At 44.7% G+C, this 144,179-nt stretch overlaps 2 protein-coding genes across 3 annotated transcripts; both read right to left on the bottom strand.

Annotated features, from left to right (window-relative positions):
• Positions 1–15,529: 15,529 nt before the first annotated feature.
• Positions 15,530–19,121, bottom strand: SNTN (sentan, cilia apical structure protein). The gene is made up of 4 exons (XM_074879125.1): positions 19,012–19,121; positions 18,347–18,381; positions 17,436–17,575; positions 15,530–15,940 (listed from the first exon to the last, which is right to left on the bottom strand). The coding sequence occupies exons 1-4, from the start codon at positions 19,119–19,121 to the stop codon at positions 15,782–15,784; spliced, it is 444 nt and encodes a 147-aa protein (XP_074735226.1). The 3' UTR covers positions 15,530–15,781.
• A 6,443-nt stretch (positions 19,122–25,564) lies between these two features.
• Positions 25,565–136,451, bottom strand: SYNPR (synaptoporin). 2 transcript variants are annotated; one of them, XM_074879034.1, is made up of 6 exons: positions 136,328–136,451; positions 136,172–136,237; positions 56,057–56,181; positions 38,073–38,271; positions 28,173–28,364; positions 25,565–27,426 (listed from the first exon to the last, which is right to left on the bottom strand). In XM_074879034.1, the coding sequence occupies exons 1-6, from the start codon at positions 136,343–136,345 to the stop codon at positions 27,160–27,162; spliced, it is 867 nt and encodes a 288-aa protein (XP_074735135.1). In that variant the 5' UTR covers positions 136,346–136,451; the 3' UTR covers positions 25,565–27,159. The 2 variants fall into 2 exon arrangements, with proteins under 2 accessions (XP_074735135.1, XP_074735136.1); XM_074879035.1 differs by lacking the exons at positions 136,172–136,237; positions 136,328–136,451 and adding an exon at positions 71,269–71,439.
• Positions 136,452–144,179: the final 7,728 nt, after the last annotated feature.

Below are 144,179 nucleotides of genomic sequence, written 5' to 3'. Positions count from 1 at the left end.
AAATCTGCAGGTATCTGGCTGTCTAGATGGTTGGGAGTGCCTCTCTAGGGAGTTTTAATATTTTAGCCATGTCAGACCTGCAAGTTACAGCTTTTTGCAGTGAGTAAATTGATTATGTAGACTCATGTGATCTACAGAATACGTGATATGCACAAAAGGTGGCATAAGTATATATTACAGTGCCAACAGCTTGTTTTATTTCAATGCCTGACAGGTTACAACTGACACTGAAGAGAATAGTGATGAGCAGTCACTTTGCAAGCCCTCTCTGTAAAAAGCAATTGCATCCGACAGTGGCACTGGCGGGACAAACCTCCACAGTTTTCAGCTAAACTGTTTTGATAGGGACCTGAGCAGCTCTGCAATGCGGTTTCAGATAGTATCTGGTAATGTGCTTTGTACTCTCCTGAGCTCGCTGCAATTAGAGATGAGTTATTGGTCATTTCTTTTGGATGAACTTGTACCATGTCTGTGTAACACAGTAGAGTCCTACTTGCCATTTAGAAAGCAAAATGTATTAAAAGGACCAGATAATAAGCCTATTAACAGTGCTAATTTCACTTATATTATCAGGGTTAAAAAACACACAGCTATTGCCAAGCCCACGGGTGCAATTCAGCATCTGAGAAACAGCGGGCGTGAATCAGATCACAGCAAACAGTAGCGGCTGGCTTGCTGATCAGAGCACCCCAGCCAGGTGAGGCAGGCACTTCCCACATCTTTCATAACACTTTCAGAAGAAATGAAACCCCATCCTTCTTTGACACACGACGCACCACGAAGAGCCGCAAACTCAGACCTCAAGCAGCCTGGTAGGATTTCAAGGGTGTCGCAGCCAAGCCATGAGCACCGTGCCTGGACCGGGCTAATCCAGGCATCTCAAGCAGCGTGTTATGCTAAACACTGTTCTGCCCACTGCAATCTCTGCCCATGGGCTTTAGTGTTTGCATGGGAAGTGGAGACAACACTGGGATACAGACTGACCAACACAAGTTTGCAAAGCAGCAGTAAAAAAGTATTAGCCAGCGCAAAAATGAGTAATTATTTCCTTTTGATACTACTTTGCACACACCATCATCTGTCATGGGAGATTTTTTATTTTCACTTTGCAATGGCATAAACAAAATAAAGTGTTGCCATGCTAGAACAGCAGCCGCTTGCTCCCACTATGACTGCAAACAAAGCAGGTTACACCTCTGTTCGAGAAGTTTACAACAGCAGCGGTGATGTTGGACTTCCCCAGGGAAGGTGGCAGGTTTGAAGGTTAGACCATGACCTGGCTCACAGGGAACAGTTTGGCGTGGCCAGCAGGCTACAAAGGTTGATCTGTTACTACACAACACATTTGAGGGATTTTGCCTTCTGATCCCAGGCAACAAGAACAGGAATGACCAGGTGGAGTCTCTCCCAGGGCAATTTTGCACTAAAATGCAGGTATCTCCTACAATAATGTTGGTGGGGGGTTAATAGCCTGGGTGGAATGGAAAAAGTGAAGGAAAAAATAAAAGAAAATGCCTAAATTTCAATTGAAATGTATTTAATGATTAAAGGAAGCTAAAGAAAAAAATTGTTTTCCCCTGTAAAAAAAAAAAAAAAAATCAGAACATTTTAATTTCACAGCCAGAAAGTATAATCTTCTATTACTCTCTGCTTTTTCTGAGGAGCTAGAAACTTGCAGAATGAAACAACTCTGGGAAGTATCATTTAGTGGAAAAGCAAAATTTTTACCGAGAAGCCATTTCTGGGAGTTTTAACCATACAATGGGATGCAACACAGCATCTGCTCCTTTGGCAAACTATTGCCTCACATTTGTTTTGGGACATCAACAGCTTTATTCATTATTAAGGATTATTCATATGCCAAGGAAAGATTGGCATTTCTGAGAGATGCTCACAAAATTTGTATGAGTTTTAGCACATGCCTCCTTATTCAAAGTTTACACCAGAAATATGGCATCCACCATCCTCTTGTCCTTAAAAATATTTCTCTTATTCATTAGCGCATGTTTTAGATCAAAACCAGAAGGCAGGAACAATTCCAGTCTGATGGATACACATCCAGAAGTGATGAGTTGTTGATCACTTAAGAAAAAAAAAAAAAAAAAGGAAAGAAAATGCTTTGTAAATGAACTGCTTATTGAGAAGGAGATCTAATTTGCAGCTCTTCACCTGACTGTGTCAGCTCCAGATCGATTGCTGCTACCACCTTACTGATGGATGGTGCTTCTTGAGACCATGGTGCTGCTGTAATGATCCCGCTCCTTGCCACAGGCCAAGGCATGCACACACTGGAGGTGCTCCCCCCAGCTTTGTGCATGCTAACAGACAGAAAGATTATCAAATCATAGATAAAACCAGACTGGCGCTGGTCTGTGATGAACTGTACACAAAATATGGGTGTTTCTTAACACAGATGCCGTTGAACTCTTCCATCATACCCAAAGGAAATTCCAGCTCCTCTGTACAGGAGCCCCTGGCTGCCCACAGGGTTTTACCCACAGCAAAGCTGGGCAGGCATGGAGAGGTTTTGCCCAACCACCATCCCTGTGCGTGGTAGAACTGGCAAGACAGCACCACTCTCCATAGGGAAACATGACAAAAAAAACCCAGCAGAATGGAAGATGTAACTCTTCCCAAGATGATAAGCAGCTGAGCTCCATAAAAAGCCAGAAATGATTCAGAAAAGGCAATGAGAGACCCTCCATGGCAAAGCACAGCGCTGACCCCGTCTACACAGGGTCCCAGAAGGTCCCATCTGCCATTAACCCCATCCCAAGAATCCCTTTTAAGTTGCAATTTCATGGATCTTTTAAAACCACATATTTGAATATTTTCATGCATATAAAGGTCTGCTTCACTATCCTGTTAGAATAAGCCAGTTAACTGATAACCTCCACCTATAAAATCTATCTTATCTTCTAGCTGCAGCAAGCATCAAGACACGAACAGAATCAAGGCAGCATGAGGGTATGGCTACAGCTTGAGCCAGAAGCCTGTGTTTGTAGCTCTAAATGCTTGTACATGCACACCTAGCTCTGATTTACCCATGGAAACCGATTATTTGGGAACAAATGCAGTGACTGTGGCCTGCTCCCCACACCCACAACTGCTGCAGTACATCTCAGGCATCAATCAAGTAGCCACAGCTCCCAGCTCAGCAAATTGAGCCAACTTGCATTGGCTGTGCTTTAATGTGCTCATCTGCACGCCGCGGCAGCTCAGCTGCTGCTTTACAGCTGATTGAGATGTCTCTGCCTCTGGCAGAGGGAAAAAGAAACCCTACAAAGCTACCTTTTTTGTGAGTTAGAGCCCGAGCACACACTTACGTCAGGCTCTAAGTCAATTCACTTCATCCACTATGTAGGCAAGGGCAATCTTCTCCCCCTGCACACATGTAGCCATGTTAAGTGTCTCCCTCTACTTACAAGGATGCTCTATTTGCATCCCTCACCCCCAGGATGTACCTTTTGCCAGGCGACACCATTTATCAAGCATGGCACACTCCCTCTTTCATTAGGTCAGACACAGGAGCTAGTATTTATAGGCTTTCATGGGCCTTGGATACCTTAAATATCTTTGTTACTATATACAGAACCAAAGTAATTTCCAATTTGGAACAGAGCCAGCTGTAGCATGGCTTCTTCATCAGACAGACTTAAAGTCAGTGTTCAACCCTGCAGACAGCACTGCCAAAAGCTGAGACCCAGCGGCAGTGCAGGGAAGATATATGTGCTGTTAAGTCTCTAGAGGTACGTTCCGGGTGATGACCCATCTAATGACTTTGCTTGCCAATTATTTACATAAAGATGCATTTATCCAGGGAGGTCCCCTTTATGGAGCAGTGTTATGATATTTGCTTTATTTAGACAGTTACACCAATATTGCAATACAGACAGAAGCTGCAAGATGCACCAGGGGTGTCACGTGTTTGAGGCCCCCGAGTAAATATGCCCTATTGCAAATCCTGCCCCGGAGTAACTCCAATTTTAGCTTGGGGAGCCTGAGATCCTATAAACCAAGACATCAGGTCTACAGTTACAGGGTGCTTTCTGCATTTTCTAGTAGATGTCTTAAAATGAGTTGTTTGAAGATACAAGGTTATTCATGTTTGTACTAGGAATCTTTTACCCTTCAGAAGAAGCTGTATTACAGAGACAAGGGAAAAAAAGCCCTCATATGTAAGGTGTGGGTAGAATCAGTTGTGCACAAGACACAGATTTCTGCAATGATTTGTCTGGGTAAAGGTTATTTAATTTAGTGAGATATGTTATACTCAAGTGTTTAAATTAGAAACCTGCTCTGAGCTGAGGATCTTTGATTAGACAAAGAGGAGAACAGTAATCACTTGGAGCACTGCACACAAGGGGCAAGCAGCCACTCAGAATCCCTAATTTGTAACTTATTTATGCACTGCAAAGCCCACACACCTTAATGGTTTAGATATTCTGCTTTATGCCAAATGACTAAATGCTCCTTGTATGGGCAGACAGCCACTCGCAGTCAGGTCATTTATCTTTCAAAATAGCAACAGAGCAATCTTGTCCTCTCTGGTTGGAGGTCTCTCTCTAGGCACAGGCATCTCAAGGTGGCTCCATTTCAATATGCATCATTTGAGAGCCTGCTGTGGGCAGGTTCAAGCAGACAGCAAAGTTGTAAAGTTGCTTCTCAATATGCAAACCGCGGTTGTTATTGTATGCTGTGAAAGTACCAACACATCACTGTGCAATGACCACAGGAGAGCTACTTCTAGAAACGCAGTAAGAGTTTCCTTTATCCCAGCAACAGACTATTTATGTAGGTTATACGTGGAAAGCCTGAGCCAATGAGCTACCCAGTCAAATACATCAGGACCAAGGTAGCATCTTCCCACCAGGCACTTTAACCTGTCCTCTTCCAAGCCCAGTAACAGGAGCACGGGGCTTTCTGATTTGTTTTCAAATCTAGGTCTTTCTCTGGGGTTGAATTGCAGATGTAGGAGCTGGGAGCTTCTTTCCTCCAGCTCCAGCACCCACTGGGCAGACACAGCTCCTTGGTACAGGACCAGAGCCCTCGCAGGAGGGAGAGTGCACTTCTTGGGCAACCAGTGCAGAAGGATCATGCATGCAGCAGGCTCCAGGATGGGGTTCACCCTCCACATCTTTTAAAAATAACCCTCTGAAGGTGAATAGTCTCACCACTCAAGGACTGATAATGTACTGGTAAAAACCAGACTAGGAAAAGAAAGTATAGTTGGAGCAAAATAGCTCTACGTCTGTCACCTCTGGCCTGACATCAGCTCTGTGGTGGAGCCACAGATGGTCTGAGCCTTTTTTTTTTGCTACACTTTCAGTAAAATGCACTGCAAAGCCTGTATTGCACTGAGCTAGAAACACACAAAAACATCTCCCATCCCCGATCTCTTCAGGAGTGAAAGACCCCTGCTAGGGGCCCACGCTGGGGTCTCGAGGTGTACGGGCTGGTAGGACACACCTCTGTCCTGTGTACTTGGGATCAGATTCCCACCAGCCTGTTCCTGTCCCACAAAGACAATTGGTCAAAATCCCATCACAGAGGGAGAAGAGAAATGAAAAGCCACAAGCATCTTCTTCTGAGGCAAGCACAGATACTGCTGTTATCTTTACGGCAATTTTTAGTGGCATCAGCACCACAGTTGAAATCTGTTGTGTCTGGGATCAGCAGACAGATCTTTGCCTGCTGTCTTTGCTGGTACATTAGCATGTCTTACAGTAATTCGTCAAATTAAGAGCCCTGCAGTAAAGTGGAGAAAACTTGTTGGAAAAAAAGCTTGTTAAATATTCCACGCAATTTTGTTTTGAATACTTCGACCGACAGCATCCCTACCCTGTGCTGTAGCAGTCACACAACAGAGTGCCTGGGACAAAGTCTGGGCAGGGGCAGGCAGGAAGGCACAACACTCACAAACAGCTGAGCTTGTATGTCCTGAAGTATATGGAAGGAGAGGGCTCACTGCAGTGGCTTCAGGAGACACGATGATACACTTAATGTAGGATATTTGTTCCAAATGACAGGTGTCAGGGCAGTTTTGCAACACACTATTAACACGGGCAAGCACCTACAAGCAGGGTGCTGGGAGCTGGGATCTGGCTGGGCTAACACACATTTAAGGAGAGTGTGTGGCATTGTGCTATACATCTCAGTGCGTGAGTAACTCCAGTTACCCCAGTACAGGCACCATTCATCACCAGTCTGTCTCCTAGAGCTCCACCAGCAGCTTGGCAGTCCCAGGAAGGTCGCTTCCCAGGGACTCCCTGCTCACCCTTCCTCGCCCCATACCACAAGTTTGGGGGTTCAGCTGACTGAGTTTTTTTGGTCGCTCCTTGAGTCAGTCCACTCACCACAGGGGAGGATTTAGGATTGTGGCCCTCCTTGAAACCAGGTTCACACAGACCATCTCCAGGACTTCTGTTATTGTAAATAATATAAACCCTTTGTATTTTTGGTCTTGTCTTTTTAGACAGGCTCCCGATTCCCAGCCTTCCTTACATCCCCAAGGAACCATTAACTAATGAATAATTGAGACACCTGATTTTGGAGCAGTGTCTCAGGGCTCTCTTGAGCACACATCACATGGGACCCGGCATTTGGCTCCCACTGCATGCACCTGTGAAAGGGGGTCTCTTGAGAAAGAGCTGATGACTTTTCTGTGGTAATTACCTTCAGTGAGATGCAGTTACAACGCAGTAATGTGTTACAGACAAAATGGGAAACCAGCAAGTCTCTGCTATCAACATGGCCCCCCTTCCTCTGTCATCTCCCTATAAACTAATGGGCTATATTAAAGTAGAGGAGTTTCTGAACAATCAGATTTAAAAAAAAAAAAAAAAAGTGGCCCCTCTCCAAGGCACTTAAAGCTACTAGAATGTCACAGGGTAAGACAGAGGATCCTTTAATGCATTAATAACTAAAGGGATAAAAAAACCAAAACCCATGAAGATAGGAATAAGCCTCAGTTTTTCCACAAAGGACAGATGTACCCAGGGATCTGTACTGCTCGCTGTAGCTGTAAGTGGCCTAGAAAGTCATTTGGAAGCAAGACAAAGTTTGTAGGTGAGACGTGTCAGGACAGTAAAAACTAGAGGAGATTTTTATATATGTATACGCATACAGAGATATATATTAATAGCTATATATTATATATATTATAGCTTGTGTATATGTAAGGCAGAATATATATTATTTTTAACTTATATATTTTATATATGCACACACAAGTATATACAAGCTAATGGCCCCCCTTTGCTACAGTCTTTCCCTGGGTACCAGGCTCCAGCCACTCTCCCAGGGCAGATGTGTAGGGAGGCAGTTAGCAATACCAAATATAACACAGCAGCACGCAGGGCTCCGTGGAGCAATGACAGCAGAAGCATCTTAGCAGCAAGTTAAATGCATTCCTTCAGAGCAAACTAAGTGCCAAACCCTCAGCCTGGGCTCCACTACAGTCCCAGAAGCTGAACCCTCCTGTTCTCCCCCGGGGCAGCACACACAGCCAGGCTGCATCAGCCACGTTCCATCCCAGCCAGGCAGCGAGCCAGGCAGGCAACCAGGACAGGCGCTCTCTGCCAAGAGCCACGCGACAGTTTCCAGAAGACCCCAAAAGGGCAGCATGTGGTTTTTGGTTTTTTTATGAGTCCTACAGCTACCTGAGATGTTGCAGCAATTGATACCATGGAGTTTAAAAGCATAACAGTTTCAATTCCTTTCTTTATTAGCTCATAAACCTGGCTCCAGTTTGTTATTTTAACAAACCGACTGGGTACTTCAATTGATCTTAAGTACCTATTGGCCCCTGTTAGCTCATAGGATACATACATCTAGCCAGGAATCTTGTTACGAAATAAGTCAATAGCAAACCACTCCCAGGTTGCAGGAGTGCACGCAGGTGGCTCGTGTGGCTTCCAGCTCAAGGGGACAATGATGCCGTTCCTAAGCTCTTGGTGCTTACAAAAGGAAGAAGCAAGGCCAGGCTGGACCTTCCCAAAGCTACTGGGTTACAAGCTTTGTGCTCAAGACAGCTTCACAACTGAGTTAAGTCAAAGACACCAACAACCCTCCATTCTGATTAATACCAGCATTTGTTTTCTTGTATAATAATAAATCTCTGGTGCAAAGAGACACTTTACATACCTGTAAAGCAGTACCAAGCAGGTCTCCCATCTGCTCGCCCTGACCTCTCTCCCAAGAGCCCTCCTGAAGGAGTGTTTTCCCTTTATCAGAATTTCTGAGCTGATTTGAAACACTCAGCAGCTGAGAGCTCCCAGTTAAATGCTTAAGGAAGAGCTGCTAAATACTTTTCTGGTCTAGAAAAAAAGAGGAGAGAGCCAGAGCCAAAACGTCCTTTTTTAAAAAAAAAGCTTTGGCTATAACAGCTCTGGGGGGCAGCAGGCATGTCCGGAGCATGGCTGCTACCCAGTAAAGTTAAAAGCCAGTTTCCTTAGGAGACCTTTTTCACCGTGTTAGATGTATGCATCCAACATCACAACAAAAACAGTCACTTCAGATTTCAAAAGTCCCCAGACTCAACCTTGAGCTTCCTTCAAGTCCAAAGCCCACTCTCCTGTTATATGAGCAATCTCTGTTTTCCCACTGAGGATGTAAATGCCCCCCATCAGGAGGCAGAAAGCCACCTCCTCCACCACATCTCTGAGGTACTGCCAGCCTGACCTGGGCATCAGTATGTCATCCACATCCCAGACCCTAAACACCCACCCCAGCACCATCCCAGGCTGCAGGGCTGGGACAGCCTTTCCCTGCTCAGAGGGGGACAGCTGGGCTGCAGCTCTGCAGAGCTATCGCTCCTCAACCAGAGTCCAGCACCCCGAGCTCAACATAGCCCGGGATTTGCTGGATGAATTCAGGTGTATGTGGAAGAGCCTTCCTTTTAACCCACTTCTGCTACAGGGGCAGCTCTTGCCATCCTCTAAACAGGGGCAAAAATCTGCAGTTCTCTCGTGGTCTCAAGGGCTAAAATAAATATTGGAGAAGAATTAAGCATTGCTCTTTGATTTGATATGCTCACCCACTCTTTCCCTCACATATACTTGAGCACTCCCAGTATTACGTTGCCTCAGGATGCATTCAGCAGAAGGCTTTAGGTGCTCATTAATTAATGCCTAATTTGAGTGGGCCTCTGCTTACAATTCTTATGCAAATTGCTCTTCAGATTATGTTCTGTTTTCAGCTGAGCTGAATCCAGGCACTAAAAAGCCAGAAGAGGAAAGACAAATTGAGGGGTATATATGCAGGTAATAAAGCTATTTTTTCCTCAGAGGCTTTGCAATAACCTTGGGTCATGTGTACTACAAGAATAAATTTAGAGAAGAGATGGAGTGCTGTAACGGCTGAGTCTTGCAGAACACACAAGTTAAGAGCTGCTGTTGGAAAGAAACTACTGATAAACACTCACTGGTGTGTTGGTTATGAATGTGATGTTTTTATATAAACTATTCTTCCTCTAGGAATATGATAGATTTTTACCAGAGGAGAAAAAAAGAGCTTTTTTGGTATAATTTAATCATTGCGTATGTTGCCCAGTATTAACACAGCATTTGACAAAGCCACGTCTAGTATGATCTGGTTTTAATTTGTGCTCTTTATTACAGTTTGTTGTAGCTGCCTAATTAAAGTTTGTCAGGGAAGTAATCAGCCTTATTTCCGTAGTGAGATCAGTTTAATAAGAAGGTAATTTTGCAATTTGTTTTCATTAATTAATTAGGCAAAACCCTATAAATCCACATAGTGGTGTATAAGCCCAGGGAAGCTGTGGCACCAGATACAGTGTCCAAGGAAAGAGGGATACTTACCTGTTGACATCCTGTCCCTGATGTGGTTTTTGCCCCTGCCAGCTTTAGAGAAGCAAACTCTGTCATACAGGGCTTAACCTGGATGTCTCTACTAGTGCATGTTGTCTCCACACAAACCCCAGAAGAGCATCATGTGGGGATGGAGGCCAAACAACTAGATCAAGAGGAATTCACCAGCAGATGTGGGAAATGGGTCAACATCTGTAGACAGGTTTCCTCCAACAGCCCCAGGTATCCAAATAAACCAATCTCATGCTCCTGGGAAAAGGAATCAAAGAGATAGCAGGTGGGCTCTCTGGGCCACTGCTGAAGGAGAAGGAAAGGTCTCAGGGTTGGGTTGTAGATCCTTCTACTTGTCCCACTGTAAGAATACTTCGACCATTTCCAGTACTAGCCAGATTTGGTTTTCAAACTCAAGCAGACACCTAGCATACATCAATTTATCCAAAGAGTTGTCCTAGCTTTAGCTTCCTTTCCAGAGAGCTTGTATTTAGTTTTTTAACATTGACTAATACTTGACAATCCATGCAGTAATCACATGCAGCAAGGCCAGACCTTCACCAAACATCATTTACCGTGATGCTTGTTCTCCTTTGCTCTGGTGCTGCTAGGGTGCCAACTAGCTGCTGTGTGCGGGAGGCTGCAAGGGTGGAAGAGCTCCTGGTATCCTGTATATCATTTATTGATCATCTCAGGAGAAACAGGGGCTTGATTTTGCCCGCTGATGAACTTCTGCATCTGTTTGGGCTGCTGGTTTTACTGGAGGGTTAGAAACATGCCCACTTGAGGAGCTGTTTCCCTCCACCCAAGAGGTCCTGGCCTCTCATTAATTTCAGCAGCAGCTTCACAAGAACATGTGCTGTGGTTTGTGTTTCTCTAGACATCAAGATCCAGCAGATAGCAACTGAGAAAGCTGGATCACAACAAGTGGAATAAAACAACGAAGAGGAAATCACAAATGGAAATTGGTCCCTTGGCTCCAGGGGTTGCATTGTGGGTGTCAGAAGTGTGAAGGTGCCACCCGTGACTACAAGGGCCTGCAGCTCATGCTGTCACTGCATGAGGAGTCATCACCTGGGGGACAGCTCGGGCTGCAGTGGCTGTCCTTGACTGCCCAGAGGCTCTCGACACTCCAGGTCCTGTTTGAGACTTACTGGCACTTTGGCAAGCCACTACACGCTCATTCACTGTAAAACCCAATTTTCATTTTGGTCCAGAGGAACCAAGAACCACCTATGCTTCTCTGCACAGGAGATCCTTTCCAAGTTGGCCTTTTTGGGACCTTTGAATAGGAGGAAGGATGATCGAGGCACTACACCAGATATGCACAACCAGCCTCTGCTGCAGACACACCGGGCTGGACTTGGGCCAATCCTATGAATTTCTTTATGTTCAGTTTGGGGGATCATGGTTTCAGCTCCTCTGTACGTGCTGGATGCTGGGACTGACTCTTGTTATGGCGATGCATAGCATAAACTCACTCCTACAATAGCAAAGAATAAAAAGGTAAGTCCCATGGCTCTGAATCCAAGTCTAATGGCTGTTTTGTGCAGTTGGGGATTAGAGAGACAGCCTGATATATCTGGCTGCTGAACATCATTTGGTGTTTACCTTTGCTGGAGGAGGACTTGGAACGAGGGGTATAAACACTAGTAGGATGAGGGAACAGCAGATGAACAAAGTGAGGAGAGAAGACACAGCTTCACTGAAAACCTTATAAACCACTGGCTACAGTAAAAGTCAATGAAGGAATTAAAAGCTGTCAGTTCAGAGAGCCATAAAAACACCACCTCTTCTTTATCTAGCTTCCCTGACTGAGCTTGAAACAAAGAGATTTTATTTTTTTCCAGGAGGTGTTTCAGAGTGCTTCGTTGTGGCTCACAAACCATCACACTTTGGAGAGAACATAATTCTGGGACAAAGATTTTCATCTGCTCTATAGGGAACTCCTAAGGGGATAGCATCTTTCTGAGTCATTCCAACACTCCTGAAGAAGGTTTTCCTACCCTGTAGCCACAGTTTAACTGCTACCTTGGTGGGATATGATGCAAACCTCTACCTCTCTCTGCAAAGTGACCTGCTGCAATAACCACTTGAGTGGACGCAGCTGCTGAGAAACTTTCATGGGCTATGACACATGGAAGTACCGAGGTGGGGGTGTGCGCACGCATACTTGCAAAGTGTGTCCAACCAAGGCAAGTTTTATTTTATATGAAAAAGTAACAAAACACTTACTTTGAGGGAGGAGGAGACAGGCAAAATATCTCTTAGACTGCAAGGTTTCCTCAGCATCGAGGCTTCAGTGCCCTGGACAGGAGGTCTTACTGAAGGTGCAATAACAGCGAGACAGCTGGGCAGCGTATTTCTCTTTCCTGAAAGATTTATGCAAAATTGCACTCACAGTCCCTGTGGTCCTAGGCTCTCGGCAGAAAGCTCAACATGCAAAATTCTGCTGTGGCTCACTCAGTGAAAGTCAGTGGACTGAATTCGAGAGCTCCCCTGTGATCTGGGAGAGAACCTTAGAGATTAGACTAAAGCCAGATTTTCAAAATCTTCCAAGTCCAGCCGGCCATAGACTTAAGGCCAGAGATGAAGTAAGAAGTCATGGAGAGCAGCTGTAGGTGTGCTAATTAAAGTATGAGAATGAAACTGCCTTCCGTAGCTGATATTTGGAAATGGAAGCTGAAGATCTGAGGCTGAAGCTCTCCCTGCCCCCCATTTTTCCTCTGTCAGTCATTTGAAAGCTCATGTAACTGCAGAGATGACTCAGACTTTTCAGAACAGAACTTTAAACTTAGTTCCAAAGTCTGCAGAGCCTCCTAGGGTGGCTATTCACACCTGGATAATGTAGCTGCATAAATCCCAACCTAACCCCAAGCCCATAGAGGTCAGGTTTTGACTAGCTGGTCTTCATGCTGCCTTCACTTTTAGGGGCTATCAGATATTGATATGATGTTCACACTTGCTGAGGCAGAGGAACCTGCAGATTTCATCAATTTAGCTGCCTGCTCAACTCCTTAACACTTGCGTGGGCTCTGTGATGAGAAATCAATGATGAACTCCCATTGCTTCCAATAGGAACGAGCTAGGAACAAAATAAAGCACAACAGTAGTTCTCTTAAGCAAGCTTTTAGCCAGCTCCCCAAGGACGCAGCCAGACATGCTGTCTACACCAGATCAGCTTCAAAGCCGTTAGCTGAGAGTGCTCAGGACAGCCACAAATAGTTTGAGCTAATAAAAGAGCATCTTCCACAGCCGAGCTGCAAACTTCTGCCTACTCTTAACTGTAAGAGGATGCTGGGGCTCTTCCAAGTGCGTCCTTCTGCTTTTGAGCATCAGGTGGGACTTTCAAGGACTGATGCAGATCAAGACTTGCACATCCCATTCCCTTTGTTCAGAAACTCTTGCAGAAAGCATCACAGTGCTTCTTGGAAAGCCATGGTCTTCTGTGCAAGAAGCCCAGTGCAGACTGGCATCCAGTTCCAGCTCTGCTACATGCACTGAGAAGGCACTTGGTTTTTCTGTGCCTCTGATTCCTTCCCTACCATTTGAATATTTTTGGTGTTCAGGAATTGCTTCTTACTTTGGATTTTCCCTTTTGCTTAGCACAAGGGGCTTTTGATTGAAGCCAGGGACTCGGGATGCTAGCTCACAACACATTAGAATAAAAAGGGTTTGCATACAATTAGATGACAGAGTGAATCGATCTGATAAAAGGCTCTTAAGTCATTAATTCAAGTCACACAAGATTAAGAAACATTTCAGCAATAACAGAAACTGCGTTAGGACCTTAGCAATTTCAAATAACTCTTTAATTGGCTTCCCAATATCGTTCCTTTCGGCTTGTTGTTGTTACAGAGGGATATTAGGAAATTTATGTTTTCAGAGCCACTGGTGGCTCCCAAGCAAGCTTTTCAGGGCTGTGCCATGTTTTCTTTACTTTGGTAATGGAAAAGCCTTCTAAAGACTCTCACATTCAACCCATCTTTCTACCTCAGAAAAGGAGCATCAGCTGATTTTTAAACTTTCATAGATCTTCTACCTTGCCAAAAAACAAGGGGATGGGGGAAGAGACTGACCAACACCAGGGACACATTGTCAAGATGAAGCTGTGATACCCAAATGGATGAGGCTACCAGATTAAGTCCTAGTTTTGATCCAGGGTGCTTGGTCAAAGTCTTCTTCCTCGGAAGACACGAGCCCAGAAGGGATGGTTTCCAAGAGAAGTTTGCCCTCCTCATCTATGTACTTCCATATCCCACCTCTGGGAGATTCGACATGCACCCCATGGAGGCAGTCATCCTCGCAGCACGGAGCCACCAGTCCCTCAGTGGGAGGTGTATGGGAGGGACATCTCATTTGATACTGTCTAGTCTTGCAACCCACCATCAGAGCAAGGGACTTGGCTAATGCGAGTTTTAACTTGTAGGAAGACCATTTGTGAATGTTTAGCCTCCAGGGCAGGCCATGTCCTCGCTGAGTTTCAAACCCCATGGAGCAGCACCTTACCTGCTGAGCTTCATTTCAAAACCCCCTCATCCATTTGCATTTCTTCTTTCAGCTCCATCCCATACCTCACAAAGACACAGGCCTTCCCTCTCAAAACAACTGGCTGCTGGCCATGTATCTTTCCTTTGCACCTAAATCCGTTACAGAACATCCTCTTAGCTTCTGGAAACACTAAGAGCCTTTTTATGTCAAGGAGTTAAATCTTGTTACTCAGCTGGCATTAATTTCCCTCTTTTAACACCAAAGGTTTTGATCCCTTCCTGTTTAAAAAATGGTGTACCAAAGCTAAATCATTCCTTTCCAGAAAAGGAAGATGAGAAAATGAAAAGGGTTGCAATGTTTGGCTGGCTTGCTCATCTTAACTGTCTTGATAGATGCTTGTTAAATTCTTACAGAGGATATTCTGTTCCTGAGGTGCAAGACTGCTTTTTGTGACCCAAAGAGACATCACAGTGGGCTAAAAGTTGGCTCTGAGTCAGGACCTTTTAGGTAGGAATCAAAACAAAGATTAGGATGATGAGCATTTAATACTGAGGCTCTGGCTCTAACCAAGCCCATGGCTGAGTAGCCAATATTACTCAGCTCCAATACAAACACTTTATTGGCCACACTCTTTCCCCACCATCCATAGTTTGGACCTCCTCTTAGCTTATCTAGTTTCTCCTTTTCACAGTTTCATGAAACAACAGAGTCACCTGATTGGCATGTTTAACTAAGTCATGCCCTTGGTCACACACAAGAACAGCACTGCCAAAGATGCATGGCAAATGCTGGACTTGAAATTTCTTCCATCGTGATCACTCCATTAAGAGGTCAGCTGGAGGAGAAAATAAAAATAAATATATGCTCCTTTCAGAAGGGTTAATTGTGGATTGGAAACCACACAGACTAAAGTCAATGTTTACTGAAGGCTGCAACAGATTTTGCAGTCGCTGCCAATTGTGAAATCCATCACTGGTATCACTGCTGGGGGCTGAAGCATGCTGGGGTAACTGGGAGAGCCCTGGGGAGCTGACCAGCCCTGCCATGCATGCTGCTGCCCTGAAGAGATGGGGCTGCATATTTTTGCAGCGGTCTCCCCATCATGTCCCCGCAGTGGTGAGGGAGATGATGGAGAAATCTGTGAGAGCATGGGCTGCCTTTCCCTGGCATTAAGCTGGGGTGGGGGCTGCACCCATCCACTAACTGGTGTTGGGGCCTGGGGACCCAAAAGAGCCAGCCAGCATACCCTCCCCAAGCACGTATGTAGTGGACACAAAGCCCTGAGCATCAATATTTCACTCTATGTATCGTTTCTACAGAGGAGTGAGTTCAGCCAGGTTTGTACAAGTATTTATTCCATTTAAAAGGGACCAGCACAGGGTATCCAGGCACTTGGTGTTATCTCTGTGTGTGGTTCACTCCTGCTTTCCTTATAAAGTGCCGAGCCATTTCTTCTTTAAAAGCACTGATCATTTTGTGGTTTTCACATTTTTGATCTCCTGCAGCAGGTCAGACATTAGAGTGAGACTGACTAACAAGATCATGAAATCTTCAAAATCAATTTTGTTCTCTGACTCCTCATCCAGGGCAGAAATTATTTCCTGGTATTTTGGTTTGTTTTCTTGGCCCTATGGAGAATTTTAAATGAAAAAAAAAAAAAAAAAAAAAAAAGATTAAGCATGAAATTCCTTTTTTATTGCATCATAAAAAAAAAAAAGAGACACCTGTGTAAAAACTCATGTATATTTCTATCTTCCCATTCAGGTTTTTATGTCCACATTCATATTAGGTTTTCTAAAGCTATCCCAAGAAACTCAAACAGAAATATTATTACAATCATATTATTACAATCAGACAGGAGAACAACCAGTCCCCAAAGCTTCCACCTGAATCCAGAACACATCTTTTAAAAAAAGACACCTAATCGTAACTGAAAATCTGGCAGTGATGATAACAAGTAGCTGGTAACTGCTGGAAAATAATGCAGTCCTGTGTCTTGATAAAACCGAGAGAGGAAACAACCAACCAACCCACCCTTTTAACTTTAATATTCAAGACAGGTCTTCAAATACATATTGTGAAGGTCCCAGAAACTGTTGATTTGACAGACATAACTTCAGTAGCTACTATTCTCTGTCCTGTTGGACATTATTGTTGGAATGGGAGGGATTATTAAAATTACATATCATGTCTGTTATTCATATTTCTTTATTAAAAAAAAAAAAAAAAAAAAAAAAAAAAAAAGAGTTCCAGGATATTTTTTTTAGCTTAATAATCTTCAAAACATCTCATGACTCCAAATTTGATTGACTATTGATATTTCCAAGTCCTTTTCCATAAGGTGCCTAGTTTCTAATTTGGTACTAATTCCCCCTCCCCAACTAGTCATGTGATTTTGTTATTCTTAGAAGCAGAGGTCTTGTTAAGAATGTCTTTACTCCTAAACATCTCTCTCATTTACTTAGTTGAACTCTTTTTACCAGTCCTACATAATTTTTAGTACCACTTGATAAAACTCTTTTGTTGGGGGTTCTTTTTGTTTGTGTGTTTTTATTTAGGGAGGGGAAAAAAACCCCTGCAAGAGGTTTATAGCCACAAGTGCCGATATATTCACCATACCCAGCTGCCGCTGACAGCCTGGGTGGGCGCCCAGTGGAGAGGTGCTTTCTGACCCCTTTCTCCCAGTGGCCCCACTGCATGTGGCCCTGCGGCACAGGGCTGGCTCTCCTGGCACTGGGTCAGTGCTGTGGCAAACTACCAAACGCCTCATTAAATGCAATGGGTTTCTCCTCTCCATAAATACAGTCTCTTGTCATTGTCTGAGGGGTTTTGGTTGTTTATTTGTTTCCCCACTCCTTATTTTCTTTAAAAAAGTGCAAGCAGACACATCAACCATGGTTTATTGCTGTCCCTGCTCCTCTAGTCCTGTGTTAGACACAGGCTCAACATAAAGCAACTAACTCACTGAAAGATGTTTGTACCAAGTCACTAAAGTCTCACTTGAGATTACCCTATGGCCCGATGCCTGCCCAGCTGCAGGACAGAGCCCGAAGTGCCATTCCTGCACCCAAAGCACCCAACCAGTGCCAGCCCAGTGCCACCCACTCACCCAAACCCCCTCACCTGTATGAAACCCCAAAACTGGGTTTGCAGCAAGCTTTTGGTTTCAGCTTTGCTGAGCTTGCCCTCGGGATCAGCAGAGTTGTTATACACCAGAGCCGCTGTAGCAAAAGCTTTTTCAAGTTCTGAGCCTTTTCCTAGAGCTGGGGGGGGGGGGGGGAAGTTATCAGTCTATCAGAAAAAAGTGGCATTTGAGATATAATTGAAAGGAGTCCATCAGAACCACCCTGAGTGGGTGGAAATCTGTGTAGTTTCATTAAAGTTAATGAGACTGAAACTGTTTATACCCACAGAGGACCTGGCCCAGATTTTATTTGGAGTGGGCCAGCAACATGCCTCACCTCCCATGGAAACACACCCCAAAAGGAAGCTTTTGATCAGAGCTGTGGCAGTAATACAGGGTGATGTGTGAGGACCATCTGGTCTATCCCCACCCTGGGCATCCAGCAAGGATCTGCCACACTATGAAGCCAGGCCATGCTGGCCATCTCCTGGGTGCATTTGGACTCCCAGGATCCCATATCAGGGAAAACATGGCCCATTTGGGAAGCCTGACTGAACAGAAATGCTTGTGTCTGACCATCAGCGCTGCACTTCAGCATTACTCTCTACCGGATGGATTCATTACCCCCACTCCTAAACCACATCCCAAAGATGTACACTCATAGCCCTCAGTTAGCATCAGGTACCACAGATGATTTGGGTTGTGATTTTTAACACAAAAGCACACAGAAGAGGAGACATGGATCAACACAGGAGCATGTCGTAAAGGGACCTACGGGACCCTCTCATCTTACACCAGCCAAGGGTCTGCACACCCTCCACAGCTCTGCTAAATCACCAGGGTTTACTGCACTTGGGCTATAGCCTTGGAAGACCTGAACCCCCAAGGGGCAAAAAATGGGTCTCCTTACCTTTTATTGATGCCAGCTGCTTGGCTATAGGTATGCTGGTAGTGAGAGAGAAGAGAGGCACAGTTATCACCTGGTGAATTATGTGGGTATATATAGTTTCTCCATGAGTGAGTTTGCTCATTTCTGTTTCATTTAATCTCCCAGGAACTCAGGGCTTCCCAAGGGAGACTAGCTTTCCTTCAGTGGGAAGGAAAATGACCTTTACAAGCAGCACATAACATCACACAGGTCCTAATTCTTCACCTAAGCAAGTAGCCTGGAGTTGTTACTGAAGGTGCTTATTAAATAATTTTAAGAAAGGGGCATTGCAACATCCTTCAAGTAATTTCTTCAGAACATGAAAGAGCTCCAGAGGTTTCTCAGTTTTAAGACCACCCCGAGGGAAGTGCAGAGGGGTCTGTCATCCCCCATTCACCAGTGCTCCCAGTTTGGAGCAGACACATAGCTTTTATTTCCAGCAGGACTCACATCTGTGAGAAGCACCTCCCTATTTTCTATTAAAACTTAAAGCCTTCTTACTTTTGCTAAAGTGCTGGAAACTAATTACAGAGCAGCCAACACACAGCAGAAGAGTTTGCTTGTGATAGAGACAAATACATCCATATAACAAATTTCAAGACAAATGGCAGATCACCAGAGATGCAAAGAACAAAGCGATGACTTACCACTTGGACATGCCTCCTGCAGCCAAAGGGCTTTTTTTGGTGGAAGCAGGAGCTGGCTGATTGACTGAGTATTGCTTCGTGCTGGGCACGCTTGCTCTGCAGCCACACATCTCGAGGCTGGGGTGTTTGTGATCTCTAAGCAACTCAACTAATAGCAAACAGGTGAATTCAAGCTCTGCCCTGTGAAAGCAGCCTGCTTGCAGCCATGCCCTATCAATAATGTAAATGCTACCTGGTGATCACGGAGCCAGCTAAATATATCTGTCTGAAGCAGCCCTTGTAAGGCAGCACTGCTGGGTTGGCAAGTAGCGTGGCTTTTATTTTATGTGAGAATTTGACAGAAATGAACCAAACTAGTGGAGCCTGAATCCTCTTAGATTTGTAGGGATGTAACTTTGTGTCAGGAATAACTAAGACACTGAATCCATTCAGCTATATACATTATCATTTTAATGGGAAACCTTTCTAGCGTGAGCTGATGTAACTTGCCCCAAGCTATAAAGTGAGTTGTTCTGTAGACAGAGTCAGAAACCAAGCGTTTCCTAAATCCTGACCCAGCATTTATCCTCGGTGAGCAAGCTGCTGCTCTAATATTTATTCCCCCGGTGCAGTGCAAAGAGACCTGTTCTTCCTCCAAACCACTTGCAAAGCAGCATCCAGCACAGAGCCTCTGCTTCGGTTTCTACCCAAACGGATACTGCCTGCTTCCAAAAGCAGCACGGAGCCATATGGCAGAGCAGTCGCACGTTAGAGGCACTGGAAGGGCTCCGATGAACTTTGTTATTTATTGGCATGGATATCGCTATTAGAAAACACACAGCTTGTCATGCTGCCTATCTCTGTGCATGGTCTCCTTTCTGCGGATCATTTGCCTAGAGGTGTCTAGACAGGATAACTTCAGTTTAAAAGACCAAGTGGCCATTTCAATCCCAGGGTGGTCTGTTAATAGGTAGTGACTTCAACTACCTCATCCAGCTCATCATTCCTGGTGAAAGGATACAATACTGATGTTAAAACTATCCAGGATGAGACTTTATGTAACAGGACATGCAAAGGAGACTGCAACAGATGGCCTAGAGAATTAAAATGTTTTCCTCATTTAGTAGAAGCTAAATTACTGAAGGCTAATGAATAAGGATGTTCACCACCTTACTGTTCCTGGATTTTAATTATCTTAAAAAGCATGGGAAAAGAGAACCTTTAATTTTCCATCTAAGAGTGTCATTACTCAAACAATTCAGAGCCTTTTTCTGAGAGGTTTAAGCTGTCTTAGATCTCTAGTGCGTTCTTTAGGACTGGCTCATGAATAAAACAGAGCCTGTAATTGCAATGACGCAGCCAAAACACATATAATCAATGCTCATTATCCCATCAATTAACACACTAAAATTAAACAAGAATTCAGGCTTAGTAATCTGCCATCAGCTAAAAAAAAAGAGTCTTGATATCATGTTGAAGTGATAATTCCCTTTCACATCTGTTGAACCATACAACAAGGCATGAAAAGCCTTACATCCCGGTTAATCTGCAAAATGGTGATGTTTGGTCTTAGTGTCCAAGGTAAAAATGAGAGTGAGCAACAGACTCTGTTGCATGTTTATCAGCTACAGGCAGTGCTGTGAGCTGGCTGGCAAACCCAGCCCTCTGTGTTTTGGGCTCTTTCCACCGTAGATCAGATTTCAGCTCGCAGTTTTTTTAATCTAACTGACTTTTGAGAGCCTGAGCTCTAGAACAGGTGATTTACTTTGCTGGGGTAGTAACAAGTTCAAGCAAGCCTGGGGTACATCATCCCTCTAGGAAATACATACTAGTTAGCATGTGCAGGAGCGTTAGTGCCTAGCAGATAAAGGGTAGCATGAGGATAACCCTTGCCTTTGCAGGTGATCAGCTTTGAAGACAGCAAGATTTTGGCTGTACGTGTTGCTTGAGTATTCTGGTCAGCAAGGTGTGCAGGGAGCCAGGCCATCTGCTCTGTATCTATTTTGATACACACTATTTATGTTTGAAATATCCAGGTGCTTTTATTGGTCAATTTTTAGCATGTTTCACACGTTAACAATATTGCCTGCACAAAATACACAAGCCAACACTTAAAACTGCAAAATCTTTACAGGCAGTTCACTTAAAATAATTACCACTGCAAAAAGCCGGAGTCTCCACTTCACTTTTGGTATTTTCCCAGAGTTTTCCCATCCTTTTAAAAGTACTTTCTGCAATTCAAGAAGACATGTTGTGAAACATTTGTGTGTGATGGAGCCCTGGCTCCCCTGGAGATGACCCTGTGACACTCAGCAGGGGCAGGTGTGGGCATGCCCGCGTTGGGCAGGGACAAGGGAATACCTAAAACCAAAGGTGCCTTCACACCATTAGCCACTCAGATTTCATTTCTTCAGCGAACCCTTCAGCAGCTGCACACATGCTGCTAACCCAGGGAGGTAATTGCTTGATTTCTTTGTGATCAGAATATGGTCATTTTGATCTTACATGATACATGTGGTTTTTTCCAAAGAGCCAAGACTGAGAAGCCCTCCACTCCATCTTAACCCAAAGCAGAACTGGCTGCCACAGCCTAATACTATTTTCTTCTTGCTCCATCCCTTTGAAATCAATTACTTAATGTGTGAAAAGCTAACAGAAGCAGCAGGTGTAACGTGCTCGCTGCAATTGGTCTCTCAACACCAGCCACAACCTGTGGTGTGCCATGGGCAAGCGGGCTCAGCCCCACTGGGGAAGGACCTTCTCCTCCTCTTCTGCACGGTGGCATGCAAAGAGGAGACACAATCCAGCACAGGTTAATGGGGATTTAACCAGCTCAAGGGATTGATAGCTGCTGCAACAAGAGGTCTACTTCGCATAAATGTAAGTTAACTAACGGCCACTGTACCCCTCTGGTCACAGAGCCAAACTGGCTCCTGCTCACCAGTAGCTGGTGTACCCTTGCTAACATACTGCTAAACATCCTGAAACCTGAACCTCTGCATTTATTCCAAGAGGTAGGGAATGTAGAGGATAAATAAAATCACAGAGTGAGCGTTTCCTCTCATTTGTTTCTCCATCACTGTGTCTTTTTGGCTGCATACTGCTGCTGCTGCTTCCATCTGTGCTGGGATGGCCTAAGTGATGTTCTGTGTGTCCCAGGAACATTTGCCTCTTGGCCATCACCATTTTTTGAAAACATCTCTTTATAGTCAATTCGATTTTACTCAAGGGTGAAATCTGCACCAGTATTTATCTGCATCAGTCGGGCTGGGCACAGTTTGATGACCAGTGCCTGATAATTAAGCTGTGACCAGCACTCACCCGGGGGATGCAAAACGCTGCCCCACAGGGCATGCTCAGTGGGTCTGTGCAGGGGTTGGAGTGAGGAGGATACCCTGGCTGGGAGTCAGCCCGTCTCCCCAACTACTGCACACACGGGCGATAACTCAGCTCAGCCTGGAATTTAGCTCTGGGGTCACGAATGATTAAAATATTTATGAATTCCATTGCTGAGATGGAGCAGGTAAAATGTCATTTAAGAGAAGCTATTAGAACTGGTCTGTCCGCAGGGAAACATCATTTGTCATCTCATGTCCAGGCATTTTTCAGGTGTGGTACAGCACTTTGGCCAAAATATGCCTCATCTGGGGCCTGTCAAGGGAGCAGAGTGGCTGCAGGTATCCCCTGCGTGCAGGCACCCAGCTCCCCCGGTTTCTGTGACAATCTAATGGATAAGGAATGAGCCCAACATTTTTGGTACGGTATTCATTTTCAGAGGGAAGCCTGAAAATACTATTACCAAATAATTTTTCCTCTGAGAAATGTTTTATTATAGGACATTTAGACTTAAAAAATGCAGCTATATTCATAAAAACCTAAAATCTTATTAAGGACACAACGATAAAGATGTAAGAAAAGAAACTGGTTGCTAAATGCAACAAATGGGATGCCTCCCCACTGAACTATTAAAATTTCATATCGAAATGCTAAGATCTTCATACTAAGGATGTATGGCATTGACAAATGATGGGATAATCAGCACTAGCTATTAATACTAAAATACAGATTATTGCTGCTCTTAGAAAATTCCAGGAGGAAAAGCTCTTGGGCTTAGTAGAAGGATGGAAGAAAAAGAAATCCTGAAAAAGAATAGTTAAGGCATAAGCTAAAGTAGCCCATCCATTCACATATATAAAGATTTTGACTCAAACCTGGTTAAAACTAGTAGACAGAGGACTAAATGCTTATGACATGATATGACATAATAGGAGAACAAGTTTTTCAGAAAAGGATGAAACAATACGTGGCAGTTTTTAATCAGTAGTTCTTTGTCTGTAATATTAGCTGTGAAACTCTGGAGATATTGTCAAGATCAGACTATAGACAGGTGCAATGCGTGTTGCATGCGACTGCCTTTTTCATCAGTACATCAGAGTTTCAGTCAAGAATAATTCAGGACTAGAGCCTGAATTGCTCATTCAAATGGAGAGCATATACAGATTGGAAATAATTAACCTAATCAGGTCAGGCAATTGCAATATGAATTCATGCAACAGGAGCACAAACTTTCTCCAAGTCCTGGCCATCCTCAGGGCTCTGTTATGGGCAGCTCGACAGCCACGGTGAAGAAGATTTGATCAGTCATTGGGAAAGCATCGCACAATAAAAAATACCCTGTCAAGTAAGGTCACAGCCCTGTGGGCTGGATTTGTACCTAAACTCATCCTTGTCTCCTTAATGTGCTGGACAGGGAGCAAAGCAGGCTGCAGAGCCACTGGGTACCCAGAGCAGTGCTCCCTGCTCTCACCAGCACCTCCGCACGGAGGGGATGTTGCTGCAGCTTTGCAAAGTGCATCCCCTCCCCAGTCAAGAGCAATGGGGAAACCCTAAAGAAGCATGTGAGCATGGCTCTTCCTTGGCCTCTGAGGTACCTGGAGAGAAAACCCTGTGCTCCCACCATCCTCGCTGAGGTACCTGGCTCTCCTCCACAGCTCTACACCTGATAATACAAATACGCTTCTGTCTTGGGTAGCTGAGAAATGAACTATAAAGAGAAACACATGGGAAAACAGGAGGGACAGCACAGAAGATCAAGGAACCAGGCTGACCTAGTTATTTAACTAACTGGCAGAGATACTCACTAATGATGAAGTAGGAAAGCAATCAGTCTGCCAGCAGCAGTTTCACAGAAGATGCTCGAGTTTACTTAGGTATTTGTCTTAAACCTAGGGAACATCAAATACAGTCTTTTCCATCTTGTTGCTCAATACTTTGCTATACAGTCACTACTCCCAGATCAAATAAACTTCCAATTTCTCAACAATTGTCAAAGGATGTGATAAGACTCGAAGCCAGAGGAACACAGAGGAAACAGTCAGATACATCTTCTTATATAACACAGACAAGTGCATGCATCATTTTTGTTTTCACTTTTGCTGCTGCCATACTATATTAATCTGAGAAGCTATAGATGAAGAGATTTTTCATCCCTCCTAATTCACAGTGAAGACTATAGTCCCCAAAGGATAACAACCAGCTCAACAGTTCTGCATGGCGGCAAGGAGTTAACATACGTGTGAAGATCTGGCCAACCGGGTAAAGCAAAGGGCAAATCTTTCATGAAAATGTGCCTACTTCTGTCAACTCTTCCACCAGCTCTGCCCTTCATGTGAATATCTTAGATTTGGAGTTATGCAAATAATATATCATCATCTTAATTCTGTTCCCAATCTTGTATTAGAAACTGGCCTTTCTTCAGGGGTGTCAACTCCTGAGAGTTTGAAAGCTGCAGTTCCTGTTCTCACATGGTTACACAAGAATTTCAGCTTGTTTGAAATGCAGGAATAAACCTCAGCAAAACAAGTTTCTAACCCTTAGCATTGAATAGAAAAGCTTGGAAATGGGACCCTGCTGCTCTGGGTGGAAAAGTTCATGAGCAGAAAGCTAGTTGACACAAAACACTCTATTTCTAGTGGAGAGGCTTAGAAGAACCACGCTTGGTTATTCCTGATCAACTCATACAAAGTGGATTTAAAAAAAAAAAAAAGGGAGAAGTAGGAGTCTATGAGGGGGGGCATGAAGAGTATACATCCATCCCCATCCCTTGTCACACACAGATTTCACTCTCCTGGCTTGCCTATATCTTTTTCCAAACTTAAAAAAAAAAAAAAAAAACCAAAAAAACCCCAACAAAACCCAAAACCCAAAAAAAACAAGGAAGAAAAGAACTGAGAGCCAAAATAAAATTTTTCATTGACCCAGAAAATTGTATTTTGCTCTCATGTGGAATACTAGGACATTTAGATATTCTGGTTTGTCCTCTCTACAGCCCAAACATGGCTTTTCAGCAATTCACAGAACTGGGATAGTTAGCACAGTACTGGGCTAGTCCTACTGACAGGTGGAAAGAGAGGTAAAGAGGCAGGCAGGTATTAAATTACACAGTTTTAATTTTTTTTTTAAACTTGTGATACTGACCTTTAATGACAAATGCCCCTAGAAGTATCGAACTCCACAGTACATTAAAAACATCCTCAAAAAAGTGTTGGAAAACAGTAAAAATATGACCAGTAAGGTCAAGCACAGGAATATTTATCTTTAATGGTTATCTTAGTTATTTCACAGTGACATTTTAATATTAACATACTCTGAAAACATGCATTGTATGCAATAACTTTATTAGGGTCAAATAGATATCACAATATAGATTCATCCACCGAGTAGCCATAGATTGGTTACAACAATCATAGAAGAGACTAAGCTGTTTTAAGCTAAGATGCTTTCAACATTACAGCTCATACAATAAGATTATATACTGATACACTTTGATTTAGAAATGCAGATGATCAGTTTTGATTAGTATATTGTGCTTCAGGCTTTTGTTTGTGTCAATGCATCCCATATGCTGTAGTGAGGAAGGGCTGAATTTCCCAGGGAGAAATCTGAACAGGCTACAAGTTTGGCTATTTTAGGATGAGTTCCTCTGAGCCTGGGTTATTTGGTCAATCCAGTTACATTCTCCAGTAGCACCAAGCTAGCGCTCAGAGCAGCGACAGAAAAGAACAGTATCTAACAATCTTGAAACAACACGGATAGAAAGGTTTTCTTATTATAAGAAGGTATAAAGGGATATTTATGCTTTGTAAGGTTACAACAATACATGTGATTTTCATGTTTTGCTATATTAAGCAACAGGGCATTTTCACATGGTTTTATATACTGATATCTGCACCTCTGTTATCTTAGTTAAATAAATACCTCTGTAAACATATAACACAGTTACTTGGTCCTTATTCTCCACAGCTCACATTAAAAGATTCACAAAACATCCATAGAAATAGTGATTTATAGAATGAATACTTAGCTGAGTTAAATGGAATAAACATTAGTCAGGTACTATATATACTACTGAATGCCATTTCAAGGAAAAACATTTTAGTTACAAAGCATTCAGAACTTGGGTAAGCCATATATTCAACTCTGCAAAATATATAAAAGATGCATACTTCTTTTAAACATACATTTAACAAAACGTAGTGGCAGAAGTTGAGAAGTTCCATTTACACAGTCCAGACATTTGGTAGTATGAAACTGCTTATCCATGCACTAAATTACGGATGACTCAGTTAACTGAAATAATAGTAAAATCTTCTGAAACAAAAAGGTATAACCAAAACAAATGCTTTGAAGAGTCACAGACAGGCAGTTTGGAAAATTTAGGTGCAATGTTACATGCATGGATATACAGATTAATCTGTAGAAATAATAGTAAAACACTTTTGTTTTTCACCAAAATGCAGAAGGAAATTCAATTATATTATGCATATTAAATACTACAGACTTGAGGCTACAAAATGCTTCTACCATCTTAACACATACAAAACTACCATAAAGTTATCTCTACAGTACATACTACAACACTGACTCCAGGTCATCACCTGCGATGAGCATATCCCCTGTATCTGGCTAATCAGGGAAAAAAAGGCCAACTCCAGCCCACTGGCCACCTCACATCTGCCTCAGGAGGTAGGCTTAGACCTTCGATGGACATTAAACACCATGTTGTAGTATTAATTTATGTAAAACCCTTAAAAATCTGACGCCACTGAAACTTGAGACCTGTTAAACTCTCTACATGGGAGGGATACAAGAGCTTGTGCTGCGTGAACCCTAAATTTGATTAGTGAAGGAGGTTGGCCCACTCTGGCCATAGCTCTGGGACTGGCCATACTCACCCACCTGGCCATAGGAGCCTGGCTGGTTGTAGCCACCGGCCGGCCCATAGCTGTCTTGGTTGTAGCCACCTTGGTTGTAGCTGCTGGACTGCTTCTCCATGGTGTCTGGAGGATGCCGCTGGCCCGAGGAATGCCAGCCCGTCTCCTTAAACACAAACCAAATGTTGCCTGCCCAGAGGATAAAGTTCAAGAAGCCAAAGACCTGGTGGGGACAAGAGGAGCTCGTCACCCGGCAGCCACGGTCTCACAGCCCAGCCTAATGTTATGGAACCTGCACGGTCCTGGGAGAAGTCAAAGCTGCTTCCAGTCCATCCTTCTCCCAAAACCTGCTGGAAAATTTTCTCAGCTTTGAAGCAAATTCCCAAATACCTCTCCCTTAGCTGTAGCTCACAAGGTATCTGTTTTCCTTTTTGTTTCCAAAAAAAAGTTGAGTTTTTAGGTCAAAACAATTTTTTTTTGTTTGTTTGGAAACATAATCTAGTTTAAAGAAACTGTGGAAAGATAAAATTGAAAGAAAATAATTAAGAAGAGATATTAATGGGTCAGCTGGCCTAGAGGGTTTGCTTTAGTTTTTTTTTAAACATTCTGAAGACCAATTTTATGTTGTTTTTCTGAGGATTTTTAAAGGAATCTATAAGGCACACAACCTTTTCTTCCTAAAGGGGCATACAGACCCCTTTTCAAAAGCGTTGCAACGAGCAATTGAAAAGCAGACAGGCCAAGCAATGCACTTGGACAGACACTGCTTTCTCCCTGTCCCAACCCTGCATGCTCATCCTGCTGCTGTCATGAGTCACGCTCTGCCTTTCCCCGCAGCAAGATTGTACTTCCAATTAGATCATTTCAGCTAACTGGTTTACACCAGCCAATTTAGGTCAATACACGAGTAAAAGAGACAAAAATACGTTTGCAAGGTAAGGGTGAAAAGTAGTAATCAAAGTCACTTACAACCGAAGTGTTGAGGCTTGACATAACAGGGCTGTGAACAGGCAAGCATTTGTTGGACTGCTGCTTGCAGGCAGACATCAGTAACAGCACTTCGTCTGGGTCAGTCGCAATCTTTACATCTGACAGTCCTTTAGCCCAAGCAGATGAGCCCACTAGCCACAAGAATGAGAAGACCACTGTCACAATGAAATCCTAAAAGACAAATTAGTTAGAAGCATTATACTGGTGTGTCCATTGGGAAGAAAAAATATTAAAAATCACCAGAAAACTGAAAGCTTGCGTCAGAGGAGAGAAAAAACAAGAGCTTGTTATTTCGTGGAAGGTTGTGATTACTGTCATCACCTACAGAGATAATTTTCAGAAGTGCTTGATGTGCCCAACAGGGCAGAGCCCTTCGGCTGCCATTTGCATCTCCGACCTCAAGGCCAGATTCCCACAAGCATGTGGCCAGTACCCAGGATGCCGAGCTGCCTTGGAAATGTGGCTGTTCACAGCACCTGGCTGATGAATTGGGATCATTTAAAAAATATAGATGCTTGGAAAGGAGCTGGGCCCTCCTGAGAGCTGGCTCTAACCCCATGTGCTCCTACAGACAGCTGGGGTGGGTTTCCGATAGGAAGCGTTTCCATCTGCGGCAACATCTCAGGGAGAACCTGAAACTGGCTAATCCTCGGCTACCAGATGAGGAGTTTTCTCACCAGCTACAGGTAAGGCCAAATGTCCCTGCTGCACGAGCCGTGCAGCCACTAATTATCACGAGCGAACAAATAAACAGCAAGACTTGCTAAGCACAGAGACTCCTCAGCTCCTCTCTGTCCCAGTAAAGAATTTGCTCCTAATTTCCATCCATGTGAAAAGAGGGGACAAGGGTGGCAGTCCCTCCAGGATCCAGCACCTCCGAGCAGCTCTGCTCTGAACCACTCTGCTCACTTTTCCCTCGAAAGACTCTCAGGAGCACGCACAGGCATAAACTTCTCCTTGTCTTAGCCAGAACAAGTGGCCAAGTGACACTGTTGTTGTGTGGGTTTGGGGGGAAAGGAGGGAGGAGGTGTGATTTTTCAAGCTTTCTTGTGTCTTGCTAAAACAGAAGAGCCTTTCTGCTGTCATATTTCATCCCATCTGTCAGCCCACAACAGATGGTAGAGGTGCCAAAGTCTAACATACCACTAACTGCATTGCTGCGTCTTGATATCCCACCTCCCATGGGGGCTGTTTCCCCTTCCCCCTTACAAAGTAAAGGTGTACATGGAAGGAAGAGAAAACGTTCATTAAGAACACAGTGTTTTGGGTTGCTATCCAAAGAAATAAGTGATCCCCAGGAAACATCATTCTTGTCTTCTGCAAGCACACCTGGCATTTGGGGAAGGAGCCCTCTGTGGCACCGCAGGGACAGAGGACACAAGCCTCTGTCACAATGGAAAAGGCACCAGTCAATAAACCAGCCACACAAGTGAGCCATGAACAAAGGATTTCTCTGCTCACGCAGATGGGATTAAATTAACTGTGCTTGGATGCTTTCCCAAAGGATACATCCTTCTCTTTTAACAGTGCCACAATTTGTTTTCTGCAGGCCCGTGTCTGCCACTGAGCTTTGAGTTCCTCTGACCTCCCTTCACGTTGCCCAAATGGGCTCTCTTGAAGAGCGTGAAGCCCAGGAGCTGACAACTATCTTAACACCCAAAGAGACTCCGGGTAGGCAGAGGCATATAGCCCAGAGTAAAATTTCTTCTTAGGGAGACTTCCAGCAAAATTATTGTATCTTATACGTCCTAGCAGTAACTGAATGAGAAATGGACTCCTAGAGGCAACAGTTCAATTGCAAACATTTCCTAAGAATTCCAACTAGTAGAAACACCAGATATTCACTGATCTGTGGACTGTGATAGGATACACTCTTCATTTGCTATGAGGCTTGACATGTTATCTACCTGGATGCCAAGCACCCATATAGGTTCCGATTGACACAATAGATGGGGACACATGAGAGTTTGAGGGAATACATTTTTTATATAACAAGAATTCTCTCTCAGGGCCACCATACTCTTAGACTTTGCAAGCTGGATCAAGCTCTGCAATCAGTGCATTGGCAATAACAATAAAATAAGTGTATAACAGCAGGTAGAAATTTGAAGCAAACTGACCAAAACTAACACAGTATAGGAGCTTGAACATGCTAAGAGGGAATTTTTGAAAGTGAGAAAAGTTCTTCAAGCAGGTGACAGCAGCAGGGGTTCAGACCTGCTATCAAGCTTGCAGATCCTGACCCCGTGTTGCTGAGGCATTTGCACAACTCGTGGCACAAATGTCTGCAATCTGCAAGAGTCCCTCACTCTAACTGCTAGTAGCTCATGTCTTGAGCTACAAAGCACTGCTAGGAACATCCAATAGCACTTTGCAGTTGAGAGGATGGTCCTGAAGGGACTACTAAGTATTTTATGTTATTTCTCAGGTCAGGTCTTCTCCATCTCACCCCATCCTCCAGCCTTCTGCTGATTTCCTCTCCTCCCCTGTACCAGGGCATCCACACAAGCCTAACCCTGCCCAATCCTCTCCTCTCTGGCACAAATTCCCCGATCTGAGAGCAGATCAGAGCCTTGTGGAAAGGCTCCCTACTCCTGGGATCATCCCTTTTATACAGGTATTCCCCCAAAACTGTAAAGCCTGGCTGGGTGCCAGAAACACACCAAGTCAAAAGGGAAAGGTCGCACAGTGGGACTCAGAGAAGAAACCATGCAGCCCATCCACCAGCCGGCCAACAGGTTGTCAAGAAGATAGGACAGAAACACTAATGAAATACCAGGATTTTTTCAGCAGGTGCATTCACCAAGGCTACGTTGCCGGAATCGGGCACTTGGAGGATTTGTTCCATCTCCTCTGTGCTGTGCAAGGAGCAAAATATACGACTAGAGCAAACTTGTGTCTCCCTATTTATTTTGAATCTTTGTTAACCTTCAGCTTTGGCTGGAACTTGAACCTCTCTTGTTTTCAAGTGGGTTTGGATTTCTGGCTGAACATTTTCACAGCTCTGTGTGGAACAGAGTTACAAGATAATGACATGCTGAAAATAAAAGTGAATTTCAAGCTAAGCTGTTCTGTGGCTTAATGTCTATCTGGGGAATTTCTCCTTGGTAATTAAAGCCAGAGTGTCTGCATACTAAAACAAAGCTTGCATTTGAATGTTTAATATCCTCATAGCATGGGTGGTTGTTTTTTTTTTCCTTTGGAACAAAGTAATTTTTGTAGTTGCTCTCTTGAAATGGTGTCTACAGATCTCTTCGGTGTGTATTGTTGTATGGTTACACTATACTCCTAATTGCAAAGTTTCTTTCTCAGATCTCAGCTGAGATACTTTGGTCTGCCTACAGGTGCCTTTGGGAAGGAGGCAAAATAGGAACATGTAGGAGAAAGCAGAAAACAAGATTTAAAATATGCTGAATATCCAAGGAGGGAGTTTTTAAGAGCCTGAAGTATGTGTAACAAAAAAAAAAATAATTCTTGCTGCCTTTTTCAAGTTGAAGTTTGCTATTACTGAGTTTGCCAAAAATGCATACTTGGAACAATTTTATATATTTTATGGTTTAGAATAGAACTGTGAATGCCTTTTCTTTTCATGGTAACTGAAACGTTTCTCATTGCTATCAAGCTACTGGCTTTTGCAAAATGCCCATCTTTGGAGAGGCAGTCACTTAAGTCTCCTGAGCGCAGTTTTGGATCCCCCAGTGTCCAGCGCAATCTCACACAGCTGAAAGCATCTGCAGAAGCTGCTTGTTCGCTTGGGAAAGGGGACACATTTCGTCTGCTCTGAGGTGGTCGGTGGCTTCAGCAACCCCCAGAACTCTGTAACACATGTCCCTGCATGCACTCGGTCCCCTGCTCTCCCTCCCAGCCACTGTGGTCTAAGTTTGGCACGTCGGCCTGTCATGGTTTAGGCCCAGCTGGCAACTAAGCACCACGCAGCCACTTGCTTACTTCTTCCCCCCACAGTGGGATGGGGAGGACGATAAAAAAAAAAAAGGTAAAACTCATGGGCTGAGATAAGAACAGTTTAATAAGTAAAATAACTATAATAATGATAATAAAAGCCACAATAATAATTGTAATGAAAAGGGATACAAAAAAGCGAGAGAAATAAAACTAAAGGGAAAAAAAAACCCCAAAACAAGTGATGCACAATGCAATTGCTCACCACCTGCTGACCGATGCTCTGACAGTCCCCAGGCAGTGATCCACCCCCTAGCCAACTCTCCCCAGTTTATATACTGGTCATGATGTTCTGTGGTATGGAACAGCCCTTTAGCTATCTTGGGTCAGCTGTCCTGGTCATGCTCCCTCCCAGCTTCTTGTGCACCTGCTTGCTGGCAGAGCATGGGAAACTGAAACTTAGGATAAGCACTACTTAACAACTAAAACATCAGCATGTATTCAGTGTTATTCCCACACTAAATCCAAAATACACTGTACGAGCTCCTAAATGAGAATTAACTCTATCCCAGCAGAAACCAGGACATGGCCCCGGGCTGTTAAGTTTGAAGCCATGCAAAACCTCAGCTCTGGCCTGGACGGAGGGTGCCTGGCATCCCTTCCACGCTTGCGCTCCCCTCTCTCCTCCCTCGCTGAACCACAGCTGCTGGCCCCATATCTGGCTTCCACACAGTGCTTTCAGTGCCTCTCTGCAAGCGTTTCCGTCCTCAGATGCTCACGCTACGAAACCTTTTCATTCGACAAAACCCTCTCATGCATTTACAGCATACAAGGGAGCAACTCCTCGAGTGCTGAAGCCTACAAACCCTCCCAGCCACAGCCTGTCTAGTCCAGCAGGGTTCCATGGACAGCCATACAGGAGCAGAGGGAGATTTCTTTACCCGAGAGGGGCAAACCGCTCCGAGGATTTGCTTTCACCATCACAACTGACCTAAAAATTCAAAAGCCACCCCAGTAAAAGCCATAGCCCGGGAAAGTAGCCAACAGCAGGTTGCTGCAGGCAGCAAACACCTTCCTACAGTGGTATTTTAGCTCTTTTTTGGTTTGAACAAGGTCCCACTCCAGATTTTCTGCTGAATGAAGCTTTGAAAGAATTACACGCTTCTTGCAATGGTGTATGGCCTTGCAAGCTTACTTCTGGCCAGGTCGGGCAGAGCCCTTTGGGAGGCACCAGCATGTACAGCATCACCTTGGCTTGTGTTTCAAAAAGGAAATGACCACAGCAGGCTGAAACAGCTCTTTGAAATGCAAAGAATTATTCAGGTTATTCATAATTTCATTTTTTAACTGCAAAGGATTCAGTCTTTGTTTTTACAGATGGCTCTTTATTCTTTTCCTATCTATTTTCTAGAAAGCTGAACAAAGGGAGGAAATAAAACATACTTAATCAAAGCCATTTCCAAAGAGCAGACTAGGACTGCACTCAACTCACTTGGTCCACAACATATGTAAAGAACCAAATGCCTTTCTGCCTAGTGTGATTATTCACAGGACTCCAGATGTGAAGGTATGATCTCATCTTACATGTAAGCATCTTTATGCACTGTGAGAATGAGATTGTAAAGTAATCACTATAAAAATGAAATATTTCTTTTCAGGGCTATGTCAGTCACTTTTCTTGGCTAAATAATTTTATACTTTTATATTAATTGACTGGAATACTAAGAAAGTGATTTACGTTTATACATGAATGCATGTGTTTTTTCATGGCCAATCCATAACCTCCCAAAGACAAACCTGAAGGCACATAGAGACAGAGTTGTCAGAGCGTGGGTTTTAAATGGAGTACATATGGGGTATAGAAACTATGGGAAAAGTAAGAAGTCTGAGTGATGGGTACTGATACGCATCGACCATGACTATTCTTTCCTTTATTTTCCTACTCCAGAGATATATGGAAGCATCTACCCCTGATCCCCTAAAACTTCAGGCCAGGACTAACTGTTGGGTCAGTTACTCTCTGCTTGCAAGCAGCTGCAAACGTATAGATCTGAAGCAGGGCACTGAGACAGAGGTGCTAGGCAGTCCCAGGGTGCAGCTCATCTCTGCTCTCATTGCAAATCAGCAATGCCTCCCCGGGGTATGTGGTGTTACATGAGTGGAAACCAGCTTAGGTTGGTTTGAGAGATGCAGATATGCTGAAAACTGGTGAGATTTTGTACATTGCATTCCTTAAAATCTAAGTCACCAGCTCCAATTATTTTCTTTAAAATATTTCTGGCTCTTGAGCACTAATCAGTCATCTGAGAAACTGTCTTGCACTCGTTGTAACCACCGAGGCGAGCCCCCAGCTCCTCGCTGTGCATGTGCATCGGGCAGGAGTTTGCAACGAAATTAAAATCACAGCTGCAGTTTGCAGAGCTCAGAAACACATGGCACATATCTATTAGGTATATAATCCCAGGTAAATTGCTCCTTGTTCCTTTAGGAATTGGGAACCCAAGGTCGTCTCTGAGGTTAATCTATTTAGTATGAACCCCCCCAAACAATCTCTCCGTGGAGCCAGTGAGACAAGCAGAGGGCACACAAGGGCTCACTGCTGCCAGGCCCGTGGGAAGGGGTGACTCCCACCTCCACCGCAGATGAGTAACACAGCCAGAGCCCTGTGTGACCAAAAGGAAGATTTTTATCCCCAAAAACCTGACAGGCAACGTTAGCAACAGACATGGCTCACTGCACAGTGAATAAAACATACTGGTGCCATTCAAACAGCTGTGGAAGGAGTTAACGGCTTCTCCTACTGGAAATATTTCCTTTCCATGATGTCTCACTTCACACTGAACGTTAAAATATTTTTCCACAGTTAAAGTGATGGTTCGCTGAGATCTCAGCACATGCAGTCGGGTTTCCCTATATCTGTATAAACAAGGTAAACGTGAAACATCTGTGACTGAAATTTTCTCTGCAAGTTTCACGTGACTTAGTGGTCATTAAATTCTTTATAATCATATATCCTGCATTCAGTCAGGCTGCTGCAAGTTGGTAATGCATTCGTGGTACTCTCACTGTCTGTGCAAGGGGTTTTTTAAAAATATATTTTAAAATTTCAAGTGAAAGTTTTTTCTCCTCTCTCCACTTCTCCTGTCACACTCATTTTTCAAATCCTGAAAATTTGTCAGGAGGAAAGGCAGCCAGCTCTGAGAGCGTGCCACTTAAAGGCAGATGTCACCCCAGACTGAGCAAATATCAAGCCAAGAGGAAGTACAAGGCTTAAAATGGGAAGGGTTTTAAATATGAAATTGTGATCAGGCACTGCAGCAGAAGCAAGGACAGATGAAACTATCATCTTCTAACTCTTCGCTAAGAGGTTAAAAAACTGGTAGTCTGGAAACGGTGCCCGACACATGGATCCCGCCTGGTGACAAAGAAGGAGTGAGGGCTGCCCTGCCTCCTGCACCGACACGTGCTGGGGACTGCTGGCTGGACTCAGGCCTGCACAAAGCACCTCACATTTCTGCAGCACTTTTCTTTGGGATGAACAATCTCAGGGATGAGACATACTCACACATCTGATCTGATCTATGTGTGATCTTGCTGGGTACGTCAGTTCAGTGCAGCATCTGCCTGGAGCTGGAGGATGCATCGCCCGCCTCCTTTGCACAACATGTTACATCCCTTAGGTGAGCCCTGCAGCTGTGGGAAGCTGCTTTTCACTCTGAGTTTCCCTTGACCCTTGAATTCCTCCTGGCTACAGCTGCTTTTCCTCTGCCTGGGGCTCTGCCTTTTCCTTATATCTCCCTGGCACAGTAGGACTCACACATTGACCCAGTCAGGCTGTGGTGCTGCAATCATTGCACTAGGCAGCCTCAGGGGACACCAGCAAGGATGTGGGCCAGGTGAAAAAGGGTCTTTTTTCTAAAAATACCCAACACAACAGAGCTGGCAGTGAAGAGGAGATGATGAAGCATGTGGCTGGGGCAGATGGGACCCCCCCCTCCTCACCGGTGTAAACTGAGCACAACCCTCAGCCACATCCAACACCACTCACCGGCAGGAGCTGCTTCTGCTGTAGGACAAACTCAGAAGCACCTTTATATTCTGAACAAATAAGGTCATTTAGGCTTGGTTTAAAGACTGGGAAATTACAGAGGCTTTGGTAACAGACACCGGTTAAATTTAACATGTAGATTCAATTACAATCCATTACACAGAACAAATTAAATCAGTGGCACACTAATGCTGTAGCGGATTGCGCTGTGCATCCTGTGACAAACATGACTGCAGCAGCTTTATGGGGAAAGTCCTGGACAATGGCAAACGGCTACATCATAATCTGACATATTAGTATTTTTTCTCTTTCTTTTTTCTATTGCTACACAGGATAATGTGGCTGGTCAGAAGAAATAATTATTTTCCACAAGAAAGTTAAAATGGCAGATCTCTGCAACTAATTCTTTGACAGTCTGAAATGAGATATTACTCGATATCAACTGAATCAAGCAGAAGCAAGGCACTTTATTTATTTACTGTTTCTGTAGGGACCCCTTTATCTTGCCTGTTCTACCTCTCCTCTGTGAAGGTTTCCCCTCCTTTCCTCACCGTTTTCTAGGGAGAGAGGAAAGGTCCCAACAACCCTCAAATGAAGAGGATTCATTTCCTTTGATGTGGAATGAGAATTTTTCCTTCTGTAACAATTCATCAGTTTTGAATTATGCAAACTTAAATAAAACAACTCACATCTGCTTGCAGCAGGAAAATCTTTCCCTCAAAACCCTGTGATGCTCGGATTACCTTCCTACAGTTTAATCTTTTGGTGACTGCTACTGTAGTTATTTCCTTTAACAGGTACTGCCTTTCTGCGCTGGTGATTTATTTTCCTCTCTTATATTTTTCTGATGCTCTTTACTGGTGGCTTTCAGTCACTTAAGGCACAAGTCTCAGCCAAATATCTGGTTTCTGTCAGTCATAAGCTTTAGATTTTTCTGAAATCTAGAAATAACTCTTTCCTTATGTCTGTCTTCACTAAACTCCCCCCACCTTCCCTTTGAATTGCTCTCTTCAAGATTTCAGAGAACTATTTCCTCTACCTTAGTGCAACCTTATCCTTTCAGTCACAGAGGAGAGGGATGCCCATGGGAGGGAGAGTGTGAGACAACCCTACAGCCCGCAAATGCAGAGACCTGACCCAACTTCAGCACAGGGGAGGATCTCACAGCTGCCTAGCAAGACCAAGGGGTGTATCATGGGGTGTGATGAACTAACAGGTAATGGATATCTAGAACAAAATAGCTTTCACTGGCTTTACAGTCTTGATTTATAAGAAAACAAATACACAGCATCACTTGATTTTTATCACAAACCTTCAGGAATCAGTAAAAACAAAAATCAAGGCACGAATGGCCACAGCTTGATGGGTGCATTGAATGATACCTGGAAGGTGAGGAGCCTCATAAACCAGAGCAGAGGCACAAGTGTGCTGTGAGCTGAGGGTAATACTGGAAAACCAGCCACATAATTCTCCAAAGCAAAATAATTTGGCTGAACCGTGCAATAATAAGCCATAAGAAATCTTCCTGGCTAGTCTTTGGTCAGGGACATGGTTTCATTTATCTGCTAGGATGATGCTTAAGATCTCCTCTTCCCTTTTTTCACCATCGATGAAGCTCTGCTGCCACAGATGTATGACTTGGACCCCAATCCTGCAACATATCCACTATTTGTGTATCATCGCTGCAGGCAGTGGGAGAGAAGCAGGGAATCCCACAAGTACATACAAGATTAGGACTAAGCTCCACCTGCATATAGTCTCTGTTACCCTTGATGTTAAATCATTAAGATCAAAAAAACCCAGGTGAATGCAGAGATGCTTTGGTCATTGGGCCGCTTAGATCTCCCAGACCAGATCACACCACAGCCTCAACCACCAAAAAAGTAAGAGGTTAAGACCTATGTCTGAAAATGCTGCAAATATACACTTACAATTAGAGGCCCTCTGTTGTTTTCACGGTACTTGTTCTGGAAGAAGATATAAACCACGGTGGCAGCCAGCGAGTAGAGGAAGGCGAAGACTGCAATGGTGACGAAGAACTCTGCTGAAGAGGAGAAGTCCCCTATCAAGGAGAGCTTTTCTCGGTGCTTGCCTTCACAAGTGGGAGCATCGAAATTCACTTGATGCAACCTGGAAAACATCCCAAAGAACAGCAGGTGAAGTATAGAAAAAGGAAACTGTTACCTGAATAAAGATATAAATACATTTGTTCTGTCTCCCTATCTCATTCCTGTTGCGCTTGATCTCCTGATTGAATAACTGACCCTATAAGTAGTCTTGCAGGCTGTGCTCTTCAGAGCTGCTCGTACATGTGAGGTTACTTCCACGTGAGCATCTAGGTGAGACTGAAGACCTGAACACATCTTTTAATCAATCAGAGAAAAGTTGATGTGCCAATGGTTTGGTACAAACCCCCTTCCTCTCTAGGGCTTTGCCATGGCAACAACTTAAAAAGGATGATGTGAGAAACAATTTGATTCTCGAATTCTTACAATCAAGGTGGCAGAAAACAGGTCTTATCCTCTGTACTAAGACCACAAGATGCCTGTGTTTGGTTCATGACTTCCTTGTGTAAAATTTCCTAGTGCATAGCTACCTGGGGCTTTTAGCCACATAGTGCTTCTACATCGAAAGCTTTTAAAACCGAGCTGCAGCAGAAATACACAACCTGGGTCAAAGAAAGGGTCTGCATGCCCTGATTTAAGCAATCAAAGCCCTAACCTCGTACTCATGCACTGTTTGCAACCAGTGACCGAGCTAATGGATTTGTGGTTCTGTCTGGCAGCTCCTGTCAGACCCTTTTTTGCTGTAATAACTTTAATTTCTGATTCAGAAAGGGAAAGGGGATCCTTGGAAGGGGTATTTTGGCAGATCCTGTTGCATGGCCCAATTAGCATCAGTGGGGACATGGGGCCCGATGAGGGATCACGCTGTTCTGCTCTGCACAGGGTGAGCGGCACGGACAAAACCAGCAGCAAGTTAACAGCAGCGATTAAAGAAGTTATGATCTGGTGCAGAGAAAAGATGAGGCCTTCTGGGAGACATTCCTCAGCTGAAGGGCAATTAATGTGTGCAACAGCAAGCCAACGGCAGCAGCAGCCATGAATATATGACTAAATAAAAAGTTAGGTCCCCAGAGGAAAACAAAGTACCCACAGTAGAAATCACAGAAGATGGATTAATGGACGTTGGAGGATTGCATGACTTCTTGCTTTTTCTGGTCCAGACTAAATGTACCCAAACGTGTAGGCAGAACCTTTTCATCAGCAGTTGATGAATAACACCGGTTATTTGCCTCAGGCATTTTCTTTTCAGGCTATAGTAGTGGTGGGATGAAAACAAGAAACGCATCTGCCTAGATTGCAGAGATGAGCAGCGGATGAGTCGCCTCCCCTACGCGAACCCAGTAAAGTCTGACAAAAACTGAACACATGAGAGAGACTCTAATGCTCATGATCAGACAGTTTCCTGACTTGGTTTCAAAGCTCCCTGGCATCAGTGCACACACACTTTTCGTCAGGGCTTATTGTTCTTTCCTAAAGGGAGGGAAAAAAGGGGAAGGAAGATTTCCTAGTGCCTCACGCCAATTTTGCAGCCTGGAGGGAAAGTGGTTTTGTTTTAACCATCACCAGGATTATGGAAAGATTTGAAACGCATGATTTTCATGGTCTGAAAAGAAAGCTTTTTCTGCTCTCCTCATGCTCAGCTGCTTGGGTGCTGATTTGACACAAAATGAAACTGGGAACCTGGCTCAAAACCCCTTGAAAACAGCAGCAGCGCCTGTGGGGCTTTGGATCGGTAAGAAGCTTGGCCCCGTCCCTCCTTCCCCAGGGGAATGTAATGCTGTGCAGCCAGACCTGGTCCTCTTCAGGTGTCCTCTCCAGAACTTGAGGCTGGGTTCAAGCCAGGTTTCACCTTCCACTCAGCCCAGAGCCAGAGCTGGGGACCACCCTGTGCTCACTGGGAGACCCAGGGTCTTCCTATCAGGCCAGACTTTGCAGCTCAACATAAAGGCGTTCAAGGTGTGTGTGGGGTTGCTTATTTTTTTTTCCCCCCTCTCAAACCACCAAATGCTTAAGTAGCATTTTCTGGTTCTTAAATATTTAACCACATTTGCTGCATCTGAATGGCCGTGCTCAGGTACCACGCTGACTTTGACTAGCACCGCTGCGGGGTGCAGTATTTGCTTTTCCAGCTGAGCACAGCACGAAGGCTCCAGCCCCTCATGGCAAAGCCAGACTTCGCTGCGATGATGGGAGCTCCATGGTTTTGTGTTACCACCTCCCACTGCAAATAGGCTTTAGAGAATTGCTCTGACCCTCACATTGCTTTCACAAGCACTGTGGAACTGAGCTGAGCTACATTAAATACAATCCAATTGTGTTGGGGGAAAAAAAAAGAACAAGGCAACTCTACATGCATTTTGTTGTGTAAAACACATCTTTAGGGTGGTTGGGTTTCTTTTTTCTCCCCTGGAGTCCTGAAATAGCACACCAGGCAACACATGGTGTTGCAAGTAGCAGTTCAAACTCCTGCACATACCAAAGATGAAATAACTTAAGGAATGTTTCTATCAAGATTTAGACCAGGAGTTGCTGCCCACCCCCTGCATTGCCGACTGGCCTCAGCCCCATCCAGTCTAATCACCAACAGCCCTCCAGCCTTTCTGAAACATGGCAAAGTAACTGACACCACTTTCCTTTTTTATTCCCTGTTTTCCTGACTGTACTTTAGTTCTGAATCATGATAAGCCAGAAAAAATGTTCATATATTATATTAACATCTAGTATCTTCCCAGCAGGGCTTTTGTGGCCAAACATCTGTCAGGGATTCCAGATCACAGAAGCCTTCTTCCATCAAGTTATTTTTATTCACTTGCTTTTCTTTTTAGATTTCCCTAGCCTCTAAGAGGATGTGCAGTAATTAGTGCCTCTTGTGGCCACTTCACCTCTGCCCAAACAACGGAGATCTCAGTTGTGCAAAGGACCCTAAAATAGACCATGACTCAGACCTGGGAAGAGGAGACGGAGCCAGGGAAGAGAGGTGAGCAAGCCAAGCCCTGGGGTGGTTAGGGTGGATGCTGATTTCAAAAGAGGCATTTGAAAAGTTTCTTTAAAGCAGGGGAAGATCAGTGACAGAAAATCCAGTTTTACTAATCGAAACCTCTTTGATCTGGAATGGCATCTCAGAGGGAAAGCTCTGATTTTTCCACAGATGTTGCTAAGTCAGCCTTTCTGGGGGCAGGATGGCTTGGTGATGACTCACAAAAAATTAATTGCCTCTACCTCTGCCTCCCACTTTTGATGCAATTCTACCTGTTCTGCCTTTTACTTCCTTGTGACTTCTTCTTCTTTCATCTTCTCTTATCTCTTATTCTTTACACCTCACCCTTTCCTTCAAGTCATCCTTGGCCAGTGCTTCCTTCTGCTGCTTTTCTTATCTCCAGCACCACCCCTGCCTTTCACCTTTGCCTCTCCATTTCCTAAACAAAATCAGGAGCCCCAAGAGTGACCCTTTGCAATCACACCCTGTGCGCTTTGTTAACATCTGAGCAATACTGTTGGGCTGCATTAGCAGAAGTGATTTTCACCGATTGATGGACAGTGCAAATAAGGAATAGTTCGGTAATAAATTTACCTAATTAGGGAAAAAAGTAATGAAAAATCTCTTCTCCCTAAGTTCCTCCAAAAATCAGCTGGACATTGCTTTTTGCCTTGTATTGCACAGAGTATTGTTATTAATTCAGAAATAAAGCTGATGACTCAGGAATGCGGCCTTGCACCCCCCACTCAGCAGAGAGGCACTAAGGTCAGCCTCGCTGCTCATCGCTAGGACACCATCCCCTTCGCCTGCTGGGTCTGTTTGCTAACAACAGCCGCCGTTGCTGAGCCATCCAGGTCTGAATTCCCTCAAACTCACCAGAATCTGAAGCAAATCCACCAAAGGCAGTCAAGTTTCACTGATGAAGTCACAGTAATTAATTACTCAGAAGCTTCTGAGATTTCTTCTACCATTTGGCAAACTTTCTGTTGCCGTGGGAAATATGATGACAAGACAGCTATATTGTCTAACTTGACAAGATCAGAAGAGGGCAGGAATGTTTTACAGTGGAAAAAAAGGATTTTTACATTGTTCCACAATAGCGAAGAGCAGTTACGTTTTCAGACACTAATTACCCCTGCTCTGAAAACAGTACATGAAGCCAGACATGCTGAACAAAGCTACAGCTGTTACATGTGCGTGGGGGAGCAGAAGCTGTGTTCTCTCCATGTAAATGTGAAGTTGCCTTTTCTTCCTGAACTTCCTTAGTACAATATTCAAGCCACAGTTTGCTTTTAAATACAGCCCCTCTTTTTTTCGAGCAGCCTAGTCCACCTGATGATCCTTGAGCCAACTACCTCAAAGACCCATCCTGTCCCATGTCCCACTCCACCAGCAGACACAGAAGAGCCCAAGCAGAAGAGTCTGCGCCAAGTGATCTAATCTTGTCTGACTCACAAAACCTCCCCCTTTAGCAGGGCTTAGATTTGAAACCAACAGAACATGCAATTAACGGCAAGTATGCGCTCAAGTATTATTGATGAACCAGGACAGATTTCCTCTCCTGCGCTTTGATCAGTGCCTGGATTAATAAATAACAGATAAAGTTCTGCCTCCAAAAATTCTCAATGGGGGTTTACTGTTTCTTCATTCCGCTACTAGGACATGAGAGAAAACAGGCAAAAAAAGCTATCTGTTTTGGCAGATTGTCCTATTTTCTGAAAATAGCAACTTGTAATCCACCCCCCCACCTGTCTACATGCTTGAGCAAAATCTGCAACACCCACACACGTGCTTGCAAGAATCCAAAGATCCATTATCCTTTCATTGGGCTTTATTTCCCCCTCACTTGTTTCTGGTAGTCAAACTGTCAACTGTATTTACTGTCTGCAAAGCAGTGACAGAAATACACCACAGGAAATTAGTTACTGCAGGTAGTGCCCATGGAGGAATATGTTGTGAAATGTTTATCTTTGCTGATAATCTCCAGAATGAGGGAAAAATGAAATTTCAAACCACAGCAGTGAAATGCTGAAATGCACAGGGCCCCTTAGCAAGTCAAACTGCTCTGGTGAGGCACAAGAACGTGACAGGGAGTTCATCTTCCTTTCTCTGGGATATGAAGTAAAGGCATTTCTTTTAGCTAGCCCTGGAAACTGCAGCTTACCTGTTTCAGAGGTCTATGCTGATGTGCTTTCACACCAGTGCCTCCAGTCAGTCAGTCCCTGGGCAAATGCCCCTTCTCAAGGTGCTGAATATGGATTTTTTCTTAGGTTTAGTGGAAGAACACTAATAAATGGGAGCCTTTCCTCTCACAGCAGAACTCATCATTCCTGTATGACTTCCCTAGAGATATTACCTGCATGAAAAAAGATACTTTAAAAGTAACCTTTAATACTCAGGTGAAAGTAGAAATCTGCCTGAGAAAGAAAGGTCTTTAATGAAACTGAGGTCCACTGACTCTTCCAAAACTCTTCCCAGTCTGTTCTCAAGAAGGAAGCAATGCACCTCACTGCTTCCCCCGGCGCTGGGCATCCCTGTTCGCTTGGTGCTAAATCCTGGCTATCTGAAAGGCTGCCCACACAGCAAGGAACAGGCTTCCTTCCAGCCTTCGTGAGGGTGGACGGAGCTGAGCTCTGCAGCTTTCTCCTCCCACCCCACCCCAGATCTGCTCTCCAAGGACAGACCCCCGAGGGGGGAAAACCCTGCAGCAATGAAGCCACTCTACAAGCTCTCATACAACACCATGAACTCTTGCAGAGGGAGCCACTGCTAAGCAGTTGCCCTCAGTCCATATTTTTTGCTAATTATAACCATTATCCAGGAATTCCCATAGGATCTGGATCTTTGCAGCCAGGCATCCTTGAGCTGTTGAAGTCAGTCTCTTTTTGGGGCAGACAGCCTGTTAATACCACATTTGATCTGCTTCAAGTCATTAATGCTGAAGTTCTCTCCAGCCCTTCAAAGTCCAATAGCTAAAATGCTAACAGAGCCCTGGACAGCTGTGGGGATGTGATGGGCTTAGCCCAGCAGCGGGACAGCAGGTACCACAGAGGCAACTGCTCTCTGGCCCTTTTACACCTCTGATGTTCTAGCAAAACCAGAGTTTTCTACCCCTTTGCTCACAGCAACAACTCTTTCCCACCCCAAGCCTGCTCTCTAACAGCTCTTTTTCCAGGGTGAAGAAATTACCATTTACTCAAGCATTCCCATTCCCCACCCTTCCCACAATGCACGTCCCAGCTGCCTGCATATGCCACAGCCATTTGAAACTGTGAGGTGCTTATTGATATCTCCTGCCACAGCAATTTTCCATACCTCACTCTGCCAGCCACCCAAAAGTAACACCCTGTCCCCATACCTACCACATACCTATTTCTATGAAATCAGTTAATTTTTCTCTGGAGATAAGAAACAAAAATAAAATTCTCCAGCTGACTCAGCAATTCAAGCTTGGTCTTTTGTTTCTTTGTTTTGTAGAGGAAGAAAGAATACAGTTTGCTGATCAAAGAGTATTTGAAAGTATTTCACTTTGAACTTCCGTTCTCTCAGTTTCTTCCAAAATATACCCCAAAGTCCATATCTCTCTAGAATTATTCAACATGCCCAGTAGTTTCACACAAATACACACTTCAACTTGCAAACATTTATTTCTAACTCCTGTCCTGGACATTTGAACATCCCTAAAGATGTCCCCTTTGTCACAACTGCCTTCAGTGGTTTATACCCATTCAAATGCATGTCCAGAGCAGCATCACCAAAAAACCCCAGAAAATGCTGCTGGGAAGCTGACCAGGAAAGCTGTAGCAACCTATATTCTCTTCTGGTTTATGTCCAGTCAAAATAATGGAAAATATTGCCCCCCCTATTTTCAGTTTCTTAACTTGTCAGGTTCCCAGCCCTTACTTGCACATAACTGTTGTGCCAACATTTGGCCAGTTCTATTCTCCTACAGTACCGTTTTTAATAGCACAAGCTGCCAGCCACAGTTGCCATCTCAACACACCGCATTGCATGTGCCATGCTGGGAGAGGTGGTAATTCCCCCTGTGCAAACAGCTCGGAGCAGGCACATCGCGATGTCTTCCCAGAGCATCACAACATGCACATCCTCTGCTCCACCCTTCTCCACCTCACATCTCTTCTCCTGCTAACACAGCAAGTCAGAGACCCTCCAAACTGCTCAGGTTTCCAGGACAGGCAGCTACAAAACCCTCTGAGGATGGGGTCTAAAGACACTGGAATAAGGACAACCCCAGCGGTGGTGGGGAGAGGGCACCAGTGCCACATCCACTGTTGGGATCCCTCTTGCAGGACCTAGTCCCAGTGATTGCGTTCACAAAGCTCTTGGAAAACAGCCCGTGCAACAGCTTCATCACACTCTCAAAGGAAGAAATATCCCGGATGCGTGCCAGCCATAGCAATGAACCTCCCCAGACTGTGCACGTAGCAGTAATGCAAACCCTAGTACTCCATCGTAGCACCAAAAAAGAAATAAAACGGCTCATTATAGAACACGCGCTGCCAGGAGCGCTCAGAAAGCTGAGTGGGTGATCCCAACCCCACTTCCAAGCCTACATCCAGACCCAGATTTATCTTCCGAGATATTTTCACAGCTCTTCTCAGAAACACATGCTTTTCCTTGCTGTGTAAGTGGAGCACAGCACTCAAAGACATGCTCCACCAGTCTCTACAAACCCAAATACCTTCTCAGATCGGGCACTTACATTCTTTGTGGCACAGACTGGCAGCATTGCTCTCCGATTCCCCTTCACTGAGCTACTTTCTTGGGGGAAGCTGCTTCCTGGGCACTGGAAAGCTTAGCTACTATCTCTGAAGGAAGGTAACCCTTGATTATCTTAAAGTCATAGTGTCCATGGAACAACACAAATTAGGAGGCCTGGAAATGCCACAGGCATGTATTTGCATTGCCACACAGACAACTGTCCAATGCTACCTGGTCCCACCATGAGATCCTGACTGAATCCATGGCTCTGGTGTCCCTCCTGCTGCCCTCTCCTCTGGACAGACACAGGAATCAGCTTCCAAGCTAACAAGCCTCTGTCAGAGCAGAACAAAAGCATCTATTTGAAGAAAAATCTACAAAGATCTAAACATCTAGACATATATCATAAGCAATAAAAAGCATAAAGCAAAGGCCTAAAACCCAGTCACTGAATCTAATAAGACCATTTTTAGAAAGTGAGTATAACAAATCCTTGTTTGCATGGAGCAATGTGGGACCGCTGAGCCCCTCCTCCTGCACCCCAACACGTTCTGCTGCTGCTCACATTCCTTCATAGCATTCAGCCACCTCCAACTCACCTTGCTTTCTGCAATCAAATAATAGGCTACAAACTCCATGTAAAATCAATTCAAATTCTTGGGCTTCACCTGATGTTCATGTGGAACCACCTGAAAGGATAAATCCTTTGCCCTGTTAGAAGCAGCATTCATATACAGTTTAATCTAGGCCTATAAACCCTGAAAGCAGCAATTTCATCCCCAGGACCAGTTGAGAAACACCAACTACAGAAGATGCAGCAACTTTCATTCTTTTGTATTGTATTTACATTAACTTTGTATTTTAACTATAATTGTCCCAAGTATATTGTCCTAAGGCACTTAATCAAATTAAGTCCTCTGTAGAGTTTTACAGCATGACTCCAATGAAACTTCCAGTCAAATTATTTTCATTTGAAGTACACATCAAATCCTTTTCTCAGGGAGCCTGTGGGCTCGATCGCAGACTGAGCAGCACACGGGGCAGGAGCCAAGGCAGACTTCCTGACAGACCTGTGGACAAACTGCCGGCACCTTCACACCAAATGACCCATGAAGTGTTGTTTCTGGGAATCCAGGCAGGACAGGGAGAGGCACCTCACTGAGTGGGGCTCTGCTGGGTGGGGTTGGACGCACACCCTCTCCAGAGTCTAGTGAATAAGAAATATTGCATTAAACTCTTTGGTAAATCAATTCATGTAGAAGCCAGGTGTGGGAAGAGACTAAAGACATCCCAGTTATCCAGTTCCCTGTGGCCCTGGGGAAACCTTCAGGGCTGCTGCACAGAGAATGCACATTTGGGAGCAGAGGAAAGGGGAAGGACGTGTGTTTGATTGTCCCTTAGCTGGGTCACCACACTTCATCTGGGGTATGGGGGATCAAATGCTAAACAAAGCAAAGCTGAAGGGTTTCTGCTTTGGTTGCTTTGGTACTGGCAGGATGAAAATGTGCAAAAAAAAATTTGTAAGAGAAGTTGCAAAAAGCCTGACTTTTAGAAGAAGCCTTTGTGGCAGGCACAGATAAAACACCATCACTGCACAATACCACAGAGGCTATTCATGAATATATATTAAAAGTTCAAATTGTGAAAAAGCTGCATATATTAACAAATCCAAAAGTGACTTCCACTTTAACAACAAATTCTAGCTAAAGTATTAATGAAAAATTTTTCTGGCAGCAAAATAGTGTTAAGCATAAAATACAGCCTTTATGAAGCAAAATAAGCCAGTCTGGATCAATACCATCTAAATTCATCAAGAATCCAATTACTCTGAGTGCAAAAAGAAAAGCTTCTAGAAACGAACAAAGATTTAAGAAGCAGTGTTCTCCCTTCTCTGTAGGAGACACCATCTTCAGAAAGTTGCTACCACTTTCCTTCCTCATTTACTTCCCAGCCAGCTGTGTGCCCATGAATTCTGTGTTCATGCAATGTTTGTGCATGGGTATTTGTAAGAGGAGACAACACCTGACCAGTCTGAAGAGTTGCAAAGCAAGACAAGCCTCCTCTATTGTCCCTGTTCAGTACTCAAGGATATGTTTGCTTCAAGTTTTATGGGATTAAAAACTACAAAGTAGTTGCTGGAGGATAGCAGCAACTAAGACAACCTCAACATTGGGAAAAAATCTTGTCTGCAGAGCTGCTGCCCTGTGACAAACCCACTGGCTGGAATAATCAGCCTCTCCCTGGTTGTGCAATGGACCGGGGACCTTCGTTTTACAAATACTGGCAGCCAGACCTCCTTCTCTGACCTACTCAAGCAGCATATTGTTGTGCAGAGCCCAGCACAGCAGCAGCATGAATGAGCAAAGACTTTGCCACTTATGTAGCCACCCTTGGGCTATGGCTTCTTGGCTGTGTACAAAATAGTTTGGCACAGAAGCTAAGCCATTCAGATCAGCTCGCAAATTGTGGGGGCAGTGGATGATCTCTCCCTTCATATGACAGTGCATTGGTTGTGCTAAGGACCACGTGCAGAGGGTCAACCTCAAAGAGAAGGTGAAGATGTGTCATGTGAAGGCTGTATCATATTTCTGGTGGTTTTCTATAGATCTCATGCAGGAACAAAGTGTCAAGTGACTGGAAGCATCTTCCAGTCCCTCACTGGTGGGAAAAGGGGACTTGCATTTATCCACAGTTCAAACAAAAGTGCAAACTGGCAGTAAAAACCATTCTTTGGCCAAGTTGTCAATCTTGAAGATTTCTACAAAGTGGGTTTTGAAGACTGTAACTGGGGGCAGGAAGAGGCACTCAAAACTAGAAAAGTCACAAAGTCATCCTTATTTTTATCTGTTTTAATCAGACTAGCAATGATTTCAAGCTCCCTGACAACAGGAATTAATCTGTACATTGTGCTCATGGACAGTCACTGTTGCAGACCAGGGCTGTCCAAGTACAAAAGCAGAGACATTTTCTCCCATTCTACCATCCTCTTGGTCTAAAGACAGTATTCCCAGAGCCAGTGTGGTCATTGAAGACTCACGGACACGGGAAAACACTGATTTGCAGATTTTAATTACTTCAGTAGTCTGTAGTCATGCATAAATAAATATAAATCATATCATATCCCCAATAATAACTGGAGCTGATTACAAAAATGTGAAATATTCTTTCCTATTAAAAACTATGTTCAAGCAAAGCTGGAAAGAAATATATTTATTCTGCAGACCTAGATCATCTTTTCCCTGGCCCAGGAGAAAATGTAAGAGCAAGCAGCTCTAAACAAATAGCTCATTGATTAGAGTGCTCAGCTTGGCTATGAGAGCTCCATGTTCAGGTTGCTTATGGACTTGCTTCAGTACAGAAACTTGACCAAGGTCTCTGAAGCCTTCACCTCCAGGGAAGCCATGTGCTAGGGCCATACTTTAAATAGCTCAGAAAGTGCTTGTGTCCATGTCATTATGGAATAAAATCTTTTTACTGGGTTTCCATTGGAAATAAAAGATTTTGAAAAAATGGAGCTGCAATTTTCTGGACAGCCCTATACATTACCAGAATGTACAAATTGACTAAAAAACCCCAAATGTCTGTATTTCCTAGTTAAAAATACATCTTACTGCTTCAGTCTGTTTTGCATCATTAGGTCACATTAAATATGAAAAGACTTTTGTGAAGGTGTCATAATTTGAGATATCTGTATCTTGAAGGATTTATTTGCTGAATTTTGCTCTGCAGGATGCAACATTAGGCTCCTCACTCACATTATTTCTAGTTTCCACTAACAGTAGTTAAAATTTAGAAGTCCTTGTTAGGCAAATCTATTCAGCAAGAGGCCAAAATTAGGTATAAAAAGCACTGCCAAGATCAGGGTTTAAAACTGTTGTGGAATAAGATAATTAATGCCATGACCAAGCCCTTAGTGCCCATCCTAAAGAGCCAGTTTATATAATTGTGGGTACTGATGAAAATCTCCAGCTTCACTGATACATTATTGAACACCTTTCGTTGTCAGTTCAGATGTTAACCCCAGATCTGCAGTGCTAGATGGGGTGGTCACAGTTTACCAAGAACAAGAACTAGATTAATGCAGGTTTCATTGACCAGCCCATTGCAGAGCCAGAAGGGACCACTGTGACCGTGCAGCTTGTTCTCTTCGCCACTGAACTTCACCTGACCATCCCTGCAACTCCTGTTTGTGCAAACGCACAGCTTTTCAGAAGGCACTAAGTTTTGATCTAAGAAGTGCCAGGATAGAGATTGCTCCCTTCATTAAGCTGGAATGGGTCATGCAGAGTTTAACCAGTGCCTCTCACCTTCCCAGGAGCTCTGCCAAATCCACCTGGGAACTGGGAACTACATTTTGGCACAGAGCACATCTGAAGCTAGTGCAACTTCTGCTGGTTGGCTTTAGCTTCCATCTACCCACAGAACTGTTATGAGGCCACAATTTGCTTTTGCAGAAGGGGCATCTTCTGTGCAATGAACGCATGTAAAATAAAACACAAACCTTAGGGATTTTAACTGACTAGATGACTTTATTCCTTTCTATCTCCCATCCTTAACTGATATGGCAGACCAAGACAGCTGGGAGGGGAGCCTGCCATAGTTGCCTGAAAGTCAGCATTGCAGGCAATTACTGAGTTTAAAGACTTCCTATTTATCAGCAGCTCCTGGACTCCCAGACATAATAGACATTTATAATCTTTTGGCCAAAATGTTTTCTACTGAATTCTGAAGCAAGATTTACTACAAATGGATAATAAAAAAAGAAGGCTAGCACACTCTGGCACAGAAATGGGCTAATATTAACAGAGGCTTTTTCCAAAGAAAGATAGTTGCAAAGCACAAAGAGTTAGCTACTTTCTCCTTAATTATCATCTGTAGCTTCTAAGTAGGCAATTTAGATCTGGCTGTCATATTTCAAATGAAAGACAAGCCTACCCATCGCATGCAGATGAAGCATACACTTTAAAGGGTGCTCAATCGAAATGTCTTTATTCAAATGAGGTGCTTAGAGAGTGAATTAAAAGCTCCCATAAAATACAATTTCCTTCTCCTTCAGAAGCAAGGATTAGTTCAAGAGACAGTTTTACTATCACACTGGAAAGATACTAATAGGTGATTTAAAATAAAATGGAAAACAACATTTGTTTTGCTCACTGCTCTGATACAAAGATGTGCACAGCCATATTCTTTCATCAGGATCCCACACCACCAGGCACTTCCATGCTGTCCCACTAGTAACTATGGCTCAATTCTCCTAACACCTATGCACATACTTACCTTAACCGTTGGCTTAGGTGAGACTGTTTTTAAAATTTAATCATGGAATCCTCAGGGCCAATGTTTTCCAAGTAGCTTGCGGGATGAATGCCGTAAGAAAAGGCAAGATATACTCCAAATAAATTCCCATGCAGCATTTAACTTGGGGATCCCCTGTATATGTAGGTTGGGCTAAAGCACCGCTAAAGGCAAAAAGATTTTTAGTTTGGGATCTGCCTCAAGACTTAACAGACTTAATGGATTGTATTGGAATGCTCCTCCCTCCCCATCGCACTGCAGACCTGTGCAGCCCAACCTCTCTGCTCCAGTGCCCACCCCTGCCACAGGCCCTGTGCAGCATCACCCTACAGCCAGGGTCTGAGCACTGCATTCCTCCCTCTGTCCAGACAGGATTTGCCAGTGAGATAACCACAAAGCAGCAGGTGATATTATCATCTCTGGCTGGCAGCATGCTGCCTGTCTGCACAGCACAGCATTGTGAGAGCGCTTCTGCTATGCAAAGTTTCATTTAAATCAGTAGCTGAAGAAGCCCAAACATTTCAGTGCAGCTCTGCCAATTACAAGAAAAACATTAAGTTTATGACATGAACAATTAAGTAACAAAAATCTTCAGTACAGACTTGATAAGTCAAGTCTGACAACTGAGCTGACATTTTACAAGGATTGGTTAAAAAGCACCTTAAAACAATAAATACCAGCAACAAATATGTGCACAGTAGGTATACTAAGTCAACCACTTGCTATCAAAGTAAAAACAATGAATAGCAAAGTACATGATAAAAATGTTGCTGGGATCAGAAGAAAATAATAAAAATAAACAAATAGGACCTTCACCAGAACCCTTATTGCAAAAAAAAAATATTGCCTCAGGGCACTTGGATGAGTGACAAATCCAATCTGAAAGGGTGATGGACTGCGAGAGCAACAAATAATTCCAAGATGCTGATTTTTTTTTTTTCTCCCCACTCAAATCATTACTGGGGTGAGGGTCAAGCTGATGAACAACCTAATGTGTGCCAAATTTGCAATAGATACTGTACCAAGCACATATCCTAATGCTGAGAAAAACTGCTAGTGTGGGGCCAGAGAAATTTTTTCCATATTTGAACTTGTAAAACTTTTGAAATGCATATACAGGTATCTAGAAGAAAGGCTGATTTGTGCTTTAAAGCATGAAGAGGTAAAGAAATCCTTTGTGCTAAAACTAGAGTCAGACAGAAGAAATGAGAGAAAATTTCAGGTGACTATTTGAAATGGCCTTATGAATATCAGCTTGGACATGGAAGAGTCTGTCAGGATACCTAGAAAAGTGTGGCAGAGCTCCAGGAGACACTGCTGGGGGGTATTAGGGTTTGGACTACAGGTTTCTCTGCATATTACAGGTGACTACAGGGTCATGGATGTGGGTTGCAGGAAGCTTAAATGAACTGGTGTAGTTGCAGATAGAAAAGCATCCACCTCCCCTCCTATTCCAGGAGAGATGGTGGAGCCAGATTTGAGTTTAAGTACTCAGATGCTGGAGAGACTCCTCTGCAGTTAGTGCACCACAGTAGCATGAGTCCAAAGCATGAACCCTGGCACAGGGTACCCCTAAAACAGGGAACAGCTCTGCCTCCCCACACTCCTGCCACACAACAGCCCCACAGAGGTACCCACCACATGGGCTTTTCTCTGAAGGGATCGCTTCTCCCAGCCATGCATAAGCATCACCTCACCAGATTACTCTAATGGTCTTCTCTAGTGATTAATGTACTTATCTGTACTTCCTCACATCTCCATTTTCAAAGGGCAAATGAATCCAGGTCCAGAATTAAACTAGAAAGAGAATGTGATTCTGGCAGAAATAAGCAGCAACCACCTTGTGCAGGGGGTTTCTTTGGTGCTTCACAAGTCCCTGCTCCCGGAGTTACAAAGGCAGTAAGATAATGCAGGAGCCAAGCACAACTATCATCTTACCATAATTTTAAACTAATATTAATTCTTTCTTGATTTTTTTTTAACTCTACCCTTCAAAACTCCCTGTCTGCTGGAACTAATCATTTCTCTTGATTTCATTTACATTGTTTGCTGGACACTCTTGCAACTTGTAGGTTGAAGCTGAGAAAAAGAGGGTCTGGAGGCAGCCCTTGGTTTGCAGGAGCATCTGGAGCTACCTGTGGCGGCATGCAATGCTTCTTCAGTACATTCAGGACTGGCCTGGGGCTACGTGAATCACTGGTTTGAAGTCAGCTTGGCAATTCACATGTTTTAATCACATATCCCCAGACCCCATCAGTACTGGTTTTGCCCTCCTGCATCCTCCTTTTCTTTTTCCAAGGTGATGGACCCCAGAAGCACGTGGTCACAAGTGAAATGCCCCCCCTTTTCAGTCTGGAAAACTCCCTCCCCTATCTGATCTTGTTTTAATGGGCATTTTCAGGCTCCTTCAATCTTGTTTCCAAAGCATCCAAGTCCTCTTGCTTTGCCAAGCTGTCCTGTTGAGCCTTAGAATTTTGTTTACTTGCTTAAAGCTCTTGACACTTAGTCATCTACTAGCCAAGGTCTAGCAGTTTGACTTCTAGAAGAAAAGAAAAGCTCAAACTCACAGTAACAGGAATGAAAGCAGCCGGTAGCACGGCTTTCTTCATTTCAAGTCACGCTGGAAGGCACAGCTCAAAAAGCAGCGCACAGGTATTCGACTGCTTCAGTGTCACTGCTGACAGCCACAACAGCACCGCGGTGTCAGCAGCATCTCTCCTTCCACCTACACCTCCCCCAGCTGTCAGCCAATAATCAGAACACTGAAGGCATTTGAAAGGAAACTGCCATGTGAATATGGACTTATTTGGTCCTGGATGCAAGAGAGCTGGTGGCAAATTCATCCTACCTAAACAAAGCCTACATGCCCATGCAGGCAGAGGAGCTTCAGGATCACAGTCTCGATGAGGGGCCCTGAACTTAAAATGTGTCTGCTTTGTCCAAGGGTATCAACTGCTCTAATATGAGATGTTACCTTTCCTAACTAATCTCACTCTTTTTAGAGCATCCCCTCTCCACTCTGTGGAAGAAGCACCAACAAAATGCAGAAGGAGCAAATGCAGAAAGAGCAAATTCAGGAAGTCAAAGGAATATCTAGATAAAACAGTAAAATGACACCAAGTTCCACAGGTAGCACTGGGCCAGATTTTCCAGGCACACATCTGCCACCCCATGTAGTCTGTACATATTTGGACACTTTTTGCATGTGCCTCATGCAAAGTTCCAAACTGCACAAAACCTGAATATCTTCATGCTTCTCCCAAAAATACCAGCTGGCTGTCATTTCCCTTCTCACCTGAAAATTACAGGTACATTTATACCACGTGGCCATCCATCCCACTGTACATGCCACACACCCTGTCTGTGTATGCTGAGCACACCCAGCCACAGCTGGGAGCCACACAGACAGTTCGGGCCAGCTACAGCCTCAGCTGGATCCCTTCTGCAAATAAACTCAGTTTTGCATCATCTTTCCAACATGATGGAATGTTACAATTACCCAGCAATTATTTCCAGTTTTCTAATAAACAAGACTGTTGGAAATTGCAGATCCAGCCACTTCCTTCTTAGAAGAAATGGTCGACCAGGAGATACTTGCTGGCTACTTATCTCCATTTTATTAACTTTTTACATAAAGTACTATTTTATAATCATGCAAACTAAAAGCACTTTACTGTAGGGTGTATTCTGTAATGAATGCTGGAGAAATGACCTATTTGGAAGTGAATCACATTACAAATTCACATAACTCAATTTTCAGGATCTCTGTCATGCATACTAAGCAGAAATGAAAGAAAATGCAGACAAGTTCAAGACAAAAAATAAACATTTGTAATACCAGGAAATGTGCCTCTTTAGACTAATAAATGTGTGTCAAGGAAGAACAACAGTTCAAGGAATCAAATTCAGTTTCCAATGTTTGGAACTTGCTATATTTGAGAACATGTTAAAGAAGTAGATGCTATTACATCGGGTCTGTGCATAGCAATCATAAGCAAAACAGTATGTGATTTCCCAAGGAAGCAAAATAATTTTAGAGTCATAGTGTACTAGACTTGAGATTGGATTATGCATTCTTTTCTTAATCAGCTCAATTCCTTAAAGAAATCACTTATACAGAAGTGAAAGGATTTTAGAGTGGACTTGACGTCTTTAAAAACAGGAGACTGTAGCTATTCTTTTGAAGCAGGATCCTAAATGGTGTGAACATTTTATATATATTTAACCTCACTACAGCTTTCAGACATACTTAAACAACATAAAATCTGTTTTCCTAAGTCACTAGGTTCTAAGCTTTAAAGTATTCAGGCACCAAGAGATGCAGACAGGCAATTAGTAGAGTTTTCAAAAGCATTTCAAAGTTATGGTTCAAACTTTTGTCTTTTGCTTTCCCTTCCTCATGGAGTAGCTCTTCCAGACCCTTGCTACTCCAGTGGTTGGGAACCCTCCCTCATTCCCTGCCTAGTTAACAGCTACACCACAGTTAATGGATACTTTATCCCCATTTTCTTCTTGGGCCAATGGGTTTTTGCTCTTTCTTCTTGCCTGTTTTTTCCACTCCCTGAGCTGTCCTGGCCTTTATGGGGCTCTGCATGCTCACAACTGCTCTCTTCTTTGCTGAGCTCCCATTCCCCAGCAGTTCCCACAGCCCAATCCACACCAGGTCTAGATAAAGTCATTCCACCTGCACACCCAGAGCCTAAACAACACTGTGAGGAGAATTCAGGAGCCCCAGATTGGTGCCTAATCAAAAGCTGCTATAAATGATGGGAAACCCCACTGGAAATGGGCTTTGCATCAGCCCCCAAATGCCTGCCTCCCTGCAAACGAACCGCCACGAACCAAACCCGGTTACCTGAAGGGGTAGGCAAAGGCTATGTCAATGTTGAGGTCACTCTCTGACTTGTTTGCACAGTCCACACTGAGGCGCAGTCCTCCAGAGTACCCACCGCATGTTGCAAATGCAAAGATTGCAAAAAGCTGTCAAAAACAAACAACATTTTTATTTTATTTCGTTTCAAAAACCACCACAAGCAGATCCATGCAGCAGCTCTCGCTGCAGCACCGGCCCCCTCAGGTCAGGTTATCCATCACTTCGTGCATTCAAAGCATTGCCATACATTACTCCTGAACCCTTCCCGAAAGCAAATGCAAAGAACCACAAAATGTGAAGCTCTATTGCCACACAGAGAAACATCACCATTTGTCTGTGCCAGGCATCTCAGCCTTCCCCTCCTGTCTTGAACCCCATTTGGGATTCACAACCCAAACAGCTATTTAAACCATCCCACTGATGGGCAAGCTTGGACAAGAAAGAAGGATGAACATTGACTGAGCATAATGAGTCAGTCTTAACCCAGATAAAACACTGGCAGAAGTATTTATGAGGAGCAACAGCAGTAGTAATAGTAGACCAAGACAGTTCATGTGGCCACCATCCCATTACATGGCAAAAACACAGAATCATGCTGCCTCTCTTCCATTTCACGTATGACTTGGAAAAAAACCACAATAATCTTTTTTATTATTTTTCCTAAATTACTATCATAACCCAAGATGGATGTAGAGGTGCAGTAAACTGATGCTCAGCAAAACAGGGGAAAAAATAAATCAAGACTTAGGATAAGCTCAGGCAAACTAGACAGGAACAAAGAGCTTGGGTGGTTCTGATGCAAATCCATATCACATCTTAATGTTTCAGGAGAAGATGAATGAGGGAGTGCACAGGCCAGAAACACATCAGCATTTATATTTCTATCAAGGGTTCAAACAAAGGAATTGGAAGCAGGCACAGATGTCTTAAAACATCACTGTTTTCCTTGGAAGACCCTGAGCAGAAGTGGGGACAGTTTATTTATGCAGTTGTAATTTAAATGAAAGGACAGGTTAGATTTTGTTAATTGTAGCACTATAGTTCTGAAGTAACTCCATTAGCTTTAACAGAGTTGCTCTGAGATCTACAGTAGGGCAGGTATGGGAAACAAGTAAACACCTGATCCCAGTCACAATTAAGTAAGCTAAAAGTCAGCAACCCAGAGGAAACAAACAGTGTGCCCATCTGGAGAAGAAAACACATCCTTGGACACTGAAAAATTATACAGCAAGCAGATGTAATGGCAAAATAAAGGACTGAATGATTCAGTAAAAGCAATATGAAAATGTAATAAACAGAAAAAATAGACCTATCCTTGCTGTGCAAGGCTCTGCAAAACACACCATTAATCTTAGTTCTCCCAATTCACAGTACAAGCAAAGCCAGGCACTTCAGCAGCCTCCTTGGACTTCAGCTTTGCATGTGCATCTTTTCCCCAGACACTGCCAGGTTACAGGGGTGACACCTGGACACTGGGGTAGGGAGACCCTCCTTGGCTGCAAGGTGATGTGCCAAGCACAACGGAGCACAGAGAGTAACAGGAGAATAATGGAAGTTCCCGCCTGGCTACTTACTTCCAGTGTGACCAGGGCAGATCACCAAGGACAGATTTGCAAAGGTGCCCAATGACAAGGAAAGTTGATAAAAAACTTTGATTGAATCAACGCTTCTGCTGAGCTCGCTAAAAAAAGGAAAGCTGAACTTTACTGTGAATTGATGTGTTAAATATGTGCCATGAAATGTGTTTCTACTATAACTTTGTATAGTGCTTCTTCATCCTAAATGAGACACTTCCTCTGTAAATACAAGAAGTTTGACCTTACACGTAGTACAGCACTGAAAATCAGCATTAATCATCTCAGTTTAATTTGTGAGGCAACGTCAGAAAACAATAGATTAAGGAGAACAGGAGAGATTAGTGCTGACCTGTTTTCTGCCCTAATTAATGGAGTTGCAAATGCAAGTGTTTTGCAGATACATAGGGAGGCACAAAGATTAATGCAGCGATATATAAAGAGGGAACTGAAGGGCTGCAGTGTGAGATAGACCTGCCATAAGGGAAGAGCCATCACCTCTCAGCTTCAGCTCTCAGCACAGGCACAAGCAGAGGAAAGATAGACAATGGAAATGCATCTCCTTTAATCAAGTATTGGAAATCAGCATAAACATGTGCCACCATGATTATTCACCAAGGCCATGGAGTCATACCCCAAAACACAGCTTAGGCTATTCCTTCTCAGAAAGGATCTCCTCCAGAGTTCCTAGCTGCTCTCCTCCCCTACTGAGGGCATCTTTGACAGCAGACTCAAGCACCCAAAGCCTCAGTCCTCCAGATAACCCACATCTAGCCTTTACTCACCCTTTAGCCCCACATTCAGCTCTTCACCAGAAGCTTTTCAGATGCTTCCACTCATTCAGCAAACCCTTCAGCCTCCTTCTTCTCCAGCCACAACCCACCAAGGCTGCCCACCAGTTTCCATCCTTGCTCAGCACACACTCTACACCCAGGCAGGATTCATAAGGCAGGTGGAAGAAGAAAAAGGACCCAGCTGGGGATTTTTATACCAAACTTCAGCAAGGCCTCAGCCAACCCGAGCCTGGCTCTCTGCCGAGGCTGGATCAGATGCTGCTAATGGCTGGGACCGCCCAGCTGCCAGTAATGCCCAGCCAGTCCCCACAGCTGTGTGCTGAGGCCATGTAGCACCTTTTGGAAGCATATTTATGTTTTGCATTGAAGGAGAGCAGGGTGAGGGCTGTAAATCAATGGTATTTCCCTGGGGTTCTCAGTCAAGCAGCAGGCATAATTCTCCCCTTACCCAAGCAACCTTCTCCTCCTACCTCTGCATTTTTCCTTTTTTTTCCCCCCAAATTTTGCTGCTTTATGTTGTCAGTGGAGCGCCTGGTGCAATAAGCCAAGATTTACTTGTCGGGTTTTGTGCACACTGTAATTCTATGACAGTTGCAGGAATGCTGTAAACACCACTGTATTTTATTATAGCAGGATTTGTGTAAATGGCAGTTGTAAACCCCATAATGGGAGCTTTATGGGCCAGATTCAATAAAACCTCCATCTGCGAGATAATTTTATTGTATCTGGCCTCTCTGAAATTGAAAAGTTTATGGAGAAAGGGAAAGCATTTCCCTATGTTCCTATTTACTCTTTGCCTATAAATCCACACCCGGTACTAGTCCCATCTGCAGTGTGCATGCATATTGCTCTTCCCCTTTACATCAGATAAATCTCCCCAGCACACAGTTACCTCTGCTTATCACATGGCTCCTGCCTCTCAAGGCTCAGCCTCGACGGCCAGTGCTGCACTCGCCTTCCCCGGAAAAGCGGCAGCCAGGAGAAACACGGTCCCCTCAAGGCAACAAATCTTTGCTGCGGTGGCTGTGCCGGGCTGCTCCTGCCTGCTGGCATGGGAGCTGGGCAAAGCCCAGCCATCCCCTGGCACCCCGTCCCTCCTGCGACAGCAATGCAATGGGGAGGTTGGTGCCTTTGCTCCCGCCTGGGCCCTCGAGGGAAACGGAAAATGTCTGTCCCCAGCCTGGATCAATGGTCCACCCTTGATGTGGGATAACACCCCAGGCAAGCATCCTGCTCACTCAATGTGCACTGTGGAAGCAGTTACCAACCCACCCAACGAGGCCACAGACCAAAGGGAGGGGGAGGAAGGGACTTTATTTGTGCTCCCCGGCACAGACTGGAGCAATGTGCATCTCCCGTGTCCAGTCCAACCTGGCTGAAGGATCACCCTTCTTCCACATGGTTTCAAACATGTCTCTAAAAAGGCAGCACACCTCTGAAGCTTGCAATGCATTTCTGTATGGTGATTAACACCCCATCCCCTGCTCCTGTTATGGGATATTCCCTCCATGACCTTGCAGCCTTGGCCTGCGCTATTGGTATATTTTTGTAAGGAAGTCAAGTAAATCCCACAGTCTAACTTATCCAACAGAAATTATATTTATTATGGTACTGTGCAATAATACACGGCCTTCCCTGTCAAATCAGATTAGCATGTTTTAAAGATCAGTTGGCTCCTTAGCACTTTGAGAAAAAACAGCAATATAATTGCCAGCAGAGCACATGCTTCTCACACCAGCTCAGGGCAGGCAAAGGTTCATCAGCTGATCTACAGGATCAGCTGGAAACCTGCCTTCTTCTGATGCCAGGATTCAACGCCATGGCAATGGATCCTCTAATTCAGTATTCAGGAGCTGTTATTTATCCAGACTCCAGATTCAAGGCTGGTTCCCTCGTTTCCCAGCCCAGCCGTCCTCGGTGGCCGGGGCTCAGGGTGTGCGATGCCCTGGGGGAGCTGAAGTCCCAGCTGTGCGTTAGACAGTTGGCAACGCCTCAGCACACGACCCCAGACATCACTCACCCCGTCGTGGAAGGGAAAAACGGGATGGTTTCCCATCACTTCTCTGCATTTGGCTTTCCGACAATTCCCCTCAATGCCTGCTGAGCGACAGGCTTGCTGTGCGCACCAGAAGAAGGCAGAATGGTTCCTGACAAGGCGAGTTAAAAGGCTTATGTAGAGCATGTTACACCTAAAACATCCTGTTAAGAAGATAACACTGTCATTTAAAATTGATGAAACTTTTATATAAGCCACTTGCTTTTCCCAGGAGCACGTCTGCCCCTTGCAGCAGCCTTTGGCAGCTTGCTGGCAGATGAGATGGAGCCGCCTTGGGCATGCACCTCTAATCCCCCTCATGCAAAAGAGAGATCCCCCCTCTGCCTGAGGGCTCTTTGGCGACTCCTCCAGGATAGTGAGACCTTAAAAAGAAACCGTGTTGGTCTTGCGTGGAGCTGTGGCGGCCAAAGACAGGCTGCGAAGGACACATAGCTCACTATGTGGGTTGATCTTCAACAATTTCACTTGGGATTGAAGGAGGAAAATGGGAACGAGCCTGCTGGACACTTTCCCAGAGAGGTCCCCCCCAGCTCCCCACTCCTGCCCTAGCACTGGAAAGCCGAGGCGAACTCTTGACACTGCTAAAGAGCAACCTGAAATATTTGAAACGCCTCCTCTTTTATTAGTCATTTTACACATTCAAAGTGTTTTACAAAGACATATTCTTCTGGCATCATTTCTGGATATAAGACTTCCCTTTCTCCAGATCACCATAATAAAGAGACTGCAAAGCATTTGCCAAATGCTATATTGCTTTACACTTTCTGTCGCTCACCACGGCCAACGGCTCACGTGAGAGCGGGGAGGGAGCGCCCCGCTCCAAGGGCCCCGGAGACATCCCCCCGCAGCCAGCATCACTCACCCCGCAGAGTGTCTCGTTAAACTGAGATTATTTATTTATAGAGCAGAACCAGTAATTGAACATTATTATTAAGACTGTAAAGGGAAGGTTCAAAGGCACTAAATGACTGTACGGGAAAACATTTACTGCAGAGATGATGGCCCAAAATATGTCACCAGTGAAAGATTAGGAAGCACTCTCTCCTCCAGGTCTCTGCCTGTTTCTTTTTTAAAATCTGGCATTTTTCCTGCACAGATCTAAACTGCAGACTTCCTGGAATCACTTCTCCTACATACAAGGCTTTGTGCACTGGAGATTATCAGATTATTGACTTTGGGATTCCTAATTATATCAACTTGACTGGTTGATGAATTGGAGGTGGATAGCATCGCAGCCAACGCAGTGCTGGGGGGTAGGCGATGACTAGCAGGAGTCATTTTCCTCCAACAGCTATACAGGGAGAAAGCTGAAATATATTCTGCTCCCGCTGAGAAATAAACCCTAAAGCAATTGTTCACTAATTGCTAGGATTTAGTGTGCCCCCTTACAAATAAACAGCAGCATTGCAAAGAATGATCCCATGTCTGCCCAGACCTGGTCTGCATGGAGGGGAAAGCCCAAGGATGAGGGAATGCCTTGGAGTTTGGGGCCTGAAGAACCACATATGCCCCATCTGGGGAACATTGTACGTCTGCCCAAACATCGACCCCAGCGGTGCCTCAGTTTTAACACGCTGCTGAAGGACCACTCAAGCAGCTGTCCCGCATCAGGAGGCACTTGCAGACCAGTCACCTCCTGGGTGTGGTGGCATCTGGGAAAGGGCTTTTGGTGTCACCATGCTGGAGCTGGAGATATACAACCTGTCCAGATCTCACACAAAGCACCCCATAACTTTCACTTGGCTATCAGACTTAATGTTTCCAGCATCTTCTGAAAGGGGAATGGAACTACAACTACAGTTGTGTTGGAGGAAAATCCTTGCATCAACAATTTTGTATGGCTTTACACTGAGCTAAGTGAATGAGGCCCTTTCTTACCCATCCATGTGGCAAGGTCGGATATTCCTGGAAAACACAACGAGGCTGGTGGGATCCACACGGTGTTAGCTGCTATGTCCCCAGCCACTGCCACCCCTCTGGAGGAGACCAACCTGCTCCAAGACATCCCCGCTGGGCTGGGGTCTTCACCGGGGCATTTGCAGCAGCAAACCTCTGTTTGGCATTTTAGGGCACCGCGCAGAGAGCAGCCCTGGATGCCGGCGGCTGGATGGAAACACCTGACCCCATGGTGGGCAGAAACCCTGCAGCATCCTCTGTGTAAAGCACAGCATTTCATTTAATGCTTCGCATTTTTAAAATGAAAAAAAAAAATACTTAATTTGATCCTTAATGGAAAGATTTATGGAAATGAAATTGGGGTATTTTTAGTGAGTAAAGATCATGTTATAATAATTTGGTTCTACAATACTTTAATCCCAAGGAGACAATTTTCTCTCTTTTTCTTTGAAGAAAACCTTTATCTTTTTTATTCATCTTCCATTGATTATTCTAAAAATCCCATTTAGCTCCACCACATAATGGTATGGTAGTCTTTTCTCATTATATTTTAATAGAATAAAACCCAACTGTATATGAGAGGATTAGATAGCCATTCGTTGAGGTAAAGAACATTGTTCCTCCAGATGGCCAGACAGAATCTGTGTAATGCTTTTCCTATTTATTAAGTTCAAAATGTAATGCAAGCTGATGAGATGTGTTTCATCCAGTATTTAATGGGTCAGCCATAAAGTTGAAAGCTAATGCTAAGGTTGGCATCATGCATGGAAGAGTTAACAGGCAGAAAATAAAGATATCTCTTAGGACAAAGCTACTTACACAAGTGGGGCAGAAATGCTAAACTCTTCCAGGCCCTCTAACCATTTGTCAAAGGTTTGAGATAATCGAAGACATTTACAAGGACCTGAGGGTTTTTTTTTATTTATTGTATAAATTGCTTTCTGCACGTGGACATTGACAGATTGGCAACGAGTCTTCCATGAAACAAAATACATCGATACTTGCTGCAGACAGATTTAGGAGTACCTGGGGTAATTACTGGGTGTACACTGCTTCATTTGGGATGTATCACAGAGCGGTAGTTTCATTGCATTTACAGCCTGCAGCTCTTTTCCTGCCCCAGCTGGAGAGCAGTCTGGAAGCTACAGCTCTTCCTCTGCAGTCTCTACAACTCCACATTTGTACCCTCTTCTTTTAAGGAGGTGGGAGCACAAGTTGGACAGATTTGTTTAGTTTGGTACATATGATCCCTGAATAACTCATGTTGTGACATATATCACTTCAGCAGAGACATGCACTCCTTTTTTGGGCCTGAAAACTTTTCCAATCCTAAGACTGCTGGTATAAAAGACAGCCGTAGTGGTCTCTACCAGGATCCACATTGTGACAGTGCCCAGAGTATCGCAACTGCTAGCCCAGGAGAGCGGCCACCCCCAGGCTGGGTCCCCTTCTTCTTGCCCATGACAGCTGTCCCGCCACGTGCCCATATTGTCTCATGGGCTGCTTTGGCATCAATCACCTGCGACCACCACAGGCAAAAAGCAAGGAAAGCCATGGTCAGGTAAAGGAGAGGTTTTCTAACAGGTGATGTTCTTCTTTTACTAACAGGTGAGGTTTGGCAACCCAGCAAACACTCAGGTTCATGCATAAATGTAATTCTGTTCCTGCTCCCCCTTGAAAACACAGGTTTTGTGCAGGCTTTACAGGCTGATTATATGGGATTTACTGTGTAACAAGTGTAAACATTTAATTATAAAATAAAAAAGGTTGGACGGCTGCTCGTTTCCTTGCTCACTTGGTGAGTTTAAAAGCATCTGGTTTAAAATGGCCCACAATATAACATAAATGCAAACAGAGCGTGATCCAAGTTATTACTAAGTAGGATTTACTCCCTCTAATAAACACAGGGATTTACATTATGGCTGAGTGACATCCACACATGGGAGGCACTCTGCAAAGGGAAAGTGCCGCTGAACTTAATGTCACTAAAACCCTGGTGGTCGATACAGCTTCAGAGGCTCAACGACAACCAAGACTACACCATAGCTGCTCCGCCGCAGCATTAGATGGCAGGTGACTGCAAGCCCAGCTTGCAAAAACAGTGTTGTACGCAGTGCACACACCGTCTGCCCCGGGCTGGGGCTGAGACAAGGTACTTCTCCCAGCCGGGGAGCCCATCCCCATCCCCAGCTCTCCCAGCATCACCACCAGGCCCCGCTGCATTTGATGCTGCTGTAACCATTTCCTTATTTAATTTGTGTCTTTGTTCTTTCCATTAGCTCCAGCTCCTCTTTCCCAGCACTACCTGGTAGACCTCGGCTCCACTGGAGCATTTTCCTGATATGATGACAGATGCACACAGCAGAAACGAGAGGCGGGAGTGCTCCTCTGACCAGAAAATGCTCCGACAGTTCAGTCCCTGTAGCGCAGCACAGCATGGGGGCTGCAACAAAACCCTCCCCTGGTCAGCACTGACTGAAAATTATTATTACAGGAAAGGCTCCTGTCCTTCAATCACGCTGTATTATTTATGACCTAATGATTGCCCATTGACTAGCTGGGATTATACGTTCTCTAAGATGTTTCTGGGTGAATGAAAGAGCATTAACCTCATTATTGTCACGTCTGTGCTCATCAGAGGCCATTAGTAGCTTCCTCTCGGCTCCCTGTGTTGCTGTGTAGCTATTTGGTGTCATCTGCTGCCTCTCCACCCACCCGCCCCACACACACGCATGCCTGCATTTGGCTCTGTTTCCTTTCTCAAGTAGATTTAAGGAAATGGGTGAAAATTATTTAGCTCGGGAAGCAATCCAGAAAACCCTTGGGATTAATAATCTGGTGCAACAGCTTTTCCGTGTGAGGATTTGAGAGTGTTTTCAAATTGCTAAGCAATGGGGTCTCCAATCCTTCTTGCACACGCAGCAGCACTCCTTCAGATGATGTCTGGCCATTTTCCATTTTTTCAGCCCCACAACACTCATACGAGCAGGCCCACTGGGAACCAAGGGAAAAGCACAGCTGGGTTTCTAGGCAGTATGTCTGCAAAGCCCTGCATGGACCACCCAGCCCTGGCCACTGAGACGCATTAGGGGTGTCCTTCATTAATGCAACCATCGCAGATGTCCCCTTCCTGCTCCAGACCTAGCCTCAACATGCACCTTTTAGGAGGGAGGATGGCTCAAGCCCTCCATATCAGAGCTCTGTCTGGCATCCCATGCAGGTGGGACCCAAACATGGGACCCACCAGCTCATCTCAAACAGTTTTGGATGGAAAATTCCACTGGAGCTGACTCCAACCTCAGCACCCGCCTCTGTGCAAAAGGCCGGAAGAAGATTTTGCTCCTGGCTAACTATCAGCCCACATGGTAAAAATAATTTCTTTTCTAATAATTAAAATGATGGGCTATAAATGAACGTTTGCTTTGCTGAGCTCTGGGAATTCACAGGGAACATTTTGAGCAAGAAATATTTTTAAAATTAAAACCTCCCTTTCCTCTTCGTTTTCGCCACTGCTCTTATACTCTGTCCCCAGAGGTGGCATTGCTCTCTTTCTCCACACTTAATCATAAAAAACAACACCTAAACACAAATATTTTTAGCAAATGCTAATAACACTGTCCTTAAATCGAAATAAAAAAATATTCTTTATCTCACTAGCTCTTGACACACTTCATCTGCTTAAGTTGTTCTGTTTCCTCTACATCCTCCCCCTTACTGTGCTCCTCCACACCTCTTGCCTATCTCTTTCTTTTCACGTCCTTTCATTCACATTCCCTGAAATCTGCAGCCATACCTGTTTCTAAACACAAGAAAAGAGAACAAAAAAAACTTGGCAAAAACCTTGCCTGAATGTTCTCCATTTCCTTTGTGGTTCAAAATACTTAATTCTGAAATAACCAGGCGTCCTTTCCTTTCTCTCAACTGCTAGCAGCTGCTGTATATCTTCTGTGCCACTTCCCAATGTACTTCAAATCCTCCCAGACCCCGGAAGAAAGCAGGCACTTGTACAAAACCAATAATGCATCAATATGTTTTTGGCTGTTGCAATCTTTATATCTGCACTGCTGGAGATGATTATCTAGCTTTTTTTTATCTGTAGATTCAGACCTGTGGAACAAAACCAGGTCCAATAAAATAAGGAAGCAAAGAAAACACAAGCAGAATGGAAAAAGCAATTGAACATGCTATAAATTCAGAATCAGGTGAAAGCTAATTATGGCCACACTCACTAAAAAGATGAGGACACAGTGAGGGAGATAGACTTATTAATTATTTGTGTTATGGTAGCACTTAGAAGCCCCAATCCTTTATCTGGGACTAGCTGTGCTATACATGGCAAACACTTAACTATATCTTTGGGTAATTGCACACAGTTATAAGGAAAATGTGCAAATGCTCTGTTCTTCCACCTTCAGCAGTTTCTGGTCTGTTAATGCTGTTAAAGGAGTCTGAGTTCACCATCAGTCTCATTTTGAGCAGCTCGTGGGATGGCCTCATGGGTCAAAGAACAAATAATTCAGCATGAGAGCACCCTCTACCCATAACTGGATGGGGCAAACCACAGCAAACCCCCCAAAGTGGGCATGAGATACATCCATCACCATCCCCATCCCCTGGCGTGGGGGACACAGCGCTCACTATTGCCAACAAGGACGTTTCATCCTCATTGACTCTGTACAAGTTTGATTGCTTTTCTAATTAAGATACATTTTATGGTAATCTACCAAGGCCCTTAGACTAAATCACTCACTTAATCTGTTGTTAGTGCCCATATGTTTACAGCTTTCCAGCCTGCTGCAGCATATTTGCTTTGCCACGGCGCCGGGGAAGTTTAGTGACAGATGAGCCGCTGCGCAGGCATTCAGGTGGCGCAGAGCCCTTCCACCCAGACAGCCTGCGCACGACACGGATGGACAGACAGACAGCCCCAGCACCCGGCGGTTTGGAGAGGAGAGGAAAGGCGCAGCACTGCAGATATGGCACCCCATGCTGATCACCTGCCTCTTCCCCTGTCTCTACAGAAGGGCTCAGCACATCTTTCTCATTTTCCTTTCTTTCCTTCTCTTTTTTTTTTTTTTTTCCCCTCCAAAATAAGAGATTGTACATGACAGGAGAGGAAGGCTGAAGAGTTTCACAGTATCGTCGTGTCTCTGGCTCCACAGCTCACTTACTGAGGAGTTTCACTGCAGGTTCAAGGGCTCTGAGCAGCCCTTTGGCTGAAGGGTAACAATCACATTTGCAAACTAAGAACCAGCACAGTAAGACCCTCCATCTGCACTGAACGCTGAATTAAATAAAAACTGAGCAAGCGCTCCACAGTTCTGCTCCTGCTGAACCCACGAGCCTGGGCAGGAGTGTGTCCCCCCAGCCCCAACCTTGCCTGCAGCCCAGAAACACCAACAGGCCCCTTCCAACATCTTCAGGGCTGGCACTATGCCACCGCACGCCCTGGTGAGGAGCTAAATCTCTCCTTTGGGCCTGCCTAGACTCTAGCAACCCTGCACCCTGCGTATGGACACATGTGTGCTGTGCTGGCAGGCAGCAGCTTCTCTTCATCTTACATCAGGCTGCCTGCACCAGCTCTAGATGAAGGAGCAGGGACGTGCTGAATGGGGAGGTGGCTCTTGCCTGTCCCAAATCCACAGCTCTCCTTGTGCTCTCCCACATGTGTGCATCCCACGGTGGTACCTGTGCAGGCAGGGCTCAGGCAGGGACCCAGGGACCCCAGTTCTGCTCAGACTAGCTGGGCTGAGCCCCCAGCCCACCACACACAAGCGTGTTGTATTTGCGAGGGTGTACCATGCTACTATTTGAAATGATTTGTGCTCAGTTTCTGAGGAAAAGAGAACCCAAAGGCAAAATCAGGAAAGACCAAACTGTAGGTCAAGTTGCCATTTTCCATCCTATGTAGAGGGAAATATTCCCTGAAAAAAAATGGTCATACAATTGCACAGGAACCCCTAATCAAGAGTGACATGAAGAATAAAACACCACCTGCCATCACCAGCAGTAACAGGCAGCTGCTATCCAACACCAACACAAATACCTTTCCCTCTGTAGAGCACCTATTGATCTGAACAGGATTAACAGAGGATTAACTCATTAAGTCTTCCAAGGACCTGGCTAAAAAAAGAATATCTGGAATTCAGGAGGAACCTGATATTTAAGAAATCGATTTTTTAAGAGTTTAAGGAATTTCTCTGGGAACTGTTTGAGCTGCTAGAGGAGCAGCCAAGGAGACAGGTCTCAAAGGAAAAGAAGCTCCCCAGGATCCAGGCACCCCTAAAATAATTTTTCAAACTCCTTTCAAACCCTGATGCATCTGCTAGAAAGGGACAGCGGCTCCTCCATCCCACTGGCACATATCTCACATTTTCAGCCCTGGAGCTTGTGAAGCACCATGTTGTGAACCTGTCCCAGCAGCTGCATTGAGCCCTGGTTTGCACATCAACCTGAGGTCATCTTGCAGAGAGGATGTCATGCTCCCAGGGAGGTGATGGAGGCTGCTCCAAGGTCTGAGAGGCGAGTGGTGGTTGGGGGTACTGGACTGGGGAGAAGCTGCCTCCAGACCTGCTACCACCAAGTAGCTGAAGATGAAGGAGCACCACACATTGCAACACTAGGATGGGCAAAAGGCAACAGATGGAAAACCATGAACACTGAAGAGTTTTGTATGTACAACATGAGGAGCAGGGCAAGTTCTCCTGTCCCCCAAGTTTGTCTCGTCTGTATCCTATAGAGACAGCATGTAGGGCTCAAGGGATCATTTCTGCTCAGCCACAAGCTCCTCTGCCAAGGAAAAGTCTTGCAGTGATGGACTTAACCACATTATTCACTTTGTGCCTTACACTCCCTTGGCTGCTGGCGGCCTGCCTTCGGGGACAGGGGTGAGACCTCCCCCTGTGTGCAGACAAACCAACTATTCCTGTCCACTTTTCCTGCTTCAGAGCTATTAAGATGAGCTCAACTGGCTTCCTTAATAAACCACAGCCCAGCTTTCAGGGCAGTCTGGCACCCCTGCTATGATGAGTTATGTGGCACAGAAAACCCAGGCCTTTAGTTTTGTGGGGTAGGAAGCAGGAATCGTGCTCCTTGGTTCATGTTACCCTTCCCCTCCAGATTTACCCAAATGTGCTCTTTGACCATTGCCCTTCTGCTCACCTGGAGGACACTGCACTGAGTCAGATAACAAGGCTCAGCAAAGTTAGAAATGCTTAACACTGTCCTCAGACAAGGAGAATTATGCTTAGAAAGTGTGTGAGATGTGCACTGCTCAGACACCCATGCCCTCCACACCTAAGGAGTTAAACGACTGTGAAAAAGACAATTATTGTTATGTACCACGTTCTCTAACACTGTGCCGAGCACATACATTCAAGTTATGTAGCTGGTATAAATATGTACGGTCCTTATGAAACAGCAATCATGTAAAAAACAAAAAGCCACTGAACTGGGTGCCTATTAACTACATTTTCAGGAACTGAGTGCGTGGGCTCGCCTGTACAACGCCCTGTGCCTGGCTGGCTGCCCGTGGGATGCTGCGCGCCGGCACCGGCTCCTGCCCAGCCAGGGCTTGGGCAGCCACAGCACAGACCCCAGCAGAGCTCACGAGCCCTCTGCAGAGGGGCACGCCGCAAAATACTCCCATCAGCTGCTCTTCAGGCAAGTGCAACTATTCCGTTTTGAAAAAAAAAAAAAGGAACAATTAAACTGGTCCAAATGACTAAGCAGTTACTGGCAATCTGAAATTTCTCTCTGGAAGAGTTTAGCTCGGACTGGCAGGCACAACATCCTTACGTTCTCCAGTTACAGTCCTCTAACATCTTATTAAAGTACACTTCATGTATCTATTAGCATACCCTGGAATCATTATACCCAAATTATTCTGCGTCTAATACTTTGAGTTTCCGAGCAGGTATACACTCAAGCATGTTCTCACAGCAGCTCCAGCTTGTGCTACAGCTGGAGTTTTGAAAGACTTTGAAACATCAAAGCAATCGACTCCCATGGATAAGATTCAAGTATGAAAGAATCAAAGTGCCAATAAATTAATCAATATAATGCTGCAAATTCAAGTATTTATTAGGTAGTCTGAAAGTATTCCAGCTATACATCTTGTTTTCCTTAGCCGTACTATTACAATCACTGTCTTGTACTGCCTGGAAAGCACACCAGGAGCTATGACGGGGAGAGATAAATAACTGCACCTTGCTGTTATTTACAGGTAACAAAGAGGTCTCCAAGTTAGCTGAGAGTGCTGAGGAATGAGGCTGCTGAGCCGTACAAGGCAGAGGCAGGGAGCAGAAAGTCAGAGCAACAGTCTATTGACCTGTATTAATGATGTTACACTCTGAAAAGCAAGCTATTTTCTTAATTACTTTAAAGATTTTCTTTATTTCATTAGTACATTTTGATGAGGAGCATGTTGCTGCCAATCTGCCATACTTCAGATTGATCTTTCTAAGGTAATATGCAGTCAGATATTCATACTTCAGCTCGATCAATATTAAATAGCTCTAACTGATTTCTTTTATATCAAATATTGCTGCATTATTTTGAGGCATGTTTGATTCAAAATGCCAGAAGAAACATGATAAATCAGAATTCCTTTTCCCTTTAATCCTCACTCTCCACGTTTCTGCTGTAAAATGAAGTGCAAAACAAGTTTTCAAAGCAGGCACCCCCCTCTGCAAAGCAAAATACAAACCAAAATTATTTCAACGTATCTAAAACCATGGAACAGTTGGGCTCAGCACGAGAGTACAAAGAAATCAAACCTAAAACCAATTTTGTAGGCTTCACGATTCCTGTAAAACCCCACTTCTCCCCCAAACAGTACAGTTACACAAATAAATAGAGATGCATATAACTTACCGGAGCAAATATCACCATACACATTTACAAAAGGATTTATAATCCAACTTGCGTCCCCTGAAATAAAGCAAGGTTTGTCTCATACTAAAAATAAAGGCTCCCAAAAGCTTCTCACAGGAGGGAGAGAGAGAGAGAGGGAGGGAGGGAGGGAGGGAGGGAGGGAAAGGGAGCGAGCGAGCACCAGCTCCTTGCCTCGCTTTTTATGAAGCAAATAAGGAGAGCAAGAAAATCAATGCTGAGAGAAAGTGAGATGATATACCAATCAGGCAGCAGCCTCAGCCTTATTTGCAGAGGGATGGCAAAATGCTCATATTATTAGACAATGACTACACACAGGCTAAGTAGAGAAAGCAAATACTTTCCCCTCGGTGAGAGGCTGATTGCTTTGTTGTGGTGCAGGTACCACCACAGCGGGCTGGGAGATGCAACCCCTTCCTCCCCACCGCTAATGCAGCATCACTTTAGCCCTTGTGTGAGCTCTATAGGAAAGAAACAGTTCACAATTCTGGGCTAAAGTTGTACTAAGCTTAAAGATCCTCCAAAGCTCTGACACTTACAGACAGTCATCAGAGCAGTGCTTCTTCATTGCTGGGTTTGGGGGCTTTTTGGACTCTCTGTTATATTTTGAGATGCCTTTCACTGCATCTCAGAAAGCTGCCCTGCAGCTACAGCAAGGAGCCCATCCAGAAAGGAGAAAAGACCCCTCAGGTCTCCCATACTTTCATGTGCACTGAGCTCCTCCTGTGCTCGCACAGGACCAGACCTCCAAAGCGTCTTCCTGGAACTCAAGCTTTTGTCCCTATTTGTGTATCAGAGAAAACTTATGGGAAACCCAAGGGTCCCTTGCACCAAAAGGGAAAATTTCTGTGCTATTAATCCGCTCAAACAAAATCACTGTGCCCTTGTGTGTGTTGGAAGGAGGAGGAGAAGGTAGCAGGAGGTAAGCTCATTGCCTCCAACATACAGGAACCTGCCTGCGAACAGGACACATCGGTGGCGAACGCATGCCACTTCTCTGGAAAGATGCCACATTTGCTTCCCCCTGGCAGCTGTACAAAGACACAAACCGCACGCCCTGTCACTGCAAACCTCCTCACGAGAGGGGTTTCAGGCTGGTCCCGTGTCTCCGCTCAGCGTTCAGGACTTCAGCACATTAAGAGCACAAAATGGATCCGCGGATCCCTCTCTGCAAGGCTCCCGGCTCTGCGCTTACCCTGGGAGCCTCTGTCATCACCAGCCCATCGCCCCAGCGCTGTTTGGTGGAACTGAGACTGTGAATCACACTTTATGCTATTTATTTATCAGCCCCAGGTTTATCACTGTTTTGCCCTCTTTTCTACACGCTGCATCAAATATTTTCAAATACACGTGACAATGAATGAGACACAAGGTGAACTTTCTTTTATTCGGAGACAGAAGTTACATGCTGGTACACAGAAACACCTGTTGGGTGACAACAGTTCCCTATGCAGCAAAACTGGAGCACAATTACTTTTCCCCAGTGGCTTGGGATTTACATTGTGCAAGAAGAGCTGGAATTCACAGGGAAAATCCTGAAGATAAAACCAAGGGAACTGAATTCATCTGATAGTTCAATTTATCTGTTCAGGGTTGGCACTTCTAGCACAATCCAGGCACAGAGGTGACTCCAACAGCCCTCCAGGCCCCTTTCCCACGAGCAGGAGCCGCATTGCCACGCTGGCAGATGTCACCGCTGATGATGTGGCCCCGTGTTTCCAACAGATACAGCCTGATGCCGGCTGATGCTGTAATGAGAAGACATCGTGGTGCTGAGAGAGTTCTCCAGGCTGAAGCCCTGCTCTGCTGCTCGCTGCATTTTAACGTACGTGGAAGCATTTGTCAGCTACCGTGCACACTGCCTGAGTCCCAGCCACAAAGATTAAACAACTCGGCACCTCTGGTCTGCAGAGCTGGCTAGCATTTGCCTCCCACTGCACCGTGAGCAGCCCTTTGATGCTTTATCCACACAGGAACCGCACTCTGCAGCCACACTCACACCACAACGGCTGCAGCAGTGTCTCAGCATTCGCCTGGTTAGCGTTGGCCAACACGCCTTCCTCCCCAAGGACAGGGCTCACACATCTCACTCCTTCTTCCTTGCCATCTCTAGAAAAGACTGAGCAGCCCAGAGAAAGTGTGGAGGAGGTTTTGTAGGAATAACACAGACCCGCAGAGGTACATGAACCAAAAGCCAGTGACAGGCAAAGGTGACCAAAGGCCACACAAAACTTACTACTCACTGCATCAGCACAAGGGGTGATGCTGGTTCTCCCACACCCCTGGGAGAGCTCTTCTCCAGCCTGTGGGTGCCTGGGTTGCTCCCACACATTGGCGGAGGATGGCAGGAGGATGCTCAGCCTGCCTGAGCTCCCCAGCTGATACATCTCATTGCTCCTGGCCTTTTTCGTTGCATTCAGCTCTCCAGCTGGCACTGAAACTCGCTGTATCTCATGGTGACCAGCCTCTTGCTGCAAGGTGTGACAGTAAGTGAAATGCAAACACCTCTCATTTTCATTTTCCAGTGAGATAATTTTATTTTCCCTTCCCACAGCTAACAACTGCTGTTACTTAAACTCACTAAAGTCTTCTGAAAACTTTGAAAAACATCCATTGAAACAGTTCTGCAGAAGCACCCCTGGGAGCTGCTGTGTCTCAGCCCTCTAAAATACGCGTCCACTTGGGCACCTGTGCAGGACATGGGGATGCAGAATGCAGTTTTAGCCAGAGCACGATGGGCTGCAGCAGGTGATAACCCGTCCTGTTGCACAGCTCCTTTAAACACTGCAACATGAACTCCATGGCATAAGGAGATCAAAGCCTGCTTTTTTTTTCCAAACCAGTGACACATCATGAACGCTGTGGATCAGGTCTAACATTGCTGAAAGTGGATGTGTTGGTGTTTGCTGACAAGGCAAAACACTTGTCAGGCTGCGGAGGACCCTGCAGCACTGCAGGCTGGTGCTTTTTTCAGCTTTATTAGATTCCTTTCAAAAATTCATCTGAACTACTGGACGGGCACTCAGCATCACCAAGCATAAAACCAGCTGCTGCCAATTCCAGTGCTGTTATGCCATGTTTCTCTCTCTGCTGTATCAGAGCTTTCCACTTTTGATTTTCAAGTCGGGAGTTTCAAAGCAAACCAAAAAGCTTCAGGGGATTTAAGCCCCAAACTCCTTTAGATACTACTGAAAAGCTGTACAGATTTTGTGGCAGATTTCCACCAGCTTTGCCACATCACTCAGGGTCTGAAGAGATTTAATCCCTGCCTGTAGGAGGTTTCATGGCCAACACAGCTAAAAGGGATGCAGCGACACCAGTAATGGTGAGGGCTGCAGCCTGGGGAGAGACGACTTCTCCCTGGGTACAGCAGCAGTCAGGGGAGGCATCAGGGCAGCATGAGATGGGGATGTTCTGGCTCCCCACCACACTTTGCCATGTCTTCTCCCAGCTCCCAGCCCACCACAGGGTACCTAAAGCCCACATAGTGGGAGCCCAAAAGCACTCAGACCCTCTCACTGCTGTGTTGCTTTACTCTTAACATACGTGCTCGTGTTACCTTGGGAGCCCTGTTCATGCTCGCATGTGTGTGTGCAGATTTACAGGTGGCTGTAAAATCCCACACCGTGCAGTGGAGATGAAGTTTTATTGGTCTTGCCATGGAGGACCTGAGCTGGAGTTTTTTCAACATCACAGTCCTCAGTTCTGCCCAAGGCTGCATCGCACTGACGCTCACCCTGGGCAGGACAAGGCAGGAGCAGGCAGCACCACTGTGGGCCCTTTGGACCATGCTACTATATCTGTGCTCACCCCACATTTGGAGGAGCTAATTAATATCGTCAGAGCCTCCATCCCACCTGTGCTGTAGAAGAAACATCAATCAGGGCAGCAGTGGCTGTGCAAGCAGGCTGGAGCCTAGCAGAGGGGCTGCAGCCCCGGCCGGCAAGAGGAGAATCAGACAACCTGGAGCTGCTGCTGCAAATAACCCGTCAGCCCAGGAAATATTAAGATGGGCTGCCTGTTTGCCAACGGAGATTTTCACATTTCCCTCTCAATCTTTATTTACATTTGGGAAGACAGAAAATTAACAAAGTCTGAGATATATAACTGGAAACCATTTGTTTTTCTTGTGGAAATGGAACGTTTCCTAATGAACCTCCCCTCCCCCTGTGCCGTTCGGCTCTGGATGCAAATATTGCTGCGAGTTTATCAATCTGCGGCTTGTTTCACGCAGTTTGCAATGCTAATGAGTAAACCAATTTTGACATATTATGTAAGCCAGTTTCTGAAACAGAGATTCTTGGCAGGCCAAATGTAAACACAGACACCCTCTTGCATCCAATTTAAATGAGCATGTTGCTGAAAGCACTAAGGGCTTGATTCTGTTGACTTATTCCTGATTTACTCCAGTAAAAAAAAAAAAAAAAAAAAAAAAAAAACAAAAAAAACCCAACAAAAAGCTACCTTTCAATTCAATTACTAGTGCAGCAGCAATTTGCAAAATGGATCTAATTTTGTAACAGGGAAATGTGCTGGACTAAGCTAATGCAGGATGGTGACTTGGGCACTGTATGAGAGTCAGCACAGCACACAACTGGGAGCATGCGTGCTCTTCTAGATGGAGCTAATGGGGCAGATGACAGCTCTCCTCTCCCTCATCCTCCTGAGCCAAATTTAGGTCCAGGTAGTGCTCCATGGGCTGGACCTCTCCCAGAGGGTGACTCCTTTCAGCCTCCTGGCTCTTCCACCATGGTTTTGCAGGAGGACATTGCTTACTTGGGCAGCATGCAAAGCCCAAGAGCTGCACCAGGTGTTTCGAGCCACATCCTGCCTCTGCTGCAGTTACGCTGGGGATGGTAGGAACCCAGGGCATGAGGGAATATTTGTCTCGGCATGTGCTGAAGGTCTGCACCACACCAGTGCATGGCCAGATGCCGAGACCCCCATGAACTGCTCACTGCCTTGTCCACCTGGCCCAAACCTGGCAACTGGTCCCACCACAGAGACAGTTGGACACCCTGATTAATGGATTATATCCAGTTTTTACAGACTGTGATCTCAGCACCAGAATGACGTGCTGGATGGCACGCGCATTGGATGGCAGACTGCAACGATGAGCAACACACCTTCCAATGACACGGGGACAAGCTTGAAGGTCACAAGCTCTGAGTTAGGGGTAAGAGAAAGGAGGAGGGATGCATTTTTAAAAGCCCCTGAAAAAAAAGGCTCTACCAGAGAGATGAACAGGATTTTATTAAAGTGAAGAAGGGCTGGAATCAAATCTTTCATTTGCACTTTTCCCAGTACCATCTGGAGCATTTGCATCTGCCAAAAGCACAACGTATTTCTGTCGAGCAGCGGTAGCAAATGGGGTAGCAGCATACCTGGAGGTGGCCTTTGCCCTGCTAATGGCTCTGGGCATCTCCAGAGTGGCTTAAAACTAAAGCACAAGTGTGGAGTTGAACTGTGATGTTCCTGCCATGGCAGAGGAAAAGAAAATAAGAGACATGCTCTGCTGTGAGGTCAGGTGTGCTGCTGCAGAGCATATTTCTTGCATGTGTCAGAGATCCCACCAGCACTGGAGCTGCAAAACACAACCTCACACTCAATCCTCTTCACATCATCAGGACGAGGATATCATTTATCATACCTGTCTCTTTTACATTATAAAGTAAAAGAGAGGAAGAGGAAGAATACTTTTAGCCTCCAAGCAAAATATCCCATCCTGAGCTTTCAATTATGAGAGCAAGCCTGAGAGCTCTTCCCTTTGTGCTATGTAGCGCTTTCAAGCTACGATCATAAGCAGACGAAACGCCACACATTTGCTGGCTCATCAAGTTTTACCCTGCAAGTTTGGAAATACACAGTTGCTGAAGTAATTCAAGTTTTTATGGCATAAGAGAAAACTTACTGCTGTCTAGACACAAAAAAGAAAAGGACAGCGCTTGAAAGGAGGGCAGCTGACAAGTAAGCATCACTTGGGATGTAACAGCAGGGAGATGAGATGCCTGCACAGCCCCAGCCTGCCAGCCCGCACCGCAGGGCTGCCGAGGAGCAGCAAAGATTGGGAAGAGAAGATGCTCCACAGACCTGAGGGACCACGCAGGTTCTTGACTGAATGAGTACAAGTCCAGCTCTTTGCCAGCTGACAAATACCCCCCTCCACTCACGCTGCCATCCCAGCACAGAGCCCGAGGTGGGAGCAAAGCCCAAAACTAGATCACTGCATCAACTCTCACCCCATCCCAGAAGGAAGGTGAGGGCAGCGAGCGACCAGCGTACAGACTGCTGCACCGCAGCACCTCCTTCCTTCCCGACAGTTTATCTACACATGGCACATTACAGTAACAGGCAGGCAAAAGAGTGCTTCGGTTCTAACATCTCATTTTTACTGTAATTTTAAATGATTTGGAATAACTCCTGTGGTTAGAAGTCCAGCTGTTATTCAGAGTGAGTCAAATTGGAAAGCCCTCACGGTCTATCCAAGCATCCCCTGGATTTCTGATGCTTAGAAGAGTGTTACTGCCACCCCCTTATTCTTAGTGCGTTTTTCAACATTAAGTCCTGTTTCTGTACGTCTTAAATACTAGACACTAAAAACATATAAAATAATAATCTGAAGGCCAAGTGGGCACAGTCTGGATGATGAAAACAGCATGGAATAAAAGAGAATCAGATTAATTTCTATTGTAACTTTTATAGCTATTAACATGAAGAATGAAAAAACCTAATTACTGTCAACTCTAAGTTTTCAGCTACCCAGCCAGCACAGCACTGTTATTAAACTACTGTATAATTGCCTCTTTTACTCTGCTTCCCACAGAAGTTGTGTTATTTCACTCATAGTTGAACTCATAATATTGGCTTCATAACTAATCCTGTCAATCGAAATCCCCGGGGGCTGGTGCAAGGATAAAAATAGCAATGAGTTGTTTCTTCCCTCAGCTCTCTTTCAAAGCCCATTTCTGCAAGTACCGGGGCTGTGGCTCAGCAGTACCACGGACTGTTGCACCCACCACTGACACATGAACACTGTTCCTCCGGCTCAAGCAAAGCACAGAGAAGAGGGATGAGTCCTTCCAGCAGGCAATTTGGTCCCCCTGCACTGTCTGTCCTGGATAAGATAAATCCTGTCCATCTCCTGACACAAGCAGCTCAGGTAAGATGTTGCATAGCTGAGCCCCACCTCCAAGCCCAGATGCAACTGCCAACCCTGGGACTTTGTGCCAGCACTGAAGTTCAGCTGATACTTGCAAAGCCTGTGGATGCATGAAAAGCACAGGTTTCTTCCTTCCCCAAACACCAAGTGCTGGGATAGTATATTGCATACAAAACCACACCGAGACACCCAACTACATGTTCAAGCACCAAAGATATCCACTGAGATATCTGTAGGACTCTACAATCTTAAGGGTCTTTTCCAGCCTAAATGATTCTATGAGATGAGCAGTTTGCCTGTGCACTTTCTCAGGAGACTGCATAAAGCACCAGATTTTTACCCATCCACGTTTTGTAAGCTGTCTGAACCCCTCCTTGCTCCCTGTGCATTGGACTGATGCTCCTTGCTAACAGCTGGCGTGGTTGTTCCCTGGAGAAAGCAATGGATTTGCTGCAGAAGACCCAGGCAGGGTCAGATGCCAGGGCTTCACATGGCAGCACATCATCCCTGCCCAGCAGGATGCTCCTCTTGCCCAGGACATGGTGGGACTAAACTCACTGTTCAGCTCAGGTTTGTGACAAGGTGATAGGGCTGAAGGGTGGGGGATGATGGATTTGGCTCACACTCAGACCTACCATTTCTGTCTCCGAAGACAACAACCCTGTGCCGGGGTTGCTCTCTGGTGGGCACGCACAGAAACTGCTGAGAGCTGGCAAGGAACAGAGGAGGAACAACACATTTCCCAAAGTGGTTTTCTAGAGAGAGGGCCCGGGGTGCCCATGCCAGGAGGGAGCCAGCACCAGGGCTCTGCATGCACCTGAACCAGCTCTGGAGTCATCACGCTTGTCCCTGCCCTGCTCAGGGCTGCTGGAGGAGCCCCTCGCTTGGCTGTGACTGATGCCCGACAGCACAAAGCACGCCAGCACACTCGCTGCACCACTGGGTCCATGGGGGGGAAAAAAAAAAAAAAAAAAAAAAAAAAAAAAAATCACAGGACACTGCTTCAGTTGAGGTCTTCTTCCTCCTGGAGGAGCCACCACGCTGCCTATTACAGCCACAGGCAGGTGGTACCACATGGAGATGTGGTGCTGCAACCTTCACTCGTGGCCTGCAGCTGGAGCCATCCTCAGGAGGGATGGCAGCAGTGCCCACCAACCCAGGAGTAAGAAAAGCAAAGAAGCTGTTTAAAAATCCGTGCAGAAAAATTGCTCACCCTCTTCTCCACCCCACAGCAAGGAGACACCAGCCGCAGCACAACACTTTGCAGCCACACAGAAACCATTGCTTCCCACACAACCCTCACCAGCACTCGAGGGATCCCAGGGTTTAAAAAACCCCTCTGTGTGCACTGTGAGAGCAGAAGTGTGCTCAGTGCAACCCTCTGTGGGAACACAGTTCTTCCCTGAGCTGTGTTACTCCTTCCTCCCTCCATCACTTTATTTGCTTTACTGTTTGAGACAAAAGGATAGAAAACAGTTCATGACATTGCCTAGGCTGCCAAGGGGCACCACAAAACCAGGAAAGCTCCCAGCAATCTCACCAGGGATCTCCACACTGGTCTTGCTGGCAAACCAGGAGAGCTCCCAGCAAGGCCAGTCTGGAGAGCCCTGGTGTCCCCAGCGGCTGAGACTCAACTGCCTCCCAGGAGGTGGTCTTCACAGTGTGCAGACAGCGAGACTGGAGGAGGACACCCCTGGAGCCAGCAGGACCTGACAAACTGCCTTGGCTGACAGCTCTCAGCAGCCCCTCAGATTTAAAATCATCATAGCCTGACGCAGTGCTCATTTTCTCACCCATGGTGTTTGTGCAAATGAACCTGCAGGCTGATGGATCTCCTCACCCAGAAAGCTCCAGAGAAACTGTGTTATAGCCAAAGTTTCCCCTGGCGATGGCTCGGTCACTGAATTGCCAGGCCCTGGTGAGCAAGCAGAGCCCACAGCCTTCACATTTGTGGCAGACATAGAAAGGATAAAGGAGGGAAGCACCAATAGATCAGGGCTGAAGCATTAGCGTGACTGAGAACTATCCCTGTGTCCAAGTACAGGATGAAAGGAGAAAAGTAAAAGGACAAACAAGGAAAACTGAAGCTACCAGACACAGGTGCACCAAAAACTCCTACAGGAACAAGTGTTGTTGGTAGCACAGCATGCAGAGAAGCTCAGAGCACCAGAACAGATAGGGTGGCATGAGCCAGCCTGCCTCTGCTGGAGGTAACAGCATATACCCCCTCTTTGGATGTTCAGCCAGGTCCTCAGGGAGAGCACAGCAAAAACAATCACTCTTATAAACACAGGCCTTAATATCTAGATGAACGTCCTTTGGGACTGATTCTTCAAAGTCTCAAACACTGCTGGGGGCTCCTGATCTTCCTCCATCTCCCCCACACTCTACTGCTCATGGTGTGTCCATTTAGACTTGTCAACTCTTCATCCTCAAAGAGGAGGGACGAGAGGCCCAGGCTATCCCGTGCTCCTCCCGATGTGGCACAACGTGTTTCGATGACTTCCCATCAACCAGCAGCGGATCCTTCAGGAGGAATCTGGAAGAGGAGAGCACAAGCTCATAAACACTGGGTAAATCAAGGCCAGCCGAACTTTCAAATTTTCACAGTGGTCTATGCATGTAGGAAAATCCATGCAGGGTCTCGCTATTCCCCACATTTAAGTACTAGAGATAAAAGGGTGAACATATATTTCAACTGACTGGTTGGCCAGAGAAAAAAAAGGAAAAAAAGTGCATTCCTGCTTCAATAACATCTAATTAGCAGTGGGATTTTAGATGCAAAAGCAAAGCATTCATCTTGCCACCTACTCTTCATTTACCATAGTTGAATCACTATGAAAAACTTTCCTAGATGGAAGTAATTAAGGAATGCAAGGGCTGTTGTGTTTGCAGTTGAGAGAGGAGCTTTTCCTTTGGCAAATCTTGTTGCCCTGGATGCATCCGAACCACCAAAAATTTTCAGCCAGCTGTTAGCCCAAGGCTTGTTCCCAGATGTGGGGCACCCCACTGCCCCAGCAGTCAATCCCCCACTGCTCCATCTCCCTCAGATCTGCAGTCTTTCCCCTGCCACACAACTACATCCGTTATTGGAGCAAAACGCATGCGACAGACATGCCCACGTGCCTGGATGCAGCAGACAGGAGTTGACTGCATGCACCTATCTCATGATGCAGGACACTTGCCCTTTCATCCTATGATGGATGCACTTCTAGTTACACACAAAGTAGTACGCGGTCCCATGTGACAAGACCAGGGACCACTGAAGAACATCCACCTGGAGAAAGAAGCTGGAGGAAGGCAAAAGGTTGGCCATTTGGTGAAAAATTGCACCTCTCCAATCAACGCCCGGGTAGATAGTGCAGTGCAAGACCAAGAAGGTGGCTATGCTACTGTGCTGGTTATCTGTTTAGTTCTGTCTGAGACACACCAACCATTGAATGCCATGACAGTATCTTGTATGGTTCCAACACTCAGAAAAAGCAGTCATGCCCCTGAGAGCAAGTAACATAGCTGATGGAAAAAACAGGTAATATCTTACCTGAATCATCAGCAGCAGGGGTCTTCCAAACATCAGCTTCAGGAAGGTCAGATGGTGAGGTACTGTGTTTCCCCTGTGAACGAAGGGGAATGATGCATCTTCACTGAAAGGGTTATCAAGCACTGGAACAGGCTGCCCAGGGAAGTGGTTGAGTCACCATCCCTGGAGGTATTTAGAAGAAGTGTAGATGTGGTGCTTAGGGACATGGCTTAGAGGTAGACATGGCAGTGTTAGGTTAACGGTTGGACTCGATCTTAAGGGTCTTTTCTAACCTGAACGATTCTATGATTCTATTTTTTAAGTTTTGTGTTAGGCAACCACACAAGTGCTTCAGGTGGACCTTCCGCATGGATCACAGAAGACTGTCCTTGTTCAACCACCAGAGGGTTTCTGTGCAAACTAGCTCATTGTCCTTGGCTTTTGCACATTTTTGTATGTGTAAGATTCAAGTGTTTGTTATTATTTCTTGAAAAGAAGAACCCCCATGAGCACTTAGTGGGTTTGCATGGAAGACATCACTCTGGCACAGTGCATGCAAGCTCTCACCTACTGGGTCTGAATCAGTCATTTCCAGTAAAATATCACACAAAAGTCTGGGTGTCCAGTATGTGTTTTTTGAGAATTTATGCAAATTTATTCTACAAATAATCTTAATAGATAATGCTAAGAATGAATTTGAGCTGAGACTGTTTGAGATCGAAGGTGTTAGTTAGGTTATCAGACACAGTGGGTGGCATGTAAATGAGTTCACTTCTTAACTAGTGGGTAAAAGTGAGAGGTTTGATCTACAACTGAAAGAAAAAAACTGAAAGAAAAATGGAACTTAGAGCACAACAGCTATTTCTGAATAGATTTGCATGTGGGCACTTCTTTATCACAATGCCTACATAAATATGTATGGAGCAACTGTTTCAGAGTAGCCCCGTGTATGGGCAAGGCTGTAAAATTGTTTATGGTCTAAATATTAAAATTGACTGTCTGCAAATAATATAAGGTAATAGTCTCTTACAAAATCACTGTTTCCATGAATTTTACTGGCATCATCATTGTTTATTTGTGTAAGGGGGGGGGGGGGGGGGGGGGAAGGGAAGAATCAGACAGGCCTGAAAATCAGCAAAATAAATTTAGAGTTATTCTCAGAAGGACTGCTTGTCTCACAGTTGAGCAAATGCACCAGGAGATGGAAGAACAGGTGTAGGTCCCATCTCTGTCACAGTCTATTTTTCTATGTAGAAAAGCAGGATGCATTTTTTGCACCAGAGACAAAGCATTTTCTCTTACTTCAGCCAATACTCATTTTTCCTGAGCAGATACATCAAACCATTTACAGTTCTTTGCATCCTACTGTAGCTTTGTTTTACTGTAATTGTCCTTGGTTTTTTTTTCTTAAAAAAAAAAGTACCTTCCTTAAAGCGATTAGAAATGTCATTCACGTTATCCTCTGGATGTGAATTGAGCTATTCCCAACAGCCACTCAAAAAATACATAATCACCATAATTACTGGTGGCATCTAATTAACATTCAACTTCCTCTCTACAGCAGCTACAGCTGGACAACCCATTTATTTCAACCTAAAACTAATGCTCTCCTAATTATTTTCCGTCACACTAAGCAGCCCACCTGTGTCTGTCTTCGCCGACGTCTCCGTCTGGCACAGCGGTAAGAGGGCAGAGCGAGCCAAGCGAGCACCTCCGCACGCACCGTGCGCGCTCAGCCTGCGACAGGCTCGCTAACAAATGCCCCGTGCAAACACGGGGACCTGCTCCCACTAATTACACAGCTGCTGGCTCTATTAGCTTCCTTGACCAGGATTCACAAAAAAAAAAAGGCAAAGGAGCTGCCTACATCAAATGCCATATCTGGCAGTATGTAAAATATCCCCTGCTTGGCACCATGGCTGGGGCAAAAGGCTGCAGCTACCCTGAGGCACTCAGTGCTCTGGGTTTGCCCTCATGGGAGAGGGCAGAGGATAAACAAGTCTCTTCTCACAGGTAATTAGCGATAGAACAAGAGGGAATGGCTTTAAACTGCAACAGGGGAGGTTCAGACTGGACATTAGGAAAAAAATTTTCACAGAAAGAGTGGTCAGACAGTGGAATAGGCTGCCCAGGGAGGGGGTGGAGTCACCATCCCTGGGTGTGTTTAAGGGTCATTTGGATGAGATGCTGGGGGATATGGTGTAGGGGAGAACTTTGTAGAGTAGGGCTGAGGGTTGGACTCGATGATCCCAAGGGTCTTTTCCAACCTGAATGATTCTGCGATTCAAGACACATGCCTCTTGTTCCTGAGGATGCTGGGGGCTATTTGCCTTTTTTTCTCTCCATGTCTCTTGTCCACCCTGACTGTCTGGGGTACCACAGCCAAGAAGGGCTCTGCCTGTGCAGCTGGGGCATACCCTGCACTTACACCAAGGCCACTGCTAAATCAAATCAGCTGCCAAAATTTAATCCCACCAGCCAGGAGGCAACAGGGCCATGGTGGGCTTGCTGATGGCCCCCAAACCCTGGTATGTCCTGATGCTGGTCTCCAGGCTGGGGCAAACCTTTTGCAGACACCTTCATTCTCCTTCCTTAGCCACTCTGTAGCAGCAACAGGACCAAAACTGCTGAACCGAAGTATTATTTTAAAAATAAAGACAGAAAGGGATTAGACAGATAAAGCAGACTGTTTTTATGAACTGCCCAGTGCCAGGCACTCATTCTGAATAAACTGAAGTACATGTAAATCCATGATACCTCAGTTGTTTCAGTCTACTCCTAGTCCTTTTCTGTAGCTCTTTCTAACCCCATCCACTAATCAGGCAACTTTTAAATTCTCTTTTATTCTTTAGACATGCATCACCTCTCCTGGTAGGAAAAGCAATGCCTGCTGCTGCCACCTAGATGAGCTCCAACTCATTAGCTCTCCATTACTTTTCAAAACTCGGCTGAAAACTTGTTTTTTCTTTTGCTCACACCTTCCCATTTTCTTCTCTCTTTGCTATTATCTCTCTACTTACATTATTTCAGCCTGTAATGATTGTAACACTTGTAGGAATGATGTTCTGGAAAATTACCTCCTATTTGCACTCATATTTGAGCTTTCATCATTACACCAACTATATATATAAAGGGGGATGAGAACGGAACTGACGGTTACCAGGGGAAGCTCTGGCTGAACTTCTCCCAGATTCAGGAATTACTAATGACTCTTTCTTTCCCTTCTCCCCCCACTTCCATTTGTCATTTTGGTGTGAACCTCTGCCGGCACTAAGAGGTCTCTGCTCAGCCCAATCGCCTAGGGTCACAAAACCCACAGCAATGCAGTGTTCACCCCATATCAAATTTGGTTTAGACAGGCTAGCGGAGTTCAAAATCTGTGGGGAGAAGAAAGGAGCTCAGAGAGCACGATCTTGTAGGCTTCACTTGCTTCAGAGATCAATGAGAAAAATACAGCAGATCAAGAGTTGTCATAGATGGCCTGAGTTTCAATAGGGGGAAAAAAATAGTAAAATCAATCAGTTCATGTAGATTGGTGGGCCATTTATGCAACAGTCAAGTAGTCATGGTTTTGATGCCAACATAAGAACTGCAAGCCCCAGTTAAACTCAAGAAATTCAGTATCTTTAAACTCTGCATGAATTTTCCCCCCCATCACCACCTACTGAGTAGTAAAGTGCCTCGAAATTGAATTGTCCAGCACTCCACAAACAAATTTCCAGCTCCACAAAAAGTAATATCATCTTGGGAGCTTACTTGTGAAACATTTTAGACAAGGCTATAAGCAGATGATCAAACTTTACAAAAATGCCCTAGCTCTTATCAGGGCAAATCAAGCTAACATGGATCAGAGAATTGAAGTCTCAGTGTTTCATAAATCAAAGTGCTGCCTGTGCGCTCTGCTGGCTGTCCAGGATCACTTGTGTTTGAAGGACTAATTGCAAACCAGTATAGTTTTCCTTGCTATTTTTCCAGGAAAGAACTTCAGAGTTACCACAAAGATTCTATTCTCCAGCCAGCAAAACATTGCTAAGGTTGTCCAGATGAACCACTTGCATCTCATTTACCTTCCCAATGCAGCCCCAGTTTGCAAACATCTGGTTTTTGGGCAGCCCTGCAGCCACCTGCAGCTCTCCCCACACTCTGCCCTGCCCAGCATCCCCCCCCAGCAGCTCCCAGCACCAGCTGGGCTCAAACCTCCCACTGCACAGCAGTTTTCCTGGGAAAGGCACCCAAAAGCATCAGCATGGAAAGAGCCCTTGCAAACCCCAGATGTCCACAACCGGCCCCTCAGAGGAGAAAGAGGAGGAGGGATGAAGGTGTCCAGCACACTGCAGAGGCTTTGCAGCTCCACCACCACCGTAAGGAACTGGTAGTGCTGACAACCAGGCTGCCCCTCTCCCATTCGGCACACTTGGCTCCTTCACACACACTCCCACGGCCAAAGAGGAGACACGGCCTCTGACAGAGGCTGTCGCTGTCAAGCCACATGCAATCTGTTGATCAAAAGAACAGGCAGGTGCTTTTTTTGAAGGCAGGAGCTGGCTGTGCTAAAAAATTGGGGAAAATACATCGGAGCAAAGAAAAGCATGAAGCATTAAATCCCAACAGTCTGCCCGGCCCCCAGCTAGCACTGGCAGCTCTGCATTTCAGCCGATTAGACTTGGGTCTGCGGGGCTCTGCTGACACAATCTGCCAGCACACACTAGACCTCGCCCCGCTGTGTTTGCCTGTTGTAATTGCCAGCAAAGCAGAAGAAACCAGCTCTTCCTTTCCCTACGCATTACCCCTGGAAGCAGCACGCTCCGTGATGTGATGCCTCGCCACGCAACCCTCGCTCCTCCAGCCACAGCGACTTGTTTGTGAGCACTGGGGCTAAGGAAGCTCCGTGGAGCTGCCTTTCCAGTCCTCCCCAGCGTGGATTCTCTGGTGTCTATAAAAAGTTGCACACACGCTGCCTCTGCAAGTACTCTCAGCAGGGGCAGTGTGGGAATTGTAGGGTTTCATTTATTTACTTTTACAAAACTTCCAGAAACACAGACTCTTTGAAACCACACCACCCTGACTGAGTCGAAGTGGGCCAGCAAGTTCAATATTTGTACACCTTGTTGGGCTGCAGGGAGCCAGTCACCACACAAGCTGAGTCACAACCAAATTATTTCAGCTGATGCTTAAAGACAGAACTTACAGACAATAAAACAAACATCCCCTTCAAACTAATGGCCCTCTCCAAAAGCCAAGCAGGTAGCAACCTATCACTTCAAACCTCAGCGCTACTACTTGCCTGCATTCCTAATTGCTTTTTGTCTCTTCTTGAGGCAATTAACTCCATACCCACCCTCTGATACTTTCTCACTCCAAAAAGCAGTTCCCATTTTACTGGCACAGGGCTCTGCATTTGGATCTCAAGCTTCCGTGCTTATTCCCTTTTCTCTGCAAGGCTCTGCATGTGTTTGTGTCTGGGCATGTGTTTTCTCACCCCGATGAATTCATTATTTATGGGGCTGAAAGAGCAAAGCTGCTGAAATGGTTGTTCATCATTTAGCTCTTCTACACATCTCTCAAAGGCATAATAAACATTATGGGAAAGCAAATATCAGACTCGACAGGGTTGCTCAAGTGAAAATACAGAAATGAACTCGCGGATGCTGCACAGAGGGTATGCCAACATGCACCACGCTCCCCTGCCTGGCGTGGGGCTACCTGGAAGCTGCCAGGTTTCAGCCATTCCCAGCCCCCCCGGCACGATGCCCAGAGCAGCCCCAGACTGGCACAGGTCAGCAGGCTCCAAGGGATGCTCTGAATGAGGCATGTTCCCAGGATCACCGATGTGTTAGGTTTTAACAGATTTGGCAAACGGCACTAGAGGGCAGAGCTGTTTACCCTCAGCATATCTGAGACAAGGGAAAAAAACCCATGATTTTTCAAGCAGCTACTGAATTCTCCACAATCCTGTCCAATATCAAAAGCCTGTTAATATGCAAAAGCCACCCAGCATATTTCCACTTAGAAGCGACAAGCACAGGCATCAGTGAGCCAACTGAGAGCCTGCATTTCCTTTCTTTGACAATCTTTACTAAGATTGGAAGACCTCCAGGTGTGGGATGTTGCCTCTTGCCAACACAGGAGCAGCACTGCCAGCCAGGGCCAGCCCTGGCTTCTTGCAATCCGGGGTGCACAGGGCAATACGAATAACCTCTGCAGCAGGGAGATAACAAAGCCTGTTTTCTTCCCATCACTGATCTTGATAAAAAGGCTTTACTCATCAGGAAGCTTTGATCACAGAGACCTGAAATTATGGGCCACACTGATACTCCACTGCCCAGGCTTGCTGCTAAGCATCTCAACAGATGAAAAAAAAAACATGCTTCCAAACAGAAAAAACCTTCCAGGTTTTTGTTTCAAGCAGATGACCACAGCCCATGGGAAGCCCGGTAGCTGGGCAGGCAGGACTGTTTGAGGGCACATCCACCCCACCTACAGCAGGACCTACAATCCAGAGAGCAACTCCACTGGCCACCACTAAGGCAGCTGGACATCAGCTCACTGCACCATGCTCAGGAGGGCTGGGAGGGACCGTAACTCCCAAACCTGACATACTTGTGCTGTTATGTGCAAAGGTTTTTGGATGACATACACTTGCTAACTTTTCTATTACACTTTGTTGCAGTGCTCCCTTGGACAAAGATGTCAACCCTAAGAATCCTGCTCCAAACCACTCACAAATCCTTTTCTTCTTATTTCCCCAGTGCACACAGTGTGCTTTTCTTTATTATTATCAGAATCAGTCATCCTGCAAGGCTGCCTACTTTTGAGTAGGGAAACAAAGGAGTCTTGCGTCAGAAAGTCACCGTTTGTTCCAGAACCCAAGGAACTCATTCATAAAGCACCACACTGCATTGTACCCAAGCACCCAGCTCTGCTGCCTACGATGGCACTTCATAAGAAAATCTCTCCTGAGAGGGGAAGGAAAAGGCCTGCAAAATATAACTGAGAGCATAGTGCATTAATGGCTTAGGCAACAGCATAGAATAAGGCTGGCTATCTTGATAGCATGAAAAAAAAAGGCTATTATTAATATATAAAGAGAAGGAAGGAAATAATAGTTATATTGGTTTCAGGTCTCAGTCACATTTTGCCCCTTGCCACAGCTACTTTATTCCATATCTCTTCCTCCTGGGCACACCCTGCATCTCCTTCCTTGGAGAGGAAAGGCAACACACCGACTTATTTTTGTGCAGAATTTGCTTTCCACGTCATCACAGCAAAGGGGGTTGGAAGGAGCCTCAGAGCAGAGGCCAGGCAGCCCATTGCCCCGCCTGAGGCAGGGTCACCTCTGTTTTCTGGCAGACATTCGTCTAACTTCTGACCTCCAGTGACTGCAACTCCACAACTTCCAAGGGCAAACCTATGCCAGTGCTTCTCCATCCTCATCTTAAAATTATACAGTCCTTAATATCAATTCTTTTCATCCCACAGACATAGAGAACTGCACATTCCCCTCTTTTCTGCAGCAGCCCAGGAGAACTCAACCACAGCAACCTCATCACCTTGAGGTTTTCTCTTCTTGACAGTAAACAGCCTTAGTCCCACAACTTTCCTCCCCACAGCCTCTAGTCTCAGCTCATTTTTACTGTACTTTTCTGGGCTCTGTTTCCTCAACCACCTCTTCCTTTGAGGATGAAGCCCCAAGTGGGATGCTTTCCCAAGGTCTAACCAGCACAGAATAAAGCAGGAAGGACTGTCTCACCTCCCCGTTAGGCAGCCCTCCCAGTTTGCTGTAGCCCCATACTTATTTGGCTGCTTTGCAGAAGGATACTTGTTATTTCCAGTCTATGAAGCATCATGATGAAGCTCTTTCCTCAAAACTCTCCTCTCTGCAGAGTCCCACCCCAAGCTGTACTTGTGAAGCTGTTCCTGCACCTCCCCAAAGGACACTTACACAAAATCAGATTGCTCCAGATATTTTCTCAGCACCAAAGTCATCCCTTAAATTATCTTAAGGAGCAGCCTATCTCTTTCCACTGGCTACATAATAATCCCAGTCAGACTGCACAGCACAACTTAATTATCCTAAACCCTCTTGATCCCCTTACTCACTAGTCACTTTACCTTGTCTTGTGCACATTTTCAGTCCTACCCCATATATCTCTGCACTGGAGGTGTACTGCAGAAAAAAGCAACAGCAAGGACCAGGCAGGTCTGACTTACGCAAGCATATCGCCTCTTCATCTTGCACAGGCACCAGCCACTTCATCAAAATTGCTCCTCCCTTTCTCTTCCTCCCTTAAAAGCAATGGCTGAATGAGAGTCTGCAGATGTGATTAATGATGGTGTCTTAAACCCCCAGTCCAGTGGATCTGAGCTCACCTGCACTGACTTAGGCATTCAGGGTTAGGTGATTTAATTTCATGCTCACAAACTCCAAGCTCACTGCAGGTGTGGCTGGGCTCCTCCTATGCTCATCAATCACTGCTCCCTCCCTTGATACCTGGCTCAGCCTCCCTGAGAGGCTGTGCACACCACAGGCAACTTTGTGGTTATGCAAAACTTGAGCAACGTTTAGATTTGCAGATAAATTTTCTTCGCTCCTTCCTGGGTTCTGAATGTTTTGAAGTTATCTCCTTTAAACAGAGTTGGACAGAGCACTAAAGCAAATACTGACCCTGTTCCCCAAATAATTACTAACAAATAACTCCTGGAAAGCAGCAGTAGTATACTAATTATTAAATAAATTTCTTTCACCAGCTGCATGGTCATCCCTCTAACTGCAACTGTGTTTATCACATACAGCGGTGTCAGAGCTCTGTACTAGGCTCATTTAACTCATACTTTATCTCCAGTCTGCTGCAAAGTCTCATGACCAGTCTGAAAAAAACTCTTAATTTTTCTATAGAAGCTGACTCTGAATTACAGATCACTCAGGGGAAAAAAAGCTTAGGAACATCAAAAGTGATAAACTGTATATGCATATGAGTAATAAATTTAAAAACAATATAAAAGGACTAGCTCCCTACCAAGGAGAACACAAAATACTGGCACCCCTGCATAAAATGAAATTAAGCCAGACCAGGTTTGAGCAGCATTACAAAGATAACATTCCTCTAATGCTAATGACCAAGACAGAGCCTGGTTCCAGCCACCCTCCAGTTTTTTGCATGTAACAGTTCTTGACTCTAGCCCAAATATACCAGCCAAACCTGCTTGTATGCATTTGCAGTAACTCATATGGTGGCTGTGCAACAAAATATCTGATTTGCACATTCAAATTCTCATGAAAATCATAAATACACAATTAGCTTAGACAATTTTTCAGTGCGTGCTCAGAAGCTGTTTGACAATTTAATCATTTTAAGTGTAAAGCACCCTTTTTGTTACTGCAAAACCATGGCCTGTCATGAGGTTATAAATAAAACACATACAAATTCCTATCTGAGGAGTATGAACCATCAAAGCCAAAGAACACCGAGGCTGGGATGGATTTAAAATCAGAGGAGAGCTGGCATGAATCAATAGTGGTAAACAAGAGTCTTCAAACAATTTAATGCATGAATCTCTATGTGTGTGCATATGGCTATATGTATTATCATATTAAACGTGACATGTATAATACAATCATGTAATATTTAGGCATAGCTGGCCATCCAGGAGGAGCTTGTGGAGGGAACGTGCAGGTGCCATTTCGTACAGCAGTTTTGGAGCAGACTGTGCCCAAACTCACCTACATGATGCTTCCCCTGCCCCTAAAAGCTGCCCCAGCGCTGCATCCCGTGGCGGGGAGGAAAGGGGCCCAGCTCAGGGTCTCTGATGCTGGGTCTGTAGGTTGGGGAACATGCCTTTTCTAAGCAGCTTCATGAGGCAGACGGAGCAGCTGGGCGGGCGGCAGAAGGTGTGAGCAACCGTGCCAGGGGGATGGGGTGGGACAGCAGTGGCCAACCTCCGGGCGATGGCCTGGGGCAGCAGGCACGGGCGGTGGGACCTGCAGTTGCAACGGGGGTCAGCAGACGTTGGGCTGCTCTCCCCGCGCCCCTGGGTCACTCCTGCTATCGTCTCTCTGCCCTGCACCTGCAGCTCACTTCTTCTTCTGTCTCAAACGGCTGCCAAGTATTTTTGAAGAGTTATCTCATCAGGGAAAAAAAAAAGGATTAAAGAATATCGGATGTGACATTTAAAAACTGAGAATCACCTTGTAGCTGCAGACCCACATCATTAACAAACCATTTTCTCCTCTTCTATTGTGCAAGGATTTTTAAATTCAGGAATACCAGCTTTAATAAAAACAGGTTCCATATGAAAGAAAAAAAAGTCACTTTATTTGTAATATAACTATTTGATTCTCTTCTCAAATGTTTTGTTTAATTTCGTAGAAACCCAAAATGGAGACTCAGATCAAAGAGACTGATGTCACTAGAGACGATAGGTTTTATAGAGCTCTGAAAAGTTCTACCATTGCCTGAAGACGTTTTAATGCAGAAAAGATCTTTACATTTCCAACCTGCCAGTTTCAGTTAAGACTAATAATTACAGTCATAAATGGGCTGCTGGTTCTTACCTGAACTGTTATTTTTTACACCCAGTTTGGAGATGATATCTTACTGTTTGTACGGGGCAATTTGGAGCAGGGTTAGAAATGTTTGTATCAGCCAGGTCACTTACAGCAGATGACACCAGGGCTCATGTTTTGGATTAACTCAAACTGCAAATACTTCACTGTACCTTGAGAAGGAAAGAGTGGGAAATAAGTAAAAAAGTCTCTAATCCTACGTTTATTTTAGCCAGTCATGTAGTATTATAATATTTTATTAAATTTTCTTTTCATTGTTTCTGACTAGAGTTCACTGGCTCCTCCGTATAAGGATTATCAGTGACAAGATTCAGTAATATTCTGCAGTACATGACTTCAACCACACACAGGCTTAAACGAGGCTTTGTAGACAGTGATGCTAAGGGGTGTCAAGACAAGCACATTCACTCAGCTTTGGGGGAATTGACACTGTTTGTGACTAAAACTAGCTGCATCAAAACCAAACAGAAGTCAGACTCTGCCCTCACTTTCACATCCATTAAGTGCTGGGAGGTGATGGGAGAAACAGGCCATTATTCATATGGCATATGTCATGGTTTAACCCCAGCCGGCAACTAAGCCCCACACAGCTGCTCGCTCACTCCCCCACAGTGGGATGGGGGAGAGATTCGGAAGAGTAAAAGTGAGAAAACTCGTGGGTTGAGATAAAGACAGTTTAATAAGTAAAGCAAAAGCTGCGTGCGCAAGCAAAGCAAAACAAGGAATTCATTCACCCTTTCCCACAGGCAGGCATGTGTTCAGCCGTCCCCGGGAAAGCCGGGCTCCATCACACGTAGCGGTGACTTGGGCAGACAAACGCCATCACTCTGAACGTCCCCCCCCTTCTTCCTTCTTCCCCCAGCTTTATAAGCTGAGCATAATGTCATATGGTCTGGGATATGATTTCAGCCAGCCCTCTGAAATAACCATGGCACTTCAAAATTAATTACAGTTATTTCTTTTTAAACCATCACAAAAAAAGCCCAAACCTCTAAAAACTGAGTATTTTGCTTTCCAAGCCCACAGCTAAAGCTCTCTGCTGCCAGTACGTTCCCAAATTAACACTGGGGAGTGAAATGCAGCTCCCACGGGGAATGCTGTACATGGCTCAACCTGGGGCCACGTATCCACATGCTGGAAGAAATATCTGGCTGCTTCTGCAATGGTTTTTCTTGTTTCTCTGGAGCTTGATTAACCTGGAAGGGCAGAGTTCAGTCACTATCCCCTCCAAGCCAGGGGAGTGGTACTGAATCTTCAAAATTTTAGCTAATTAAAGAAATTGAGTGCAGCAACTTTGCTCTCTCGCCCACCTCGAGGTTTGGACCCAGGAAAGGCACAGAAGCTTTGAAACTGCCATATGCAGTGTGGGCAATGTGCTCAGGCTGGCTTTGCTGCAGGGACTCCCTAAACCTGGGTTGGAGCCAGCCAAGTGCAGAGCAGTCTATCGCAAGGAGATCCAGCTCCACCAACAGAGATGACAGTGACCCAGTGGTGAGTGATGGTCTCCTCCAGAGCCTGGGTTGCTCATTCAGTCTTCTCTTCTGCAAATCCGTCTTGTTCTCCCCAGGTTTCATCTCAAGCAGGTCAGCAGTTCCTGGTGCCATTATGGTAAAATGCTGCTCCGTTAACCCTCGTCCCAGTTTGGGGTTTATGGAGATAGTGTCAGACCGGAGCTTCCCATGGAAAGGTCAGGGTGGATGTGTCAGCGGGTGCACAGGTCAGCATGTTTTGGAGGAGGTGATATACAAAAAAAAAAAAAGAGTAAAGGCTGTCTCTTCCACAGAGCTTACAGCAAGTAATAACACAATGCAGGTATTTAGCGATCTTGTCATTGCTATAATCCAGGCAAAGTCACAGCTGAGTCCTTATGGTGCTTTGATTTTAAAGCTCAATCCTTGTAAACAAGTTGGCTGAACTAATGATAAAGGCAGTGGGAGGCTTTTCCTCTGCAAAGAGCAGAAAACAGTTTGTCTTGAAAAAATAAATCACAAAAACAGGCCTCTATTTAAACAATTTCTTTCCAAAATGTTGGAAGGGATTTCATTTTCCCTTGAACTTGACATGAAAGCAGACACTACATTTGGGTTAACAAGCACCAGAAGTAAAACCAATTAAAATTTTACTGTCACTGAATACAGAACTGACTGGGTATAACAGCCTTCCAGATTTTCATTGATGCGATGATGAAACACAAATATTTATGAGCTGAACACTGCCTCCAACATAATTCAGAAAGAGTCATTTTTGTGCTCCAAACAATGTGTCAGGATTACAAGATAGGAGCTTTGCAACAGATAAGCTCTTCACCTTAGTCCTCCCTGCAAGGCGAGCACCAGCAGTTGTACTTTATCACTGCGTGTATCTCTGCTTCATCAGCATTAGGCAAAGGCAAATGGAAGTGTGAGACAGGGTAATACCACTCAATAAAGAAAGAATGAAAAATCTGGAGATAACTTTGAAGTGATGAATCAAACTACTGCACAGAGATATGCAAAAGAAAGCCTTGTTTATATCATGGCAATGAGGCTGGTGCATTATTAAAAGGAGCAGCCTTGAGCTCCTGATAGAGGAAAAGATCCCCTCATTTACAGCTGAGGCACAGGAAACCCTTTGCCAGCATCTCACAACGTCTGTGACCCAGCCAAGAACTGAGCTCAGATTTCTCGGTGGCAGTCCAGCACCATGAACACATCCTTCCTATCAAAGGAAGGCTGGAAGAAATGCCCTGGTAGTGCTAATCCATACGAGAAAATTAAACCTACCTAATTAAGAAAATAATCCTCTGTGTCTGTGAAATCTATTACTACAGGTCAAGAGGACTTTGTCTTGTTGTCTCATAAATGTCACGCATGCTTCACGCTGCTCCGCACTACCTCAGCAATGTGTTGGTAGGGGTCCAAAGCGATGTGGAGAGAAATATGGCCATTGTAGCACAGCGCCAAGAAGTCACTCCATGGCATCTTCCACAGGGCAACAGAAACAGGCATCCGGGGCCAGCCTGCAGGCCCACCTTGCTCAATGTCCTTTCTTCACATTGCACGGCTGAGAAATGACTCAAGCCAGCTAACATTTAGGAAAAGGGAAGGAGAGGGGGAGCAGCAGGGCATGCACAGACTGATTCTTAGTTTCCCCACTTCTATCAATGAGTGGGTTAAAGACTTGCTGAGCTGGAAACCGTATTCTTAAAAAGGCACTTTTTTCCCTCTTCCTCTTCCTCTTCTCTTCATCTGTCTGCTCATTGCAATACCTCCTACAACTTCACTCAAGTTCCCTCACATAAAGAGCTATTCATTTATTTAGGACTCAGTTTTTTAAAGGTTTCTTCACCATTGCCTGCTCTTATATATCCAGTTAGTCCCAAGTCACACATTTGAGTTTAGAAACTGAAGTGTTTGTTTTCTGTATCATTTGAAATCCTGCAGCAACAGGTCTAGTAGTACTGTTATGTGGTTATGGCTGTAACTGAATAGTTTGGGGTTTTTTTACATACTGTATTGCACACTTTTTACATACAATATAAAAAGTTACTCAATTTATGTCAAAGCACACTATCCTGATAGTCATCTATTTCAAACTTCTATCTTCTTTATAGCATGTTACTCCCATGAAATAAATGGAAATAAGTAGCTGGGGTACCAAAGCACTGTTTTCCTTTTAGGGAGGCAGTGGGTCTCCAATCATGGGACATACTGGGAACAGGTAGGTTAGATAAATCCCTGTCAGGAATAGTTTAGGCTGATCCTGTCTTGGGGCAGGAGAACGGATGAAATGAACTCTTGAGATCAAAAAGGATGTGAAACAGCTGAATTACATGGAAAAGTTATTACTCATTGGATGGACAAAACTGAGCAATTACTTGATTATTTTTGTATTTCTCTAAATGAGAAGAGATCCTGTAAAGCCAAGTGTGGTCACACTACTGTGGAAAGAACTGCTCATATCAAGCATCCTATTCCCAAATTCACTGTCTGTGTCACATACCTGCTCTTATGTAACACTCACAGAGGAAGAGTAGTTACAAACCTGTTAGGAAAATAATTCACTTCTATCATGACACGATCTACAGTGTGTCCTCAGAAGGCTGTTGAAGAATATAGCAGGCAGAAACCAGAACTGGGCCAATTATTAAGTTCAAGCAACATGTTAATTAAGAAAAAAACCTCCAAACCCTTAGTAGGGATGGAGGAAAACCTCTCTCCCCATGTGCCAGGTCTGTTCAATATCCAACTGCAGAAAATACTTTGAAATAGGAATAAGTGCTGCGTTCTTGCCCGGGATGGTGCAGGACTTAGTTTTTGCTTCCTGCCCAGGTCATTCCCTTCTCCATGTGGAAGAAGAAGGTACAGCTGCAACCTCTAGAAAATACAAGCAAGAAACCTCACCTTAAACTAATGGAGGGAGATTCCAGCTTGACCTAAAGGGAAGAACTGAAGGTTAGTTAAGACGCTGAGCGAAAAATTCTTTACAATCACCACACAGCTTTTGCCCATTTATCAGTTTGCAGTTTTGTTCTCCTTTCATAAATAAGAATTTGCTATCAAACACGTTATTTTATGTACCTATCTGGGTGACGTATGAATCTGAAGGCTGAAGTGTGTTGCAGAGCCGTACCTCACCTGTGGGGTGGCTGCTCAGCTTCGTAACTGCCCAGGCCATACCACCCCATAGGTGCCAGACAGCAACAGCATGAGTCTCCCTGCAAGATTCACGGGCGAGGTAAGGAGTGCAGCGCTTGGGAGAGGAGCAGGAATTTTCTGATGATCGGCAACAAGAAGGAAACTCATTTGACATACCACAGGAAAGCAGGGAGTGTGCCTGTAAAGCCAGGGAGTTGTCACAGTTGCTTAAACAAACACAGAACAGAAAACAGATGCTTTGCTTTAAATTCTACTGTAAGGGAGCACCACTTCTGCACTCACTGAAAAAACACACTAAAATGCCTGTAATAACTATGGAGACTACCAAAATGAAACTATGCAGTACAATTTCAAAACATAGGTAACCAGGAAAAAATATTTTCCATTATTATGGAAATTTTTAATTAAGGAATTATCATTCCCTTACACTGAATCAATATGTAATATCCAGAGGTAAGTTTCCCAAGGTGTGAGCATGTGATTACCCACAGGACTTCTGCAGTGCCAACCTGACTTCAGGGAGCATCTCCCTGGGTGCTGCTTCGACAGTTGAGCCGTGAAAAGCCGGCAGTGCAGGGGCACTTAAAGTAAAAAGCCCGTGGAGATGAGGAAACAAGGACAGAGAGTTTTGCTGGGCAAACTTGTGGTGGTTGGGATGAGAGTGGTGCTGTTGGAGGGGTGGCTGTGCCACGCACTGGGCCCTGAGCATCCTGCACTGCTGCTGCCGGCCGGGGCTGGGGATGGCCCTGCCTGCACCCCCCTTTTACCTGCTGGGAGCAAGGAACAGCTGGGGAATGACACCTCCCTTGCGATGGACTTCAGACAAGGCTTTTTAAGTAGCTTCTTAAACTGCTGACTTTTCTGACTCTCGGATGCGCGTGGAGTGAGGTGCTTTTGGCACACACTGAGAGCTCGGCGTGGGATAACTTGTTGTACTCACAAATGCTAGTGTTCACCTCTTGACAAGGCAGCCTTTTTTGCATCGTCCCTCTGGTGCTGCAGACAACTGGGTAATTTAGTAGCTCAGAGCACCAAGAAGCACAGAAAGAAAGTCTGTTAAAAGCAACGGAAAACTCCTAAGTGAGTTACAGTGTCACTACTGTGGGGGAAAGCTGCAGTCACCACAGACCCCATGAAGGACAGACACTGCAGTTCATTAAAGAGATCTCAGCAAACATTTCTTATGCCAATCCCACTCCAGAGTTATCCTCCAGCCTCCATCTATGCTGGTTGTATACCTGGTTCCTCTGGGGTATTTCAGAGATGAGCAGCTCTCAGGACAACGCATTGCCTCCCTGCTCTTCCCAGGAGAAGGGCCAGGCCCAGGACATCAGCACCCTCAAAGCATTGAATCATGCTGGGGTAGAGCCCATTTAGAAGATGATTTTCTCTAACCCATCCCTGCTTCACAAGCAGCAGCAGCCGATTCCAGCAGCTGAGCTCAGCACGATAGCATTTTTCCAAGAAAACAGCATTGGACGTGGGCTGCGTCAGGGAAAGACACGTTCACTCTTTTTGTATTCTCCATCCACAAAGATGGAGCCAGACTTCTTAACATACACACACATCTGTTGAGGAACAGCTGGATGTGATCCTGCCTTTGACATACAGTTGCTTATTTGTCACCAGGCCTTGCTGCTAGAGAAGGTCAGGCTGCCTCCTGTCTCACCTCCGAGCTTTTGCATTGAGCCCCATGTAAAGAGCATCCTTGTACTTGCCTTTAATATCAGGGTGGTTGTAGTTCCCCAGATAAACATAGATTCTGCTCATATGGCATTATCTCCCATGGCACAGGTTCAGCTGTGACAGGAGCAAGAGGATTTAAATGCAGCTGAGAGCTGTGTACATTCAATATAAGGCTGAGCCTTCAAACTGCCCCATATTCCTTTTCTGGTTTTTGGTTTGGTTTTTTGTTGGTTAGGGTTTTTTTTTTTCCCCATATTCTTACGCTGTAGACAGCACATGCTTTAGGGCTGGGGAGATAACTGTGGCAGTAGGCGAACAGGCAGGGGAGTGGGGATTGAGGCATTTACATTTTGAATGTTACAGGAGAACATGGGAAACTGTGGGTTTCTCAAATCTTTACAACTCTAGGCCTGCTGCCAAGCACAGGAGCTTGATCACAGCATGGGGAAGGGGAGCTCACCCCAGAGGAGTGACGGGCTGCATGCAAACCTTCACCCTCAGCATCTCACTGTCTCACTGCAGCAACACAGGCTCCTTCCACACTATTTTAAATGCCACTAAAATACCAGTCTTACCACACAATACCCATAGATATGCACTAATCCACGCACAGCAATACCTTTGGCTGTGTCTGATACAAAAGTTATAGCTGATGGTGCTCTTCATACCAAAAAGCTTTTCCCTGTATTCAACTTCATCACAAGCAGGTTTTTGTATGCTAAATTTATGCAAACAAATGCTATTTTGGCAAATTCTTTTGTCAGCATTTTTGTGACAACGGATACATACATAATGCAATAAATCTATCCTGCTGAAGAAAAAGGCAAGCATATCTGGGAAAATTTGAAAGATTTAGGGAAAAAATATTCTGGTCTGGAATGACTGTCAGTATCTTCATAAAATTATTCATTGGTTCCTTCAGTGGTGAAATTTATTGCAAATGAAGGAAAAGAATACACAATTAAGGAGAAGCAGATAAGTCTCTTACTGACCACCCTCTGCAAACCACCCCTCAGAGCTTGCTTGCCACTTACACCACACTGAAGTACGCAAGGATGACAGGGCTGCTTTCCCACACAAGCTCATGTAACACACGACCGTCAGCAGCAAAGCCTCCCTCTTTGGAAGTTTTCCAAGGCCCTGATTCACCATCACACACATCTGTAGCACATTAAGCTGTGCATTTGTTATCTCTGAGCTTTGAGAATAATGTCCCCAATCTGACTAAATAAAATCACATTACTGCTTCAAGAGACGTCACCACAAGAGCTCAACACCCAGGTAGATCATGTTAGTGGAGCTCCTCAGTCCAGCACCTTGCAAGAGCAGCATAATCCCTTTAGTCAAGCCTTGAAACACCAGGTTGCCAGTAAAGTTCAGCCTATTGCACCTGGGATCTGCTTAGGGCAGAGATGTTTGGATGCCCTGGGAGCAGGACATCCTTTCCCTACAGTGCCATTTCCCAGCACCAGCCACAACTGGTGGCTTTCTAAAGTGGTTTCTAAACCACAACTGCAGGCAGACCTGCAGCCTTCAAGATGGCTCCATCCCTAGTCCTTATGAGAGCACAAAGCAGTCTGTTGCATAGATAAGGCCAGATATCTGGTTTGGTGGTTCTTTTTCTTGTTTCAAACATGCCATGATCTAGTGATATGTGTAATGCAGATTACAAACTCTGTGTACATGTAAATATGGCTACTTGCTTGGTCAAAAGGTCAGAATCACAAGGTAGGCCCAGGTCATGAACAAAAAGGCAACATCTTTCCTTAAAACTTTAAAAAAATTAATTAAAATTAGTGACTTTCATCAACCTGGTGATGCTGCATTAGCTGTTCAAGCTGAGGGATGTTTTATCGAAAATAATCCACATGACATAACCCCAATCACAGCATTTTTGACCTGGAAAAGTCTCTGCCATTATGATCCTGTCACTGTTCCCCCTAATACATAAGGAAAGAGAAATAACTTTTTGGTTTACTTTTAGCACCATTTTATGGGATTCAATGTAAATATAGCCACCTGTGCAAAACCAGGAAACTCCCATTCAAAATAAGCTTGATTGCCAAGATGACCCAGCTGCAATAAAGCACAATGAAACACAAACCCCCAGCCAGTGAAGGAAACATTGATTTTCCCCCTACTCCACTCCCCTGACCCATGTGCATGAAAGGCCATCTTCCAAACCAAAAGAGGGACAAACTGCCAGTTAAACATGGGCTTTTATATTTTCATATTCCATCTGAATAACACAGTATAGAAGCGAGTTTCAATGCTTAATATTTTCACCTTTACTGAGATGGAGCATTAAAAAAAAAAAATCTAATACAGTGATTCCAACAAACGCCCAATGGATCACAACAGATACACTTGGCTGGTATATTATTAAAAAAGTCACTTAGAGTGGACAATGTTACTGTCCTTGTCAATCACAGAAGCCAGATGAGCTCAAAAAGACATGTCTAAGTATTTTAGACCATGAAAGCTCTTTATTGACTGTTTCTGGGAGGTATAACAGAATTGACCTTGACTGGAAACAGTTGTCATCTTCATCCATGCACAGGCTGAGCTGCTCACACACTATTATAAATGTGTATATATGTAAAAAAAATAGTATATACTATCATGTATTTTTATATATATATATATGAATAATACCCTGGACTTCATAAAATAAGCTTACACCAGTACGTGCCTCCCCACTGGTCTCTGCACCAATAAAGCCACACAATTAAGATGTTGTACACTTAATACACAAAAAAGGACACAAATCTATTTTCAGCCCACCAGGATAAACTAAAAGATCTAAGAACACAGATACAGTGATTTTGATATTACCGTGCCTCGGAAAGCAGGGAGATAATGAGCTGTCACTGCAAGTAACAGTTCAGCACCAGTGATGCGGCTCTGAACGGTCGCAGCTACCAAATAATAATGTTTACTTCAGCATTTCTGTCGAGGTCAACTTGACGCCTTAGGCAGTCTGGGGAAGAATCACTTAGTCAACATTCAAAATCCAAATTCAGCTGGAGGAAATTAATTAAACTGAGAGCATAAAAGACTTCCAAAACATTAAATAATGTCTGAAAAGGCACCTTAGTACAACTGAACTGACTGGATTTTGGAGAAGTCTTTATTTCTCTGATCATAAAACACTGGGGGTTTTAGGCTATCCAAGAAATATGTTTCATAATTAATCTCTTACAATAAAGCCATAACTGGAGAAGGACATCAGCAGCAATACCTTCCGAATAATGTTTTCATGTCACTCCTCTGATATAACGATGCTACACTTCTGACCACAAGATGCAATTGTAAAGGATGGAAAGTCACTTTCAAGAAGTCTTCATAAATATTTTAACTGGTTTTCATTTTACAGGGTTTTGGGACTGGAACCATTTTACAATTTGAGATGCAGAAGAATCCCGGCTGTAACATTGCTGAGGCTCCCCTTTGGCTCTGCACCCTGAGCTGTTGCTCATCCCAAAGCGCTGCTCCATATGTGCACCAGCCCAGTGGGCTACGACTGTACACGGGAAGGGTGCTTGCACCAAAAAGGGTCAGTGACTCCAAACCTCCCTCAACCAGGCAAAAGTATTCTTCCAAGTTAGACACTGGCAAGTATAGCAGGTATGGATAAATGCAAGCACGCTATTATCTTCTTTTTAACTGACTCCCTATGTCTCTAGAAGATAAGCCAGACACTCACAAGTAATACAAAACTTACGCATCCTGGTAAGAAGAAATGGCACTTAGTTACTCCAGAATATACTGGGTAAGAAGCGAGTTGAGCTTAACCTCTGCTACAGTCTGTTCTTCCCTGAATTTCTCATCCTTTACAGAAAACATGCTTCAAGTGATTCGAGAGGAGGGGATGAGCTGAATTCAAGCAGCTAGAAAAAGGCATGGACAGTCTCAGGGACATCATCCTGCCTGCGTAGCTAGGAACCACGTCAGAGTCAGAATGCTCCCATCGCTGCACGCAATTACCCACCAGGTTTTATCGCTACAAAACCCTGGAAAACAATAACTCCAATGTGGAGCGTTTTCCCCTTGTCAAAAAAACAGCAGCAAATTCTGCAGAAGCATATTTAAAGGGCAATTGTTGAATCTGGGTCAGGCAGAAAAGCGCATGTTTTCCAGCGGGTTTTGCAGCCGGCCAGAGTTTGCCACCAGGTGTCACTAACTTCTTGATTAACGCAGATCAGATCTGAAAATGCTCCTTTATCAGGCAATTTATTACTCAAGGGGACAATTTTCACGTGTAGCACCAATATAACCAGAAAAAACGGCCACTGTCTCCTCCAAAATTGGGTGCTGTTTGTCTCTGTTCTTGTACAAAAGCTTTCAGTACAGTTGCCTCTGGATAATTATCTGATGTTTGCAGTCATTCCTACAGCCTGCCACCTTAAAGAAAAGGAAAACCTAACCTGACCCTTGAGTTTAACTCTCATCCCCATAAAGGATGTGGGGGCTTGGTGGGGGAGGTCATGTGCTGCCTCTGAACAAGGCAGACTGAAGCCTGCCCTAACCTACGGGAAAACCCAATGTTGCAGCCTTTGCTGTCAAAAACCAACCCACAGAGCAGTGATGGTCCAGATTTCCAGAGAGGAGCTGGTCTGGGTCATTCCCACAACAGCTGAGGGGGAGTTAGCCCCAGATGCGTAAAGCAAGGTATAAGACATGAGAGTTAAAGAGCATCTTGGAAAAAGGTAAGTGATAACCTGGTGATATCCTGGTGTCTGGAACAAACGGTGCTGAGACAGAGACTTCCTGTGTCAATCCAAAATAACACAAGTGTGAGCAACGGAAAGAAAAACAGCTCAGATGGAGGAAATCATCTTCCCAAATAGTCTCGTATCTTCATGTATATGCATGACATTTTACAATCAGCACAATGTAAGAAGTAGAGAGAAAAATGTTACTAATACAAAAACTACCTGAAAAAAAAAAGAAGTTATCACAGGAGATAACATATCCCAGGCCCCCAGTGCAATGCCATGTGTGGAGGCAGGGACACGCAAAAGCAGCACCCAGCACTAACTCTGGGAATGCTGCCACCATACTCGCTGCCTACAGACATTGCCACTCTTTGAAGATGATCAGTGAGGAAATATCCTTGCAGCATCTTGACACTGCCTCATCATGTGAAAGACACTCCCAGAGGGACTCAGAACTCTCTTTTTATTCTGATTTGAGCTGCCATGGATACAAATGTCTTTAACTGGGAACAGACCTTCCTTACTGGTTGATAAGCCTCAGGTCCTTTGGTTGAAGCAAGCAAACCCTTTCAGAGTGACAAAACTTAACAGCAGCCTTGAAATTTTCAGAATCATATGAAAATTAGGGCTTTCTGCTCTTCCTCTCTCTCCCTCTGATTATCCATCCCAATGCCAGGGCCTTATCAAACACCCCAAAGCTTATAGCGTCCATCTCGCAGGTCTTCATTTCACCATTTTCTTTGAGATTGTTGCTATAATGGCCACTGAAGGCACCAGCACTGTGGACACTATTCATTAGGTTCAGGGAGAATGTTGTCCATATCTTCATATAAGACAATCCCTGGAATCTGAATTTGTTGCAGATATGTCATTAGGCCATGCAGATGCTGAATTCAAGACACAGACACAAGACCAGAAATGTTTTACTTTGTTTTCAAGGCACCACTTTATATGTCACCCATTCCAGTAATATTTTCACTTTGGATGAACAAAGCCCTACATCCTCTACATCAAGCTTAAGCTAAGATCTTCATATCAAAGCTGCCAGAAACCCTTCAAGATATTCAATTGTATTTAAAAATCTGAAAGTTTTCAATTCAATGCAAAGCCATAAGTAAAAATGCCACCAATTTGTATTGATTTCAAAGATGCTATGCAAAATTTACAGCCCAGCCTTACCTGACAGCAATGCAACAGCTCAAGGGTGATGTACAAGGTGTCAACATAAAACTTGTAATCTGGGTCAGCAGAGATTTTGACAGTCTGAAAAGCAAGAGAGGTGCTAACTGCGGTTTTAGAACAGGCATATTAGCTGAGTTGTTCTGGTAAGATCTTCAGTAGGGAGTGACCTCAGCCTGTTCAGTTCATTTATCACCAGGAGTCACAAATCTTGCACCTCTCTCTGGTTCTGTGCAGAGCCAGAAGTCTGCTGTATTCTGCACAAGGAAATGCACATTGTACCTTTGAACCCATGGCACGTTTCACACTGCATATTCTGCTGTGAAAAACATAACGCACCACGGAGATGTGCAGTGAGTGAGACAGAAATATCCCAGGTTTGGCCCTGCTTGTGCAGTGGATCAGGGCAGCATCTTCCTCGCAAGCCCAAGATTGAGTCCTTTACATAAACAGCACTCAGAAATGGCTGAGTAATTTTCTCAGTGAAGGTACCTTCTCCTCTGACAGCGCCTGGCTCAAACAAGCAGAGGGCTTGTGTTCTGCTTTGATTTTGCATCTCGTTATCCCACTCTTCACAGTGAGCAGATGTGAGGAGGCTTTTCACTTTTTTGAGCATTGCTGTATCCAGACTGGGTAGAAAATACTGCATGACACCAGACAACTGCCCAAATACATCGAAGTGCTATACTCTCTTACCTCTTAACCTACTGGTTAATCTTGAAATAGTTCAAGACCTCCTCCTCTATTGAATTTTTTATTTTCTTGCTGTATGATGAAACCCAGCTTTGTTAGCAGCATCAGTAGGGGAAGAAGGTGGCTGCATCATTAAATCAGTGATGGGGACTTGAGAACCCTGGATTAAATTCCCAGCTCAGACACCCATTCCCTGCCTAAGCAAATACCAGCCTTTCCTGCCCCTTGCTTTTCCATGCATTAAACAGAGGTGGTGACTGTTTCTCCAGCCTATAAAAGCAGGGAGGATGTTTGGCAGCGCTTACAAGAAGCCACGTTTCAATACAGCAAAGGGTGAAGTGAATGCCTAACCCATACTGAAGGGTTTTAATTGTGTTTTTATCAATGGTGAGGCATTGCAAGTCAAGAGCTGTGACAATATACCCTAAATCATACAGGATTACTACATTGTGTCAAACAAACATATAATTAAGCAGCTTTAATATGTTAACAGTTTGGAATCAGATTAGTGTTGTATTAGGCTAATAGAGTTGGTCCCCATTAATCCAGATCAATTGCTCAACTCTGTTAGTTTATTTAGAATTTTTTTTCCCAGAAATTTAAAAACATAAATCTAATTCTCAGCAGAATGTGCACATGCTGTAGGGCAGGGTGAATTCATCAAGATATCTAGGCACATGGATAAACCGAGTGCAGCTTAACTGGTTCAACCGCACAATGCAGAACTAAACCCTCTAATCTCCTGTGATGAGATTTTTGTGCTGTACGAACACAGAGGGTACCACAAGAAGAGATGATGTATCTGGGCTGCAAGGTCCTGAGGCACCTCTCCATGTGTGCAAATGGCGCTGAGTCCCATGTAGCTTAACACACCCCCAGCACCACTATTAGAGTCCAGCATCACCTTACATCGCAGATACAGGTAAAGCAGCAGAGGGAATGCTGCTTTTGGAGACAAAAATGCAGGCGTGCAAGGCACAGATGCATGCAAAACCCACTGCCCAGCTTCCCCATGCTATCCAAGCTTTAAATATGGGGCTTAGGGATCACACTCATCATGAGAGCGATGCTGGTTTGCCTGCACATGTTCATGATGAATGATCCCAAATGCAGGGCTTGCACTATAGCACTCTTTGCGAGCCAGCTCAGAAAGGGTCTTTATTTTCCATCCATAGATTACTCTTAAAGATGACTACATGGAAGCACCCAACTGAAAGAAATTGTGAATATTGGGGCAAGGACCTGTACAGCACTCACAAGATTTAATCCAGCCTCATTTCATGCCGCCTACTCTTGGCACACCCACATACAAAATGCAGCAGAGTGACATCTTGCCCCATTAAAGTTTGGTCCAGATTTCAAACTCAGAGGTGATGCTTCAAATCCAGATCCCTACAGCCATCCACACATGCGCTCTCTACTTAATTTCTAAATATATGTGCGCGCACTGCGTTTGTGTAAATATATATAGGTTCTCCCTACATATACATATTTTCTATAATCTATACATAGATGTATTCTATAATGCAGCAGGGCAATGGCAAGATTTTACTTCTTTAGTTAATCTGGATAAGGCAAAATCACATATTATAGCTGCAATCTCTTTTAAGCCAATTCTATATTGCTTTATACTCACAAAACTTGGAACAAGTTTAGACAAAATCAATGTATACTTGTCTTAAACAGGATCAATTGTCTGCATTATTCTATATCACAGCAAATAATTCATTTTAACAGTTAATTTAAGCTGATAAACAATGCAGTTTCTAAAAGACAATTTCTGAAGTTACAGTCTACGTTCAAGGTAGCATTCAGCCAGCAAAAGAGATTTGATTTACATTGTGTAAGTACTAGTGAGTCACCCAAGAACCCATAAAGCAGACTACATGTGTAGAAGTTAAGTGCCAAAAAGCTAGCTCATCATACCCTTTCTGAGACAAATCCTGCGGTGCAGAAGGTAGGATGCTGTAGTCACCTGACATGTGGACACCAAGCTTTTATTCATGGCGAGATGTTATTCTCAGTACGGAGTGCCAGGCCTTGAGTTACAAAGCATAAATCCTGGTCCACAGTGTTTATGCTACTGGGGACAAAAAGACTGCTTAGAAATATTGCTGGGAAAATGTCAAGCAATGAGCTATTGGTGATGGAATGACATGGAGACGATGAGTTGTGTGCTGAGAGTAAAACTGCAAAATACAGAATGTAAATGGGTTTGGACGGCACTGTTTTTTCCAAATCCTGAAGCTCAGAACACAACACTAAAAAGAAAAAACACTTGCATCTGTTTTGTTTATGATGGAGTCATAAACAGCAGTCAGAAATTTTGCGTTTGCTATCAAGCACTTACTGATATGTAGCTCACCAAGACGAAAATATTATATGGCAAAGACATTGGCAAGCATCCTTGCACCAGCAGAACACAATACTGTGCCGAAGTAATACGGTATAAACACTTCACATATATTAGTATTTACAACACAGAGCAGTAAATGACACATAAAAAACCATGGCCATAGACACTTACCTTCAAGGGCAGCTCCAGCAACATGTCATTAACATCTATTTGTTGACCATTTTGAAAGTAAACAGGAAAGCCTGAGCTGCAGCTCTGCTGGCAGACAGGTCACCGGTGCAGCTCTCCCTGCCTTGCTTTCACCACTTTCTGATGGCCAAGAATGTCTTCCTCATTAATATTAGCTACAACACTAGTACCAGACACAGTGCTGCACATGGGTAGGTCTCCCTGAGGGACAGGAGGCTCCTCTTGATTTGGGACTGCACCTTTGGTGGGGTGCACTCGCTCCCAACCACTCTGTCCTCACAGCCAATACAGAGGTGCCTGATGCTTTTGGAGGGGAAAAGATGGACCCATGAGGAGGAACTGTGGGGGCCCATTCCCTCCTGAAAACCCTGGCATTTCTCCCAAGATGATGTTATGAATCATGTTTCTTCCCAACAGGTGCCACCCCAGCCTTTGCTGCTCCTTACCTTCATTTGCAGTCAGCCGTGCACACTGAGCCAAGGTTGCCCAGCTGCTGGCTCCTCAGTTTTGTCTTTCCATTTCCAAATGCCTCAACATTTCCTTTCTCTTCCGAAGATAAAGCCATGTGTCTCACTGGGACTCTGACAGTGGTGCCATCAGCTATGTCCTTCTGAAACCTCCTGGCTTCTGCTAACTGGGGGACAGCGATGGGAGATGATTTCCTGAGAGCTCCCCCAACTGCTGTTGGGACAGCAGAAGATCCATCTTCCCTTCCCATCAACAAGAGACCAGCTGACTGAGCCACAAGAGGAATTGCCATTGATTCTCAAAATATGCTACAGCTCTATACTAGCTATTTCCTTTTCCGATAAAATTGAGATACCTATTAAGCGATGCAGCTGGAAAGGAATTTCCAACTATTATTGTGCATGTGTGTTTTCCCCTTAAAACTCTAATTTGTCACAAATAATTGTAGACAGGAAGGATGACATGGTCTGTACAGGAATTTTTTACATTGTCAAAATTCTCATTCTGAAGTTTTCAAAATGAACAGTTTTGGTTGAAAAATACTGTGTTATAAAATTTTAGCACACATGAAAAAGAAAGTATAATGTATCAAAATACTTCAGTTGACCAGATCTGAGTTTTGGGGTGTTGGTATCTTTTTCAAGGCAAACAGACTTTCAAGATTTCAACATTTCTTCCTGACTCAAAACAGACAAAATTTTGGCAGTCTTGCCTTTTTTCAGTGAGACGTGAAGGCTGTTTCACACGTGGCTTTGCCAAGCATCATTGAGGAAGAAATTACCCTCACGTGTAGGGAGAGGGCAGATTTTTCTCCCCCCATGCCCCGCACTCTGCGACAACCCCCTGAGCACGTGGTGGCGACCGCAGAAGGAAATGCCCAGCTGCAGCTGGCAGGGCCACCCCCTGCCCTGCCCTGTCCCAAGGGCATCGCAACCACCGCACTCTCCTGGCTCTCACAGGGCTGGAAGCAACCGCGAGGGTCACCAAGTCTTCTGCAGCTGAGGAAGCACCGCATCATCACTCTCATAAATTTCTTAGGTTTCTCACAAAACTAGCTTTGCCTCCTTCCTTCCCACCATGCTGGCAGAGGAACCGCGTCCTCCCAAGGGCTGCAGTGTTCCTCTAACCTATGGTGTGCCTGCAGCCACACAAAGTTAGTTTATTAGCTCAAACAGCTGTTCTCCCCTTCATGTGTTTAAAGAGCAAAGTTATTTTTGTGTGTGCCCATTACACCAGAAAAACCAAGCCAAGCCCTCTTCTGCCTCCCTCTTGCACAACAGTCTTCATTTTTCATCACACCAGCACTTTTTCCCAACTTTCCCTGCTATCAGAAAACAATTTAAAACACCAGGCAGAAAAGCTCTCCTTGGCCACCTTTTTTGCAAGGTATGGCCCAACCTTAAACATTTATCTTCAACAAATAATGCCTAACCTCCACAAACACAGAATATTTCAGCCTTTTTGGTGTGATTGATAACAGATTTATCACCTCCATCCATTACCTGGCCTTATGACACCGTTAAGATTAATTTGGTTTCTAGTACACTGAGAATCAGACCATGCTGAGGATGAGTTTTTTGCAGAAATCAGACCTCCAGCAGCATGCAGAAGAAAGGAAGGTACAGGGACCCCCAACAAGCACCCCACTACCTGCTCCAGAAAGTTGGCCATGGGCATCCACCACACCCCAGCATCGAGATGGCTTGATTACCAAGGGGAGACCAAAAGCTTGTTGCTCCCTTACGAAAGCACCACAAACCTCACGCGCTTCATGCTCATCTTGGCAAACACAGGTTTGTTTTCCTCGTGAGCTTCTCCTTCTGCACTTGAAACATGTAGGAAATGCAGTTGTGCCACTGCAGCCAGGATGCTCATTACACTGGGACCATGAAAACCACAGACAAACTTTTCATCCCACACAAAGGTAGAGGTAGTGGCCCTCATCCCCAGCCCAACCTCCTCCCTTTGCACTTATGTGTATTGTTAGAAGATATTGAGCCTTTAAATCATTGCTGTTAAGACTCTGCCACTTTCAACAAATCAGATGGGGTCTTGGTTTGCTTTTATATTTTGGAAAGGAGAAGGAGCAGGGCTCTGATATTGCCAAAACACACAAAAAAATCCAACAAAGTCAAAAAAACATTTGCTTATCAATAGCAAAAGCTTGAACTAGTATTTTATTTGTGTTTATATACAGTAACGACATTCAGATGAGACTAATAATAAAGTACCAAGTGTCACAGACTCAAAAATAATATTTTCTAGGTATAAAGCATCTATGAAGACAAATCTGCATCACAATTTCATTCATGCTGAAATCCGAGGGAACGAGTTGGCATAATTGACAACTTCATCTTTTTGACATATTTGTAATTTGCTTTAAAAAATTAATGCAAACACAAAGTAAAAATGTTCAACATAGAAGATAAAGAAACACATGATCACTGTCTCCCACTCCCCTCAGCTGGGGGCGACACATTGCCTCAAACACAGTATTTATCTTTGCGTTTCTAAATTATTCACCGTTATTACTATTATTTTTCCTAAAGACACACCAATGCATTATTTTCCAAATTACTGGCTTCTATTCTTAGTTACCTGCAATTTCCATCTCCCGCGAAAGTCAGGGCAGTCACGTGGCGCTGGTGGCTGGAAGCGCGTGGGACTGTTCGCCCATGCACCCCACAGCCTTCAGGACTCCTCCAAAAACACACTGTGAGAGCTGCTGCCCATAGCGAAGGGGTCAAGATCAGAGGGAGGGGATGAGAAACTGAGTCACGGAGCAGTCACATCCCAGGGATCACCCAGGAGAAGAGACGGGCGAGGTGTTCTGGCCATCAACCTGACCGACACCTGCCTTCTCCCCCGTGAGCAGGTTGCACGATGAATACACCACCTTGCACATGGCTACGGCCTCTGCAGAACATATTGCTTAAACAAGTGCCAACTGTTCGGCACTTGCGAGAAATTTGGCCAAGCCCCATTAGAAGATGCTGTTTGGAATCATGTTGATGCGTCATTCTCTTGCCACGGCATTTTTAGAGATATCTATGATTTCTAGCCCTGTCCAGGCTAGAAAAATATATCCCGCTTTGGCCATGATAAGCACATGTCAAGGAAAAGCAGGCACGTAAGCACCATTGTACTATGAACATGTAGCAAGGGCTGGTACCCTTTTGCCGTAAAACAGAGGGAGCAGACAACTGGAGCATTTGGATCCAGATCTTCCTCCTTCAGGTACTGACTTTAAACACTTTGCAACAGCTAAAGCAGCACAAGGATTCCACATTCAGTTCTGAACTTCTCCCTAACCTTTGTGGTGGCATTAGCATAAGGCAAGGAGACATATTTTGACTCCCATCTGTGCAAATCCTCCCCGTGCTGCAGAATCAACATTCTGTCAACCAATTATTTTATGCTGTATCACAGCACTGGCGCGGGGGGGGCGGGGGGGATGGGGGGGGGGGGGGGATGAGGGGGAATCATCACACCTACAATCAAAAGAGCAAGGTTTTGCAACATAGCATGTACTAAAGATGTCTGTCTTAAGTCAAACTAGCAGCCATATTTTATTCAAGAAGCATGTAAACAAATCTGGCACATTCATTATAAAAAAAATTGTGTACCTAGCATGTTCATCACATTTCAGATATTCCATTCCTCACTCCCCACTGAGCTCCATGGAGACAAGTCAATCACAGTTAACCATCTGGTAATCCTTAGCCCAGGCTGTGCAGCTGCTACCTACCATTTTTAATCAGGGCTATGTCTTCCATTCATGCTAAATAGGAGGCATGAACAGCTGCTTGGCCAACACTTTCAAGCAAGCTCGCTCTCTCTCTCTTTAGTATTCCTGGCTTCTCTTCCTTTCAGCTTTACATTTTGCCCATGTTTTACAATCTTTCACTTAAAAAAAAAAAAAAGTAATAGTGAAACAAGAAGAAAATGGTTCTGATAGTTAAATCTTTAGAGGGTATATCTGCTCTAAACAAGGTCCTGGGGGACACAGACTGCAATCACAGTCTTTGCCTTTAGAAAGTAAAAAATCAGCGTGTCCATGGAAATACGTTATTTTTTTTTCACCTACAGAGCCCTGCAGAACGGCTCTCCATTGCATATTTCAGGTAGTGAAGTTTCAAGCATGTCAGAGGTAAGGTAAATTTAAATTATGATTAAATATAGGGATTCATCTTTTAAACGGGCACAGTAATTTCTCTAGCTTGCAGGGAAGGTTTCTTGCAGGCTTTTCTGTATCTCACCACTCAAAGCAGAAGCCTCTCTGCCTCCAGGAGATGCAGGGAAAGGGCACATGCCAAAGGCTTGTGACCCAAAATCGCCACCAAACGAGGCTGTCTTGCCTGCTTTGATTGGATCCAGAGGAGCTGCTCCCCTGTGAGCCATGTCTTAAGCTTCTCCCATCATCCAAAAACTTTGGGTTTATTTCTGTAGGAGGTCTAACTTTTATAGTAACCAACCATCTTTTCCAGAGATCTAAATATTACAGCATCAGCATGGTAGCATCCCAGCTGCGACTGCCCCAGAAAGCAACACATATTCTGCTCAGGTGACAGATACCAGCCCAGCTCCACGCTGAGCACACACACACAGTCCCTCATTCTCTCTCTCACATGCATCCAGAGCAGCGACTGTAAGTGGCTTACCACAATAACCTGAAGAAAATCAACTTTTATCCATTGCCAATGACAGATTTACTGCAAAGTCAAGAAGATGGTCATGGCAATCCATGGTCATGCCACCTAGTAGAAATGGCTCAGAGAGAATCAGTACCCAACCCAGCATGATTTCCACCTGGATTTTGCAGGTGCAGACACAGTTGAGCCTGCTTGTTTAGGCCAACTCCTCCAGCATAGGCTGTTTTTGGAAAACATTTCTTTGTGTTTTTTTCCTGAAATCCTCCTTCAGCCAAGAGATGTTTTACTTACATCGGCCTTTTCAGAAGAGTGGTATCTTGGAGTATGGAAATCGCCCATCACCTCCACACACCATGCCACAACGACAGTCACAATTTATACCCCAACACCATTGTTATAGATAGTGTTGTAACACTGCAGAACACTGTTACCTGCTCAACCTAATAACAGACAAAAACAGCATGAAGGTCACACTGAAAATAATAATAATCAAAAAAAAGACACAATGCTATAGCTATTAGAAAACACTGTCTTTATTAATGACATGTCATTGGGGAGGTAAAATCTTGCATGGGCAAATCAGTTTGCCTTAACAGAAAATAAACAGAGGACATTTTCAGTATAGAACAATGCATAAAGGTCGATGTAATCATGTATTCCTCCTAGTCCGCCACGATTTCAGATTTTACTTCTAAGAGTTTGCCACAAGTAAAAAAAAAAAAAGAAATAAATTAGATGACAGGATGGTGTTTCATCTTGTGGAGGGAAAATTCCTCTAAAACACAAAACATGTCAGAGCAAATTTTAAGAGAAAATAAAGTCTAGAAATGTGGTAGGACTCTGTGGAAAAAATAGCTCTAGGATACCGAGTGTCATCAAACTGCTAAGGTTCACTTCTCTTTATGGTCTTTATGCATACACACACATAAAATTACTACAAACATTCTGCTTTAATGGCATTTTAGTATTTCATAGGGGATAAAAAAAGCCTTCACTGCTGCATCTAAATGTGCAGATTCCCTTCAATTCTTACATCAGTCAGAGTGGATTGGAAAGTCTTTAAGTTTCTCTGCTACAGATTGAATAATAAAATACAAACCCTGTGTTAGCCCTTTTAGGAAGTTGTGTTTCAACCAAAAAAATCCTCATCGTGAGTGATGGACCAACACATGTACATTTCTAGGCAATGATCAGGCTGACATCAGTGAAAATGGGGCAAGAGAGGAGTGCAAGGAAAATAAACGGCCAGTGAAAAGCACAAGTATGGATGATTCCTTGGCAGGAAAAATATTGCATAATACACGGAACAGTTTTCTGCCATGAACTAACTAAACTGGAACTATGTGCTGGAACTATTAAACCGGCCCTTGCTGAAGACTGTCTTCCGCTTGTAGGTCAAGATTCCCAGTCTGCAAATTCTGTGTATGTTCTCCAATAAACTCTGATGCACCCTCCCCATTGTGCATCCCTCCATGTTATGGAAGGGAGTAAAATTTAAATTTAGGATAGAAAACACAGTAAAAGCCAATCAAAAATTTACTTACACTAACAACAGGCAGCACCAAACTAGACGAGTATTTGGAAACCATGAGAGACAACAGATTTTATGGTACTTGCTCTGATTGTGCCAGTGGCTCTACAGACAACGCTGAGAACGCCAATGCTTTTCCAGAGGTGATGATGTGGCAGAAACTCAGGCTCAGCAGCACCACCTGAACAATTTTTACATAAACTACCACATGCCAAAGAAGTGCAGAAAACACCTTCTGTGACTGAAGCGAAGAGCAGATTTCCTCAGTCACTGCAAGGCTACAAAGTTGTAAAAGGCTAAGCTTTGCAGCTAAAATACTCTTACATATTATCCTAAGCAGCAATGCCCATGCTGTAACCAATGGTTGCTATTTCTGGCTGAAAAGCTGATTCTCTGATGACACTACTGCTACATAAAAAGGGACCATCTCTTCTGATAGAGAAATGTTTCCCTGAGCCTTTGATCGCAGTTACGAGACAAGGCAAGTGATGTTACCCCTTCCCCAAGGCAGGGACATCTCCTATAGTTAGGAAAAGCTTATGGCACTTAAACCCCTTGATAGGCAAGTGAAATCAGTGAAGTACCATTAATTCTCACAGCAATTAATTGTGTGGAGCAAGCCCTGGGCAGACACACATCCACCGCTGCAAAGACTCACAATAGCTACATGCTTCCACGCTGGCATAAAATGTGCAGATCTACTTCAGATTTTAAAAAGTTCAGTGTGCAAATACTGGATGCACTGGGATACTAAGCACAAACCCCATGCAATGAAGGGTTTGCATTTAATAATCTAATCTTGGGGGTGGGGTGTTTGTCATAAAATAACACTTTCTCTTTGGGAAAAATCTCAATTTTATAAAATGTGGTCCCAATAAAAGAATGCATTCTTCCTTAGAGTTAGTCCGCAATAAAAAATAGCTCAGCATCTTTGTTGTTTGGGACAAAAACAAATCACAACCTGCCAGATGTGAGCTATAATGATGGTGGTGGTGATGATTTTGAGTTTGGTTTTTTCCCCCCACCAAGTATACTAGTTATGAAACAGAGCCTGAAAGGACTGAAAGAGAATTTCAGCATCTTTAATTAAGAAAACAGAATGAACTAGAAATCTGGAAAAATAACTTGTGACTAATATGCAGATTTTATCAGCTTGTGGATCGGAAGCCACAGTTTGCTGGAAGTTGTCTCCTTTTTGCTGATTTTCCTCAGATGAAAAAGGCACTTGTGTTCTCTAACTGAATGCTTTGCCTCTATGCCTTTTGCAGCATATGCTCAAGTTTGCAGTTACTATTGATAGAATGGGAAAGAATTACAATTTTTAAGATTTTATAAAAATTCTTTTTAAGCCTAAATGCTGTAGAATTTAAATTATATATCAGATATTCACATTCAAACATCAGTCCTGGAACCTTCCTTGCAAAATTCCTACCATAGATGGAATTTAATTTAAATAAAGGCTGCAATGGCACATGTGTTTAGACTGTGGCCTCACTGGAGCCTGCATGCATGCAGGAAAGCTGGAGATGACAATAAAACAGTAGAAATGTTCAGACTATTTTAGGCAACATGTCCAGTGGGACACCTGAAAACTGATAATTTGGAAGAGGATAGACACATGACTTAAGAGCAAGAAGAGAAGTCTGCTCTGTGATCACTAGCTGAAACCCTGGGAGTATCCACACAATTAGCAGAGGAAGCCAGCTTAGCACGAGAGCGCAGGCTGGGAGAGGAAAGCCCCACAAGTGAAGGATGCCCACGCTCTACGTATGCCTCCAAGCACTTCTTGAACCCACCAGCCCCAGTGCTAAGGTATGGGAAGCTGAAGTCATCAATTGTAATCTGCAGAAGGGACAAAACCTGTATCACACACAAGATTACTCCTGCAGGATTGGGGTGTATAATGACTCTCGACCACAGTTTTCTGCAGGGGTCAAACCCTTAGTTCTCTCCCCCCCTAAAAAAGGAAAGAAGAAGGGGAAAAAAACCCACAACACATCTGCTGAAGTGCCAAGGCACTACTGCTGATAGACTCTGGAGAGCATCTCAGAGGCTCTGTGATAGCAGCAGTAGATTTGGTCCCCCTGCGGCAGGGACAACCACTGCCAGAGCATTACCCCTACCCCAGGTATTGGTGCAGGACTGGGAGTTTGGGGGAGAAAGTGCACACGATGATGCATATGGGCCCAGCAGGTAGAGCAGCTCTGTTTCTGCCATTTCTCACCTCTGACTCTGTAGCCATGCCACAGGAGAGGAGATGTACAGTGACAAAAGTGCAGATGGGGCATTCCACTGCCCACCTCTGCGTTTCTTTCTTCTGCTCTGATTTGAGAATTTTGCAAGGCATTTCAATCAGAAAACGCTAACTATGCCAAACTTCAATCACATCAGTGTACCACAGTATACAACTCTGAATAGGAAAACTGATTTCCATGTTATTAGGCATGCAATAAACTAAAGGCACCACAAATAGGAAGTATATGCATCTAGCTATAGAAATGCCTTTGTTACACTTAAGGATGAAAACTATGAATTAGACTTGGAAATAAAATTTCCATTTCCTACTCCTTTTTTCTAAAGCACCGTCATATGGATATAGACATAGATATACAAGCTTATGCAATCTCTTAAATGAAGTGACTAAAGCTATCATAATATGTATGACCGGGTAAGAAACATGATACTGTCACTCAGTTAACAACACGATAAATGAGAATGTAACACAGAAAATATATCCCTAAGGAGTGTGAAAACACATTAACTCCTTGATGCTCTTCACAATCCATTATCAGCTACAGAAGGCACGCCATAATATCCAAGTCCCGAGTGTCAAAGATTAAAGACATGATACACAGTCATAATCAATTTTAATTACATTGGTTCATCCACAATCACCCTGTAAACAGGTCGGCAGCTAATTGGATCAATAAGTGAATTCCCATCAAGTGCAATGAGCTGCACATTCAGCAGGACAAGTTATTCCTGTGTATGGCTACAGAAAAAGAGTTCGTTCTCAGAATTATTGGGACAAGATCACTTGTAAATTGGCTCAAGCTGCAGATCACAGCATTGCCAGCCCTCTGCTTCCCAAAGGCTCGCTGCAAAGGGCAAGGCTTTCAGAGTGGCTGCAGATAGCTCGTACCCACCGCAGTGGTCTTCATTATATTCGGTATTTGAAGCATAAAACACTCAACAACAGGATATTTTAACTCCTAAAACCAGTCAATTATGTTTGCTGAATTAGACTGTGTGACTGAGTTGGTAAGTGCAATGAAGGAATAAGAGTGAAACAAAAGCCCTGTTTAAAATAGGTCTCTCCTTTAGAAAATTTTGTAATTACACACTGCAAATGCATCTGCATGTCCAATGAGTAATACATGTTTCTTGCGATGAGAAAGCTTAGAAAAGCTTAATCAAAGCCTAGCTTATCAGCAAATGCTAATTGGCTTCCATAGTGCATCATCCAGCAGAATCTAGCGTTAGTGCAAGCTTCACCAACCATTAGTTGGCAGAAAATCCCAATTTATTTTGATAACAGAGGTCTTACCTCCGGGGGTTTCCATGACCACATAATCAGGTGGTGCATCAGTGGCCCATCCCATGCCCTCCAGTCAGCATCACCCAGTTAATCAACTCGACAGCCGGGAAAGATGGGAACTGACCATGATGCAAAGAGTAATTTGGGAAGGTAGAAAGGTACAAGGGTGATACATAAGAAGTTGAAATATTTTTCTTTTAAGAAAGAGTGCAAAATAGAAACTAATTAATAAACTGCCACAAGTAATGCAACCCAAATATGAAAAAAAATGATGGACTGAAGTTTTCCCTACAGCAAGCTGTCATCTCAGTTTGTGAACTGTAAGGCTGATTTCCCCAGTGTTATACAAAGAAATGGCCCTTTTTTTCTTTTATTTAGACTTCATATTTTAGCTGCTGAGTCTTCTTTACACTGAGGTGGGTTTGCAGGCAAGGAGCAAACCTAACCCTTCTCTTCCTGGGCACGATCTGTCTGTGAAAAAATGTGGTAATATTCTGGGGAAGCACATCTTAGTATTTTGAGACTTGGACTTCTCACCAGGACGACACATGACAACAAATGACAAAATCTAAAGAAAGTCAGACATTATGGGGGATGGGGGTTAAACACATTTTATATAAAGATGTAATTATTCATTTAACACTTCATCTGAAATCATCTTACATCTGTGTCACAGCTTGAAAGTCTTATAATCAACCTAGTAGAAAGTATCACGAGATATCATTGACTTGGTGCAAGTCAACAGCAAGAAGTTAGAACCAGAATTTATTGCCATACTAAACCTAGTACGCAGGAAATATTTTTCTCGTTTCAGTTCAGCGACTAATTCAAGGGTGAAGAATCAAGTCCCACCAGGATGACCTGTAAGCATCTCATGATTATTTGCTACCAGGCCACAGCAAAATGATATCTTCTTGGAGTCTCATACACCTATCAGAAAAGCATATATTGCACAGTGCAAAGGTAAACGAGATACCTCTGTAAGCAGTACAGGCTCATCAATACAGCACTTCATTGCTGAGAAGCTGAGCTAATTAGCACTGCCTCACTGACAGGATCATATTAGGATCCAACCCATGCCCTCCACATGGCACTGTCTGGTGTTGAGTAGGTCCACCAGCTCATCCAGAGCTGGCCAAGGCATATCTGGATGATGTGTGGTGCATGCCCCACTCCCATTTGTCATTCAAATCACCCAGCCACAAAACTCCAAATACAACAGTTAAACACAAGCAAAAACAATCTAATTTTGTGCTTCAGAAGACCAACTAAGAGTCCCCTCACCATCTGCAAATCCAAGTGTCAGACCTGGGCGATTAGGACCGCGTGTTTCCTAGGTGATAAGCCTTTCATTTTTCTTGAAGACATTTGAAATAGAGCATAGGAAGATTAATCCTCCCCAGAGAAGGGAGAGTTCACTGGCTAATTTCTCTTGCATTTAGATGTAATAATTAGGCGTATTGATTCTTCTGCTTTGTTCCTTACCATTATAATTAAATAATTAAGACAACTTCAAGGAAATATTTGAAAGCTCATTTCACATTGTCTCTTCAAACATGGGCCACCTAACACTTATGTGCACACTCAAAGGGAAAAGCAAAAGCAGATTCTTGCCTTATTTATCTCTGTAATTCATCAGGCACCGACGTGCTGCCTCAGGCTCCACTCCATTTGCTGCCTATCATGACTATGAACAGCAACACAAATGAGATCCATCTGGTGTGACCAGGACACACATTGCTCCGCTAAGCTCTCACAGCAGCTTGCTACCAAGAGGGACTGGGGAGAGGCTGACCCCCTCCAAGAGTTACGAAGAAAAAAACCCAATATTTGTAATTCCCCTTGCAGAGCCTCATGGTAGTTTCCTTGCAAAATATTATGCAAATGTTATTTCTAGTTCAAAGTTTTAAGATTCTTGGCAGATAATGCTGAAGGGTCTACACTGAAGAGCACTCATGATCTCCATTCTCTCAGACAGCAGCACAACCAGGTTTTTCAAATACAAGTATGAAATTACCCATGAAGGGCTCAATCTTTGCACTGTATCCACAGGAGGAAAATGTACCCCTGAGACAAGTGTTTCTGGGGCTCCCTGATGGTCCTCAGTGATGTACAGCTTGGCTGAATGGATCAGGGCCTGAACTGTATGTATTGTGCACATCTGCATGGAAACTCAGGGAGAGCCAAAACTGGAACAATTATTAGAAGGATGAATGAAGATATTAAACATGTAAAAAGTTCTGAGAAAAGCCACTTAAATTGAAAAGGATTTTCTCATGTCTAATTCAACATTACTAATTTAGCAGTTGATAAGAGTTCTCTGATCTCTCCAGCATGTCTCAGATTTAAATAATTTTCAGCAATTTTGTATTAAATACCCTTTAAAATATTAATCTTGTAAAAACACAGGGAAATGCATATGAATTTTAACGCATGCTGGCTTCAAAAATACCACTACGCCCAGCTGATACAAAATTATAGTCTGCCAGCTGCTGAGGGGCAAAGGGGACAACTGAAAAGCAAGAGCTCACTCCCCCAAAAGCATGCAGATATGCTGTCCTGGAATACAACACCAGATGCGTTAGATGTGGATGAGCATTTTGGTCCAAAGCAAGCACCAAACTTTCCAGAAGTGAGGCATTTACTGCAGACTGATCGCTGGAGCATCTTGACCCAAGAAGGGAAGTTGCAGCCTTCTCCATCTTTTCCCTTTGTGCAAAGCCTACTCAGACCCTCGTGACTAATGTAGCTCTGGCACAGTATTAGCTATTAACATTTAACAGGCGTCTCCTGTATCTAGTGGTCATTCTGACAGCAGGGGACCAATGTTTATGATTGAACACTTCAAACAGAAATCTTAGATGTGGCTACCTCTCAGGAGGAGGAAACATCTGAAGAATGTGTTTTTCTGATATTTATATTCCCTTAGAAATGAAGGGTGTTTTCTGTATGACTCACATCCATGTTTTTCACTTGTGATATTTTTAAACTCCAAGATCCAGCACTGATTGGAGTGCAAAAAGTGTGACTTTTCTCCTGTCCTACCCCAAGGGGCCTTTCAACCAGGTACAGGTGACAGTAGGAACTGGGAATGGCTCATCTCCAGGTTTACTATGGGGACAGAAAGCCTAAAAGGAATAGCCTTGGGATTTATGAACATCAGTCATATGTGAAAGCTGAAACATGGCAGGTTTAATGAAAAAGAAGGGCATAGACCCATTTCCTAGGAGAACATCATGAATATTTGAAAACAGAAAAACCCACCCAGAATAAGGGCTCCTTTCTCTCCCCTCCACCCAAGAGTATCTTTACAGTCTAGATCAGAGCTAAATTTAAAAAAATGCAATTAAATAATTACACAATTCAAGGAGATATTCTCATGACAAGTGATCCAAAATGCAATGTTTACATGAATTTCCTCCTGCTGCACATCCCTTCTCAAATTCAGCATGCTCATCAGAGGGCATCACGGAGAAACCTGTGCCTGTCATAGCTACATGGTAAGGGCTGCACCCAGAGTCTCTAGGTCTGAAGTGTCCAGGCCTCAAAGAGCCAGAAGATGCAGAAAAGAAACACAACAAATAACGATAAAAGAGCTTCAGTGCTTTGAAACTGCTCCCCGGAGTCCAGCTTCTCTTTTAGCTTAGAGAAGGCTGAAGGGTTCCTTGCCGGAGCAAGGCTCACCATGAAATCTTGTCGGCTGGGCTAAAACGTCTTTAACGTCAGGCGAATGTAAATGCTGCCTTTCTTTAAACACAGTTTAGTTCCTTTATAGCATCATTCAAGAGATATAAATGGCAGCCTCAAGCTCAGACAGACACAACTAGCTGTTCAAAGGAAAATCACGGGCAAGATTTTGCTCTGGGCAGAAGAATTTTGCTAATGGTTTTGCAAAACATTTTTTTCTGCAGGAGCCAGAAAGAAGAGGAAGGTTGAGGCAGAAGAACCACACAAGCAGTCAGAACAAGACTAAAACCTGAAAGCTTGAGAAAAGGCAAGAAAGGGGTTTCTGCCCAGCCAGGGGGGAAGGAGGCTGTGGATGCAGTATCCCTCACTGGACGCGGCACACCAGGCTCCTCCGTACTGCCAGTGCGAATAAACACGAGTGCATCACTGAAACATCTGAAGCAACTTCTTCTTTTAAAAGAAATACCCTGCAGAGGCCTGAAAATCTGATTCAGATCAAAAGGGGTAGCATTATCACAGAAACTCATTCAGTCTATAAAAAAATTTCTCCAGCTCTCCAAGTGACAGGGAATACACTGTTTCCATTGCAGTAACCCAGAACTGTACAAGATACAGAGTTTAAATATATTTCCATTCAGATAAGTTATCTCTTCCCCTTCCCACCAGCAGCTTTTAAAAGACACATCTTGAACTTATAGCACTGGAGGGTTTTTTCTTCTCAGATTTTTAATTCACTGGCATCATAAAGACCTTTAGCAGTTTACAGCGTGAAGAGCACTTTCTCTTTGGATTGCCGTGCTTTGAGCCAGTTTGTACGTTACAGTTACTTCATTACTTACATTGCATTGCACAGGGGCAAATGAAGCAGCCGCACTCCTCTCTGCAGCAGATGTGCCCCGGGGCCGGCACGAGCCAGATGTTTCCCAGGGCCAGCATAAGCCAGATGTTTCCCAGGGCCCCACATCAGGCACAGAGGCTGGTCTGCCTGCTGCTTTACCCCAACTGCCCCTCGGCAGTGCCAAGCCAAACACCACACTTCTTACCCTCACACCAGCTTGAAAGCAGGGTAAATCAGAGAAATACTGCTGAGGAGGAAGCCACTTCATCAGGCTACACTAATCAAGCTGTTGCAATTAGCAAAACCAAAAAAAACACCCCCAAACCAACACAGCAAAACCTAAAAACCTTTTAGGAGACATCCAAATTCTGTCGAACTATGGAAGAAACACCAGAGGGACCAGAATATATTTCTTCCTGCCTCTTGCCATGATAGTCTTGGTTATTTGTCCTCCTGCAAATCAGTGGGATGCAAGCCGGACACCTCAAACCCTGAAGCCACACTCCCCAAGTGTGGGTTTGGTGACAGTTTCATCGGGGTTAAGAGTCACAAATTTCAGCTTTAGCAACCGTGACCAACCAATGTGCAAAGCTTTCACTCTGTTACTTAGTTACTGTCAAACAAAATGGCATCCCATGGATGCTCAAAGCAGAGTGCTCCCGCAGCTCCCTGCCGAATTCCTGACCACTGCTTCTGAGAGATGTCTTTTCCCCGAGCCCTTCCCACCTGTACATGCTACATGTTGGCTTTAAACCGCGAACAATACAGGTGGTAAAAATCAGAACAGACTGCAAGAAGCTCACTTTCCTCTCTGAAGGCACCTGCGCTTTCTTGGTAACGCGGTGAGCTGATGAAATGCCAGGAGGCCAGTCTATAGGGAATACATGAGCGCTATACGTGGCACGTTGAATCCGATTTCGCTACGTACCACCATATGGAACAGAATCTCAGCGGCATCAAACGTTTACCTAAACTCCATTAATGTCTTCTCCAAGCCAATATTTATAGCATACACACCAGTAGCTGCTGTCAGAGTGTGTATAAATGTTAAACTGAACTGTTAAAGAAACATAATGACAGATGTAGAGATGCTGAAGAGTGCAATCTATTCTAATTTATGATAATTTATTTCCATCATCTGGAGCCCTATTCAGAAGAGAAAGCTGAATGCATCCCAAAGCGCATCACGGGGTGGAGTGTAAAAATCCCCAGAAAAAAAATAATCTCTTTTAAACCAAGCAAGAGTACTCTTGTCCTAACACCCAGGACATGCTTAGCAATCTCTCTGTGCAGAAGTAATACAGATGTGGGGTACTCGAGTCCTGCCTCCTGACAGCCCAGTGACACGCAGGTTTTATTGCAAGTTGGGAATAGCTGGGAACTGTTTGTCCCATGAGAGATGTTTGATCATTGCTGAGTCACTACTTTTGGAGGACTAAGCTGCACAAAAAACATTTATTAGCTCTGTCAGAGCCTCTTCAGCTGCATTAACAACCAAAGCTGCACCCATGGGTGGCCAGTGCTAATGAGCACATAAACAAAAAGATGGAAAACTATTTTTAAAAATGAGTGAACTATGCCATAGTGAGCTATATGGCAGGAAGAGCTTTTCTATTAACTCCTCAACAACACAAGCCGTGCTGGATCGGTCCTGCCATGAGACCTGAGCCGCGGTCTCCTGTTGCTGTCGTTCTGCTGTGAAAAACCATGATGAAGGGGATGAAAAAAAGAAAAAGGAAAAATAAAGCAGTGATCGCAGGCAAGGAGCTCATTTTCACAGCATCGTCCCTCCCTGGGAAGCGCCGTAACGCGGGCGGCGGTGGCAGGAGGCTTTCTGCCGTGGCACACTCATGTCCTCTGCATATGTCGGCCCGCCGCGAAGCCAGCTCCTACTGCCTGCCAGGGCCTCGCAATCTGGACAGGCACAGATTTTGTGCTGGAACGGGCGCCCTCTCCGCAGAGCTGCCTGCCACGAGTGACAGGCTGCAACGGCAGCGGGAGCACGCACAGCCACGGAGCCAACAAGGAGGGCTACAAACACGGCTCGCTGCTTCTCTAAGTGGACTGTGCTGCCTCTGTGCAGCTCTGAAAAACTCCACATTTGACCAAAAAAAGGTCTAGGCACGCAATATAAACATAGACTACAACACTAATGTGCACACACTGTCTTCAAAGTCAGATGAAAATTTTCCACCAAAGCCATTTCCTGCATTTTAGACTCACTCATCTCCTTCCAAAAAAAGTTGTAGTCTCTCAAAAAATGTTGACTCTTCTTCTCAAGTCCCAGTGCTAAGGGCTTGCAATACCTACTGTGGGAACACTACTGTGCCTCCAAGGAGTTGGGGTTGGCTCCTCGGGCTGCCCGCGCTCTGTAAATCAGGCTCCACAGCCAGACTACACCGCCCCGATGCACAGGAGGGTCACGCTTGATGTGATCCACCACTGACTCCTCCAGGAGGAGCGAGCCTGGGGCATCGCAGTGGACTGTGGAGAGGAGAAGGGGAATACGACCTGACCACTGTTTCTTTACAGAAATATTTTGTGCTGAAATATTGTGCTTTCTGGCACAAATATTTCTTCATTGATCTCATCAGAATGCCAGTCTCCAATGGAAATTTACATTAAAAATTATTTTTCCAACAAGGAAATGAAATTCCTTTTACCAAGTCAGCTCTACCAATGACTCTTTGATGCAGCAAAACAGATGCTTCCCTGACATCTAGGTACAGCCCAAATCACAAAGGATAAATACTCCACACGCTCCTCAGTCACCTGCCCCAGGCTATAAAACATGAGGAAAATCACACTAATACCTTTCCTTGCCATAAAAATACTGCATGCTCCCAGCTCGCTTACCTCCTCCTGTCATCACCGAAGCTCAGCCATCAACAGTGCAAGGGAAAAAATGTGTAATCATGTTTTTATTTGAAGACTTTTCCCACACATTTAGAAATCGGCTGCGGTGGGATGCTTGGCTACGTGCTGCTCGGTACCCACATTTTTCACAGCGGTATAGAAAGCCAGCAGCCTGCCAAATGCTCTCAAACTGGGCACTTGGTTGGGACTAATCAACAGATGTGCCCAGTCAACGCCCTACAGCGTTGCTTCTGCTCTCTGACTGAGGGATAAAACTTTATTAATTATCCCACTTGAAACTGATTCTGTTTTGCAATAAAATCTCAGCTCCTGGCCTCAACCCTCTCAATGAGTAATACCATCAAGGAAACTCTTCTTGCAGCACCATTCACAGAAATAGATTAAAAATGAGGAGAAAATATGTTCAGAAAGAAGCTCTATTGAGCCGTACTTGTGAATAATCTCTCTGTCCACATGCCTTTGGTTACCAGTTGGAAAAGTCAGTTTGCAATGCACTTGGTAGTCAGCAGTGTGCAGCTTTTGCACTTTTATCCATACTCCAATGCATCCTTGCGTCTGCGTGCAAGATTAGAACAAAACGCTGCTACGACACAACAGCAGACACCATGTATTATCAACTCGCTGAGATCAAAGGCACACAGCAGCAAAGAATTTAATTAAAATGTTAAAATTAAACAGGAAGGCATCCATTGTTTAATTTTTTGGCAGGCACGTTCTTTCAAACTGGGACCTAATTCCAGTCCGGCATGCTGACTGCCCTTGGAGATGGCAATCAGGAGAGCTCTGCCGGATTTATCGGCTGCTGCGTTTGGCAGTGGGGGAATCCCACACTTGCTTTGGTTTTCAAGCACAGTCTCCAAAAAAGTACTCGGAGAAACTGCTCAACTCCATAGGATAATTATTGCAATATACGTATTCTGCAGTAATAACCCAATTTCCAGTATCAAACCTAACCCCACTGGGCTGGGCATGATATACACCCATGGGCATCATTCCCCCTTACAGTCCCAACAGGGAGCTATGACCTTGCCATGTTCAACTGCTCCCAGCCACCACTCTGTACATACACAGGTTGGTTTAAATGAGTAAAAAACTGATGCAGAGCAGTGCTTTTTTGTGTGCAACATAGCTTCTGCATGAGGAGTAGCAGGGGTAAGCAACTATGTGGTTTTAAATTTGCACACAGATGGGGGACTTGTCTTGTTTTGTTTTGCTTCAAGCATACCTCCAGGACACAGCCAGGGAGAAGATTATTCTGAAAACAGTGCAAGCAAGGCTCAAGTTTGCTTGTTAAATAACTGTAAGATATTTCCTGGTACCCTGGGCTATTTTGGTTTGGATGTTGAAGGCAGCCATAGGCCATAATACGGCCCATCAGGGAGGCTGAACCAAGAAGTCAGTTGTCGCCCTGTTTTTTGGGAACCTGGCAGGGAAGATTTTCCTAATTCTGTAGAATTATTTGGAGTTCCACAGAGGCTTTTCACCTAACATCAGGAGGAGCAGCAAATGCAGAGTCAAACATAGGGCCCCAATACAAGCACCCAACATGCAAGTGCTGAAGGATTTGAGCTGAGGCTTATCATTTCAAGCCAAAGATACTTTGGATTTGTATCACCTGAGAAATTACACAGGAGGGCAGAGCATTAAGATCAGGAAAAGTGAAAACTGAGGACAGCTACAATAAACTTTTTGAAATTCAAACAGCTACTGAAGAGCCATTACCATAAATTACTTCCTGATGTATCAATAATCTTACCGATGTCCTGTAGCATTTCTTTCCAAGGTCTTCTGGGCAGAATTTCACCCTCAGTACCTCAGGTTCTTGGGCACTTCTAGTGAATATTCAGTCAGGCTGTTTGCAGCAGGCTCTGGTATTTCTTATGAAATAAAGATCAAGTTGACTGGTTGGGAGTTTTGCAAGACAGTCAAATCAGATTTATTTCTGACTGTGGGTCTGGGACTATATACCTCCCATCTGAAAATGTGTAACACTTTATTGAAATCTTCCTGATCTTCAGTTTTTCTCCTGCTTCCTTAACACAGAGAAACAGGAGACTACCTCCCCCCTGCATATCTCAGGACCTAGGATGCTTTTTGGGGTCGTCTTAGCAAAGAAACATCCCCAATCCCCCAGCAAAAGCCCCCTGTGCAGGGTAACATTGATCTCTGACCACTCTGAAAATACCCTCGCTAACTTCTGCCCTGCGATGGCACTGCCAAACTGGGGCTGGGACATCTGCACCAGCATTCATCTGGGAACAGGAGCCCACAGAGCGAGCTCCCCCTGACTTTTATCCCAGGCTCCAGGCTGCAGCACTTTCTGCTCCCCACAGCATTAGCTCAGCAGCTCCCACAGGCTCTGCCTCTAAGGCAGCCTTCTCCCCAGATGCTAAGGCATTTTAGAAAAGGCACAGACAGAACAGCTTGTTCAGAGAAACACATTTAGCTATCAATTAGAACATCACAAAGAAAGAAAAGGTAAAACAATAAAGGGCAATGAGCACATTACCTCAGCCTTTTCTGGCCATTATTCTTGGATTGTGCACGTACCCCACTGCTTTAAGGACCAAAGTTGACATTAGGCTTGTGAGACCTTTCTGCTTTCCTCTCCACACTGAGGACCATAACATTGCTTCACGCCACAGATGGCTGCTCATCTGGAAAACCCCTCTCTTGAGGGGCCACGTCAGTCTAATCCTCTGCTGATCCTCCTCCCCTAGCAGCATTATGAAAATACTCAACCATGGCAGTCACTGAGCTGCTCAATGCAAGACTCCCTGCCCGGACTTTGCACCCTCTCACCACAAGCAGCCTCCGACCCTGACCAACAGGAGTCCTCTCCTCACCATGCATTGCAGCTTAGGTTTGAGCAGTTTGCAAATGCATACAAATGCTACATGCAAAAATCTTCCAGACTGTGTGCTCATGGATATGCCCATATCCATAGGCTGCTAATGAGGCAACACCTAATATTTTTTGTTTATATAAAAAGTTCTTAGACAATACTTCCTTACTTGACTGAATGCCATTACCAAATCCTTTCAATGACGGAATTTGTATCTACAATTATAATCACTGAAACCCCCATCATTTTATGCGATTTAAGCATTTCCTTATGAATGGGGAGCAGTATTAGCTTTTCGAACCAAGTGAAGTATTCTGAATGGGAAAACACTGCTTCCAAAGACAAATCCAAGAAGTCTCCACAATGGCCAGAAGATAAAACTGTGCAAATTAAACAAAGCAAAAGCTTACAGTTTGGCTATATTCAGTATTCTTTTGCTTTTGCCAAAAAGCAAGCAAGCTGTCACCTTAGCAACTATGTCACACTTTGCAGTACATATGCCACTTTGAACAAACACCTTAAAAGCAGCACCTCCACTCTGTATGTTCCTTCCCATAATGTTTTTTACAGCACTTTGCAGATCCCTGCTGAGAGAAGCCATTAAGACCCCTTTGGCCAGTTGCCAGGCTAGATAGCCAGCCAGCCAGCCAAGTGCTGTTTTCCACACTGCACCCCAGGACCACAATACTACTTAACCACTTTTATTTGGTGCCAAAGGAGAAACTGCTCTTGCAGAGGTGAGGCATGAGCACTTTGCCTTCCATCACCAGCCCTGTGCAGAGCCCAATGCTACCTGCCTTCTGCCTCTCCCCTTCTCCTGCCTCAGGTGGAGGTCCTCTCTCCTAGAGCAGAGTGGAGCGACCAGGATGTCTCCTGCACCTTGGGATCATCACATATAGTGCCACGAATCCAGGTTAACTCAGGGACCACAGAATCCACGTGATGAAAGGGTTTTATCACAAGCATCTCCAAGCCTGTCCGCCCCCAACTGCAACATTTGAATCCAGAGATGTCAACATGCAGGGCTTTTACCCAGGGCTCCAATTATGCAGATGCTGATTTATAGGAGTGATGACTGAAACATCTCCCTCATAAAAATTGGCAAGGAGACTTTAACCATGTATGTCTAATGGCAAAACCCTCTATCTCCATGCATCTTCTTGCTAGTTTGAAAGTCAGATCATTTTTGTTCTTCCTTTCATAGAAACCTGGTTTGCATATATAATCAAATTTAGCATTAATGAGTCTCTCTCCTCATCTTCTATTCCTAATGCTTCAAACAGCCACATTCAGATAACACCAGCAGATTCTGCCATCAAGAATGTGGCTTGCCATAAGGAGATTTTACCAGTTTCACCCAGGGATTTTCACTGAAGCAGTACATAACTCCAGAAACTGCCTCCTGGAGCACTGTATCTCAACCATATGTGCTAATCCTACACAACTCATTTATACCAGGTCCCACTCTGGGCTGCTTGAGAATCATCAGGATTTAAATGAATTGTTAGGTGACCTTTTAAAATTAACTCTTCCACGATCACAACGTGAGTCTAAGTGGAAAATGGTAGGCACTTTTCAGATGAAAGATGTCATTGATTTGCAATGTGGTCAGGCACTGCTGACCTTTTCTCCTTCCCTCCTTGCCTGTACCAACATTTGTACCATTTTAACAGCAACTTTTCAATGGGACAAGATCAGCACAGTTCTCAGTTTCCAACAAGATATGCACACAGATAAACATGCATGTGAACAGTGAGCAGAACAACCGTTGCTCTGCAGTCTGTAAAACCACGGGATCACAAGACAGATTTTTCTGCTCTTTCATTCGTGCTCCGGGTTTTCAGTCTTTAGGGCTTCCATCCTTCTTCTGCTACCCTGATCTAAAAGCATATGGTTCATCAAAGCCAAAGGTTTCAGAGTCACATGACTCCCAGAAGTTGAGACTTTCAGACCGCAAGGTAAAACACCATGCGGGCACTGTTATTGCTTCTGCTGCTGTTATCCCAGTCCCACTGACAGAGTAACATATGGCTTTCACATCTGTCTTCAGTGAGACTACAAAAACTTTTCAGATCTTTCCCGTTGCACACAACAGAGCCTGATGTCTAATGGCAAAATCCACCTCCCAGTTCTTCCTAATAAAAATAACTTGTCCAACAGAGTGCCCTGCCTGCACATTACCAATGCCCTGATATGTGTTCAGAAGTTGTATGTCCAATGACCAGGACCGATAAAGCCCGCGTGTTTCGCAGGGCTCTGGTCCCATGGACGCTCACATCCTGTTATTTCTCTCTGGCAATTTTTGTCTGTACAGAGCTGCAGTGTATTCTGCATGCATTATGCTAAGCTGCCTATAAGAAATCATCCAATTAATGACAGCTTACAGAGAAGGGTTAGTTACACGGTAATTACCTTTCTAATATTAAATATCATAGAAATGGATTTACATTTTTTGATTAAGTGGCACATGTCTTATTGACCTGACACTACACATACAAGACCTTTGAGGTAGTAATGGGACCAGGTTTTCAAGAACAGCTAGGTACCTACATACCAAGGCAGACATCAAAACAATTGACAATACATTTTTTACATGTGCTTGTGTATCTTACACATCAAGATGGATGGACTGAATGCTGGCATTGCATAAACAACATCAGCAGGCAGAAAGAAATATTCTTATTATTAAGGCTTTTCTTTCAATATGAGGGTAGAGAAGATCAAACCCTCAACTCTTCCAGCCCTGCATCCATGAAGAGCATTAAGCTTCAGCAAGGTTACCCTGCTCCATCACCTAAAGTCTCTGCCCATGCCAGAGTAGACAGCAACCTTCTGGTTAAGCAAACACACACAAGCAAACATGATGAAGAGTCTCAAGCAACTACAACATATCTCAGGCCCATAATACATTATACAGAGTAAACTACTAATCACACATGCATCATGCAAGCATTATCTTCTTAATATTTTTTCATTTATTTTCAGCATTTCAAGATATCTAGGCTTTTCTAGGACACACTTGAAGGCATGCAGCTACTTATGTCCATTCATATGTATGCAAATATAATCCAACAAAAGCACTCCATGGCCAGATGAGCAATCAGCATTAGGACAAAAGACAAGACAACTTATCAGTCTTTCAAGATTCAGATTCCCTTTGCCTTCCAAACACACATCTGTGTGCAAGGCAAGGGGTGCTAACCCTTTCAGAATCTATACAATCAAAGCAAGCTTGACTCTTGCCAGGCTGGCAACAGCCTGGCCTTCTTCCTGGCTCACCAGTCAAACGATTACATCATGAAGGCAAGGAAGCAAAGCAAGGTTAGCTTGGTCCACGTAACACAGATTTTTCCAACCGCCTTGCAATTCCCTTGTCCAGTTTCCACCCGAGATGAATGGGGATTTGCTGTCCAAATGCCCTGCACTGCTTTGGAGATCTTTGGCACATCCCGTGAACATGCTCATGAGCAGTGATGATCTGCAGTCATGCAAGGCCTGGAACGTATTTTTTCTGCACAGAGGCAAGAATTCAAACAACTCCTCAGACACATTTGGGTTCATTGAACAACATCATGTCCATTTCCAAGTTGTCCTATCAAGAAAAGCCCCAGTGTCCTCAAGATCTGCCCTGATACAGCCAGAGCTACTTGTACGGTCTTTGTGCCCAAAATACCCCTTCTGTTGCACCCATACCAGCCTAGGCTGGGCAGCAAGCTGGCAGAGCAGGGAGCTTCTTGTACGGTATTTTAAAACAACAACCTGCAGATACTCAGCAAGGCAATCACAGCACCTCCCAACTCGCAAAAAGGTGGACTTTCTGCGTCTCTGCTATTTATCAAGGGTTACAGGGAAAGTCGTTACAGACAGCACTGCAGCTCCTGTTATTTTACATGGAATCTGGACAAATGTCAGGTTGCTTTGGGTCTGCGGGAGGAAAGTTGTTTGGGTCAAATCACTGCGAGGAAGCAGCAGAAGTAATTACAAACCTCAGCCTTGAGATACAAAGTTTCCATCTTTACAAAAATATTTTTGCAGGTAACCACCTGATTATACATGAGGTAGTTCATATACACCACACTGCCATGCCCAGAGCTCTGCTTTTCATTTAATTTGCCTTTGTAGGGCTCCAGAGACACAACAACTGCAAAACAAACAGACCACAACTGACAAACTTGCTTGTCTTGCTCACTTTTTGCAGACCCCAATAAAAGCAGTCTAAACATATCCAGAGATTCACAGGACCAAAATTAATCCATGGAGATGAATGAACATATTTCTTCTCTTTCATCTTTCCTTATTCATTATTGTCAGGTGTGTGTATAGGTGAGTCATTTCTCAAGTGAACTTGTAACAGTGTTTGTGACATTGCAACTGGTTGTAGTGCCACAGTAGATTATCACCAGGAATAAGCTTCAGAAGGTCACCCTCTTCTCATGCAAAGATTTGTGGAGTAACAGCCAGGGGAATGAAGAAGAGGAAGAACAAACACGGCTTTTAAACAGCTTTTCCCTGCCCCCAGCACATGCCATGAAGCAAGAGTTGACTCAAAGCTGGAAACACCCAGGGCCTATCTTGTACAGCTGTGTGCAGTTTTCCAAGCCCTGATTTCTGATCCAAAAACTCTAAGTACACAATCTGTTACCAAGGTAGAGTCAAAAAAAAAACCCGCAACTCTTGCTTAATTGCTACAAGTCACTTTTTTTTTTTTCTTCCTTTTTCTCTTAACCTTTCCTGGGCCTGAGCCAATGTTGTCTCTTAATGGCTTCCTAAATGCAATTTCTTGGCTGAAAATAAGATTACAAAGTACATGGGAAATACAAACGAAAACATATTACAGTGCTGTGAATATTCAGAATCATCAGTCTGATCTCAGCATCTTCTCTCTGGGTGCTAGGTGATAGTCAAAGAGAAGACTGAAGGTCAGATAAAGTCCCTACTCCTCGAGGCAGAGGTCCACGTCTGAGCCAGACTACAGGTAAACTGGAATTTGCACACTTAGTAGATTTATTCTGCAACAGTTACAGTTTCACACCTGAGAAACCTACAGCTTGTCTCCAGACTTGCAAATACTTGCATCATTAATACACAAACTTCAGCAGCACCGTTGTACAAGAGGTTTATTAATAAAAATGTGCTGACCCCTGAGCCATCATGGGCCTACACAAATTGCCCAAAAGATGAGAGTACAAATTCAAAGCTGGACTGCCTGCACCAGCTGAGGACATTTTCGGTCTACGCCATCTTCACCCTACCAACCCTTCTGAGGAACCCCCATACCTCTGCCATCTGTGCTGCCACACCACAAAGCCTCCCCCCTAGCACAAGGGCCACCCAACGCCCAGAATCGCTGCGTCACCAGCTGGGCTATGAACTTTATTTCTTTGCAGATGCAATCTAGGACTCAAGTGGGAGGTGTTAAGAGGTGCCATGAGTAGCATATGGGCTATAGTACACAAACAACAGGGCAGAAATGCCAGTTTTCCCCTTCTTAGATTGCAGAAAGGGCTTTCCCCACTTTTGTGTCCTACCTGCTTGCTTTTCACACTAGAAATCCAAACCTTGGCTTTCTGGGAAATATGCATTAAAAAAAGCATAAGTTTTCCAAAAGCAGAAGTTAACACCTCCCTTTTAGATGACAAATAAGTCAAAAGAAGACAACATTAGAATTACTTGCACTTGCTTTCCCAAATCCTAAAACACTGTAAAACTGGGTGTTATGATTCAGCCACCACGTCACTCACATGACACCGGTCACACCCTCTGACAGGTGATTACTGTAAAGCTCTGAAAATCTCATCAGCGTTAACAAGAGCAGGTTTAATAAATTCCACTGTCACCAGCACTTTTTGCATAAAAAACCCCACTCGCACGTCATTTAACACCTGAAATGAAACAGCTGTAAATCCAGCAATTAGTGGTATAATTTGACTGTTCCGATCAAGCACACCAAGGGCTGTGAGTCTGCCAGAGAATGTGGAAGCAGCCACGGGATCGGCTGGAGCCTTTGGTGGGTTTTTTTTTAAAGTTTAAAATAATAATTAGGCTGATAAAAGGAGCCTGAGGGAGAAATGGACACTTAGTTGAGACCGGAGATGGTAGAGAGAGGTGGACAGAAGTTGACAGGCATGGTGAGGGGAGAAGGACGATGGGAGCAACAACATGAAGCGAACAGAGCTGGAACTGGGGTAATCCAAGAAGCCTTTCAAGTATATTAAAAACAAAACAAGTCTTCCACGCTCTGAGATACCATACACTAAAACCTGCTTAATTCTACTTACACATACACGTTGAAGGGGCAAAAAATAATGTCTCAGACCATCTTAAATCTTAATGCGCTCTGCACCCTTCTCCCACGTTCCCTTATTGCCAAGGACTGACACACCTCAGCCGTGTCAGAGGAGCTCTGTTTACATACAGCCACATGTGCGTTTAGATACATACACCCAGGCAGCGTGCAGATAGAGCAGCCAGAAGAGTTCTGCATGTGGCTTTCAACCATGACAAAGGCAGCTTTTATATTCGATGCTGGAAGAAGTTACAGACCTAGGGAACTGCCAAGAGAAAAGAGTTCCCACTTGCTGTCCCGAGGACGTCAACGCACTGGCGGGAAGAGTTTTCTTGAAGGGCACAGCCTAAACCCCCCGGCCCAGAGCCCTTCCCGGAGGAGCTCACTTCCCAACCACCACCAGACGTAGCTTCACCAGGCAGACAGTCGAAAGCCCACGCTCCCAGCAGCTATTTGCCACAGAAATAGCTTTGCTCCCCATTCTTCTGCTCCACGGCAGAGTGGTTGAATCACCCCCAGAACGATGGCTGGGGCTCAACGCCTGAACGTCCTGACTTCTCGAGGCAGGAGCAGCAGCACCAGGTGGCTTTGCAGGAGCTTTAGGTGAGGAACACAAGGCACCTCGTCCATCCTCAGCATGCAGGGCCACCTCGTCCCGAGTCCATGGCACCGCCACGTCCCCATCACCCACCTCCACGGGATGCGGTGCTTCGAGGAGCCCAGCGGAGGAGAAGAGCTGCTGACGGCGGGGCAGGGACCAGGACTGGGGCGAGCAGCTGTCCCCAGCACACCAAAACACCCCTCGCAACACCCCGCGGCTGGCCTGCGCACAGCGGGTGCAAACATGTGGCTAAACGCACCCGCGTGGGGACGCGCCCCCCAAAATATGTGGCTTACATAATTCCCCAGCCAGCCGGCGTTAGGGGAACGTGATTAATCCTCCATGACATGTTCTGAACTTTCCGTTCAGAGAGGCTCTCTGCTCCCGCAGACCTACTGGCGATGAATGTCATTTGACCTGCAGACTTCGCTACGAATGAGCATCAGAGCAACAAACGGTGACATTGCTCCGCAAACCAATTATCTGCCTCCTTCCCCGCTCGGCCCAGAGACAAGTTTGCTAAATGCATAATGAGGATTTTTATCTTTTTTTCTCCCCCGTTTTAAAAAAAATAAATAAATTGTTTACATCCAGCACGGGGTGGGGGGGGACGGACACCCCCAAACCCAGCCCCCAGCCCGCCCCGCCGGCCACATCTCTGTGGCATGAGGGTCCCCACCCTCAGCCCCGCGCCCCCACGCCCCGTGTCCCCTGTCCCCAGCCCCCGCCGCCGTCCCAGTCCGGCTCCCACCTGTTCCGCGGGGCGCGGCGCCGTGCGCGCACTTTGGGGACAGCCCCCCCCGACCCCTTCTCCATCCCAGCCGCGGCCGAAGCGCTGCCCGACAACCCCCCGGGACTCACCCACTCGAGCACCCTGAGGAAGGCCAGCGGCTCCTTCACCACGCGGAAAGTGCCCGCGGAGGCGAGCTGCGGGCAGAGACAAGAAGTCAGCACCGCGCCCGCTCCGCGCTCCCCCCCCGCCCTGCCGCCGCATCCCGCCCGCGGGGTTCCGCGTACCTGGTCCACCGCCTCCATGGCGCCGCAGCCCCGCGGAGCCGAGCGGAGCGGAGCGGAGCCGCCCGGCAGCCGGGGATGCGCGGCGCTGCCCCCGCGCACGCCGGGCGGAGCAGCCGGGCGGGGCCCCGCGCCCTCCGCGCCGCCCCGCGGAGCCGCCCCGCGCCCGGGCACCGCTCCGGCCTCCGCCCGCCCGTCTCAGCGCTGCTTCTCCGCCACTTTTTAAATCAGTATTTTTTTTTTTTGTAATAATTTTTTATTTCGGGGCAGGAAGGGAAAGGAAGAAGTCGAGGAAAGATGAATTAAAAAAAAAAAAAAAAAAACTGCTTTCCCCACCGCCTGCAAAGAAACTATTAATATTTCCGTGGAAGCAGCAGGGACAGGGAGGGGTGGCACCACGTTGCACCGTATCCTTCTTCCCCCTCCCGGGGCGAACTTGCCCGCCGGCCCCCCGCGGCAGCAGGGCTGCAGCTCTGCTAGCCTGCTCGCAGCCGCTCGCTCCCTCCTGCTTTTGTAGCATTTCCTTGACAGCAGAACAGCATTTTCTGTCTTGCCGTGGTTCTGGCCTCGTTTCCCAACATAACCTTAATAATTATAGTACATCCTGGGTGGCACAGCCTGGCGAGAGCAGCAGTTCGCTGTGCCCAGTCGTGCTGGTGCTGCTCCTGCTTGGTGACAGTTTCCAGTTCTTGGGGCATTAAATCGCCGTGAGGGTTTTGCCACAGAGCCAAGTGCTTGCCCCAGCAAAGGCTCAGGAAAGTGTTAAGGGCACAAACCCATCACCCTATTTAACAGCACATAGCCAGCAACTCGATTGTGGCCCCGATTCTGCAAACATTTTCATATACAACTTCACTGCCACCCTGACAACCAGTTGTGCCACCAGAAGGACACCAGGGCTCAAATAGGATTTAGGGCCTAAGTAGGTCAGAGACTGCAATATCTGCCTAAAAAATACCTGAAGCTTTTATACCCTGTAAGGAATCAGCCATCTGCAAAAGTTTAATAAGTCAATTAGTTTTGCTCAGACTAAAGCTCTATTTCAAAAAATTCCCAATGTACTCTTGGAGTAAACAAGATGGGGGGTGGAAATTAATTTCTGAAGGTTTCATTGGAATTTGAAGCAGAGGATTTTGTGTCAGTCATGGATCTGCAACAAACGCAGCTGAAGTCTGTGGTAGCAATGGGACTGGGTTCAGTTCTATTTTTTAATAAATAATCTTTTTTTACCCTATCAAAACCACCTTTGAGGTCAGAATTACAATTACATTTCATTATTTCAAGGAAAAAAACAAACACACATTTGTTGTATTTTGTGCCCTCGTTTTTTTCTGCCCTTGGAGGAAAAAAAACAGAAGAGAAAAATGGAGAACTTTGCCTTACAAAATGTTATCCAGTAAATTTTTTTAAATTTATTTAAATAACCTCTAGGAAATACAAAACACTTCTCAGCAATTCTAGTAACTGCCTTCTGGTGGCCTAGTGGCGTAGGAGGCAGAGCCTCTTCAGAGAGGCATAGGGACAGAGCATCCCTAAATCTCCAAAAGGCACAAGCAGCAGGGACACACAATTAATTACCCCTCTGACTTTCAGCCAGAACTTCTCCCACTGGTGCAGAGCTTCAGGGCCAGGTCACTACAAGCCACCTGCCTTCGGCTCTCACACCTGAAAAAGAAATTAGTTCAGTCCCCAAGAAGAGCACAGTAACTATGCTTCTTCCTGCAGAGATTTCCAGCACTGGTATCTGATACCAGCCAGAGTCAGTTTGCACCAGCACAAGTAACCACAAAAGTTCTTGGCTGTGGGAAGTTCCATTGCTTGCAGTTTACCATGACTTTCATGTGCTGTTTCCTTTAATAGGTTTCTTTCATGGAGAGACGTACAGCTGTGGATGTATTGAAGCAGTTCAAAAACCTCCTGAGAGATTAAAAAAAGTACTGAAACATTTAGTAAAGGCATAACTGAGCAGTAGACTGGGAAGATGTGGTGAATCTTTCTTCCTTAATTTTACCAGTACTATATTCTGGAAAAAAAAAAAATATGCCCAACCTCCATTGACTACCATGGAGAACTGGAAGCCTAATTAACTCACTCTTTATTAATTATCTCCTATTATAATCCTGAGATTTTTTGGTAGCACTTAAACTTCAGTTTTCAAAAATTGTCAAAGAAAAACAAAAGCAAATATTCTTAAGACCTTCATCACTGGAAGGTTGGGCCCTCTTGAAGACTGGGATGGTTTCCCACTGCTCTCTAGCTCAGCACACTTGGGCTTCAGGCAGTTACAGGAGCTCCCTCATGCTGTGTTTTCCATTCCCTTTCTACCATCCCAGCTGTGTTTTGGCTTGGTGCTCTTCAGTGCTCGGCCATCCCCACCTCAGCTCCCCCTTTGGCTAGAAATCCTTGCAGAACCATGGCAGCAGTTTGATTTTATAGGCAGTGCTCAGTGCCTCTTCTAGCTGTTATCAAGTCTTCCAGATGGCTATTAGCATTTGTACGTACTTCAACATGGCAGAGTGTCTCTTTGGCTTTCACAGCTGCTTTCTTTATACACGGTCCCAGTTAGCTCAGAAGTAAGAGTATCTCCTCCCCAGTTCTTGAGCCTTCTAGTACAAACCTTGCCCTGCAAATGACGTTAGAGATCCACACTTTTTTGATACTACGTAATAAAACGCACTCTGAAACGTATGTTCAAACTAAGAGATGATGTGTCTGCAATTACTGGAGATAAAGCAAGAAGCTATACACCAAGATACTAAATTACATTCACTGTTCTCACACCTGGATGACTGTGCTTGACATGCATTGATCAAAAGTGCCATTAGAGGTGCAGTTAAAAATCTCCAAGATGAATAAAAAATAGTCTGGGGAGACCAGAAGCATTCCACAGGGACAGGACCTCACACCATGAGTGTGTTCCCTAAGACAGGAGCCTCCCAACCTTTTCTTTCCTTGGAGAGGGTCCACCAGTACCATAGTGGTGCCAATCCTGCATCACTGCTGGGGTCCAAAGTCCCCCACAGGACACTACTGCTTTAGTGAAGAATATCACAGAATATCATAGGATAGTTTGGATTGGAAGGGACCTTAAAGATCATCTAGTCCCACCCCCCCTGCCATGGGCAGGGACACCTTCCACTAGCCCAGGTTGCCTAAAGCCCCGTCCAACCTGGCCTTGAACCCTTCCAGGGAGGGGGCAGCCACAGCTTCTCTGGGCAACCTGTGCCAGGGCCTCACCACCCTCACAGGGAAGAATTTCTTCCTTGTATCTAGTCTAAATCTACCCTCTCTCAGTGTAAAACTGTTACCCCTTGTCCTATCCCTACACCCCTGATAAAGAGTCCCTCCCCCCTTTCCTGTAGCCCCTTTAAGTACTGGGAGGCCACTATAAGGTCTCCCTGGAGCCTTCTCTTCTCCAGCTGAACACCCCCAACTCTCTCAGCCTGTCCTCACAGGGGAGGTGCTCAGCCCCCTGAACATCTTCATGACCCTCCTCTGTGTCTGTGTCACCAACAAAGATGTTAAACAGCACCAGTCCCAACACTGACCCCTGAGGAACGCTGCTTGTCACTCCTCTCCACTTGGACATTGAGCCATTGACCACAACCTTTTGAGTGCAACCATCCAGTCAATTCCTTATTCATCAAATCCATGTGTCTCCCATTTGGAGACAAGGACAGTGTCAAATGCTTCACACAAGTCCAGATAGATGACATCAGTTGCTCTTCCCTTATCCACCAAGAGATCTTATCTCTTCCCTCTTCACTTTGGAAAAATAAATTTAATTGGCACAAATCCTGATATAGCAAGTTTAAAAGCTGAAGTTCCCATTTCAGGATTAGCATCTTGTCCAGTTACAAGCAGTGATTTCTTTCCTGTTTCTAGGAAGCATGTACCCTGATTTTTCATTTGGGTACAGAGTGGGAAGTTTCTCTGATTAATGGCAAGTGTAAAAACTACATCTGTTAGATGTTATATATCAGTAGGCAAAGCATGAAGATGTGCCTACTTCTCACTCTTACCTTGGAAAGGTTTTCTTCTCAGGACTTTACCATAGGATCCATGTTAGACTTCTGACCTGCCTGCACCTGTATTCTGGCAAATAATTGCCTACTGTGTCCTCCAAGCAACAAGTCAACTAAATTCAGCCTTTTTCTCCACACCTCTGGACTGCAGACCACGCTGTGCTGGAAAGCAGCAGATCAATGCAAGCAGCAGATCAACGGAAGCACAGCTGTGCGAGTACCACTCCTAAGCATGTGGCTCAGGATCGAATTGTCCCTGTGGAAATGGAGAAACAGCCTTTGCAAGAAGAGGACACTAACTTTGGGGACAGGAGTGATGCTCCCCCTGCCCAGGGCTGTGGCAGGCAGAGCTGTGCCAGCCTTGAGAGGCTGAAAGAGGACAGCGGAGATTTGTCTTTGCTTGGGACATCTTTGGTTTAAATCTTACTTCCATCTGCTAATGGGGAAATAGTAAGGAACGATCTCTTGTTCTGCTGGACTGGATGTTAAAATGTAAGCCCAATCTACTTACATACAGATATATATGTGCACACACCTATAAAAGTAAACAGTTGAAAAGGCCTTTCTCCTTGCATGCGGCAGAGCACAAAGCCTACGACCTGTGGGTCATCCAGGCTGCAGCAGCAAGGGCCAGACGGTGGGGTCACCCAGTTTGAAGTGAGTTTAAGGCAACTGGTGATAACACCAGTGCTATTTTTTTGTGAGCAGTTGGGTGTGGAAATGAGGTCTCGCACACGCGCTAGGAGGACCATATGGCGCTTAGCACACCAGATTTCCCGGCTCCAGCCAGGCCTCAGTCTCACACTCTACCTGTCACTCTTCTCAAGATCCACACTGTCGAGGGTCATTTCATCCTCTCGGGGTCTCCATCAAATTTGTTCGCAATACATTATCCCCAGAAGAGGAGAGCTTGGTGCCATCTCTTGGATCTTTCTGTTGTTTTTAAAGCTACCACTCATTTTGATTAGGGTACAATATTTTCCCCTGGGGCTGTATTCTGCACCAGGGAGCTTTTAACCTTTTCCTGGCACACGGGAGTTCAGTCTCCCATCCCAATGCCAATTGCCAGTCATTTCATGGCTTGGCTTCATTCGTTTGATGTCTTCACTCTAAAATTTAACTACAGATAGGAAACGATATATAAGGCCTTGGGATAGCCAAGAATTGCCTTCCCTGTGACTAGGAACCACATGCGGGGATCCATGGGAGAGAACAGTCTCTGCCCCTTAGGTCCCAGACAGCTCCTGTACCACATTTTCCAGCACGCATGGGCCTCCCTCCTCATTCTGTGTTCAAATTCTAGGTTTGCACTCCTGCCTATAAATATTCCTTAATAAACCTAATTTCCCAAGGAACATCCTTTCCCAATTTTCCTTGTGTTCAAAGCATAAGGCCAAGCAGGGACATCAAGCCAGCTGATCGTATGTTAAGGTCAATAGACTAAAATGCTACAGCATTGCAGAATATTCCACCCTCAGAAACTGAAAAAAAGTCTGCATACAGAGACCCACATGTGCTTGTTTCAGAGAAAAATAGCTTGGAAAAAATGCATGTCTTAATATGTTGCCAGATAGACATAAAAAGTCTTCAGGATTCAGATTAGTAGTGCAATGAGGCCATTGCTCATTATTAAGCTAAAGGTACAAAAGTATTTTTAAAAGGAGCTTTGTTGAATCAGCATTTGTTTTTCTAGCAACATGCACAATTTCTTTAAGCAGGGTTATTTTCAGAGTATGATATGAAAATAATTATGGAGCACTTTCTAAAGGTTCAGTGATTAAGGCAAGCAGCCAGCTGTTTGGCTGCACAGCTGATGTTGACCAAAAAGTATCATGACTACAAGTCAAACTATCTTAAGATTTCTAGATCTCATACAAAACTTACAATTATTTCTCTCCTGATCTCTAAGAATAGCTGCAGAAATCATCTCTGGTGTTTCTTCTTGGATTTCAGTTCTGTGCCCATGAAATGAAATTAAAAGCCATATTATTGAAAATCGAGTGTTCCTGCGTCCAAAAGGTTTGCCTGACTTCACTGCAACCTTTGTTCCATGTACAAAGAGCAATCCTGATTTGATTTTAAAAATTAATCAGTCATTTTTCTTTTCCTTCTTAATCCTTCACTGACATCAAGTCTTGTCATTTTTGATCCTAGCTTCCAGAGCACATTGTCTGGCTTTAATCAAAAGCATTCTGTAATTAGGTTCCAGCTAATTTAGCTTAGACTTAAAAGCAAAAAATAACCTTGCTTCCTGGTAAAACCCAGCTAAGTTTCAAAGGAGCTGAACAGGGGTAGTTTCATTTCATAAATATATTGCTGGCACCCAAATCCTTCCCTTAAAAGCATGGGGATATAATTTATCCTGGGCATTTTGAGAATGATTTTGAACACAGGAACACAAAAAGCACAAATGAACATGAGAAGCACCTCTGCAGTTATATTCTCTCTCGCTCCAAAAACCTGGGTCTGGAGCTCTAGAAGGGACGCTGTCAGGGCTGGGATCCTTCAAATCTGACCTACTTTTCCATTTCATCCTTTACCAAAGCAAATGTTTAAATGCTAGTTTTTTTTCTTCTTAAAGAGGGAAAATGTCAGTGCACCAGCTCCAAGGTACAGCTGCAGAAGTCAGAGCTGCTTTGGGGTAACCACAGAGGGAGGTGCTTGCACCACGTCCTCCATGGAGATGGTGACCTCAGCTGTCCCAGCCCCAGGAAGGACATGTCTGCACACCCGTGCTGTGCCCTGGCCCAATGCCCGTTCAGGGCACCAGAGCAATAACCACCCAAACCCACCTTGCTGCTGTTTTGCATGAGAAAAGCTCTTTTCAGGGTCAGGGCTAGCCAGTGGAGGGGAGGATTCACCTTGCCAGCTCCAGGATTGAATGAGAAATACCACAAATCCAAACTTTGCCCCTCAATACTGGTATAAAGGACACGCACACCACTTACATCCTTAGAAAGGGATGAGGTAGGCATACTGCATGCACATCTCTATCCCAGGAGGAATTTCCCCTGTCCTTTCCTTGCTAGGGGAGCATCTATTTGCCTCTCTCAGTCTGGATTAAAGCTCTGCAATTTGGCAGCACAGCAGGTGCAAATCTCCCAAAACACAAATTGGAAAAAAACAAACACTGAAATCCCCAAATTCACACCAGCACAGTCCCACACATTGTAAGGTATTTTTCACAGCTAGCTGTGTAAGATAGTTAATAAAAAAACAAAGGACATGAAACATCCCAAAGACCATCGCTCTCCAAGACATACCCATGTAACTCCACCTGCACCCACAGCCTGGAGGAGCTGGTGCCCCATCGCTTCAGAGAGCAACAACAGCTCCCTCTCTTTAAAACCGTTACTTGCCATTTACCCTGCTGCCTGCTGGTCTGAGCTCTCACGCAAAGCATGGGAGGAAAATTCAGTCTCTTCTCCAGCTGGGGAAAGTTCAAACTCACATCATCCTTTCCAGAGGGTGCCCCAAGCACAGGGCTGCAGATGAGGCCAGGCTGAGAGGCAAAGCATCATCTGCTGTGCAGCCCAGGCAAGGGCTGCTCCAAATAAGATCAAAATACTCAGCAGGTTTTACCGGTGAAATGCTAAGCTTTAGAGACAGTGACCTGCTTGGTTGTTCTTGTAAGACATCTAATTAGTACTTGATGGGTGGGTAAAAGGATTAAGCACGGCACCATTTTCTGCAATCTGCAACAGGATTTCAAGAAACTTTTAGGAAACGAGCAGCTCTCTACATCCCACTTTCAGGGATCAGAAACAGAAGATGGACTAGCCAAGTGTAAATTATGGGAAAGCAAGATCCTACAGATCTCAAAAAGCGAC

Source organism: Strix uralensis, chromosome 10, assembly GCF_047716275.1.
Source record: "Strix uralensis isolate ZFMK-TIS-50842 chromosome 10, bStrUra1, whole genome shotgun sequence".
NCBI lineage: Eukaryota > Metazoa > Chordata > Aves > Strigiformes > Strigidae > Strix > Strix uralensis.
This window is presented reverse-complemented; position numbering and strand designations above follow the sequence as displayed.

Bases quoted from the DNA above. Each gene is read 5' to 3' on its own strand.
- SNTN (XM_074879125.1), bottom strand. From the start codon at position 19,121: ATGTGTGGCTGCAGAGCAAGCGTGCCCAGCACGAAGCAATACTCAGTC. The intron at 18,382-19,011 runs GTAAGTCATCGC...TCTCACTACCAG, and splicing joins GCAGGAGGCATGTCCAAGTG to CATACCTATAGCCAAGCAGC. The intron at 17,576-18,346 runs GTAAGGAGACCC...CCCCCCCCCCAG, and splicing joins GCAGCTGGCATCAATAAAAG to CTCTAGGAAAAGGCTCAGAA.
- SYNPR (XM_074879034.1), bottom strand. The intron at 56,182-136,171 runs GTGAGTCCCGGG...TGTTTTTGACAG, and splicing joins TCCTCAGGGTGCTCGAGTGG to CTTTTTGCAATCTTTGCATT. The intron at 38,272-56,056 runs GTAACCGGGTTT...GATGTTTTCCAG, and splicing joins GCCTTTGCCTACCCCTTCAG to GTTGCATCAAGTGAATTTCG.